General features: G+C 47.7%; 1 protein-coding gene across 4 annotated transcripts; it reads right to left on the bottom strand.

Moving 5' to 3' along the window:
- Positions 1-33,349: 33,349 nt before the first annotated feature.
- On the bottom strand, positions 33,350-117,149 carry CADM3 (cell adhesion molecule 3). 4 transcript variants are annotated; one of them, XM_083591873.1, is made up of 9 exons: positions 116,726-117,149; positions 51,377-51,517; positions 47,158-47,310; positions 46,416-46,553; positions 46,007-46,177; positions 42,157-42,247; positions 40,260-40,429; positions 36,530-36,655; positions 33,350-35,303 (listed from the first exon to the last, which is right to left on the bottom strand). In XM_083591873.1, exons 1-9 carry the CDS (start codon positions 116,805-116,807, stop codon positions 35,155-35,157), a joined length of 1,221 nt encoding a protein of 406 aa, XP_083447999.1. In that variant the 5' UTR covers positions 116,808-117,149; the 3' UTR covers positions 33,350-35,154. The 4 variants fall into 4 exon arrangements, with proteins under 4 accessions (XP_083447999.1, XP_083448000.1, XP_083448001.1 ...); XM_083591874.1 differs by having other exon boundaries at positions 33,350-35,273; XM_083591875.1 differs by lacking the exon at positions 36,530-36,655.
- Positions 117,150-117,513: the final 364 nt, after the last annotated feature.

Here is a 117,513-nt window from a genome sequence, read left to right as displayed (position 1 = left end):
TAAATAGAGCCCTCTGAACCAGACAGTATATATTAGCTCTGTCAAGGGGAGGCTGAATCGCTCTCCTCCAACCCAGTATACTGCCTCTGTCAAGGGATGAACGGCCCTTTAACTCACTATCAAAGGAGGATGGAGGGATGAAATAGCCCTCCTAACCCAGTACAGTTCATCTGCTGAAAATGACTGCAGCTAGTGGCATAGCATGGGTTGCCAGCATCCGGGGCCTAACGGTGTCCGTGTCATCCAGGAGACTGCAGCTGCAGAGATAAGAAAAGAAGAGTCGTTCTGTTGTCTGGAAACGTCACTTCCCGGTTCACATGGAGAAGCCATTTTCAACAAAGCGCAGTGACAGAAGCGTGCAGCTGTATTGAGGTTGAGGCAGTACGGAGCCTGCGGGCACCCAAGCCACCATGTCACTCCCAGGAGTGGCTTGGGCACGCATGGCTTGGGCATGCTGGAGACCCTGTGGTAGGTGCCAGCCCCCACAGTGTGGCACCCAGTGCCAGCCGCGCTTTGTTACGTTTGTTGACTGAACTAAAAAGTTTCGTGAGCCCAATTTTTTTTAAAAAAAATTAACTCATATTTTTGTCATTTTGTCACCACCCCCTCAGCGATGACAGCCGGGACAGCCTGCACACCCCACACCTACCTTCCTCTGCCGCTGCACCAAGCACCTCCTGCTCCTGAACTGTGCTGGCTGGTCATTACAGGAACAATTGTTTAGAAACTGGTGCCTGAGTTTTTGGTTTTCCTCTTCCCACCCTCTCCCTTTCCCCTTGTAAGTTGTGCCTTTTTTAGATTGTAAGCCTGTAGACAGGGACTGCCTTGTTTTAACTGATCATATGCAAGCCGTTCTGGGAGCCTTTATGGCTGGTGAGAGGTGCTACAAATGTTCTAGATAAAGAAATAACATTTGCATAGCTTTCACTGCATGATAGTGTGTTGTTTTTCCTGGTTTATGAGTCCTCTTCTTCTTTATTAAATTTGTATACTGCCCTATACCCGCAGGTGTCAGGTCAGTTCACAGGATAAAATAACCATATAAAAACACAAAATACATAATAAAAACCAGAACAACCCAATAACGCTCCCTGCAAAAAACCCACATTTTTAAAGGGCATTGAATGTCAGTCAACCAAAGGCTTGGTTAAAGAGGAATGTTTTTGCCTGGTGCCTAAAGGTGTATCATGAAGGTCGAAGGTGGCATATACATCTTATGTTGAAAGCACAGTTAAAGTGCATGGCTCCTCCCCCCCCAAAAAAAAGAAACTTGGGAACTGTAGTTTGTTAAGGGTCCTGAGAATTGTAGATTTGTGAGGGGTAAACTGCATTCCCCAGAATTCTTTGCAGGAAGACATGTGCTTCAATGTTCTTTAAACACACAGTGTGTGTGCAGTCATAGGAGACTCTCCCCCTGCTCGCCTGGAAATCTTATCCAACCATCTCACTCTGTACCTAGTGTGAAGTTTGGGCTCCATGGTGGCTGGTGCCCACTGGCAGGGCAGAAGGCGAGGAGGAGACCAAAAGGAGGTAAAACCACCAGATCCAATAACAGGTAGCATTAGCCCCTGATCAATCGATTGATTGGCAGGTAGTTAGGTAAGAAGGTAAGTGAGGCTGCAGTTGGTGGGGCAGTGCCACAATGAATCAACCACCGGTTGCACAACTCAGTGGTGCATAATCTGGTCCAGTGGTGGCTTCTCTCTGTTTGCAACCACATTCAGGAGAATCACAGTTTCGAAGCCCGCCAATCAGCTGCCTGCTACTAGATACAAATCTCCTGGAAAGGCAGAGCAGATCAATGTGTGTGTGCATGGATTAATTGGGCTTCTCAAGCACTTTCACAGTCCCTTTTTCACCCCCCCCTTCCCCGTGTTTTAAAGACTACTCCAGCTTTGCAAATAATTTCCCAAGGCCCGTCTGCCTGCACCCTCAACTTCACTCCATCTGCTTCCACTTTCACGCTCTCTCTTTTCCCCTTCCCTAACTTCCATCTATCCATCTGCTTAAGGGAGGTGGAGGGAGGAAGCTGCAGGAGGGATGTCACGAATGAATGGATATTATATGTAGGGAAGGGTCGCTGCTCAGTTGTAATCTCTTTTGTGTGCAGAAGGTCGCAATTCCCAGCATCTCCCGGTAGGGATCAGAAAGTCCCCTGCCTGAATCTCTGAAGAACTGCTGCCAGTCAGTGTAAACCAGGGATGGAGGACCTCTGGCCCACAGGCTGATTTTGGGGTGCCAGGGGAGTCCAAGCTAGCTTATGAGGCCATTTCCCCCAAACCACACCCACCCACTGACTGACATCACTTGTGATGTCATCGGACAGGCAGATGGGCAGGGTTAAATTCTGATGCCTTGGCTACCCATAGCTATTTCCCAGCAGGGGAACAGGGGCTGGATTTAACCCCCAATCGTCAGCTGATGAGTGGGGGTTAAATCCTGCTTAGTTCAGACAGATTCCGTACAAATCCTTTCCTGATTCAGGAGGCAGTTTGCAAGGGAAACCCTTTTAACATATATTGTCAGGTCAGAAATTATGAAAACGATATCACAATATGGACTTCAAACCAGTTTTGGACGATATATCAATATATTGCCTAACCCTAGGAGGCATTTATCACAAATCATGATGGATGTTTGTGTGCCATGCAGAAATCACAATGTGAGAATAACCTTGAAGTCAGCCGAGCCGATGCTTCTCTCGATTCCTGCAGCCCCTGTCAACTCTGCTGGCGCAGGTCTCTCCTTCCTCACGCAGGGGGGCAGCGAATCACAAGATCAGGTGCCAGCAAAAAACACGATGCAGGAAAAACAGTGAAGTCAGCTAGTGCCTCTATGTAGCTCCATCTTTATTTCAGACATCATGATATATCTGTATATCGCGATGTTTAGCTGGTGGAATATATGATATCATGGTGCTGAAAATCAGATATCGTCCAGCCCTAAACCCCCTCCCCCCATTTTAGCAGAGGATTGTTCTGAGTTTGTGTGCACCAGACTCCTATAATCCCTGGATCCAGCAAGTGTTAGAATTTAAGTTAAGGCTTGGGGGTGCTAAACTGTGCACCAGACACTTCCAATCCCAGGATCCAGCAAGTGTTAAAAGCAAATTAAGCCAGGCTAGTTTCCTGTGTTGAGGTGATTGCCTGGCCATGAAGAGGACGAAGGATCAGGAGGGTTGTGCCAGATGGCAAATGGGTGTGGCCCTCCTCCCTCAAGAGAAAAAGCAAGGGTTTATAGTAGTGAGGTTATGGCTGTGATGTGAACTAGAAGCAAAGGCTGCAGGCTGGAAAGACTCAGAGAGAGAGAGAGAGAGACAGAGAGAGACAGAGAGAGACAGAGAGAGAGAGAGACTCTTGATTTCTGCAGGGATCCAAGGCTGTGGCTATGGGAGAAGCAATACCTTCTTAAGATATTAATGCTGGGAGTCCCTCCATCGCAGGCTCAGGTTGTATATACAGTGGTACCTCGGGTTAAGTACTTCATTCGTTCCGGAGGGCCATTCTTAACCTGAAACTGTTCTTAACCTGAAGCTAATGGGGCCTCCTCCTGCCGCCGCGCCACCGGAGCACAATTTCTGTTCTCATCCTGAAGCAAAGTTCTTAACCCGAGGTACTATTTCTGGGTTAGCGGAGTCTGTAACCTGAAGCGTCTGTAACCTGAAGCGTCTGTAACCTGAGATACCACTGTAGGTGTAAATAAAGCACATATCCTAAAGATAGCAGAGTCTCCGCTGTCCCTCATTCCAAAGGGTAAACGCCTGGAACCCCTGGAATCTCACACCACTCAGAGATTGGGGTGGCGTACAACAGTATATAGTACCCCCAAGATGTAGTGGTATTAAGTATTAGGCTGGGACCTGGGAGACCAGAGTTCGAATCCCTGCCCGGCTGTGAAGCTTACTGGGTCCCTTGGGCCAGCCACTGCCTCTCGGCCTAACCTACCTCACAGGGTTGTTGTGGGAATTAAATGTATGCCACCTCCTTGAGCTCCTTGGAGGAAAAAGGTGGGATAGAAATGCAATAAATAAATAAAAATTTAAAAGCCACCACATTGTCATGGGTAAATGCCCCAGACAGGCAGCATGTTTCTGGTTATTATCACCAGGAATGGCAGAAGGGAAGACGGGAGGGTTGAACTGGGCAGTGTTGGGTCAGATCCACAGCCCCAGATTTCCCACCCTATTCTTTGTGGTTGAAGAAGAAGAAGAAGAAGAAGAAGAAGAAGAAGAAGAAGAAGAGTTTGGATTTGATATCCCGCTTTATCACTACCCGAAGGAGTCTCAAAGTGGCTAACATTCTCCTTTCCCTTCCTCCCCCCCAACAAACACTCTGTGAGGTGAGTGGGGCTGAGAGACTTCAGAGAAGTGTGACTGGCCCAAGGTCACCCAGCAGCTGCATGTGGAGGAGCGGAGACAAGAACCCGGTTCCCCAGATTACGAGTCTACTGCTCTTAACCACTACACCACACTGGCTCTCGAAGAAGCATTATGGGGCATTTCACAAAACATTCTCCCCCCTGAGGGGGAGTGGGGGACGATGACTGAACTCTCCCAGCAGTCCAGGAGAGCCTGACAAGGAAAACCCTCAGATGATTTCTCAGGCAGGGAAGGGAGGCATTTTGACCGAGAGCAGGTGGAAGTCTGTGCCAAACAACTAAAAGGGCAGGTTTGTGTGTGCTTGTGATTTTCTCAGAGCAGGTGGTGGGCAACTTGCAGCCCAAAGGCCATGTGCAGCCCCTCAGCCTCATTATGCAAAGCTCTCGGCCCAATTTCCAAAGCTGTCAGTTCAGACTTCAGGGAAAGGGGAACATTTCCCTCTCCTGGCAGCCCGCTGGGTGGAGAAGGGGAGAGAGCGAGGGCAAGGGGGAAGAGCGAAGAAAGAGAGGCAGCAAGAAAGGGGAGGCAGAGAGAGCATGCAAGCGAGGAAGGAGGTGGAGGAAGGAGTGAGAAGGGAGGAAGGAAGGAGGATGTGGAAGAAACAGAGGGAGAAAGAGACAGGGTGGCAGAAAATGCTAGAGAGAGTGGAGTGGCAGGAAGGGTGAGGAAGGGTGTGGCAGAAAACGAGGGGGGGGAGAGTATAGAATCATAGATGACCCACAAGGATCATCCAGTCCAAACCTCTGCAATGCAGGAATCATTAGGAAATGTCTCAAGAAAGGGATACTGATTTTCATTCCTCTTCCTTGATACAGGAGACATAGAGTTTACCCAAAAACGGTTAGAGTATTTTCATCGCCGAAGAATCGATGCTTTTGAATTACGGTGCTGGAGGAGACTCTTGAGAGTCCCATGGATTGCAAGGAGATCAAACCTATCCATTCTTAAGGAAGTCATCCCTGAGTGCTCACTAGAAGGACAGATCGTGAAGCTGAGGCTCCAATACTTTGGCCGCCTCATGAGAAGAGAAGACTCCCTGGAAAAGACCCTGATGTTGGGAAAGATGGAGGGCACAAGGAGAAGGGGATGACAGAAGACGAGATGGTTGGACAGTGTTCTCGAAGCTACCAGCATGAGTTTGACCAAACTGCGGAAGGCAGTGGGAAGACAGGAGTGCCTGGTGTGCTCTGGTCCATGGGGTCACGAAGAGTCGGGCACGACTAAACGACTAAACAACAACAAATTTCACACTAGCTAGGAGCCCTCATGATAGCTTCACAATAGTAGCCGATTGCTGCAGTCGAATGCCCATGTATTGAACTTTTGCACCCATAAAAAAAGAAAGGAAAAATGGGTACCTTTGACCACTCTTGGGTCTGGGCCTCCGTCTTGCTGCTGAATAGTTGCCCACACCTGCCCTAGAGCAGTGGAGGTGTGGTCCCCCCATGCCCGAGTGATCGTAGTGGTACCTTTGGCTCCTCTGCTCTGCCACCCCCCACCCCCCTCGGGCCTTGGCCTGGGCCTTCCCTGAGCCAGCGTTTTATTATGGGCACTATTGAAATTCATGTTGAGCAGCGGAGCGCAGCCGAGAGTGCAGCCGGAGCACGCCAGACGCTAATGCTGCGCAGCCGAGATTGATAGAGGTCTGGAGTTTAATAGAGCACCCTCGCTTTTCTTTTGTCAGCCGCGAATGGGTTCCTCAAGGTCCAGGCGGGAAATTGCTTTTGCAAAGGGAAGGAGAAGAAGAAGAAGAAGAAGAAGAAGAAAAAAATGCACGCACACACACACACACACACACACACATGGGCGCAGCCAGAAATTCAAAACACCAAAAGCGCAGAGATAAAGAGCTACGCCAAGGCTGGCAGTTTCTCCTCACCCCAAGGAGGGGAAGAGATTAAGGAGGGAGTGGCAGGCAAGTGAGCTGAAAATGGGCGCCCCCGTCCATCTCTGCAGAATACTGTGCAAGGTTGATGCTTGTCGTGCAGAGGCCGGTGCGGAGGCTGTCCTTGGATGCCTCTTTGATCACAAAATCAAACAGGGGAGGGGGTTCAGCTGAGCGGCAAAACACCTGCTTTGTATGCAAAAAGTCCCTGGTTCAATCCAAGGCATCTCCAGGTAGGACAGGGACCATCCCCTTGTCTGACACCCTGGAGAGTCCCTGCCAGTTACCAAACTAGGTAGACCAATAGTCTAACTCACTGTACATTCTTAATATTTGCTGATGAGCTCTTTTTGGGAGCACTGGACCCCTGCTGATAGATATTTGGCCTTCGTTCCTGCCTGGCTCTTGGTTCTGAATATCCCCACTTGCCAGATTAAGCGAAGAGAAGTTTTGCTTATTGCTTCAATATCTTGCCCATCGTAAATGCCTGGATCAATTAGATTTCTTTATAAGGAAACAGGAGCGGTTCTCTAATAGCGCATCAGCATTTTGCAGACATTGTGCGTTCCGATTTTGAATGGGAAGGGGTCTTGCTGTCACCATCCCAATTTGAAATTCTAGAATTCAGATTTGCCTGCGTTCCAGTGTTTCTGTGAACAAATAGGACCGGATCTTATTTGAACGAAATCTCAACTTCTTAGGATGTGGTGTTTATTCTGTACTAGAAAAGTTGTGCTGGAGAGACTTCTGGATCAGACCAAAGACTCATGAGGTCTAGCATCCTGTTCTCACAGTGGCCACCCAAGTACCACAAGCAAACCCTGAGCAGAACAGCAATTTCCCCACTTGTGATTTTCAGCAGCTGACATGAAAGTGGAAATCACAGCCATTGTGCCTGGAGATTGTTCATAGCCTTCCCTTGCTTCCTGAATCTGTCTAATCCTCTTCCAAAGCCCTCCACGTTGTTGGCCACATCTAGTGGGAGTGAGTTCCATAGTTTAACTAAGCCCTGCTTGAATAAATCCTTCCTTTGGTCTCTTCTGAATTTCCCAACTTTCAGCTTCGCTGGATGACCTCAGAATCTAGTATCACGAAAGAAGAAAAACCTAGCTCTATTCACTTTCACTACAGCATGCAAGATTTTAAGGCACCTCTTTCTCGCCTTTTTTCTAAAGAGCCCCAATGTTGTAACTTTTCCTCACCCTTAAAAAATTTTCTTGCCCTTTTCTGAATGTTTTCCAGCTCTACAATACCCAGAGGCGGCCAGAACCGTACACGATATTCCATAGATTGGTATAAAGACTTGATGAAACCAGCAGTTTGGTTTTTTGGTCCCATTTCTAATGATCCCCAACATGGAATGGACCTTGTTCACAGCTGCTGCATTGTGGGCTGACATTTTTAGCAAGCTTGACCCCTTGACCCCAAGGTCTCAGTCCTCATCGGTCACCTCCAGTTCAGACTTGACTAATGGATATATGATGTTACGCCCCATTGTACCTCACTATATGCCCAGGCTGAATTGTATTCACCATTTTACTGCCCATTCTGCTGGAGAGATCCTTTTGGAGCCTTTCACAATCCCATCTTGTTTCAATGTTCCTGAACAAAACTGGTATCGGCAGCAAACTTGGGGGCTCACTCCTAACTCCAGACCATTTGTGAGCAAGTTAAAAAGCACACATCCCAGCAGTGGGGGTGCTGGGTTTTTTTTGCCCCAGGTGCATTTTTTGAGGGGGCGCAACCAGGTGCCCCCATGGCAGGGGAAGCTGGGTCTGGCCTTCAGGGCAGGGGCAGCGATGACAGCAGCTCCTTCTACTAAGGTTCAATCTGTTTGTGATTGATTGGTGGATAGAAAAGTCCCCGTGAGAATTTGCCAGCAATATTTTAGCATGAATGTATTGTGGTAGACCCACTTTTGGAGGCAATGTTATCTAAGATGCACAGTTTTGGAAAGCAATTTCCCCTAATATAATGCATCTTGTCATAGTTTAATGAATGTGTATGCATTTTTATGCCCGCATTACCTGCGCACGTGCATTTTTGCACACATATCTTGACTGGAGAGCTGCATTGCAAAATTCGGAGACGTGCAGATTTCGAAGGATGGCTGCAGTTCAGATCATTTTGCAAAGTGCAAATCGGGCAGGCTTCCCTTTGCATGCAAACTGAATGGGATTTCTTTCCCTTTGCCCCTTTTAGCTTGACCCAAATGTTCGTACGGGGATCCCTGTGGGGTCATGGTCTCTTCCAACTCCACGATTCTATAAACTCCCAGCCAGATGCAGTTGGCTCCCTCCTTCCTTACCAATTTGATTTATTCTTTTGCTCTGGAGAGGGGGAACTATTTCTCAGCCTTAATCCTAACTTAGCCTGAGGCTCTCCTGGCTGCTTGGAATTGGGCCTTCCTTTTTAGTCCTTTTTCCCACCGTTGGCTCCCTTCACTGCACTAAGCCAGATTTGCTTCTCTTAATCTTTCCCCCCAGAACCAAGTCCCTCCAGAGCCCTTATTATTTCGGTAGGTCTCCCCACACTCCCTTCCCCCTGCTGCAGTCTCTCTCTCTCTCCCTCTCTCTCTTTGAACTGCCTCCATCCTGTCAGTCGTTGCCAATAATGAGATGCCCAGAACACACTATGCACAGTGCATGCGATGCTCTCTCTCTCTCTCGCTCACTCACACACATCCCTGCCTCTCTCCCAGGTGTGGTTCAGCTGCAGAGAGATGCGGTCTATCTGCCTCTGTGCTCTGGAACGTGATGGTTCGGCACGTGCCGTTTCCCCGGCTGCTTTGACAGGTCGGCAGCTTCGTCCCCTCCCAACCAGCCTTCCCTCTTTGCAACGCGATGCCTTTTCCTCCCTCCCTTGCACCCTTCCCTCAGCACCCACAACCTTCTTAGCAAGCGAGCTTAGAAGGCTGGATAAATTGGCACAAGGGTGGGGAGCTCCTAGCATCACCCCAAGCCTCTCTACCTGGCCCTCGGGACTCGCCACACCCCTCCCTAGTCCTGTGTACACCCTCTTTGAATGTTTTGGCCTAGCTGAGGGGCCGGCCTGTCCATGAGGCAGAGGGAGGCAGCTGCCTCAGGCGGCAGAATCCAAGGAGAGCTTCCAGACATTTGACAGTGTGAAATCTGCTACTACCAGCGGTGGCATTATTATTACAGTCGTACCTTGGAAGTCTGTTCGGGTTCCAAAATGTTCAGAAACTGAAGCTTGGCTTCTGATTGGCTGCAGGAAGCTCCTGCAGCCAATCGGAAGCTCCATCGGACGTTCGGGTTCCAAAAATAGTTCGCAAACCGGAACAGTCACTTCCAGGTTTGCAGCATTCAGGAGCCAAAACGTTCGAGAACTAAGCTGTTCGAAAACCAAGGTACGACTGTATTATTATTATTATTATTATTATTATTATTGGCCCACCCTTCACCATCAGGTCCCAGGGTGGGTCAAAACAATTTTACTTACTTATATGTTGCATTTATACACCGCCTTTCCCCCCAAGGTTCTCTCCCTCCTCATTTAATCCCCACAACCACCCTGTGAGGTAGTTTAGGCTGAGTGTTAGTGACTGACCTTACAGTGAGTCTCATGGTGAACTGGGGATTCGAACCCTGGTCTCCGAGGTCCTAGCCCAACACTCTAACCCCTGCACCACATTAGTTCAGCAATGAAATAACTGACTCCAGTTCACAGGAACTTGGGGCAGAGCTTTCAATGTGGCTGCTCCTTTCTGTGGAACAGCATCACTGTCGAGACGTGATATGAGTGGCCCTAGTTGTACTTTTTTTGGGGGGGAGGGAATGAAGACATTTATGTTTCAACACACTTTCCCAGGAGAGAGAAAAAGAAAAAGGTCTTTGTGTTCATTGCTTTAAAAGCTATATTCTTTAAACTGTTTATAAAGCTACCAGTATTTTTAGGGTTGTTGTATTTAAGGTAAAAGACCTTGAGAGTCATGGGGAAGGAAACCAATTTGTAAATTAACATGATGATGATGATTTAGCAACATCTGCCTTCGGTTTAACAATCCCTGAACTTATTTTAACTTCTGATTGACTTACACAGTCAAGGGGTGAATCTGAGGTTGCAAAGAGTTATAGGTACGGCTGCGACGCTTAATCGATTTAGATGAATTGATCAGAAACATCTCGATCAGCTAAAAAGCTGCCCCCAATTAGTTTTGCTTGTTTGCTTGCTTTTGAACCTTATTAATGACACAAGTCCTTACAAAAAGGCCAGAGGGCAAACGCCAACGAGCAGCAGAGGCGTCCCTAGGGGTTTGCGAAACCAACCCTTGATAGGGGCACAAAAACCACCTATCAGACTATGGCGTGTGTGACGTTTACGTGTGTGATGGAGCACTGCCACCATCGTGGCAAGATCAAATGTAGGAGAAGCTTCCCATTCTTCCCATACTGTGGCACAAAGGCTTGCAGCAAAGTTTTGGGGGTGGGTGGGGGTGCGGACACAGCTCCTAGCAAGGGACCCTAGCCATGCCATCTCTCGCACAGGTACATTTGCAGAGCCTCCTGCGACAACCGCAAGGCCAACGCACAGCTCACCAGCCTGCTTTATGCTTCAGCATTCTTGTCTGCAATCAGATGCAAACCTAATTGATTATTTAACTTAGTCCATCCTCATCAACTGATGACACAAACTTCAGCATTTCTGCTTAGAAGTCCTGCTTGGGAATGGCTGGCTAGCTGGCTGGCTAGCTGGTCCTCTGCAGGCGGGGGGACACACTGAGATCAGAGGCGGAGCTACTGGCACCCGGAGTGGTGCAGGGGCGGGGCTAGCTGGCCCACAGGGGCGGAGCTAGCCATCCACACGTTGAGCGCCCCCTAGCTGCCTGCTGCCTGCATGGTGAGTGTCGGGGGCACTGCTAGCTGCCCACGGCAGCATCGTCCCTAGTGGCCCGCCGCCTGCACAGCGAGCCGGGTGGGGTGGGGGTGGCGCAGCAATGTCACCCGTCCTCGCGGCTGACACCCGGTGCGCACCGCACCCCCGCACCCGCCTTCCTTCACCAGTGACTGAGATGCCTCCCAACTCTAAAATTCTATGATTTAGGGACTCCTGTTGGACAGTAGAAGAGGCTGCCTCAGGAGGTGTGGGTGGGTGGGTCTCTCCTTTGCCTGACAGACTTTTAGAAGACGTCTGAAGGCACCCCTATACAGGGGTACCTCAGGTTACATACGCTTCAGGTTACATACGCTTCAGGTTAAAGACTCCGCTAACCCAGAAATAGTGCTTCAGGTTAAGAACTTTGCTTCAGGATGAGAACAGAAATCGTGCTCCGGCGGCGCGGCAGCAGCGGGAGGCCCCATTAGCTAAAGTGGTGCTTCAGGTTAAGAACAGTTTCAGGTTAAGTACGGACCTCCGGAACGAATTTAAGTACTTAACCCGAGGTACCACTGTATAGGGAAGTTTTTAAGGTTTGTTGGAAGTCGCCCAGTGTGGCAACCCTGTCAGATGGGCGGCATATAAACGATGATGATGGTGATTGTTGTTGTTATTGGTAGGAGGAAACAATCGCTGTCCTAGAAGCAAGTCCTCTGTCCAGCGGCAGGTGGAAAGAGATTAAACAGCTCTGTCAAGAGGGTCTGTTTGAAAGAATTTCAAAAGTAACAGCTAAGCTATACCGTCCTTGGGCGTAAACAAATGATGTTCCTTTTAAAAGTGCTTCGTCCTTACTTAGACCCTCTGGGTGAGGGGCGAGGAGTCACAGGCTCCCCTTCTCCCGTTTGTAACATCCTGCTAGTAGTAAACAACCACACTACCATGAACAGTTAATACAAAACCTCTGCTGGGATTTAGCCAATCACACACCCTAGCACCCATCCCTACGTGAGGGAGATTGTTACATCAGTGTGACCATTTCCCTTAACAGACCAGCGTCTACCGGTTTGGGCATGTTTTTGGAGCCGAGAGATGCCTTGTAAATTACCTTCCAATCCACACCTTGGTCCGGGAGGAGCAGATCAGGTCAGTTTGCATTGGAATTCACAGGAAGCAAAGCCCTTGAGCATCTCTGGTGTAAAGTACCTTGAATGCCTGGTCTCTGTATCAGATGGTGTGTTCAGCCCCAGCCTCAGGAGGATAGCAATGTCTTTGCTGCACAAATAGGCACTTAGATGATGCAACTGAGAAGTGTTGACCTTGTTTTGCTTTGGCACGGTCAGCAAAGACATCCGTGTTCATGAGTTGGAAAATTCACCCCTTCCCGCTAGCAAACATGGAGCACAATCTGCAGACGCCCCATTGAGCTGAATGGGTGGGGGGAATAGCCGGCCTCTTGCACAGCTGCCATTTAGTGGAGTGCACAGGGGTGCCCAATCCAGTTCAGGGCCTGATATAGAGTGACTCCACTTTGACATACCCACCCTGAACTGGATCTGAGCCATGAACTGAGTTTAATCAGGGTTAATTAGATATGTGGGACGTGGGTGGTGCTATAGGTTAAACCAGAAGGTCAGAAGGTCGGCGGTTCGAATCCCCGTGACGGGGTGAGCTCCTATTGCTCGGTCCCTGCTCCTGCCAACCTAGCAGTTTGAAAGCACAAAAGTTCAAGTAGATAAATAAGTACGGCTCTGGCGGGAAGGTAAATGGTGTTTCCGTGCACTGCTCTGGTTCGCCAGAAATGGCTTAGTCATGCTGGCCACATGACCCGGAAGCTGTATGCCGCCCCCCCCCGGCCAATATAGCGAGATGAGCGCCACAATCCCAGAGTTGTCCGTGACTGGACCTAATGGTCAGGGGTCCCTTTACTTTTACCTAATTAGATATGTGGTTGGGGGAAGTAGTCTGTGTGTCTCTTTCTCTCCCCTTTCCTTGCAGCCTAAATCCGCCCCCTACCCAGTCACTTTGCAGCCCTGGATCACTCTGTGTAGATCTGAGGTGAGCCAGAGTGACCCGGGGCTTACTCATCCTGATGTGGCCAGATCTCAGGTGCCAAGCGTGCCTTCCTCTTAGCACGTTTCTCCCTTGCGTCCTGAGTTCGAGTGTCTTCAAAGCCCATGACACCTTTGGTAAAGGCTGTTCTCCAATTGGAGCACTCGCAGACCAGTGTTTCCCAGTTGTCAGTGTTTATACTACATTTTTTTTAGATTTGCCTTGAGACAGTCTTCAAACCTCTTCTGTTGACCACCAGCATTATGCTTTCCATTTTTAAGTTCGGAATAGAGTAGTTGCTTTGGAAGACGATCATCAGGCATCCGCACAACATGGCCAGCCCAACGAAGTTGATGTTGAAGAGTCACTCAAACTCAAGACGCAAGGGAGAAACGTGCTAAGAGGAAGGCACGCTTGGCAAATCCACACCATGTTCAACTCCCGTCTGGAAACCAATGTCCCCACTGTGGAAGGATGTGTGGATCCAGAATTGGCCTCCACAGTCACTTACGGACTCATTGTTAAAACCGTGTTTATGGAAGACAATCTTACTCGGCTACGAGTGATTGCCAAAGAAGAGGAGAAGACCACGCTGGCCTGATTTGGTTCAGGATATGGGATATGGCCAGATCTGATGCACAGCCCTACTACCATTCTTGAACATGGTGAACTCTTTCATTGGAGGTTTTAAACAGATGTTGGAGAGCCACATGTCAGGGATCCTTTAGTTGTGTTTCCTGCATTGCAGGCGGTTAGACTAGATGACCCTTGGGGGTCCCTTTCAACTTCACAGTTCTATGATTCTGTGATTTCACCTTGGATCTGTACAGGATAACTTTCCAGTGCAATGCAATTTTTTGTGTGGAGGAAGGCCTGGAGCTGGAGCTGACTCACAATTTCCCAGGAGACATTTGTTTTTGCAAAAAATTCAGACCACGTTCAACCATACATTTTGCTAGACGTAATACAGTCATCACTTAACTCAAGTCAACTTAATATTGTTCTTTTTACCCGCTCAGTCACGGATTTTATTCCTCCTCCCTTTTTATTTTTGTAGGGATGTCAGAGAATTCCACTGGAAAAGGAATTGCTGGGGTTTTGCATCTTTGTGGTCAGCTGTGGAAATACAGTCCTGCCGATATGATCAGTATTTGTTCAGGTGGTTTTTAAGTCCATGGATGATACATAATTAACGACTTTCTTTACATTGTTTCAGTGTTTCCTTTGCATTGAAATGAATGCAAGGTATTGTAAATACTTACGTCATAGTGGGCAGGGAGATGAATAACATAGTATCTGACCAAAGCTGAACTGCAGCAGAATGGAAACGGCGCCGATTGTGCCAAATACAGGATGGAATGGAAATTGCAGCCTTCTTGCATATTGTGTGAGAGATAAAGAAATGGCCATTTGCTTATGATCAATTCTTGCGCATTCGTTATAATCAGTAAGAATCTTGAAGCAGGGGGAGAAATCAATGGGCTTGAGTTGTGGCTGTTGAATAGGACTTACTTGGATGTCATCCTCTGCCCCAGTTCCACGGCCAGAGTGACCACCTACCCCTTATTCCTTGGTGAGACCATCTCCACCTCCGAGGCAGAAGAAGAGTAGGGATAAACCTGCTGGATCATGTCAGTGGCCCACTTAGTCCAGCATCCTGTTCTCACAGTGGCCAACCAGACACTTGTGGGAAACCCACAAGCAGGATTCGGGCACAAGAGCCCTCTCCTCTCCTGTGGTCTCTAGCAAGTGGAATTCAGAAGTGTTGCTGTCTCCAGCTGTGGAGACAGAGCTTAGCCATCATGGGTGGCAAGTGCAATAGTCCTCTCCTCCATGAATTTGTCTATTCCTCTTTTAAAGCCATCCAGGTTGGTGGCTCTCACTGGGAGCAAGTTCCATAGTTCAACTACGTGCTGTGTGAAGAAGTAATAATAATAATGATTTATTATTTATACCCCGCCCATCTGGATGAGTTTCCCCAGCCACTCTGGGCGGCTCCCAACAGAATATTAAAAACACGATAAAACACCAAACATTAAAAACTTCCCTAAGCAGGGTTGCCTTCAGATGTCTTCTAAAAGTCAGATAGTTGTTGTTCTCTTTGACATCTGGTGGGAGGGTGTTCCACAGGGCGGGTGCCCCTACTGAGAAGGCCCTCTGCCTGGTTCCCTGTAACCTCACTTCTTGTAGTGAGGGAACCGCCAGAAGGCCCTCGGCGCTGGACCTCAGGGTCTGGGCTGAGTGATGGGGGTGGAGACGCTCCTTCAGGTATACTGGGCCGAGGCCATTTCTGTTACCTGTCCTGACACTTCCAACGTTCAGCTTCATGGGATGGGCACGAGTTCTAGCGTTACGAGAGAGGAAGAAAAACTTGTAAGGAAACCAGTTGTCCTGTCACAACTCGCTCTGCCGTTTGAGGCAGGGAAAGCAGTCAAAGAAGACGGCAGGGTAACATGTATAATCCAGATATATTTATAGGTTTTATCTTCTGAGATTAGCACAGGATATTTAGAAAGGTTATAAAGTAACATTGACATTTGTTGTAATTCATTTGTTCTCCTCCCCACACCCCTGAAAGTTTTATGTACATACAAGATCACAACACAACAATCCAAGACCGCCATCCTCTCTTGTCCCCACTGCCCACCCAGAAGAAGATTTTGTGTGTCGGTGTGTTTTCTTTTTCGTTTTAGCTCAGTACAAATATGGCTTTTGTGTAAATATTGGGAGAGTCTAACTCCAACTAGGAAGCATAGAGAGCCTGTTCCAGTAGGGGGCGCCAGTTGCCACAGGTAGAGGACAAGACGATATTTTAACTAGTCCTGTTTCTCATTTGCACCCTCCACCCTGCCTCTGCTTCTCTGGGAGAAAAGGGAAGACCTAGATGTGAAGCATAAGTAAATTATTAGGCTCTTCCTCTGACCCATCTTGCCTCTCATCAGCCCTAAGAAAAATTATTCTAGGGTGTGCATGTTTTTCTTTTAGCAATTATAGCACTGCGTCCATGCAGCTGTCAGCCCTGCCTTTGGACACAACCTGGTGTGATTAAGAAACAGAAACTGAAAAGAGATTTATGCAAAAGAGCAGGCCTGATTCTCATCGGCAAAGTCCTCGGGCTGGTAGTCTGTCTGCTCCCCACAGCAAACATAACCAAATGGTGTCTTTTTATTCCCCTCTCCCCGGAAAAAAAATTAAAATGGCCTGCTATTTTTTTGGCTGACGCTAGAAAACAAATGAGGTGGAGATTGTGGAACTTCTGGCGTTGACTGACAGATCTCATGGCAAAGCAGGAGGGGTGCAATGCATCTCTGAGCATAGGTGTGGTGCATACATTGCCTCCCCACAACCCCCCCCCCCCGGAGTCCTTGAAACATGCAAAGATCCCTTCCATGTTTGCCGCATAGAGATGGGCATTCCAGGGTTGGTGCTAGTGCTTGACATTATTGGCTATCCGCTGAGGCTCCAGCCAAAGCAAGGGGTGCCCACTGCCACCTCCATCGCAGAACCTCCCAACGCTACCGCCCCCACTTCCTGTCTGCTCTCTAAGAAAGAGGAAGGAGAAAATGTGGTGTTTCCTTTTGCCTTGCTCCTGCCCTTTGGCCAGAGAGGTGGGCTGGCCTCAGAGTTAAGGACTGCCTCCTGGTGGCATCTTGCCCAACATCCCCCCTCCAGAAAACAAGCAAACATTGGAGCATGTTTGCTGGTCAATAATAAGACATAGTGTGTCTTCCCTTTGCTTTGGGATAGCACACCCTGAAAAATCTCTGCACCTCAGGAATGGGGAACTTCATGCTGTTGTTGGACTCCCAACTCCCATCAGCCTGGCCAGTGGTCAGGGATGATCACAGGAGCTGTAGTCCAGCAACATCTGGAGGACCACAGACTCCCCATCTCTGAGATACTTGCTCAATGGGTGAATCAAAGACTGCAAAGCATCCTAAGGTGGCCAAGCAAGCTTAGCTTTGGTGCTAAGTCAGGGTGAGAAAAATACCTAGTGTAAAATGAGGTGCAGACCTTCAGTCTGAAGAACACACACATCCATGGGCATTGCTCCCCAGTTCCAAGAGACAGTCCCTGCTTGTATGTTTCAAAAAGCAGAGTGGACCCCCCAAGTAATGTACCCCTGCTCCCATCACACCTGGCAATGTTCATAATATGTACCTGCCTAAGGGCATGCACAACTGAGGGCAAAATGTTTCTGATCATGAAAAAGCTCCAATATCCAAACTTGCAAATATTGCAGGATTCAAGCGAAGGGGATCTTAGTAGGGAGGCACAACCTTGGAATCAGACCAACTTTTTTGGGTGGTGGGGGCTTATGGAAGCTACATGATTGGAACAGGGTGCGAGGACTGCCTACCAGGACACCATGGATCCGGAACAAACATCACAATGGACGTTCACTACCATCCCCTTTGTGTCCTACTTGCAAATTTCTCTGGTTGATCTCTGTTGAATAAAAATGGATTTGCTCCCCCTCCCTCAACAGGTACCCTCTAACATCCATCAGCCCCGGCTTGCATGGCCGAGGGTCAGGGGTGGTGGGAGTTGCAGCGCAAAACCTTTGAAAGATACCAAGTTGGGAAAAGCTGAACCAGGTGCGCCTTAAGAAGAGTCTTGTTGCTGGATCGAGCCAAAGGGGGCCCATCTAGACCAGTGTCCTCTTCTCAGTGGCCAACCAGGTAATTCTGGAAAACGTGGAAGCAGTACATGAACACACTGCCCAACTTGTGATCCACAGCAGCTGGCATTCAGAAGTATACTGCCTCTGACAGTGGAGGGAGAACATAGCCATCATGGCTAGTGGTCATTGATAGCCTTCTCCTCCATGAATTTGTCTAACCCCTTTTGAAAGCATCCAGGTTGATGGCCATCATCACCTCTTCTGGGAGCGGATCACGTCGCTGAACCATGTACTGTGTTCCTGTCCTGACTCTCCCAACAAGGTATCCCCAAGTTCTGGGATGATGCGAAAGAGAGAGAAAGGCCTCCCCATCCACTTAATGGTCTTCTGCATCCATTGCAATGATCGCCACCCTGTTGCTTAAATAAAACCACCACCACCACCCACTGAGCAGAAGAAAATAGAACGCATACACAGACTTCGGGTAATCTGCACTGTCAGCCCTACTCAGAGTAGACCCATTGAAATTCATGGACCAAAGTTAGTCCTGTCCATTCATTTTGATGGGTCTACTCTAAGAAGAACTGATGATGCATGTAGCTTATCTGGCTCAACATCGCTGGGACTGGCTTTCTATTCAATCAAAGTTGGGTTCTTGCCATTTGCCTTCGAGTCACTGAGCCTATGTAGACTTTCTAAAGCTCTTCTAGTTATCCAGCCAGGCTGGGAGGTTTACAGGGAAAAACAACACCCTCAACAATGGGCTTTGAGCAAACAGTGACAAGAGAACCGATGGAAAAAAACAACAACCATGGTATGGCCGCCAGCCTTCGTTTTCCCCAACCTAAGCATTTCCTTTCTCCTGCTGTCACACGGCGGGTTCTATCTTCCTTGATGATGGGGCCTGTTATCCGTGAAACAGAAGCCTCGCTCCATTGGAGTGTCACTGGCTCCAATTCCCCCTCAGCTGCCCGCCTCGCCTAGTTTTATAACCAAAGTCTGGAATCTCCACTCCTAGCTTGCAAATCTCCCCAGCTGAGAAACTGCAGTGGATATTTTTTTTCTGTGTGTGTATGTGTTGCAGAAATACATACAAACAACAGGCATGCTTGATATAAAATCAATGCACCACAGGCTGGGCCAAAGCAGACTTGACACAAACGAGTTCATAGCCTCTGGCAGGTTGTGGATGAAGAAAGAAATACGGTTGTGTCCCTGAAACAGCCTGATTCTCATATCAAAGCCCATGGCTGCAGGCCTTTGCGCATGCCCATGCGCACACACATTAACAGCTTGCCCTGCCTGGCTGGTGCCCTTTGAGACTGGTAGGGCAGAAGGCAGGGAGTACAACAGTAGGGGGCGCCAGAGTGAAGGACAGGCAGAGCCAATTTATTCCAAGTCTTGCCCCCAGCTCCTCTCTGCTGAGTTTTGCAAGGGCAACATTGAGACTGAGGAGGAGAAAGGAGACAAGCAGCTCCCCCCCCCCCACTAGCTGTACTGGTTATAAGGAAGAAGGCAGGCAGCTCAGGTCTGGCCAAGGGCAGACTGAGGTTGGTGAGGCAATGCTCCATTAGCTGCAGTGGACCAGTTTCCACTGTGGGTTTCTGGAGTGCTAGTAAAGTGGTTGGAATAGCCTCTCCAGTTTGCAAATGTTTACTGGAAGCTTGAAATCCTACGACACATCTTATTAGAACTGCAAACACATTCACATGCACATCCACCACCTGAATATGGGGAGAGGGCATGAGGCGTCTTGTGTTCATGGATGTGCAATGATGTGTATCTTGCACTAGCGTTGAGGCGGATCACAGAGATTTCAACATGGAAGGAAGATCCATCATGACACATATCCAAATGAACATGATTTTTTGTTGGGTGGGTTTTGATCTGTACGAGGGCTTCCCAAACTTAGGTCGTCCACTGTTTTGGGACTACAACTCCCATCATCCCTAGCTAGCAGGACCAGTGGTCAGGGATGATGGGAACTGTAGTCCAAAAACAGCGGAAGACCCAAGTTTGGGAAGCAATGATCTGCACGAAGCAACCCTTATTTCTCCTCCTACTTCCCCAAAAGAGACACCATTAGAAAAGAGAGGTCAACTGTGTACCAAGAGTTCCCCCAAAAGATGAGAAGAGAGTAGGAAATGCATTGCCCCTCCCCAAAAAACGGACAAAAGAGGACACCAATTTGCATATGTTAATTTATGTGTACTTATGCAAATTTAGAAAGAATCACTATAATTCAAACAGAAAGAAAATACATTTTAACTTAGTGGGGAACAAGAATTGGACCAGGTAGCCTCTGTGACAGCTCAGTTTGCAGTCTAGGCGTTCAGTGTTGAGGCACAACTACAAGACCTCCCCCTTCTTAAATTGCTTTGGGTTGTCGCCAATGTTAGCCCTACTCAGAGTAGACCCACTGGCATCAATAGAGACAGCTAACTTAGATTTCTTAATTCTGATGGCTCTACTCTGAGCAGAACTTCGTTGGGCACCACCTTTTATCTACAAGTTGGACTTAAGACCAGACAGCTGCTCTGCCAGATGACTCCTTCAAAGAGACGACCACCCTCTGTAAAGTAGGACACACAACCACCTTGTAGTAAAGAGGTCAATGCGAAGAGCCCTGCTCAAGTGACACCCCCAAGGAATTCGAGTCATAAGCCAAGGGTGGGCTTCTAGCCCAAGGGCTGCCTATCCTTCCAGGCAGTGAGGACCAAAAGCCAGTGGTGGGCGTGGCCAGAGGCAAAAGTGGCCAGAGCAACAACATGCACCGTGCATTTTACAGTAGGCAAGATTCTGCACACGCACAACTCACACACACCCTCCTCTCTATCCTCCTTCCAGGCAAGCAAGAAGCATCATCAGAGTCCAAAGACACATCCCAGCCAGGCAAAAACACTCAGGTGCAAAGCTGGGCCAAAGAGGGGTGTGGCCCAGAGAAAGGGGACGTGGCCTGGGATAAGTTCTGGGGGGCTGCATTTGGCCCCTGGCCTGAGGTCCCCCACCCCTCTGTTAGACGTACGGCATGGACATTGACCATTAAGGAACAAGGGCAGACAGATCTCCCCGTTGTGATCCAGAGAGTTGTGTGTCTAGGTCTGCTCCTGTTCACCCATCACTGTGGCTTTGACCATCTGCTCCTAAGCTACTGTCAAAAGTGAAGGCTACTGGGGGGCTCCAGTTGGGGCACAAAACAGCCAAGTGAGTTTGGGTGAAGCTAATTGAATTTTGGGGGACCCCTGGGCAAAAGGTCTTCCGTGGGTTCCCTTCTGGAGTGGCCCAACTCTTCCTCCTTGCAGTCACCACCTCCAGGTCACCTGCCTTTTTCTTCTAAGGCCACATTCTCACCATGTATTTAAAGAACTATGGTACCACTTTAAAGAGTCAGGACTTCAGCCCCCACAGAATTCTGGGAGCTGTAGTTTGTTAACGGTGCTCAGAATTGTTTGGAAACCCCCTAGAGCTACAATTATCCGAGTGAATTAACAGTCAAACCCTCTTCCCAGGGAACTCTGCAAATTGTAGCTCCGTGAGGGGAATAGGGGTCTCCAAACAACTCTTAGCACTTTCAACAAACTACAGCTCCCAGAATTCTTTGTGGGTGGAAGCCATGGCTGTTGAAAGAGGTAGTGTAGGGCTTGAAATGTTTGGTGTGAATGTGGCCTGAGTCCAATCAATTCAGCTCTGTAGACCAGGGATAGGGAACCTGTGGTCCTCCAGCTACTGATGTACTCCAACTCCCATCAGCCCCAGCTGGGATGACCAGTAGTAAGAGGTTAATTCTGGTTCAGCAACACCTGGAGGGCTGCAGGTTCCTCACACCTGCCCTAGATGGAGAGGTGAATGGAGGTCCTTCTCCTCACTCCAGATACTGCTTGCTACTTGACAGTGTGGTGTAGCACTTAGGATGTTGGACCAGGACCTGGAAGACCAGAGTTCCAATCTCCACTTGGCCATGTAACTTGCTGAGTGCCAATGAGCCATTCACAGCCTCTCAGCCTGACCCACTTCACAGGGTTGTGTGAGGATGAACTTGGTAGGGAGAGAACCTTGAGCCGTTTGGAGGAGATGTGGAATAGGGATGCCATAATGAGAATGAAGTAGAATAAAGAAAGCGGGTGACTAGGTAACAACAGCAGATTTTAAGAACAGTAGCGATGTGGGGAGATGTCTGGTTGTTAGTGGGCCCTGCGCTGCGACGGGGGCCTTGGCAGGTGCCCAACTGTGCCAGTCTGTGATGCCAGCCCTGGGGCCATTGGAATAACTTGGGTGGGTAGCTCTACACATTCCTAGACTTCTAAAAAGTGCCAAAAGCAGATCGGCTCCAGAAAGTGTGATATACGATGATTATGAGAGCCAATGGTGCTGTTGGACTAGGACCTGGGAAATCAGGGTCCAAATCCTCACCCAGCCATGAACCTCGCTGTGTGATCTTAAGGGGCCAGTCAGAATCTCTCAGCTTAAGCTACCTCAAAGGGTTGTTGTAAGGATAAAATGGGGAAGAGGGAGAACCTTGTTTGCCACCTTGAGCTTCTTGGAAGATAGGTAAACTATAAATATAATACTGCTGCTACTACTACTGCTGCTGCTAATTATGCATACTTTTTTAAAAAATAACATATATATTCAGGAAGGGGAAATGTTATTCCGATGACTAGAAAAATAGTACTGTTTTCATAGAACCATAGACTTGTAGGGTTGGAAGTCATCTGGTCTAACCCCCTGAAATGCAGGAACCACCGTTTTGTGGACTTTGCAGATCCATCACATAGAAATGGCAGGATCCTTCCCCATATGTTGTCTTTTTGCCATGTGAATGTTATCGATCAGTGATTTTCTTCCTCTGAACATTAAAAACAATGGGCTGTGTTCAACTAACGGTTACTCAGAGTAGACGCATTGCAGTTAATAAGTCTAAGTTAGCCATGGCCATTAATTTCAACAGGTCTACTCTGAGTAGGCCTGGCAACCCAATATTTAAAAGAGATGAGGTAGGAGAAAACTCCGTTCTGCCTTTAGGCTATTCGTTTATTGTGGGATGCAATCCAGAGAGCCGTGTTCTCGTATTCTTGAAGGCTTGTGCATGACTAGTGAATCATTGTGCTCATTCCCATGAGTGACAGATTCCCAGGCTGTAGGACTACCTGATGTTGAGGTTCAAAATTGTGGCCTGGCTTGTAGCACAGGGATTTGACAACCACCAGGTAAAAGAGCCACCTGGTGGCTAAGGATGGAGTTTGTCCCATGGTCCTACAGATGGAGACTGTAGGAAGTAAGTCATTGCACTTTGTTCTTCACTAGCCATCCTTGTTTGGAGGTATCTTTCCAGCTGTTTGAAGGGTTGCAGTTCAGTGTTAGAGCATCTGCTTCCTATGTGAAGGTCCCAGGTTCAATCCCTGACTGGGGAAGATTTCTTGTCTGAAATCACAGAAAGCTGCTATCTGTCAGTGTGGACAATACTGAGCTAGACAGACCAGTTGCTTCTCTGGGCACCTCCAAATGTTGCACCACTCTTTAAGGAGGACATATAGAAAAAGTGGTTGACAGGAGGGCCACAAAGAGGGCTCAGCAGGATGGAGAAAATAAGCTGTATGAGGAAAGAGAGAAGAAGCTGGGCATGCTTTTCACACAGAGAAGAGAAGATTGAGGGGAGACAGCACTCTTCAAAAACCAGAAGGGCTGTTATGCAGAAGAAGGCAAAGATTTGTTCTCTACTGCTCCAAAGGGCAGAACATGGGCTAATGGGTTTAAGATGCAAGGAGGTAGGTTTCAGAGGAACATTTAAGAGAGATTTCTTGATGGTAAGAGCAGTTCCACCATGGAACCAATGACCAACGAGCCTCTTGAGAAGTTCTACCATCAGAGTTCCTGCTTAGAACAGGAAGTTGGGCTACTAGATAGCCTGCCAGGACCTTTTCATCTCTATGGCGGTATTCTACAGTCAAGGCAGAAGGCCACTCTGTCACTGTTGCTTTATGGTTAATCTATGCTCCACAAGTGTAGGAAGGGGCAAAATCTTCAGTGGTCCATCAGCGGGGAGTCCTTTGGTCTGTTTGCTGACTCTGTCTAGCAACGAAGCCCAGCCCCATTCAAAATCCAGCAACATCCCCCACTTCTGTCGCACAAGCGTGGAATCTGCCATTTTCAAGATTTGACACCGGGATTTTAATTTTCGACGGGGATGTGCTTAACCTCAAAATAGTTCAAGAGGGAGTTTAGTGGCTTCCTGGAATCTCCCGGGTGTTTCGGTTTGATATAAAATCTCATAAGCCGTCAGCTGCCAAGGTCTAAATGCCAACGTGTGTCAGCTATCAAATACTGCCAAACGTCAAATACTAGCAAAATGCTCTGTCATGGATGATGGGTGGAGAATATGAGAATGTTGCAGAGATCCCAGAAGAGAGTTGCACAAACGTATTTCGACATATAATGAATTGCCTCCCATTAGAAACTGAATCACCCACAGCCAGGGTTTGCCCTCCCTGAAGTCTTGGGTCTGCTACTATCAACATCAGGAGTCAGGGAACTTTTTCAGTCTAAGGGTCGGGTCCACAACTGGCCCAGTTTTGTAGTGCCACTGACCTGTCAATCATCTTATGTCCTCTGACGCCAGGCTATTCAAATTTCAAGTCAAGTGCAGGCATAGATTTATCTCCGATCTCACCACCCATCTAGAAATAAACCAGGCAGAGGGCCTTCTCAGTAGTGGCGCCTGCCCTGTGGAACACACTCCCATCAGATGTCAAGGAAATAAACAACTATTTGACTTTTAGAAGACATCTGAAGGCGGCCATTCAGAAAAAGAAATACTGTTAAAGAGCAGGTAGATCCTAGTGCTCTGTTGCTTAGTGCTAAGATCAGAGATAACAGATCTTTGTGCCTGGCATCATAAGATGACAGATATCTGACAGGTAGGGATGGGTGAATCTGTCAATTCTGGTTTTTCTCAGACCTCATCCACACTTCTGCTTGTCCCGTATCTAGAAAGCATGGAGTCTGAGCAGTTTCCTCCTTGCTCTGCTCCTCTCCCAGGGAAAACCCACTCTTCATCTCTAAATCGGAGCAGACATCAATTAGGAGAAAACCCAAATTGCCATTTGCTCTGATTGAGTGCTAAAGAGTGGTATTCCCCAGGGAAAGCAAAGCACAAGAGGAAGTGTGGGTAAGCCCTCCGTTTCTCATTTTCCTGATCTTAAGTTCAGTTTTCCACATTTCCACATTGCTTTAATAATAATAATAATAATAATAATTTTTATTTATACCCCGCCCTCCCCAGCCAAGGCCGGGCTCAGGGTGGCTAACAAGCAATAATAAAAACAAGTTGAATGAATACAACTTAAAAACAAGATTAAAATACAACATTAAAATATTGAAACATTAAAATATTAAAATGCAGCCTCATCACAGGAGGAGAAAGGAAAAAGAAAGAGGGGGGGGGGGAATCAAACTGATTCTGAGCCAAAGGCCAGATGGAACAACTCTGTCTTACAGGCCCTGTGGAAAGAAATCAGATCCCGCAGGGCCCTGGTCTCATGAGGCAGAGCGTTCCACCAGGCTGGAGCCAGTGTTGAGAAGGCCCTGGCTCTGGTTGAGGCTAATCTAACTTCCTTAGGGCCCGGGACCTCTAGGGTGTTGCTATATATGGACCTTAAGGTCCTCTGTGGGGCATACCAGGAGAGGCGGTCCCGTAGGTACGAGGGTCCTAGGCCGTGAAAGGCTTTAAAGGTCAAAACCAGCACCTTAAATCTGACCCTGTACTCCACCGGGAGCCAGTGCAGCTGGAAAAGCACTGGGTGAATATGCTCCCATGGCAGAGACCCCGTGAGGAGCCTCGCTGCAGCATTCTGCACCCACTGGAGTTTCTGGGACAGCTTCAAGGGCAGAGTGAATTACAGTAATCAAGCCTGGAGGTGACCATCGCATGGATCACTGTGGCCAGGTCGGGGTGGGAAAGGTAAGGAACCAACTGCTTGATGCGGCGAAGGTGGGAAAATGTCGCCATTTTTTTTTAAATTGAAAAGGTCCTCCTGAAAATTTAACAACATTTTAATGCAAGTTTCCCCTAATATACATGTTTGTATGAAATTTTAAACAATAGACACATTTTTGTAAAGCAAAATTCCGTAATACTATGCATTTTGGTATATTATTTTCACTAATATATGTGCACACTTTACTTGAGAAAATGCATTTTTGTACACACTACTTGGCCAGAAAACTGCACTGCAAAAATTCAGAGAAGTGTGAATTTCAAAGGATGGCTATTTTTCAGTTTTTGCATTATGTGAATGTATTATGTGAATTAGCTAGGTTTCCCTTAAATGCTAATTGAACCAAATTTATCCTATCCCTACTGACAGCTGGCAGGAGCGAACTTTGGTCTGGCAAAGTTCAGCCGTTACCTGTGCGATACCAAAACCCAGCACTTCCACCTCTCACCTTCCATTCTGTTCAATTCAATTCACTATGTCATCCTTGTGATGCCCTGTGACATCCCCCAAGCTCAGTGCCCAGTGTGGCAGAACTGGTCACACTGCCCTAAATCAGCCGCTGCAGCTGGGTTTGGATTTCCCCCAATGGGATTGCTAATCGGGCCAATGGGACTGAATTTCCCCATTTCCTGATCTACATAATAGCTCCACTTTTTAATCTGTACGGCTCCACGCAGGCTCCATTTCTTGGCCACACCCAACATATAACAAAGGGAAAGGATTGAGGAACTGGATTATAAAGAAAATGATTTTATATACTCTGGAACTAGTGGAGCTGAAGAAAAAGTTCAGGGGCTAAGCATAAGTGAGCTCTGATGGCACTTTTCTTTTTTTTTTTTGGAAATGAGAAAGCAGATAGAGAAGCATGATGAAAGGAAAAAGGGGACACAAAAAGAAACTTCCGCCATGTGTAAAATGCCTGCCCAGTTTCTCCAAAGCAAGCCAGATACAGATGTACAGTTAGCCTGTGGATGGAAACCACTGAATGTCACACCCCTGATCTGAATAGGCCCACCTCTCAGATGGCTTGGTCCCGCCCTCAAATCTGCATAGCTCCACCCACATTCTGTTTCTACGTGTGATCCCAGCATGTGGTGGAATCTTGGGCTTTAAGGGTGTGTCAGAGTGCATGCTGGGAACTGGAGAAGATTAGGTTAGGTAGTTCAGGAATGAGGAACCTTTGGTCCTCCAGATGCTGTTGAGCTCTAGCTCTCATCAGCTCCATGCAGCATGGTCAATGGTCAGGGATGATGAGAGGTGTAGACCAGCAACATCTGGAAGGCCACAGGTCCCCTGGCCTTGGGAGAGAGCAGGAGAGACCCCTCAAATCTTGTCAGGTGTCAAGGCCGGTATTTGGTGAATATTCAGAGAATATCCAGTAAATATTTGACACAAGATTATTTGAAGGTGGGCAAATCCATTTCAGCTCCTGGAGAATGAATCGTGTAACTCCAAAAATGACACCAACATAATTTTTTTAAAGTTATTGGACAACAGGCTGGGAAACACCATTGAGCTGAATCTTTCCACGCTCAGCTAATAAAATGGTCAATAAATCTTTGTAGGTTTGCAATTTAACGGCTTGTCTCTAAGGAACGATCTCGTCCCTGTGTTTGAATGATATGTCAAAACAGAGACAATATTGGCATGTCTTTCTCTCTCTCTGTGTGTATATATATATATATATATATATATATATATATATATTCTCCTGTGAATGACATAGTAAGGCCTATCACACCTCACAGAGTTCTTGTGAGGAAATAAATTTGGGGGAATAAAAATGTGATAAATCACAATAATAAAAAAAAAGTAAGGTTAGTCATAGCCAGGGACACTTTTAAGTTGTTGCTGCACCCTTGGCGAGATCAACCAGACTTAATTTCTATGCCCTCCTTTTCACCAATAAATATTTCTGTACAGTGATTTGAGGAAGGGCCTGGTTCAATCTCTGGCATCTCAAGGTAAGGCTAGGAATGCATCTAGGCTAACCGAGAAAGGTGGACCAATGGTCTGACTCTGCATAAGGCAGCTTCCTAAGTGTTTAAAATGTCTGAAGAACAAGCATTACCCCACTGCCCACATCAAGAGAAATAATAGGACGACTTTGTTGTTCTGCGTTGGCCAGACCCCTTCCAGAGTATTATGTCCAGTTCTTCTCAGCACAGTTTAAGAAGGATATTGACAAACTGGGATGTGTGCAGAGGAGGGAGACCAAGATAATCAAGACTTTGGAAACCAAGCCTTATGAGGAACGGTTGAGGGAGTTGGGCAATGTTTAGCCTGGAGAAGACTGAAAGGTGATACGATATCTGAAGGGCTGTCCAATGGAAGATGGAGAAAGCTTGTTTTCTGCTCTTCCAGAGGGTATTAGGACCAAAACCAATGGATTCAAATGGCAAGAAAGGAAATCCCAACGAAACATCAGGAAGAACTTTCTGAAGGTAAGAGCTGTTTGGCAGTGGAAGAGACTTCCTTGGAAGGTGGCAGACTATCTTTCATGGGAGGTTTATAAACAGAGGTTGGCTGTCAGGGGTTCTTTAGCTGCGATTCCTTCATTGCACGGGGTTGGTCCCTTCCAACTCTACAATTACCGTATTTTTCGCCCTATAGGACACACTTTTCCCCCTCCAAAAATGAAGGGGAAATGTGTGTGCGTCCTATGGGGCAAATCCAGGCTTCAGGAAGCTATCCGCAAGCCTTGGGAGCCTGCGGGAGTTCCCGCCGGGCTCCCAAGGCTTGCGGACAGCAGCCTGCAGCCCGAAACCTGGGGAGCACAGCAGAGCGCACCCCGGGCTTCGGGTAGCTCTCCGCAAGCCTTGGGAGCCCGGCGGAAGTTCCCACCGGGCTCCCTAGGCTTGCGGATAGCAGCCTGCATCCCGAAGCCTGGGGCGCCCTGAGCAGCGCACCCCGGGCTTTGGGCAGATATCCGCAGGCTTGCGGATAGCAGCCTGTTCTGGGGGCTGGGGTCGGGGGAAGCTCAGGCTTCCCCCGCCCCAGCCCCGTGCCTGGGGGGGAATAAAATGTTTTTCTTTATTCCCCCCCCCAAAAACTAGGTGCGCCCTATGGGCCGGTGTGCCCTATAGGGCGAAAAATACGGTATATGACTCTGTGCTATGATCACAGTTCAGTTTTACATTTCAGTCCACTCCTGTAGCTGCTGCATGAATTAGAACCTTTGAATCTGTTTCTTGGAGGGCAGGACACATGAATTGCACAGTATCACAGTTCCCCAGAAGCTATATCTTTACAAATCTGAAATAACCTTGGTACTAGTTCATATGAGTGCAGTTATAGAAAAGTTTATACAACAGGAGTTACCTGCCTGGTTTCTTTTCATTGGCTCATTCCAATGTTTTCTATGTGAAAGAAACACAAGGCACCTGTGTGTTTTAAAAGTTTAGACGGCACACTTTTGATTTGAACGCTCCTAACAAAAAGATTTCAGTTCATTTTCCATCTGTTACAAAGACCTGCCTGAGACAACCTCCCTTGGGCAGGTCTGTCTTATCAAAACAAGGTTTGCCAAGCTGGTGCCCTCCAGATATTTTTGATTATAACTCCCATCAGTCCCAGTTCAAAACATCTGCAGGGCACCAGCTTGACAAATGCTGTTGCATTAAAGCAGCAGCAACAGCAGGGTGCCTCCAATCCTACTCAGAGTAGACCCATGGAAACTAATAGACATGGTTCACTTAGGCTTGTTCGTTTTAATGGGCCTACTCTGAGCAGGACTTTGTTGGACACAACCCTGTGTCCATGCAACCCATTTTAAATGGTGCACGAGGGGCAGTCAAGTCGCCGAGGCTTTGTTGAAATAATATTCCAGTTTGCCTGGCAGGAGGACAGAAATCGAGGCGGCTTAGTCACCCAGGGGAATTGGGAGGGGAGAGAAAAGAACATTGGAGGGTTAAACGTGAAGGCATGACTCCGTTGTCAGTTCAAAGGAGGTGACTGCTTGCCAAGTGCCAGGTTAAAAGGGGGAAAAATGCTAAAGGTTTTGTCAACATGCATGTTGGCAGGCAAAGCTTCAAACGACAAGTAATTGTTTCGTGCTGGAAGAGACAACAAGGGCTTTAAAACTGTTGTTAACCCTGCTGAGCTGAAGATATCACCTTTAATTAGTGCAACGTAAGAGCCCCATCTCTCTCTCTCTCTTACACACACAGAGATAAAATTCCTTCTCTCTCGCTTTCTCTCCATCATGGCTCATTGCTACAGCACATGCTGCCTTGCCCCAGGCTCAAACACCCACAGCATCTCCCGGTGGGGCTCAGAATATCCCCTCTGAAACCCTGCCAGTCCGTGTTGGCAATACTGAGCTTGATGAAGACAGTATAAGGCAGCTTCTCTTGTTCCTATTTAATACAGTCCTTTCTCTGGAAACATGAGGACTAGAATCTTATTTAGAAAATGGCCACAGCTCAGGGGCAGAGAATTTGCTTTGCATTCAGAATGTCCCCAGTTCAATCCCCAGCATCTCCAGGTAGGGCTGGCAGAGACACACCTGCCTTAAATGCCAGAGAGTTACCTGCTGCTGGTCAGTGTAGACAGCACTGAGTTAGATGCATCAATGGGCTGACTTGGTCAGGTTACTCTGCTTTCCTTCTCACTTGCACAAGGCAAATTTCCCCCAGCCAGACAAATCTTCTCACATGGATCAGCCACATGGTAATCCAACCTAATCCATGATCTATGGGGTGGTATCCAACTAAATATTGTCTAGAATAGACCCGTTGACATTAATGGACTTAAGTTAGCCATGTCCATTAATTTCCATGGGTCTCCTCTGAGTAGGACAAACATCGGCTGCAACCCCAAATAAATAAATAGATCCCACCCCGTGCTGAAAACTCAAGATGCCCAGCAGTTATAGAAAGGCAGACCTTGTGTTAGAACCTCCATGTCCAGGGGCAGTCTAGCTCTAAAGAGCACATATGGGGAGGATAGGGAAGAACAGAGGGGAGTTTACGGTCTTGTAGGCTCCCTGAAGGCCACTGACATTGATACAGCCTTGATTCCATCTGCAGAAGTGCTGATAATCTGTTCAGTCACCAGGCGAAAGAAGGGAGCAGGGGAGATCCCACAGCGCACTATGGCTCTGTGGATGTTGTTGGACTCCTGCTCCCATCATCCCCTGCTGGCTGGGGCTGATGGGAACTGGGGGTCCAACAACATCTACAGGGATCCGTCCATGGCTGGGGTCCATCGGAGCGGAGGTTTTGGTGGTGGTGGTGGGGAGGTATCAGTCATTGGCTTGATCAAATCGAAGAGCCAACACTTCCATCAAATTTCCAATCAGTTCAGAGACTGGCCGAGGCAGGAGCAAGATTCCCACCGTTTCAAAGTAATGCACTTGCAGGAGGTTGGACTAGGTGACCCTTCCAACTCTACAAGCTTGTGATTTTATGATTCACTGCAGGAACCCTGGGAAGTTCCCACCTGATGTCAGCTTTTGAGCAGGTAAGGTGGACGTGGTCCATAAAAGGCGGGGGAAGGTTGTGCTGTGGACTGTGCTTTGAAGTCCCAACAATCAGCTGATTGTTGGTGCTTCAAAGCACCCATCAGTGCTTGCGGAGCAATGTGTGGTTTTCTTTAAGCCCCCAACAATCAGCTGATAAAGTTTGCCTAGCCTTGCATCCTCCTGCCTTCCTTCTCCCTGAGCCCCACTTTCCATAGGCACTTAAGAAGGTCCTCTTACACCAGGAGGGGGAAACTGGATCCAGCTCTTTACCTATCTTCCCTGCCACAGGCCAAGTTTGCCACACCTGACATCACAGGTGAGACCCATTTCTGCCTGCAGGGTTTTGAAATCAAACCATACAGGTGCAAATGCAACCAGCTGATCGTTGGTGACTTCAGAGGATTGCACGCAGCTCTCGCTGCAAGCACTGACGACCAGGGTGCTTTGAAGCCCCGGCGATCAGCTGGTTGCCAGGGTTTTCAAAACACAGCTCACAGCACAAATTCCCTGCCTCCTTCTTGGACTAGGCCCATCTTTACCTGTCCAAAACCTGACATCGGGTGTAGGATAGGTGGGCTTAGTCTGCTCAGAACAGCCTTGCAGGCCAAATGAGAAATGCTTGCAAACTCAAATAGGCCCATGGGGCCAAAGGATCCCATCGCTGCCCAAGACCAAACTGCCTGAGACGCTAGTTCTGACCTTCAAGGGACCCTCAGCCAGAGCAGGATCTGGGCCAACCTGCTGACCTCTTAACACCTGACAACACCGATGTAACAAACTTGAGAACTCTCCTCGAACTGACCACCAGTCCATCAGCTCCAGCATCCTCTAGTTTCTGTTTCCTGTTTGCCGCAGTGGCCAATCAGGTGCCTCAGTCTGAAAAGTCCACCATCAACCACCAGGGCTTAAAGGCAGTAACCCTCATTTGCCACAGATCCCCAGCAACTGGATATTTAGAGGTAGCCTGCATCTGAAGATGAAGGATCCATTCCTAACCTCTGTGGCCAGTAAGAACAAAAGAGGAGTCCTCTTGAGTCAGGCCAGATGTGCATCTAGTCCAGAAATCTGTTCCTACAGTCGCCAACCAGGTGTTTTAGGAAGGCCACAAGTAGGTCATGAGGTCAACAGCTCTCTCTTGCTGCTGCTCCCAACCAACCCTGACTCCAATCCTAGGAGTAGCATATAGTCATCAGGACTGGTACCCGTTGGTTGTTTTATCCTCCATGAATTTTGTCTAATCCCCTCTTTCACAGCCATCATCGCTACACCATGCCAGAAGTTCTGTTGCATTTGCTTTGTCCTGAGTATGTTGCCAATCAATATTGCCAAGCTATCAAGAGGAGAATACATACACTCACTCCACTGGAAGAGCTGCAGTTCCCAGGAATGTCTGCAACGACTTTGACAACAGAAAGTTCTCTGCACATGCTCAGAAGCCCTATTCTCCAGCCTGCCCAGTTGCCAAGGACAATCACCAGCTACTTAGCCTATCTTAGGTGAAACCTGGACCAACAGTATCTTCAAGACTCGACATCGCAAGCTGGAAAGTGGCGTTTGGCTCTGTGTTTGAGATGAAATGTGTGAACATCACAGAACTACAAAACGAGCAGCAAAAGAAGCCATCGCTGGGACATGCTCTCTGCATGCATGTTCATTGCACTAAATACTTTGAAAAATAGACAGATGTGAATTCACAGAGCTAAGGCAAAATATTTCACCTATCCATGCCAATTGCTGTGTTAAGTGTTCAGCCGCTACACTATTTCCAAAGAAAAGAAAAGAAAAGAAAAGAAAAGAAAAGAAAAGAAAAGAAAAGAAAAGAAAAGAAAAGAAAAGAAAAGAAAAGAAAAGCAGGCACCTTAAAACTCGAAAGGCCTACCATTTTCATGGCGAGAACAACTGCCCTCCCCTCAAAGTCTGCTTTTGTTTCATTTTACAATCCATCAAGTTTCTGGCCCTCCCTGAGGTTTTTGAGGAAATCTCGAAAAACCATGGCAGTAGTTGTGTGCGACAATTGTGTCTGTGTGTGAGTTGGGAGGGAGGAGAGGCTATTGTGACAGAAGGCAAAGTGGAAGGAAGAACCAGAGGCGGTTGTTCTTTTAGAGATCACAAAGCAAGATTTCATGATTTGGGGAGTGGGGGGACAGTGGTGGACCCCCCCAAGTTTTTATTGACAGTGGAAAGGCATTAGTTTATCCCTCAGTGGCGGTGGTGAACAGGGCATCTGAATCATTTGCAATGAGAGCAACCTTCAGATGTATGCCTGTGAGGAAGAAACACTGTTTCTGATTGCAGTGTTGGATCCAGGCTTGAATTAATTTGGCAGGGTGTGTATTTGTGTGCATGTTGAAATAACCGCAGCTGACGACCCCCCCCCCCCCGGTCTAATCAGTATCAAACACTGGAGATTGGGAAACTGTAATTGCATCACTCAATAAATCTTGCTCATTCAATTCTCCCCACCAATGGGCTGATGGCATTCGAAGCTGCCCTTGAGCTATGGGGCACCCCCCTGGAATGCCTTGCTTCCTCTCTAACCCAAGGAAGACACAGGAGGGTAGCGGGTACCCTTTTGCACTGAGAAACCGGGGCTCCGAACCAAGAGAAAACCCCAGTGATGGGAGTCCTCTCTCTTTGAGTGGCCCCCTTAGAAGCACCTAGCTCTCGAACCCCCCCCCCTCATGACTGGGAAGCATAAAGGACACCAGGGGAGCCTCAAAGCAAACTCCCCCTTTCTTCTTCTTTTTTTGCCATGGGTTTGGGTCGGGACTGCAACTGGCTAGCTGGCATCCCTTGGTACACGGACCACACAACGACATTCTCCTCTCCAAACAAAGAGACGCAACCGGAGGAACGAAATCTCGTCGAAGGATAAAATCGGCAGAGGTTTTCATAGCGAACCTGCCCCCCAAATTTGAGCCTGTCCTTCATCAGCCTGGCTCCCAAAACCTTCCCGAATGAAGACCATCACAGAGGAAGGCCTGAGGAAGTTGGAGGCAGCATGGAGGAAAGTTCCCTTTGCTGCGTCCCCCTCCTCTTCCAATAGGAAGGGGGGGGGCTTTCCAGGCCTTAGAGCCGGGCCCCCGATTTTGATAAGCCCAGCACTCCCTTGCTCAGAGTTCAGCCCGCCTTGCTTGACCCCTAAGATGCAAGATTAAGGGATCTCCTCCCGATGTCCATTCTCCCCACCCCAACCCAAGCGGATTTGATCCTCCGACATCAAAACAGAAAAAGCAGAACAACTCTAAAGGAAAGCAAGAGATACACCATCCGAACCCCCCAACAAACCCCTACAGTGCCCCCACTTCAAGACATTCCAAACATAAGGGAACGAGAACAGAGGTTTTTCTCTTTTTTTGCAAAAAAAGAAAGAAAAAAAGAGTCAAAAACAAGAGTACGCCATCGAAAAAGAAGATAAAACAGCCTCAAAAGGAGCCGGAAGGAAGGAAGGAAGGAAGGAAGAAGGGAGGGAAAGAAGGAAGGAAGGAAGAAGGGAGGGAAGGAAGGAAGAAAGAAAGGTATCATCACTCACTCTCCAGGTCTGTGTTTAGTGCGATTTTGGCAGCCGCAGATATGTAGGTACAAGCAAGCAGGAACAAGGGGTTTTGAGGGGTTCTCAATGTTCGGGTGCGTGTCCCCCCCGTTTAGTAACAATGTTTTATACAAGTTCAAAGAAGCATTGTGAGCCAAGCTGATCTTCTTTCTCTCTCTCGTTCCTCCTCTGTCCCATCGCCGATCTCGGTCCCCCACCATCATCCCTCTGTCTGTCCGTCCATTCCTTCCTGGGCGCGAGAGAAATTCCTTTGACATATTGGTTGGGTGGGTTCTGTTGTCATTCAGTCGAGGTTGGGTTCCGATCCGCCACTTCCTCCTCCTCCTCCTCCTCCCCCCTGCTGCCCGGCCGCCAGGCCCCACCCTCCCCACTCAGATGAAATACTCCTTCTTGTCATCCCCACCAGTTTGACCGCCCTCGGCGTTGATAATGGCTGTGTCTGCGTCTGGGGCGTCGTCCGAGCCTTTGGCCTCATGGGTCAGGTAGGTACCTGCATAGGGACACAGAAAAAGAGAGGAAGCTACCGGATGGGGTCATTTGGCTTGGAGCAAAAGTGGAGCTTATTTAGGATGGCTAAGGAAAGTGGGAAGGGTCTGTACCACCACAAGGGAACATGGGTCTTGCATGGTTCACCCAACCACACCTCCAAAAGACATGGCTTGCATGCAGAAGATCAGAGGTTCAGCACCATGGGCATAGTCAGGCGCAGCAACTGCCCCCCTAAATCAAGTAAGTAAATAAAAAATACTTAACCAAAAGTATTTGGTTAAGTACTTGGGATGCAGGTGGCGCTGTGGGTTAAACCACAGAGCCTAGGACTTGCCTATCAGAAGGTCGCCGGTTTAATCCCTGTGATGGGGTAAGCTCCCGTTGCTCGGTCCCTGCTCCTGCCAACCTAGCAGTTCGAAAGCATATCAAAGTGCAAGTAGATAAATAGGTACCGCTCCGGCGGGAAGGTACACTGCTCTGGTTCGCCAGAAGCAGCTTAGTCATGCTGGCCACATGACCTGGAAGCTGTACGCCGGCTCCCTCGGCCAATAAAACAAGATGAGTGCCACAACCCCAGAGTCGGCCATGACTGGACCTAATGGTCAGGGGTCCCTTTACCTTTACCTAACCAAAGTTAGAAATGATCACAATATTTGAAATGGAAATGTTCGCCAAGGTCATTGTGATGATGTTGTGGCACATTCTAGTGACCCGACAGAGCGATAGGCGTGGCTTCCACGAACTGACCAATCGCGTCACAGGTAGCTCGGTTCTGGAACAGGACAGGTGGGTGTCTTGCTGCCCCAACACAAATCCTGGCTACGCCCATATTCAACACCCCCTTTCCCAATAACTCCAGCTAGATTTGGAGCCCAAGGGCCACGCTTCCTTCTGGAGAACTCTTTGAGGGCAATATGCAACTGGTGGGCAGGGCCAGAGGCCAAAGCAGGCAGAGCAACGAATGCAATTTTTAAAATCTTTGTACTGTAGGTTAGTTTCCGCACAAACAAACACACCTCTCTATCGCCTATCCAGGCCAACATTTCAGACATTTCCAAAAGCCCTCAGGGAAGGTGTGAAGCAGGGCTGGCGAGAGGAGCAGCCTGAGCAGAGTGTGGATGCAGCTGGAGAAGGGTATGTGGAGTCCCAACGGCCAGATAAGAGATGCCTGGAGGGCCGCAGTCAACCCTTGCGGTCTACCCAGCCCCGGTTTGCAAGACGCAGAAAACATTTGTGCAGGTTTGAGTTGAAGCCTACCTTTGTGCCGGATCAGGTAGTGACCCAGAACAATGAGGAGGATAAGGAGCAGGAAGACAATGACAGCCACTATTCCCCCAATGATGGCGTGGTACGTGCTCCCACTGTGGGTCATGGGGCTGGCATCTATCCAGAGGGAAAGGAGAAAAGCGAAAGGAGAAAAAGTTGGCTGAGAAAAAAGTTAGCTGAGAAGCAGCCAAGAAAATCCACACATCTCACTGACTGGCTTTTCCCTCCAAGCACCCAAACCAGAGCAGTCGAGGCAGAAGCGGGTGAGGGATGATGCCCGGAGGAAGAAAGGAAGCAGAATATACAGAGGGGAAGATGAAATACTCCCCATGCTGGCCACAGTGAAACTCCCTGTCCTCCATACCTTCATTACAGTGGTACCTCGGGTTAAGAACTTAATTCGTTCTGGAGGTCTGCTCTTAACCTGAAACTGTTCTTAATCTGAAGCACCACTTTAGCTAATGGGTCCTCCTGCTGCCGCCACGCTGCCGGAGCACGATTTCTGTTCTCATCCTGAAGCAAAGTTCTTAACCTGAGGTACTATTTCTGGGTTAGCGGAGTCTGTAACCTGAAGCGTATGTAACCCGAGGTACCACTGTACATAGTTTCTGTCTGATGCTGAAGACATACTTCTTTACTCTAACACAGGGGTCAGCAACCTTTTTCAGCTGTCGGCCGGTCCACCATCCCTCAGACCATGTGGAAGGGCCGGACAATATTTTTTTTTTTTGGGGGGGGGGAAATGAACGAATTCCTATGCCCCACAAATAACCCAGAGATGCATTTTAAATAAAAGGACACATTCTACTCATGTAAAAACATGCTGATTCCCAGACCGTCCGTGGGCCAGATTGAGAAGGCGATTGGGCCGCATCTGGCCCACGGGCCTTAGGTTGCCTACCCCTGCTCTAACACCAGAGATACAGGATTGCATCCGGTAACTTTTGTGGGGGTTAAAAAATAAGACACCAATGCAATGTAATCAGTATCAGTGTGGTGTAGTGGTTTAGAGCATAAGACTAGGACTTCGGAGAGAATGGTTCGATTCTCCCTCAGCCATGAACGTCACGTATAACCTTGAAGCTTTTGAATTGTTTTGTTCTGACGTTCCTAATGTTTTCTCTCTTACTTATCATTACCATGTTGAAGGGCAACTGAAAGCTGTAGCTGAATAATAGGCCCCACACAGCAATAGGTCTCTGTTTTCTCCCAAGTACATGAAAACAGGAGGCTCTGCCATAATGCCTTGTTTGTGGTGGACTTGTACTTAAAGAATGTGAGGTCTGGAGGGTGGCAACGCGAGAAGGGGCCTTTTCTGTAGTGGCTCCCCATTTGTGGAACTCTCTCCCCTGGGAGGCTCACCGGGCACCTCCATTATATATTTTTAGGCACCAGGTGAAAATATTCCTCTTCAACCAGGCCTTTGGCTGATTAATATCCCACAGCCTTTTAAATGTGTCTATGGGAGCAGGGGAGCATTGTTTTGTTGTTTTTGCTTTAATTCTTTATCTTGTATTTTATTCTGTGAAGTGCCCTGAGATCTTGTGACGAAGGGTCGTATACAAATTTAATAATACACACACACACACACACACACACACACACAAATATATAACCAACAATAGTTTGTGATATTTCTATAGCAAGCAGCATATAAATCCCCTAAAATAATTGTGATAAAAAACAATGATGTGTGATATTTCTGTAGTAGCCAGTAGTATATAAATTGCCTAAATAAAATAGTAGTAGTAACAATGATAAATAAGTAAATAACTATGACTATTTCTGCAGCAACCAAGCATCCTGCAGGAGAGAGCAATAAAGTGACCCAAGGGTTAGCAAAGCCATTCTTATTCCTGAATCTGGAAAACCAGCCATGCAAGATATGAATGCAAGATAGGCCAGGCCATGGACCCAAATATAAGACAGCTAAATCCTTGGCTGAGATGCCTCAGCAGGTGGCTCCCTGGTGGCTCCCCCCCCCCCGCTCCTGCCAATCAAGTGCCCATCCAGAACCCATGGGGGGATTATTTGGGAATGCAGATGCTCACTCAACACAGCAGCCTGAGTGAAGGGGTTAAGTGGTTGCTATGGCGACATAATCGGTGGACCTTTAAAGGTGGAGGACTAGCTGTGGGGTGAGAAGACGAGGTGCCGGCAAGGCAAAGAAAGTACATTTGGCTCCAGCATGTGGGGGCCAGCACGGTATGGTGCTTCCATGTGTTCAAAGCACTTCGCACGTGCCATCCCAGAATCATAGAATTGCGGAGAGTTGGAAGGGACCTCGAATGTCATCTAGCTCAACTCCCTGCAACGTGGAAACCATGCCATCTTCCTTACAACAAGGTGGGTCGGCATTATGATCCCCGCCCATAACGCACATGGGGAGACTGAGTCCAAAGGGCTACAGCTTGCCTTAAGCTACCACGGCAGGATTTGAACCAGGGACTTCCTGATTCTTAGCGCAGCCATTTAGCCACCATGCTACACCAGGGCTGGGGCTGCTAAGAAGTCTACAATCAGTTCAGAGTCTGATAGTGCAGGAATCGTTTAGGGAGAAAAATCACACACACACACACACACACACACACACACACACACACACTTCAGAGAGCACTTGATTGATGCATCCTCGGGAGCACAACTGCCTTTGGCCTCTTTCCTGATGCCGCACTCTCAAGCGGTTATTGTTGCATCCAGCGAAATTGGTCGAGGCACTAAACACACATGCCAGATGTGCAAATCCCTTTGCTCCAAAAAAGAAGAAGTCTTGTCTCATATTCCCCCCATCAATACTGCATTTCAAGAGACTTTTTATGTATCCCACCTTCCTCCAAGGAATCAGGCTTTCCTGCCTTTTAAGCAAGCTGACAAACAGAGTCAACTGTTGCGGTTTTGTTATTTTATTAGGTACTTTTGCATTGTTCCAGATTAATTTTTAATGGCCGTTGCATTGTTTCCGATGAATTTTTAATGAAGCTTATTTCGAGATTATATAATGTCAAATCATATGTGTATGTGTGTACACACACACACACACACACACACACAAGATGCAACACACCCATGCTTTATTTTTATCTTATCATGGTATGCTCTATTCATATGGTGTGCACAAGATAAGACAGCAAGGAAATTGAGATTAACATTTTTGTTTGATTCCCTTTGAATTCAACATGTTGGCAATTACTGTGGTATTTTCTTTTCAAAATATGTAGAAGTAGTTGTTAGACCTCAAGAATATTTGTGCTCCATGCTTGCATTAATATTGCATAATACTTCTCCCCACCCCCAGTATCCCCCTCTCTCTAATTTTGCCTTCTGTAAATGTTTCATTTTCTTATAGTTTTAAAAGTTCAGTAACAAATATATGGACCCCCTGACACATAGGCAGTGTTATAAACTCAGATATATAAGCTAGGCTCACTTGGTAGAGCATGAGGCTCTTAATCTCAAGGTCGTGGGTTCAAGCCCCATGTTGGGCGAAAGGTTCCTGCATTGCAGGGGGGTTGGACTAGATGACCCTCATGGTCCCAACCCTACAATTCTATGATTTAACGCTGTTTCCCATTCTAGGCTGAGAAGAAAAGAGTATTATTACAAAAATATAAGAAGAGCCTCCTGAGACCATGAGACCTGTTCCCACCCTGGCCAGCAATCCTGGGAAACACAAAGAATGTAGTCCTCCGACCAGCAGAGGGTGCCGTGAAACAATGCTCACCATGAACATTCAGGTTGTATATTGCCGTGGAGATGCCCATAATGCTTGAGGCATAGCAGATGTAGGTCCCGCTGTCGCTTTTGTTCAAACTGTCGAAGACGAGGATGTTGTCTTGGGCCTCGGCTAGGGGCGCCTGAGCTCCCTGCTTCTCCCACTTGTATTCCTGAGGGCTGTGAGGGAGGGAAGAGAGTTGGTGAGAGTCAGCAGAGCTTGAGATCAGAGGGATTGCACATCGCCCTTCAATGATCTGGAGGCCCCGGTCTATTGGGGGATACAAAGCTGTTCTAGGCACACGGTGAAACAGCAAGGCCTCGTCTTCTTGCCTTGGTCTGGCTGGGACCAACTGGTGCCCAGCAGTGGAGGCGGGTCCATTCAGGCAGAGGGGACACTGCCCCACCAACCACAGTTTGCTCTCCACCTGTCTGCTTTCCTGCTTCCAACAAATCAGGAGATGGCGCAGCCTGCCAGGTTCCTCCCCCTCAGTTTCCAGGTTGCTCTTGAAAAACTCAGCAGGGAGGAAGAGGATGGAGACAAAACAGTCTAGTTGGTGCTGCCTGCCATTGGCTCTGGCTCTACCAATCCCAATGGGCTCCAGAAAAGGAGCTTTTTTGGAAACAGCTCCCCCAGTGTGGGATGCCCCTTTGAAACAGCCTCACTAGGTAGCCTCATTTTGTTCTTCTCAGTGCCACCTTAGGCGTCTTGAGATAATTTAAACATTGCTGGTGTTTTCAGCTCTCCCTGGTGGCTTCCGTTCAGTTATCTACTTTTGTGCTGGAGTCGTTTTTCATGATTTTATTTTAGAGCTTCTCGTTTGCTTTTTAGTAATTTTTTGAATCATTAAAAAGATCAAAAGGACATTGTTAATGGGGTGGTATACACAGGATAAGACAATTTAGAGAGCAAGTGTGGTGCAAAAGCTGGAGTGACCCTGTGAGACCAGGGTTCGAATCCCCTACTCAGCCATGGAGCTCACTGGGTGAGCCTGGGCCAGTTACTGCCTCTTGGCCTAACCTACCTCACAAGGTTGTTGTGGGGATTAAAAGAGGAGAGAGAGAGAACCATTGACGCCACTTTGAGCTGCTCAGACAAAAAGGTGGGATATAAAATTCCATAAATAAATAAATTTAACTGATTGTTTAATGACCAGTAAGCAGAGCACATTTGACCCTGATGTAAACCACCTAGGAGGTGGGCCGGAATAACGTGATCAAGTGAAGAGCAGTGGCTAGTATTCATTGGGACTGGTATGACCAAGAGGTCAACAGTAGGCGGAGCCAGAGCCAAGGAGAGGCGGAGCCAACTCACCTTGGTTTTGCCCCTATAATCCTTTTCCCTTGCTGAGTCATATCCTCCAACATTTCTCTGATGAAAATAGGGATGTCCTATTCAACAATAATTATAATTATACCCCACCCACCTGACTGGGTTGCCCCAGCCACTCTGGGCGGCTTCCAACATATAGGAAAACATAATAAGACATTAAACAAACCTCCCTATACAGGGTTGCCTTCAAATATCTTCTGAAGGTTGTATAGTTATCTCCTTGGCTTGGGGGTTGCATACCTGCCAACTTTTCTCTGATGAAAATAGGGACATCCTAAGGAGAAGTGGGACATTCCGGGATCAAATCAGACGCTTCTGTAAATCCGGGACTGTCCCTGGAAAATAGGGACACTTGGAGGTTCTGCAGAGTTCTATCAAAGCAGACTAAGGAGGAGGAATCTGGCTGGCAAAGCCACCCCCTGGACTGGATGTGAGTAAACAGGCAGGCAGGTGGGGGCTGGCTCAGAGCAGACTGAGGTTGGTGGGGCATTGGCACACAGGCCCTGATGGACCAACCTTCACTGCACACAAGGTTCTTTGCCGTTTACGCATCAGAGGAGAGAAGGAGACTAACATTGGGTTGCCTCGTCCATCGCAGCGCAGCCTCAGATTTTGTCCTTCTCGTGGGCTGTCGGGATACGATTTGATTTCAGCTGTTGGCTTGTCTGGGGAGAGAGACAGAGGAAGAAAGAAAGGAAACCGCTGTCATTGTCACAACCAGATCCACCTTTGACCTTTGATTCGGTGGTGGAGCATCTGCTTTGCATGCAGAAGGTCCCAGGTTCAATCCCTAGGTAGGGCTCTTGTCTGAAATCCTGGAGAACTGCTACCAGTCATTGTAGATCAGGGATGGGGAACCTGTGGCCCTCCAGATGTTATGGGATCCCCCCAGCAACCATCATAGAATCACCGAGTTGTAGAGTTAGAAGGGACCACGAGGGCCATCGAGGCCAACCCCCTGCAATGCAGGAATCTTTTGCATCTCATGCTTTAGCGGCTGAGCTATCCCAGGTCCTTCATGGCCAGGGATGCTGGGAGTTGCAGTTCAACATCTGGAGGGCCACAGGTTCCCCCTCTGTGTTGCAGACAATATCGAGCTATATGGACCAGCCGCCTATCTTATTATATGGCAGCTTCCCTTGTTCCTAGGGGATGACTGCCATTACCACTTCCAAATCCTTAGCTCAGCCTTTACCAACAGGGCGCCCTCTAATTTTTACCATATTGGTCTGAATATAGGCTGCATTTCCTCCCCCAAATCTGGCTTGTATTAAACCTGAGTGCAACCAACTGGTTGTGCTTTCCTAGATAGAGAAGACATATAGTGCGGACGATATTTGAGGGTGTCTTATATCCAGACCAAAATGGTATTTATTTATCTGTTTAGGTGAGCAATATGCTGCCCATTGTGCAAAACACGGGGAGTTTTCACAATAAAACCTAGATTAAAAACACACATATAAAGTACTGTGGTGCACAACCCAGTCTCTGAGTGATGAGATACTTTGTGGATTCCTCAGCTTACCTAGGGTTCAGTTCCTTGGAATGAGAGTCAACAGAGATGGTGTTGCTTTTTTGCTACAAGGTTCTATTAACACATATATACAACCTGAGCATAGAATGGAGGGACTCACAGCATTAACACTCCAACAGAACTTTCTTCCCCATTAGCGTTCCAGGGAAGCCCCAAGTCCCAGCTCTTGGGTCTAGTACAGAGCATGGCGGTATCTCTGTGTCTCCAGCTTCCAGCATCAGCCCAGCTCTCACATACAACTTTCTCATAAACAGCTCCCCCTTGGCCTGTGCTCTCCATCCTAGGATGATGCAGCATCCAGCCAGGTGAGCTGAGAAAAGAACCACCCATTTGTCTCTATGGCAACAGAGCAACCACTTTGGATATGGTAAATGGTAGTACTTCTGGCCAGCCAAAGCCATTACTTTAACAAAGGAACTGGTTTGGCTGGTTCATCAGACACTTCTGCTGGTTTCTAAACATCACTGGATACAGGATCACAGCATCATCCAGACTGACCACAAATACATTTTTTAAAAAACCCTACTGTTCTTAATATGCGCAACAGAACAGCTCCCAATTCACCAAAGACTAATTGAGGAAATGCCAACTGAGGAAATACATGGACGACCATGAAGGAAGGGTTTTTAGAGAGAGAGAAAAGTGTTTTGATTAATACTCTAAATAGAAGAGGCCCGTTGCCTCAATGGCATGACAGTCTTTCCGGCATATGGAGCAGCAAGATATTAAGGACAGAACAGATAACTAGAGCATGAGAGATGAGATTTCAGAAGAAGATGAATATCTAAGGAGCAAAAGGCCCAAGGAGAAGAAGGCGTTTAAAGCAGAAGCAGAGATGAGGAGCTAGCAAGGGCCTAAATCCACGAAGAAACTCAAAAACACAAATAAAAGCTTAGTCAGATCCACTAATAGAGAGGACCATAGTGACCCATGAATCAACATATTTCTGAGGGAAACAATAAACGTATTCATTTACATATATATTATATAGCTCTGTAACCTTAATTGTATTTTATTGCTATTGTTTTCCTCTGCTTTTTGATATATTTTTTTGTATGTAGTCTTTTTCTTTCCCCCTTTCTTTTCCTTTTCCTATTTACCGGTAACTCACTGTAATACTTTCAATAAAATATGAAAATAATAATAATAGTAACAACAACAACAACAGAGAGGAGGGCCCTCTTGACGCTCCGCAGGCCACACTCCCTCCCCAGCCGCACCCCTCTCTCCAGGCACAACCCTGGCTGGAACGCTTCCTTGCACTCTTGTTTGTCTAGAACAGTGTTTCCCAGCCTTGGGTCTCCAGCTGTTTTTGGACTACAACTCCCATCATCCCTAGCTAGTAAGACCAGTGGTCAGGGATGATGGGAACTGTAGTCCAAAAACAGCTGGAGACCGAAGGTTGGGAAACATTGGTCTAGAAGAAAGACAGAGAGGTGTGTTTGTGTAGAAACTAGCCTAGTGTGCAAAGGTGAAACTTACATTCATTGCGCTGCCTAGTTTTCCCTCTGGCCCCGCCCACCACTGGCATGTGACCCCTTGAAGGTTGCCTAGAGGGGAATGTAGCCCTCCCTGCCCCTGCACGAACAGGAGCTACAAAAGTCAATTAAGGATCTCTCTCTCTCTCTCTCTCTCTCTCTGGTACAAGGAGTGCTGATAACCTTTCTGGTTGGCCTGCAAAAGGGACCCCTTTCACAGAAGTGCATTTGTCCCTCATTATCCTCTTCAACCCTCTCTAGCAGTACCGTTTTTCCAGAAAAAGAGGTGCCGGAACTCACCATGAACACCGCCCTCCTTCTCTTAGAGTAGCAATGGCGTGCGAGAATCGAGTTCCGTCAAGTTCCATCTGAAAAAAGGCCTTGCTCTCTAGGTCCACCAAGGCTGGCAGCCCAGATCTCGGGTGAGGAAAAAGGCCTTTTCCAGCTCTGCTACTTGACATCTTTGCAAGTTGGGGGTGAGGAACCCAAAACACCTTCAGATGTTGTCGGGCTCCCAAATCCCATCAGTCCCAGCTGGCATGACCAATGCTCAAGAGAAACAAATGAGCATTGTGGAGTCTAAAAACATCTGGAGGGCGAAATATTTCCCATCTGTGGCTGTGCTTTTTTTCTGGGGGTACTCAAGGGTATGGGCACCTTTTCCCACCAGCGTGGCGCTTAACTGTAGCTACTTCCTGGTGAGTAACCACACCTTTTTTTCTAAAAGAAAAAGCACTGAATTCTCTGGTATAGAAGGCAGAAGAGGACTCCACTTCCCTTCTGCCTCACCAGCATGGCCAGTGGTCCAGCAATGTATAAAGGGCTCCAGGCTTCCTACAGTTGCAGCAGGAGAAGCCAGGGCTGGGGGACCTTTGGGCTCTCCAGATATTGCTGGACTCCAGCTCCCCTCAGTCCCAGCCAGCAAGGTGAGGATTGATGGTGAAGAATGATGGAAGCTGGAGTCTGACAACTTCTGAAGGACACCAGGTTCCCCATCCCAGATTGTTGTTCTTTAGTTATCTATTAATACCTTTACACCCCAACTTTTCTCCAAGCGGTGCACACATTCCTCCACCTCTCCCTCAACAATCCTGTGAAGTAGGTTAGGCTGAAAGGCAGTGACTGGCCCCCCAAGATCACCCAGAGAGCTTCACCAGCAAGTGGGGATTCGAACCCTGGTCCCCCAGGTCTTAGCTCAGCACTCTAACCACTCTAATATTATCCCAACACTCTAACCGCTGCCTAACACTGTTGAGGTACCAGGGATTGAACCCAGGACATGCTGCTCGCAAAGCAGATCCTCTCCTGCTGAGCTATGTCCCCCACTCCTGGGTTCTAGCATCAACCAGGTTGGGCCACCTTCATTTCCTTTGACCCCCACCCGCCCACTCCATTGCCCACAGCTCACGTACAGAAGACTGCTAGCTTCTGGGAGGTGGACTTGTCGGAGTTCTGCAGGGACTCATGGTCAACTGTGCAGGTGACCTCCACGCCATTGTCTTCTTTCCCGACGGTGAATTCTACGCGGCTGGTGACCGTGAACGTCTTCCCGTTAGCATCTTCTTCCACTTCTGAAGGTTCAGCTGTTTGGGGGAAGATGGAGTAAGAAGGGCTGAGTGGCCACAGGGAACTGTGGCAAAGAGAACAGTGTGGATTCTCGACCAAATGAAAGAATCGTTCCTTGGTTCATCAGGGCTAGGTCGCCTGGAAGCAGTTTTTGACTCACCATGGGTGATTAACCGCCTGCCTTTTAAGTGATTGATTCAGGGGGCAGGGGACCCCGAATTGTCAGAGGGGCAGAGCTGTCCCGTGGCCTCATACCTGAGAGCAGCTTGTCCCCCTTATGCCACCGGAGCTCAGCAGCCGGCTTGCTGCCGGAAGAGAAGCACGTCAGCTGGGCCACGTCTCCTTCTTTAAGAGGATCGGAGTAGCCAGAGATCTGGGGTTTTTGTGGGATTCCTGCGAGAAGGGAAAGAAACCTGGGACACTGAGGACTAGCGACTTGGTTGGAGAATCCTCAGCTACGTAGCAACCTTCCAAGACACTGGAGATGGAAGGCAGTAACACACAGGCTTAGTGTCTAGTTAAAAAAAACACCATCGGCCGAAATTCTCTGCAGGAGTGGAGCGGGACCACTCTATCCTTTCGCATTTCTATGGTGCAACCCCTCTGTAGTTCCCAGAGTCAGACTGTGCTTTTGGCTTCTACCTCCCAGCAGCCCTCTCAGCCAAGGATCCTTGAGGTTGCACATCAGGTCTAGCCAACCTCCTCTCTCTGCTCTCTTTTCACTGTCCCTTAGTAGCTCCATGATTATTATTATTTTTTGGGGGGTGTCCCTAGACTTAGCACCCACTCCAGGAGGCATCCTAACCTGGAAGATACAGGACATGCAAACTCAGAATTCCCTTATGCTGCCACTGAAATTCCTGGATGCTCTGGGAGAAGTGGAAGCAGGAGTGCGGCTAGGGCAGGAGGCCCTCTGCTAGGCTTGGGGATGCTGGCCCCTGCCTGCCTTCACTACCCTCTGGCACTGACTGGCCCCTCCCTGCTCCCCTGGCCTCACCCAGCACAGTGACGATGGCCTTGGCGGTCCTCACAGGCATGGTGAAAATGGAACAGGTGTACTCGCCCTCATCTGCCAGGGTCGCATTGTCGATACTGATGGTCAGCTCGTTGGGCGTGGACCTCTCCAGCTGGATGCGGAGATCTCTCAGCGCTAGGAGAGCAGAAAAAAAGGAGCATTGCAAAATGGGTGAGCGAGGTTGCTTTAAGAAAAGCTAAAATAGCACATGGTAATGGTTTCTAATACTGAAATTGAGGATGCCCTGTTGGAGAAACTCACCTTTCTGTTTTCTGCTTTTTGTGGGATGTGAAACACAAGAGCAGTCAAGTACAACATTCCTAGAGTGAACATGTTTACACATGGAGAGGAATGTTTGTTCATCCAGCAGGTAAACTTCCTGTTTCCTTCTGGGCTGGAACAGACTTCCTCTGCATGTGACTAGAGGTGGGCGTGGCCTCACCTGTGCAGGTAACAACAAAAGCACAGGGCAGGGCAGCCACCTTTCTCTTTTTTTGACTACGTGGATCGAAGAAGCAACATCTGCTTAGCCAAAGATGCTCTCTTGGCTTCCAGCCAAGAGAGGACAGGGACTGTCTCCTTATGAGATAGTTTCCAGGTGTATGTTACTTTTCTAAGCTAAGTCTGCCTTCTGGGATCCGATTGTGAACAGAACGTGAGTAAATTCTTTTTGTACTTTTATAGAAGACTGTGTTGTGTCTTATCTTTTATAAGGGAATAAGGGGAAAATACCAGGACAGTTATTATAAAGGCTTTAGCGAGCCTGAGCAAACGCATCCGCTGCAAGTTTAAAAGGGGAATGTTACTCTGCTAAATTGTGAAACTTGTTAACACAAGTTGGAAAGACTATAATCAAATAATATATCCTCTCCCGCATCCCTGAACATTCCTACACTTTTAAAGCCTGATATATTATTATTATTAGCTATTTAATGCCCCAAATAGGCTTCTATGAAATCCAGAAAAAAAAGCTATAAAGGTGGTTTCTCAGTAACTTCCTCTCTTGGAAATGTTGTAGTCATAACTGCCTATGGTAGTCTCTAAGTTACTCACCACAGAATTCATAGCTACCACGATAACATGAGATAACTGAGAATGGCGAACATTAGAGGCAATGGGCTGCATTAATTTCAGTAGGTCTACTCCAACTTAGTTGGAGGAGGGAAGAAAGTGCCTCTTTGGAATATGCAGAAAATATTTTTATTTTTTAAAGAAAGGAACCACAGAAAGAGGGGGAAGGAAGTCAAGTTTTGAAATGTTAAAATGACTGCAAAATTATTGAAATGCATAAAACTGAAAATAATAAATATTTTTTTCCTACAGCTTTTTGGAGACAGTGCGTTCTGATGGTGCGTGCAGTGATAAAGTGAAATGGTAAGAGATGAAAGAGTTCTAACCATTACACAATACTGCTGTTCAATGACAATAATGTGATAGGGAACCTGTGGCCATCAAATATGGTTGGACTCCAACTTCCATCAACCAGTGATCACAGGGATGATGGGAGTTGTAGTCCAACGGCATGTGAAGGTTCACTGGTTCCCAATCAGGGAGGCACAGAATCCTTACTCTTTGCCCTTTTAAAAAAGCAAGTCAAAAGGTTTCTTTCTTCCAGACAGCCTGTTGATCTCCACATTTTACTCCCTTCTGTTTTTATGGTCCTGACCAGTGGCTTTAAAATTCCATTTTAACATTGTGAGTTATCAACAGTGTTTTAAAATTACTACTAAAACACTATTAACAGCGTGTTCATGCATGTGTGCTTGCCTGCCCTGCAATTTACAGAATTAAAATCAATATACTTCCCCCTCAGATATGTAGGACTGGGCTTTTAATCAATAAATCATATTTCAGATGACAGCATCTCTAAAATTCACCAGATTAGCTCCATTGTCCTCAGCTCTGGGGCATCCACAGCAAATCCGACTACTTGATCTGTTGCAAATTTATCTTACTTAGACATTAAATATATAATTTTAGCTTGCTCATCACGAGAATCAGATATATGGACCTAGTGAGTTTCCTCCTGGCACTCACATTATCATCTTTTAGGTGTTAAGCAAATGCATTTTCATTTTCTCGGTCTTTAAAAAATGGCTTTTTAAAAAAAAAACTTTTATTGCAAATGCTGTAGTCTCATGGGGAACAAGTTGGGCCTTTTGTGTTTATTTAACATTCCGAATACTGTATTTTTGCTTTATCTGAATTGGTTAGCACAAAATGACTGCTGAAGTTGCAGGGTATAAATTATGGAAAACAATAAGCAGCAAACAAGCAAACAAATTGCGTTGCGCTTGTGACACATTGACAGCTCGGAAAGGGGGGGGGGGGGAAAGGCTGATATGTTAAATCTCCTCTTGCTCTTCTTGACTGTTTGTGCTGCTCTTTCGGCTGAGAAATATCCACATTTTTAACGGATAAATTTATATTCAGTAGTGGCAGGGAGAACCAACTCCCTTCCAGCTGAAAAAAAATCACGTGTCTGTGTTGGTCATTTGGAGGCAATTCTGAATCGCCGCAGGTGAGCAGGAGACTGAAAATACACATGCCTGTTTTATGGATTCTCCCCAGACTTTGAGGGCTTTAGAGGAACACTGTTCTCTGTGCTGTATCATTTACCTGGGTTCACTGAGGTTCCAAGGACATAAGCTAAAATCTTCTCTGCTTATCAAGGACAGTCCTTATTTTCTGCCTCCTGTTTCTGGTAATTCACCAGCTCTGTTTTCGCCTTCAGGGGATGCCTTGCTAAGAGGTTATGAATACAATTTCTGCCTTGCCTGACTACCGAGGCCTCATGCTTGCAAATCTCAGCCTTAAGTGGAAATGACATTTCCAAGCTTGCCTGCTGCTGTGGGAGGGGGAAAGCTTTGCAAGGAAGGCATTAGGACCTTGCCAGGTTCCTTATGGCGGCAGCAGAGTCCAAGCTCAGAACTGGGCTGATGATGCGGAGAGTAAGGTAAAGGTAAAGGTAAAGGGACCCCTGACCATCAGGTCCAGTCGTGCCCGACTCTGGGGTTGCGGTGCTCATCTCGCTTTATTGGCCGAGGGAGCCGGCATACAGCTTCTGGGTCATGTGGCCAGCATGACTAAGCCACTTCTGGCAAACCAGAACAGCGCACGGAAACGCCGTTTACCTTCCCGCCGGAGCGGTACCTATTTATCTACTTGCACTTTGACGTGCTTTCGAACTGCTAGGTTGGCAGGAGCTGGGACCGAGCAATGGGAGCTCATCCCATTGCGGGGATTCGAACCGCTGACCTTCTGATCGGCAAGTCCTAGGCTCTGTGGTTTAACCCACAGCGCCACCCGCGTCCCTTCTGATGCGGAGAGTATATGCCCATATATATATATATATATATATATATATATATATATATATATACACACACACACACACACACACACACACAAACATTTGATTTGCATAGTCTAATTTCAAACCGAGCCAGTGGGGCATTTGCTCATTAGTAATTGTGGTTTCTCAGATTTATTTATTTGAAAGATTTATTACTCGCCCTCCACCACAAGCTCCCAGGGTAGGTTCCAGCACGTAGGAAATACAATTTCAAGGCAGATAAAATAAGTGTAATTGTAAAACCCATAAAACTGCTCCAAAATAGAACAGAGTGACGTGAATTCAGCAAAGCAGGTGGGTCACAAAACCCAAAATGTGCATGTTAAAAACTGTACATCTCTGTGGGGAAGTGCAAGAAAAGACTTGTTCTAGGATCAGGCCAATGGTCCTACTAGGGCATCATCCTGTTCTCCTAGTAGTCAACCAGATGCTCATGGAGAGAGCATAAGAACCCGAACACAACAACACTCCACCCAGCCATTGGTATTCAAAATGGCCACCCATGTTGGTGGGCATCACTGCTTATTGTGGGAGTGCATTTCCAGATCCCCATTTCCTGCGCTTCTGAGGGTGATGGAACAGCCAAGAGAGCCCTTCACAGAACCTAATGCCCAAGAAGATCAGCAGGGATGGGGAATATTTGGGACCTAAATTGTTATCCGTTAGGTAGCCTGTTTTAATACTGTGCAACGCTTTGGTGAGGGGGGGGTTGAGGACTTCTGATGGGAAGGGGACTGAGAAAGAGCACAAATCAAGAACAATGAATAAATTCAGCACCCATCGCCAAAGACAGCTCCAGGCCCCTTCTGCCCAGCTCAAGACCCTGATGGAATGGAGATTCTCTACCTCGTTTCTCCCCAAAGTAGAGTGTCTGTTGAGCAGGATTGGACCACTGTAGGGAGGAGTCATCAGGGTCTTCCACTTCACACTGGAGGAGCACCTTGGAGCCTGCGACCACGATTTCATCCGACGTCGTCGGCTGGCTCCCTGCAGGAAATCAAGAGGGATGTTGAATATAAGAAGGGGGGTGGGGGAGAGAGACGCTGAACAACCTACCAACATAAACATATGCAAGAGCCTAGTTCTCATTGAGGTGTGTCTGGGGCTCTAACACTTTGGGCTACAACAGAAAGTTCACATCACAGAATGTCTCCCCCATACAAATTAAGTCCCCTGCACAAGGGAAAACTGTCATGTTAGTGAAAAGCTAAGCTTAAAAAACCCATCTCCGTTCACATGCCAGTTCCATCCATACCCCGCAAATGTGGAGGTAATTTTATATATACATACACGGAAATGATGTTGAAATAAATGCACTGAAAAGTGTGGGGTGCACAAATTATTAATGGGAAGCCGTATGGACACCCTGCAAGCAAAACTGGGAGAAATGCGGGAGGAATGTTCATTGCCCTTATAACTGCTCTGCAAAGAAATCAGAACAAATGCTCACTAACACAGCAACCTTCCTCCCAGCCCCTCACCACACCTGCAAGCTTTGTTTTGGCAAGTCAGGATGAATGCTCAGTAAACAGGTCATTTGGAAGATCCCAAAGGTGCCAAACAGTCAAGAAACACGAAGCAGAGGGAGAACAACAGCCTGTTTTAGAGGCTTTAGGCCTCTGGGCTAGTTGCCAGAATAGTGTGCAACAAAGCCAGATTATTCCTCCTCCGCCTTTTCTTCTTCTTCTTCTTCTCCTCCTCCTCCTCACACAATCATAGGATTGTAGAGTTGGATGGGACTCCAAGGGTCATCTAGTCGAACCCCCTGAAGTGCAGGGAACCACAGCTCAAAAATCCCAGACAGATGGCAAAAATTGTGCTTGAGCTTGCTTTCCCACCATTCCTTCTTCCTTGTGTGCTGTGTCTCTTTTAGATTTGCGAGCCTGATGGCTGGGAACTCCTTTAGTGCCAATTTTTGTAAGCTGCTCTGGGGGCATTTCTGTAAGTTGCTCTGGGCCAATGGTGTGTAAGTGCTGCAAATAAATAAATACTGGCCCCTTTCCAATGGAAAGAAACCCCGCTTGGTTCCCAAGATTTCACCAGGTACCGGCCACCCACTTGAAAGCCTTGCCTGACCATCTTAAGGACTAGAAGCCTGAAGAGATGTCTGCCTCCAGGTCCACGTTCTGGCAGTTGCACCATGGCACAACCTGTCTCGAACTGCGCATTCCCCAGTGAAGAACAGCTAAGCAGCATACTGTTGGGATCGCTCAGTCAGTGGAGCATGAGACTTTTAATCTCAGGGTCGTGGGTTTCAGCCCCACACAGGGCAAAAGATTCCTGCATTGCAAGGGGTTGGACTAGATGACTCTTGTGTTCCCTTCCAATTCTACAATTCTATGATTCTTTGAGGACCCATCACTGCTGAGTCCTCCCTGGGGGGAAAAAAGGACATTGAGCAATTTACTGGAAGTTTCCTTGCTAAGCCCTCAGCAGCACCAGTAAAATAAACATATTTTAAGAATGTGCTTCCGTTGCCAGCTCCCCTTCTCAAGTCGTTGACTCTGTTGCCTCTGGGGTCTGTGGGCGTCTCCGCTAAGCACATTCCATCCCGCCTCGTTGGCTGGGGTTACGGCCCCAAGTTCCTCCCCTCCTCTGCTCTGCCCAAAGAACCCAGGCAAGAAACGGCTGGAGAATAAAATCGCCCCTAGCGCATAGCCTCAGCTGCCTGGCAAAACAGCAGCCCCTTGTCCTGTGTCCACTTCCCCCACACAGCCAAAGTATGCACAGCAGTAGCATTTCAGTGCATGGCTGTGGCACAATCGACCGCAGCATCAAAATCACTTCGGTCAGGGCTGGATTAAGACCTTTCGGGGCCCATAGCACTTTAAAGATTTTGGAGCCCCCATATATATATCTAATTCAAAACATAAACAACAATAAACTGTAAAGTAAAATTCTATTTTTCAAAATGAAATGGAACTTACAGTCAGGTGGAAAACAATGTTTGTTTTTGTATACTTCCACTTTATTTATATTTGATTCCCCCCCCCAATTGCATAGTCTTTGATCAGATCCTCAAAACTAATCTTATGCAATGCATCTGCTTCTATACTTAGTTGTGATAAGGCAGCCAGCCCACCTTGTTGCCTAGTTGCTCCGCTGGGATTTTAAAAATATACTTCAATTGAGAAAATGAACGCTCAGCTGAGCCACTGGTGACCATTAATGCTAAAAATCTGGCAATGGAAAATTTCTGTGGTGCCCCCCACTTCCCTCTGATGCCCTGAGCACCTGCTTATTTTGCATAATGGTTAATCCAGCCCTGGGAACAATTCAGGAATGTACCTGAGCAGGTATCCTGATTTGTAAGGATGCATCAAGAGCTCTGCTGAACTATGCCAAAAAGCCCATGGAGCCCACAGAAAGCTGCCTTACCCCAAGCCGGGCTATTGGTTTGTCCAGCTCAGTGTTGTTGACACTGGCTGGCAGCAGCTCTCCAGGGTTTCAGGCAGGGAACATTCCCAGCCTTACTTGGAGATTTTGGCGATTGAAACCGGCACCCTTCTGCATGCAAAGCAGATGGCCTACTGAGTTACAGACCCTTCCCAACACGGGAAGGTGCCTTATATTTAGTCAGGCCTTTGATCCATTTAGCTTAGTCCTGGCAGCACTGACTGGCAGCAGCTCTCCAGGATTTTAGACGGGGGTCTTTCCCCAGCCCTGGCAAGTGATGCCAGGGATTGTGTCCGGGACCTTCTGCATGCAAAACAGGTTCTTCTGACCACTAAAGCATTTCCCCATCAAACTGCTTCCCTCAGAAGTTGGCATGGCACACTCCAACAGCCAGCCAGATGCCTCTTTGGAGGCTGGCAAGCAGGACATGAATTCTGCAGCCCTCTCCACACAGTCGTCTCCTTCTGCACACATTCCAGCTTGTCAGTAGCCTCTTTAAACTGTGGTGCCCAGACCTGGATACAGCATGTCTGGGGTTTCTGAAAACCTGGAGGCCAGCCTGCCAGTGTGGACTTCACTGGCTCATGGTCAAGCAACCAGCCAGCATGGCAATGGCCCCAGCAGCAGAACCTCGTCAGAGACAAGGTGGTGTTCCTGTCAATTCCATATAACACTAGCCGTAAAGGGTCTACACTGACTCCTGGTATGTTTCCAAGCACAATTCAAAGTGTTGGTGCTGACCTTTAAAGCCCCTAAACGGGTTCGGCCCTGTATACATTCCACCCCTTTCATTCAGCTCAAACACTAAGGTCCAGCTCCGAGGGCCTTAGTGAGAAGTGAGGTTACAGGGAGGCCTTCTCAGTAGTGGCGCCTGCCCTGTGGAACACCCTCCCATCAGATGTCAAGGAAATAAACAACTATCTGGCTTTTAGAAGACATCTGATGGCAGATCTGTATCGGGACGTTTTTTAATGTTTGACGTTTGATGTTTTTATGTGTTGGAAGCCGCCCAGAGTGGCTGGTGCACCCAGTCAGATGGGCAGGGTATAAATAATAAAATAATTGTTGTTGTTGTTTTCTGCTCAAATCAGGAGGGTTGAGGAGTATGTGGAAGGAGGCTGGAAGTGTGTGTGTGTGTGTGTGTGTGTGTGTGTGTGTGTGTGTGTGTAGAAACCTCTGGCTTTTGCACGGCTGGAATGTCACTTTCTGTACAAAGGTAAGAATCAGATCGATGCCTGTGCCCATCTATGCCTCCGGCCCCACCCACCATGGGCAGGTGGCCCCTGGAAGGCTGTCCACTAGGGAAGGTGGCCCTCAGCCCAACAAAAGTTCTCTACCCTGCTGCAACATGTGAGCATACTCTTGGCAGCCTGGTTCATAAACCATGTGTAAATTATGGGCGAAGGGCAGGAGGAACTGCAGCGAGACAGAGCACCTAAATCCTTGAAAACAGCCTGTACTAGAAACCATAAACTCGTCTCCCAGTAGGGGAAGGAGAGACAATCAATTCTGTTCACATTTAAAGGCAACGCTACCTAATCCCCACTTCCCAAAACAGTACACAAACTGAAACGCATCCCCTCTTTGAAATTCACGCTTCTCCGAATTTTGCAATTCACTTCTCCAGCTCAGCACTGTGTACCTGGGCCCATCACAATGCACACAGGGTGATGATTTATGTTTACTCTTCCTCCAAGGGGCTCTGTGTGGTTTTTGCACAGTTCTCTCCATTTTATCCTCACAACAACCATGGGAGGTAGAGGAGGCTGAGAGCAAGTGACTAGCCGAAGACCACCCAGTGAGCTTCATGGCTAGGGTTGCCAATTTGAAATAGGGCAACCCTATTCATGGCTGAGTGGGGATTCGAACTCTGGTCACCCAGGTCCTAGACTGACAAACTAACCACTACGCCATGCTCGCTCTCTAGTAAGATGAATGTACCCAAATGCATTGTACCAGTGGAACTTCCTTTGCAAAAATGTGTAGACAGGCAAAGTTGGGTAGAGTGATGGAGAAATTTGCATGAAAACTCTGATGGATTTCCACGACGACTTTTTTAAAAATCACAAGCTGACGCAGAGAGCTAAACTTAGGACTGTAGAAATGAGGAACGGAGAGAAACTGAAATGGACAGATTTCCCTTCCTCCCTGTTGAGTGAATCTTTGCTGCCCAATGTTTAATCCTCCTTGCCCAAACACAACCAGGCTCCAGTCTATTTTCTGCTGTCAAATCTCATCCCCTTTTCTCTGCTCTTCGGTTGCCATGGAAAAGAATTGATCTTTATATCATCTTCCGAAGAAAAACAGTGCCTCTCCACCCCCTTTGGAAGACGCCACCAATGCCCCATGGCTGTCAATCTTCTTGACTTGCATCTAAAAGGGACAAGGGGGACCCGGGGAGCGTGTTCCGTATGAAACTGGGTCAAGGGGGAGCAAATGAACCAAACCCCAGGTGCATTGTGTGTGTGTGGGGGGGAAACCTGCACCATTTGTTTTCAGAGAGAGACAGAGCAAAGGAGCAGAGCTCATTCAGGTGCTCTGCCCCAGGACCTGTTTTTATTATTTACGACCAAAAAAAGTGCCTGTGCTTTGGATGGAGAATATCTATATATTGCGGGGAGCCCATTATACCTCCTCCAGTGAGCAGCCTGCCTGAGGGGACCTAGGCTGCTCAGCAGTGGGGGCTCAGCAATGGGGGCAGCGAGCAGATGGTCTGTTCCAGCATGTTGAATAATGCTGGGCTTTATTTCCCCCAATAGGACAGAATGGATGGCCCCCTTGGTGGTTTTGGCTGTTCGCCGCTGCATCTTAGATGGCAAAGGGAAAAGCTCAGTGACAGAGCATTTGCTTTCCATGCAAGAAGGCCCAGATTCCATCTCCAGGGAGCACATAAACTATGGAACTCTCTCTCTCACAGAAGGAAGTGATGGCCACCAAGCAACCGAGATGGCTTTAAAAGAAGATTAGACAAACTCACAGAGAGGGCTACCAAAGGCTACTAAGCCATGATGACTATGCTCTGCTCCACAGTTGCTTCTGAATACCAGAAAACACAAGAGGGGAGAGGTCTCTTGTGCTCAGATCCTGCTTGTGAGTTCCCCACAAGCATCTGGTTGGCCACTGTGAGAAGAGGATGCTGGACTAGATGGGCCATTGGCCTGATCCAGTAGGCTCTCCTCATGTTCTTAGCTGCTGCCAGTCATTGGGTAGACAACTCTGAGCTAGACTGACCAAGGATCTGACTCCATATACAGTCATACCTCTTGTTACATTTGCTTCATGGTACGTTTTTTCAGGTTGCGTCCTGTGGCAACCCGGAAGTGCTGGAAAGGGTTACTTCCGGGTTTCACCATTCGCACATGCGCAGATGCGCAAAATGACATCACGCGCATGTGCAGAAGCAGTGAATCGCGACCCATGCGTGCGCAGATGCGGGTTGCGTTCCTTTCAGGTTGCAAACGGGGTTCCGGAATGGATCCCATTCGCAACCAGAGGTACCACTGTAAAGCAGATTCTGAGGTTACCCATTGACTCTAGTTCCATCGAATTCATTGGGAGTCACTTCAGTTGGATATCTCAGTGGGTTGGAGCGTAGTGCTGATAATGCCAAGGTTGCATGTTCACTGCCCGGATGAGACAGGTGCATATCCCTGCATTGTTGAGCATTGGGCAAGATTTATCCTCATGGTCCTTCCAACTCTATGATTCTAATACAGTCGTACCTTGGTTCTCGAACAGAATCCATTCCGGAAGTCAGTTCAATTCCCGAAAATGTTCAAAAACCAAAGCGCGGCTTCCGATTGGCTACAGGAGCTTTCTGCACTCAATTGGAAGCACCGTCGGACATTTGGTTTCCCAAAAAACGTTCGCAAACCGGAACACTCGCTTCCGGGTTTGCGGCGTTCAGGGGCCAAAATGTTCGAGTCACAAGGTGTTCCAGAACCAAGGAACAACTGTAATTGTTTTTAATGATTTCCCCCTTATCTTTTTAGCTGTTGTTATTTTTATCTGTAAGCTGCCTTGAGTCCCTGTAGGGAGAAAAGGCAGGTTAACAACAACAACAACATAAATTATTTCCAACAATAAGGAACATGTGGCTCTATACAGGGAAGGAGTACTCAATGCAACTCCCCCAAAGCAGGATAGCTTGGAGGGGGAGCCAAAATATATATTATATTGGTGCAGATATATATTAATTACACCCACCTTCAGTCCTTGGGACTGGAGAGGATAAGGCTGCTATCAATGGGTACCAGCCAATATGGCTGTTGAAGGCAGTATGTGCCTCTGAAGACCAGCTGCTGGGAATCACTGTTGACATTTCCATTCCACCTTAAGGAACAGGCGTGTGGAACTGTTGCATGTCACATGTCTGTTTACATTCCAGCACAGTATGCTGGGAACTTCCATTGTGTGTATAGCTTTTGCTTTTAGCTGTTCTCTCTGAGACGACATGAGAGAGAGGCAACATGTTTCTTTGTCCTGATTTATGATTAATAAATTTGTAGTTGTAGTATGCTTCCACAAGCCTCATGCCTATTCTGTGTGCGCAGTTCGATCTGCTGATAGTGTGCCCTGGCTTTGAAGCCTGGGTCCCTGATTTACATAGGAGCAGAAGTAATGGTCTTCACAGTGGGATGGCTGGAAGGAGATGGCCCAGCCAGGGCTAGCCAGCTGGCCTCCCGGGCCTCTGCATGCCAACAATCACAAGTGGAGAGTGTTGCTCTTCTGCTCAGGATCTGCTTGGGGGCTTCCCATATAGGCCCCTGGCTGGCCCCTGTGAGAACAGGAAACTGGATGAGATGGGGCCCCTTTGCCCCGATCCAGCAGGGCTTGACTTACATTCTTAAGCTCAGGATGTGAAATAAATAGATGGTGGACTATGGAATGGCTGGGTAGAGTGGGGGAGAAAGAAGGAGCTTATTTAAAGAAACCATTTAAAAACAACAATAACCAACAACTTTAAATGGTTTCTTTAAATAAGCTGATTCTTTCTTCCAAAACACACTCCAAGTTTCACCCTCTATTTATTTCACATCCTGAGCTTAAGAACATAAGAACCTAGTGGGTTTTAAATGAGGGTCAGGCATGGAAACAGCCTTTTCCCCTTGGAATAAACTTGACCAACTGGAGGTTGGATCAAAAATGTGTCTCATGCACAACGGGGAGAGAGATTTTTTAATGATGCCGGGAAGCAGCAGAAGACCAGCATGGATCCGGAAGGGCAGAATGTGAAAGAGAAGGAGAGGAGGAGGGGTGGAGGAGTCATAATCGATGTGGAGGAGGGAGGGGCCAAATCAATACAACCGGGGGCTGGTGGGGCGGGTGGGTTGGGAAAATACCTCCAGAGGAAGAAAAAGAGGCAGCAAATGAGAGGAACAATGCAGCAAATAGCAAAGGAGGAGGAACAATAGCAACTGTGATTTAATTTATTTTTTTTCCCAGGCAGCCAAGAAAATCCCAGGGGTTGATGGTCTGAAACCACGACAAAACACTATTTGTATCGCTGTTATTCTTTGCTATAGCGACATAAAGCAACCAAGCGTGGACAGATAAAACAAAACAAAAGGCAGGATGCCCCAAAGGGAGGTGAAACTGTCACAGGCAAACAAAGACACATGCGGCAGCCGAGGGCGTAGCCAAGTGGCCTGGGCTCAAGGATATGCGTGTGTGTCCTGCTCACAGACTCCTCATTGTGGCATCTGGTCGGCCACTGGGAGAACAGGATCTGCATTATGATGGTGCCCCTTTGGCCTGATCCAGCACTCAGGCCCTATTGACCTTCTTCTTCAGAAAGTCTCCCATGTTAGCTGGTTTCATCTTCTTGCCCTTTCTGCAACCAAAATGGCCCTGTCTGCAGGCTTCTTGTGGCCATCTGGTTGTCTATCCTGGCCACTGTTAAGATACCATGGATACGGGATGTGGTCGAAACCACTGAGCCTCTTGGGTTTGCCAGTTGGAAGGTCGGCGGTTTGAATCCCTGAGACAGACTGAGCTCCCGTTGCTCTGTCCCAGCTCCTGCCAACCTAGCAGTTTGAAAGCACCCCAGTGCAAGTAGATAAATAGGTACCACTGCGGTGGGAAGGTAAATGGTGTTTCTGTGCGCTCTGGTTTCCGTCACGGTGTCCTGTTGCACCAGAAGTGGTTTAGTCATGCTGACCACATGACCCAGAAAGTGGTCTGAGGACAAACGCCGGCTTCCTTAGCCTGAAAGCGAGATGAGCGCCGCAACCCCATAGTTGCCTTTGACTGGACTTAACCATCCAGGGATCCTTTAGCAACCTTTTTACCATGGATAGCTCAGTCGGTAGAGCATGAGACTCTTAATCTCAGGGTTGTGGGTTTGAGCACAGGATGCAACCCATGGTCTCCGAGCCTAAAATACCTCACAGGGTGGTTGTGAGGATAAAATGAAGACGTGAGCAGGAGCATCATTTATGCCACCTTGAACTCCTTGGAGGCAGGATATGAATGTGATAAATAGTAGATGGAAGGATAAGAGCATGAGACTCATAATCTCAGGGTTGTGGGTTTGCTTATATTAATTTATAGGTTTTAGTCAGGAATAGAATATTTTTACTGAACAAATGTTTTCACTGTTAGTGTCATCTGATAATGTTTCTCTCCCTCCCCACCCAATATTATATCTTCAGAAAATAAAATAAAACAAACCCTGCCAGATTACATTTCTCCCAGTCATGAGATTCCGACTGGGAACCTGTGGAAACTGCATGCTTGCCTGGCACTGGAGGCATTGCGGGGGGGGGGGGGGAGAGCATACAAAAAAATGCCAAGGGAATGGAGCAATGGATCACAAAGCATTTGGCTTAAGATGCCGGCAAGGCCCAGAACGGAGTCCTGCCCGAGGCGACGGCTGCCAGGACCTGCTTGCATGTGATAACAGCTGCCCCTGACAAGGAATGCAAGCAGAGCGCTTTGGAGCCAGTCCAACTGCTGTTCCCTGGGGATTGCAAGGCAACTGTGGACACCCTGCAGGCAGCGAGATGCTATGGATTCGCTCCGCTCCAAGGGCAGTGGAGCAGACGCCTGCATCGTGAGACAAAGGAGCAGGAGGGAAGGAGGGGGAGGCTGGAAAATAGGCCGCGTGTCCTACTTAAGAACATAGGTAGCTGCATTATACATACCTTCCAACATTTCTGCAATGAAAATTAGGGATGCCCTATTATTATTATTATTTTATTTATACCATGCCCATCTGACAGGGTTGCCCCAGACACTCTGGTAGCTTTCAACATATATACATGTTGTGTGTGTGTGTGTGTGTGTGTGTGTGTAGCATGGGTTGCTAGTGTCTAGAGCCACACGAACGGCAGGGTGGGTGGTTAGGGAAACAGATGGAGTATGCATGCACATTCAACTGCCTAATGGCATCTATGTCACCTGGAAGATCACAACCACAGAGACAACATAAGAAGAGTTGTTCTGTTGTTCGGAGAGGTCACTTCCTGGTTCGCATGGAGAAGCTGTTCTCAGTGGAGCCCAGCGCCGGAAGCATGCAGCTGTATTGAGGTAGCACTGGATGTTGAAATTTTGTGCTCCTAACCATTTTGTTACGCGGGTGGCGCTGTGGGTTAAAACACAGAGCCTAGGACTTGCTGATCAGAAGTTCGGCGGTTCGAATCCCCACGATGGGGTGAGCTCCTGTTACTTGGTCCCAGCTCCTGCCCACCCAGCAGTTCGAAAGCACGTCAAAGTGCAAGTAGATAAATAGGTACCGCTCCGGTGGGAAGGTAAACGGCATTTCTGTGCGCTGCTCTGGTTTTGCCAGAAGCGGCTTAGTCATGCTGGCCACATGACCCGGAAAAACTGGCTGTGTACAAACGCCAGCTCCCTTGGCCAGTAGATGAGCACTATAACCCCAGAGTCGTTCGCGACACTGGACTTAACTGTCAGGGGTCCTTTACCTTTTTAACCATTTTGTGCCCCAGGCAACCACCCCTGTGGTCCTCCTATGCTACGCCACTGTTGTGCACCATGGTGTGTCCTCAGATTCCCAACTATTGACACCCACCAAAAGGAATGGTGTGGAATTCCTCCAATCACAAATTGGCTAAAGGAAGAACACGAGCAGGAGAAGGGAAATATGCCAGTCTAAAATCCTGGAATTTGCTTCCAGCGAGTTTAGTACATTAGGAGGGCCACATAACCTTCTGAGGGCCACATTCCAGCGGTGGGCACGGCCAGAGGGGAAGGTGGGAGGAGCAACACAGGTGTTTACTTCTGTACCAGTATGTTAGAGTTTCTTTCTCTAGCCTCCATTCAGGCAGGCAAGAAGAATTACAGTGGTACCTCAGGTTACATACGCTTCAGTTTACAGACAGCGCTAACCCAGAAATAGTACTTCAGGTTAAGAACTTTGCTTCAGGATGAGAACAGAAATCGTGCTCCAGCGGCGCAGTGGCAGCAGGAGGCCCCATTAGCTAAAGTGGTGCTTCAGGTTAAGAACAGTTTCAGGTTAAGTACGGACCTCCGGAATGAATTAAGTACTTAATCTGAGGTACCACTGTATCAGAGTTCAAGGACACAATCCAGCCAGACAATACTCTCAGGGTACAGCCAGCAGAAAGTGCTGAGGACCAGCCAGAGAGACCTGGAGGGTTGCATTCGGATCCTGGGCCTGAGGGTCCACAACCCTGGTGCTGATAGCACTGAGTTAGAAGGACTAATGGTCTGATAAGGCAGCTTTTTGTATTCCTATTAAAATCAGCCCCTCATTCAAAACAACGAGGACTGGGACCTTCATTTAATTTTAGTAGAAATTTTAATTGTAGTACAGCACATGCTTTGCATGTAAAATGTCATGGGTTAAATCCTGGGCATCTCCAGTTTCCTGTCTGAAAACTTGTAGAGCTGCTGCCAGTCTGTGTAGACAATATGGGGCTAGATGGACCAATATCTTCCTTTGCTCCTGCTTTGTATGGGCTGAAACAAGCATGATAAAGGAGGAATGAGCAGAGGAGGGAGCTGACAGGATCAGCCGAGAGGCTTCCCTGGGTGAGTGACACAGTTCAGGCCGAAGAAGAGCGTTTTGTCGATTTTCTTCATCAATGTTTCCCTCCACGTACAGAAGAATTTCCCTTTCTGGAACAAAGTTTCCCTCCAGACTCATGTTAGAGTTGTTAGGTGACATTTTATGCCATAATGACACAAAATAAGTTGGGAGGGGGAATACATTTTTTTAAAAAAATCATTGCAACTCATAACACAGGTTAAGAACATTAGGGACTAGATCTATTTTCGCTTAGAGGTTATTGCTTAGCTATATCAGGTCAAGCTTTTTGTCTACTGAGGACAGTATTGCCAATTCTGACTGGCAGCTGCTGTAACTGGAGATGCTGGGGGTTGAACCTGGAGCCTTCTGCATAAAGAGCAGGTGCTCTACCATTGAGCTATGGTGCTTCCCCCAAACGGTACTTAATTTGCATGGGCTGGAAGTGGGCGGAGCAACCAATGCAAATATTTCCTTTGTACAGTAGATTAATTTGTGTACACATTCACTGCTCTCTACCCTCCATTCAGGAAAGCCAGAGGCATTATCTGTTTGTTTGTTTGTTTGTTTGTTCTCCATCGTTCTGCCCAGACACTGAGGTCCAGCTCTGAGGGCCTTCTGGTGATTCCCTCGCTACGAGAAGCCAAGTTACAGGGAACCAGGCAGAGGGCCTTCTCGGTAGTGGCGCCCTCCCTGTGGAACGCCCTCCCACCAGATGTCAAAGAGAAAAATAACTACCAAACTTTTAGAAATCATCTGAAGGCAGCCCTGTTTAGGGAAGCTTTTAATGTTTAATAGGTTGTTGTACTTTAGTGTTTTGTTGGAAACCGCCCAGAGTGGCTGGGGAAACCCAGCCAGACGGGCGGGGTATAAATAAGAAATTATTATTATTATTATTATTATTATTATTATTATTATTATTATTTGTTTGTTTTCTATACTGGCCTTCACCAGATGACCACACGGCCGTTTACAACATAAAAACACAAAAATACATACTTTGACCACAAACAAAAACAATAACGCCCCTTACACACAGTTTAAAAGGCCACAGACTATTTAATTAACCAAAGGCCTGGGAGAAGATAAATGTATTTGCCCGGAGCCTAAAGATATGTAATGAAGGTGCCAGGCGAACCCCCCTGGGGAGAATTAAAGGAACCAAAGAGGGTGAAAAGCAGGGCTGGTGAAGGGTGTGGCCCAAGGAGAGTCTCAAGGGCCAGAGAGAGAAGCCTGGAGGGCCACATCTGGACATCTGTCCTAAGATTCCCCACCTATGTTTTATGGCAGGGATGAGGAATCTGTGACAACTCCCATCACTCCTGGCTATTAGCCACACTGGCAGGGCCTGCTGGGAGTTGGAGTCCAGTAATATCTGGAGAACCAAAAGTTCTCCAACTCCCTGGTTTATTAAGCACATGTTGGGAAAAAACTCCAAGAACTTCCCACAAAAAAATGTGTGGCAATTGGTGGTGCAAACACGCACCAGTGCTCTAAATATCTGGGTAGGTAAAGGTAAAGGGACCCCTGACCGTTAGGTCCAGTCATGGCCGACTCTGGGGTTGTGGTACTCATCTCGCTATATTGGCCAAGGGAGCCGGCGTACAGCTTCCAGGTCACGTGGCCAGCATGACTAAGCCGCTTCTGGCAAACCAGAGCAGCGCACGGAAACGCCGTTTACCTTCCTGCTGGAGTGGTACCTATTTATCTACTTGCACTTTGAGGTGCTTTCAAACTACTAGGTTGGCAGGAGCAGGGACAGAGCAACGGGAGCTCACCCTGTTGCGGGGATTCAAACCGCTGACCTTCTGATCATCAAGTCCTAGGCTCTGTGGTTTAACCCACAGCGCCACCTGCGTCCCAAATATCTGGGTAGGTTTGTCTAAGTCAGCCTTTCTCAAACTTGGGTCCCCATATATGGTTGGACTACAACTCCCATCATCCCTAGCTAGCAGGACCAGTGGCCAGGGATCATGGGGGTTGTAGTCCAACAACATCTGGGTAGTCCAAGTTTGAGAAAGGCTGGTCTAAATGAAAATGTTTTTAGCTGGCTATGAAGTAAGTACAGTGAAGGCACCTGCCTGATATCAATAGGCAGGGAGTTCCAAAGTGGAACACTAAAAGATTGTTTTCTTACAAATGTGGAGTGGGCATTACGCGGCACTTGCAATGGTGCCAGTTCCTCACATTAAAGTGACTGGGTCAGCTAAGGAGATCGCACAGGTACAGTGGTACCTTGGGTTAAGTACTTAATTTGTTCTGGAGGTCCGTATTTAACCTGAAACTGTTCTTAACCTGAAGCACCATTTTAGCTAATGGGGCCTTCCACTGCCGCTGCGCCGCCGGAGCACGATTTCTGCTCTGATCCTGAAGCAAAGTTCTTAACCTGAAGTACTATTTCTGGGTTAGTGGAGTCTGTAACCTAAAGCGTATGTAACCTGAAGCGTATGTAACCCGAGGTACCACTGTATACTGGTCCCAAGTTGTTAAAAGGCTTTATACATAACACCTTGAACTTGGCCCTGTAGCAAATCGGCAACCAGCGCAGACCTCCAAGCAAAGGTGTCAGCAATCGTGCCGCAGCATTCTGCACTACCTGCAGCTTCCAGATCAGGAGCAAGGGGAGCCCCTCTCAGAGTGCACCACTGCAGTAATCCAAATATTATCACTTTGCCTCCTAGTCCTTCAAAGAAGCTTACAAGTGTTCCATAAAAGCCACATCAAAAAATAAAAGGGGAAGGCACATCAATTAACAGCCTTAAAAACACTGTTCCAAAGTCAAAAGCTCCCAAGGCTGCAAAAAACTTGATTATGGATTTTATTTTATTTTTTAAAAATACATTACAGTATAAAGGTCTTCAAATGACTTGATTTCCATTAACTGCCTAGACGGCTGCTCTAGCATAACTCAGACATGCCCATTTGTCCATCTTACCCTGACTGCAGCTTTCAAAACAAGCCCATTCAACAAATCACAAGTCATCACAGTGGTACGGAATTCATCCAAAACTCTTGTGCCTTGTCGGAAATGCTGCACGAGAGCCTTCATTCTGACTGTCAATCAGCAGCAGGATCCCCTCTTCCCCCACATCCATTATCCGTCTCTGTTTTAGCAAATTAATTAATTAACTAATTACTATAAATATTACAGTCTCTCGCTATAGGTGATGGTATCTAAGATGACAGTTTTCCTTGACTAATTAATACAGACAAATCATTTAGTCTTTGGAGAGAGGGGAGTCTTAAATCAAGATGCTGCTATCGGCTCCATGCAGCCTCTCAGAGGGGTCAGCTCCCAATCACTTCCAAGGAATAATCCATGTTTTTAAAAACTGTGATTAAATCAGCAGCTCGGTTGTTCCCACTTAACAGCTTCCGATGAACGCCTTAATTACAATCCAGCTGAATCCTCGGTGTTTCAGCAATAACATTTTGCACATATATAGTGCTTGAGCAGGCTTGGTGGGCTCTGTGGTCCTCTGAATGCTCCTAGACTCCAACTCCCATCTGCCCCAGCCAGCATAGGGTGTCGGATTAGGACCTGGGAAAGACCAGGGTTTGAAACCCCATTTGACCATGTAGCTCACTGGGTGACCATGGCTCCTGAGAGTGGTGCAGCACTAAAAACTGCTAGCGCATTTGCAAAGCTAAGCAGGGTCCAGTATGGTTAACAAATCGGATGGGAGACCCCTTGTTGAGATGCCTGCATTGTGGAGGGTTGGATTCTCAGCCTAACCTTCCATGCAGGGGTTTCTGTGGATTAAATGAGGAGGGGGATAACCATCTACGCCTCCAGCTCCTTGGAGGGAAAAGCGCGATATAAATTCAGTAAATAATTACAAGCGGCCCGGGACAATGAATGCTGTGCTCCAGAAACATCTGGAGGGCCACAGGCTCCCCTCCCACCTCTGCTTTGGGATGTTCAAAGCACTTCCCATACATCTGCACAACAACCCTACGAAGTAGGTCATAAGGCTGAATGAAATCACTCCCCCCAGGCAATTTGTTAGAACGCTGAACAAATCAGAATGAGGGCAGAATTAGGAGGCAATGCTAATACAGCCCAGCACTCTCTAATCATAGTGGATGACCAGATGTTTACAGGCAAGGCTGGCACAAGCCCTACTCTGTGGCTCATAAGAAGGTGTATATTAGTCAAAGCTGCTTACAGAAAAAATGGGCTTATTAGCAGAAATAGGCATTAAAATGCTGGCAAGTTTTCACAACGATTTTTTAAAATGTGAGGAACGGAATTTAAGACAAGGAAAAAAAGAGAAATGGGGGAAAGCTGAAATGGACCGATTGCTCCATCTATTGCGGAAGCTGATATAAGTAGCTTACTTAGGCCACCTAGGGTGTTCATGGTAAAGAAGAAAGATTTGAACCCAGGACTTTCTGGTCATAGCTCAGGTTGCAAACCTAGGTGCGCTTGCTGGGAAGTCAGGCTATACCACCTATGCATTCTCACACGGGAGTCAGCCCTATTGGACTCAGTGTGAATTATACCTGTGTGTAAACATGAACAGAATTACACATTACACTACAATGCTATCCCAGCTCTTAAGCAGCCACAAAAATATTGGATTCTAACATACCTTGATGAATATTCAAATGTTCTGCACACACACCCCAAAGCAAGCAAATATGCAAATCACATCCACTCACAAACGATTGCTTCTGACCATAGAAATTAATATCTTTTAATTCTAATAAATCAAATCCAGCACCTCTGGATATTTGGAACAGATGATTCTGGGAATGGATGAGAGTGCAAATGTAAGTCAAGGTAATTAAGCCATTTCTTTAGCTTATTTTTCTTCCCAGCCCTAGATATAAATTATGACCACAACTGGACACAGTATTCCAAATGCAGATGCACCATAGATTTGTACAAAGACATTAGGATATCATCAGAATTTATTTACAATTCCTTTCCTAATGATTCCTTGCATGGAATTCTCCCTTTTCACCACTGAAGCCCACTGGGCCAACATATTCCCCAACCTAACTACTACGACCCCAAGATCTTGTTCTTGGTCAGTCTCTGCCAGTTCAGACCCCATGCTTGTATATATGAAATTAAGATTTTATTTTTCCTTGACGTGCATGGTGCTACACTTACACTGAAATGCATTTGCCATTTTACCGCCCATTCATTTAGCTTGGAGAAGTCACTTTGGAGCTCTTCACATTCCTCTTTCCGTTCCAAGGACCCTGGACAACTTAGTACCATCAGCAAACCTGGCCACCTCATTGCTCACTCCAAATTCTAGATCAGGCATCCCCAAACTCAGCCTTCCAGCTGTTTTGGGACTACAACTCCCATCATCCCTAGCTAACAGGACCAGTGGTCAGGGATGATGGGAACTGTAGTCCCAAAACAGCTTGAGGGCAGAGTTTTGGGGATGCCTGCTCTAGATTGTTTATGAACAAGTTAAAAAGCATGGGTCCCAATACTGATTCTTGGAGGACTCCACGTTCTCAATCTTTCCATTCAGAGAACTGTCCATTTATTCCTACTCTCTGCTTCCTGTTACTTAAGCAACTCCTGGTCCAAGGTGTCTCCCCTGCCACCGCACTAGGACCATGGACTATTCTTTTCAGTATAGAGCAATTCAGACTCTTGTCAAGCTGATAGGGTTGTCAGAGAATTCCATCAAAATGGGAAGCTGTCCCGGAAATTGCATCAGCTTGCGTGTCTGTCTGTAAACAGGAACGGAAATCAGGTAGGGAGATGTGATCGGTATCTGCTCTTGTCATTTCCTCCCCCCCCCAAATCCGCTATCCACTGTTGTTATTTATTTCGGTACATCATTGATGCCTTTCTCCCCTTCACATAAAAAGAGTGGTGTGGAATCACATAGCAATCACATAATTCATTATGTTATTAAATTTGGCCACAGTGAACAGTGAGCCGAATAGCATTGCTTTTGCAGAATCCAAATAGAAGCAGAACGGAAATGCTGCTGCGTGCGGAACATATGGGGTGCAATGGAAAGCAATGCCTTTTTACATCCCTGCTAGCCTGTGGCTGAAAAAATCAAGACACCAGCTTGTTCAGTGGCTTAGTGAAGGTAACCATCCCGCCAGACTGGTCTAACTTTCCCCTTACCTGCAGCCTAACACAGTAAAGCACATTTATTCAGTGGACCAATGGAGAATGAGAATGTAAGAAGAGAAGGCGAGCCCTGCCCCACTGGATCATCTGCCTGGGGCATCTGGTCGGCTACTGTGAGAACAGGATGCTGGACTAGATGGGCCATGGGCATGATCCAGCAAGCTCTTCTTATGTCTTTACATTCCTCCCAGAGCTAATTCTAAAAGTGGAAAGGAGGACATGCCATTCTGAGCCCTCCTCAGTCAGCGAAATGACAGCACTGCCTTTTGGATCCCAGCATTATTCAGAATAGCAACTGTGTGAATAAGCCGAGTGGGAAAAATGCAAATTGCATTCCTCGAATCTGAAATAATAATGAAAAGAAGAAGAAAAAACACACTGGAAAATGCTGTTTGTTTCAGCACTGCTCAGAAAGCCGTTATTGAAATGGTAAATAATATGATTGTCTGGGTGTTTCTCCAGACACTTAATCTACCCTGCTGCCATTCCCCGAACTCACCCCAATTTGTCAATTAGCTGCTGCTGCTGCTTTTTTAGATGCCATGACGGGCGCAAAGCATGGTGCAGCCTTAGATAAGGGCAATCTGCCGATTTACATAATGGCATTGTAATATTTCCTCCACTGTTCTCCGTCACCCACCCTCCCTCCCTTATGCATCTTAATGTTCCCTTCGCTTTCCTTTGGAAACCATAACCTTATTCTCAGTTAAATTCTCCATTTTGGCTTGGGGTTCTTGAGGCAGAAGAAAGACCTTCCAGGGAGGAAGAGAATTGGGGGGGGGTAATGCAGCCCCCAGAAAATTTCTTATTTGATGCCTTGCTGAGCCTCCAATTCAAAGGTCTCCAAGCAGGACCATCTTCTAGGGTTGGCATTGCCAGGCAATCACCAAGGCCTGTTGGGCCTCTGCCAAATTCCTGGCACCCCCTAGCCCCGTTTCATGGAATCACAGAATTTTAAAGCTGGAAGGGACCACAAGGCTCATCTAGTCCAACCCACCCCCCTTGCAATGTAGGAATCTTTTGCCCAACATGGGGCTCAAACCCACGACTCTGAGATTAAGAGTCTCCTGCTCTTACTGACTGAGCTATCCTTCCATCTACTATTATTTATCACATTTATATCCCACCGTTCCTCCAAGGAGCTCAAGTTGGCACATATGGTTCTCCTGCTCACCTCTCCATTTTATCATCACAATCCTGTGGGTTGAAATTAATGGACCTAAGTCATCTTTATTAATTTCTGGGGGGTCTGCTCTGAGATAGGACAGGCACCCCACCCATTATGTGCACTTTCCAGAAACAACGGAAAACCTTTTTGTTCTCACAAGCTTTTCCAGAGGGATAGAAAGGTCCCTGCCATTGGTGCCTATTTTGCATTGGTTTTAAATTTATCTGCATTTATTTTCTGTGTTGCTTTGAATTGTTTTTAAGATGCTTTTATTGAATTTTGTACATTGCCTTGAGACATGTGTGTGGAAGATGATGATGATGATAATGATAATAATAATAATAATAATATGCTCCAGATGGACCCACCATCTGATTTAGCAGAAGGCTGTTTCTTATGACTCAGAGGACTGTCCCACCGAAGTGAAGGTGGGGGTTTGCTTGTAAAGGATTGCCCAGATTAAGTGAAAGAAAACACAGAGCCAAACACACACACACACACACACACACAGCACGAAGCCCTGACCTTAATCTGTCCTCTTAATTCCCCAGGCTCCATCCATTTGCACATTTAGGTCAATCTGTTCTCAGCATCTCTCTGGGAATCCCCATCCGCAGCCCAGATGTTGCTCCAAGAACACAAACGGCACAGTCTCTCTTTGCGGGGAGGTTCTGTTGAAACCTTGTGGGGTGGAGGAGAGTGCTGGGGCTCAGGGTTTGAAAGCTGCTGGGGAAGATGTGGGGTGTGAGGGACCGAAAACAGAGATTCATCCTGCCACACCAGGGTGCCAGAGCAATCTGGAAAGCACCGTATTGGCTACCCTTGCTCTAGATCAGTGTTTCCCAGGCTTGGGTCTCCAGCTGCTTTTTGGACCACAACTCCCATCATCCCTAGCTAGCAAGACCAGTGGTCAGGGATGATGAGAGTTGTAGTCCAAAAACAGCTGGAGACCCAAGTTTTGGAAACACTGATCTAGATCAATGACTCCCCCAAGATACCTCTGACATCCCTAAAAACCTTCTGATGTTCATGCTGTCCATTATATCCTGGACACTCCTGGAATCTGACAGAGGGGCATTGAAGCTGGACCCTGCATACTTTATAGGTGGCCAAGAGTCTGGCCTTTACAATACGGGAAGGATCAAACAGCTCCCCCTATTGGTTGGAGGACCATTCTTCCTTAGCAGCAAATGAAAGAGTCACTTCTCCTTGGAGGGAAAAGAGAGACTAAATACACAGAAATCTATGACTCCTGGTTAGAGCTGTTCGCATGATATTTTCACTGTGGGGCTTTTCTGGAGCCTCCCCCCTCTCAATATATTCTCTCCTCTCCCCCAAACGCATTTTTCTTTGTTTATTTTTATTTTTGGCTTAGATTACAGGTGTCTTCTTTTCCTTACAGTATTATGAACTGACATGCTTTGCTGCTGTGGTCTTCTTTTTCCTACATTGTTCATGGTTGCTCTTTGCAACATAAACAAACATCATCATCATCATTTTTAAAAAGCACCTCCATTGGCTTGTTGGCTTTTATGTCAATAGGGAGGACAGGCTTCTGCAGCTGGTAAATGAAGAATGACATAGCAATGTGAGAATAAGAGTCTTCAGCGATGTGGAATAATTGAGAGGGGGGGCCATGACTCTTGGCATCAGCACTGGGGTTGGTGGGTTATCAGCCCATCCCCATTTCCATGAGTGAAAGGTTCACAGGCTCCTCCTACTGGTGGCCCTGACATCCTCCACCAACCATCTGGCCCAGGTACTATTTCGGTGATCAGCGCAATGAGGGTTTTCTCGCCCATCCATCCTGCCTCCCACCTCCAGTTCTGCGGTCCTGGTTTGTCAGTGAGAAATGCGCCATCAAAAGAGCTCTGGTGCCGACTCCCACAGTCTTGACTATAGACATCTTCCATTCCTGCCAACCCACCCACCCACCCACACGGAGGCTGGCGTTCTCTCCCCATCCCCTCTTTCTTTTGTTTGTTGTTGATAGCCCTGCAGCTAGTCTAGTGCCGATATGACAGCTCCCACATCCCAGCCAATTTGAATTAATTATAAGCACTGGGCATCTGACAGGTGCCATAGCGAATGCAGCGCACAGAATCCCAGCGAGCCCCACATCTATCTCGGTTCCTTTCATCTTCCTTTGGGCTTGTCAACAAAGAGGCAGCATTGTTATCATCCCAAGGAAGAGTTCTGGGGAAGAAGAAAAAAACCCACATACCCTTTCATGCTTATTGGCTTCTTAAGAGTCCTGAGATGCAATTTGGCTGGGAAGGGTTGCTCGGGGACTTTGGAGAGGCGGGGTTAGCTCCAAGCCCAGATTATGGGTTGCATCCAGTGCTAGTCATCCAATCATCGAATTGTAGACGGGTTCCCAAGCGTCGTCTAGTCCAACCCCATACAATGCAGGAATCGCAACTAAAAAATCTCTGGCAGATGGCCTTCCAACCTCTGCTTAGAAACCATCAATGAAAGAAAGGCTACCATCTTCCAAGTTCATCTGTTCTACTGCCGAACAGCTCTTACTATCCGTTAAGTTCTTTTTGATGTTAGAATTTTCTTTTTTTGCGATTTAAATCCATTGGTTGGGGATCCTCCCCTCTGGAGCAGCAGAAAACAAGTTTTCTCCTTCTTCCGTGTAAGAGAACTTCAGATATTTAAAGATGGCTATCATATCACCTCTCAGTCTCCTCTTGCCCAGGTTAAACATACTCAGGTCATTTTTTTCAGCCAGAACTCAGTTATGGCATCTCTTTCTCTAGCAAAATAGTACTGAACATACCCAGCTCCCTAGTCCTGGTCAGAGAAGACCCACTGAAGTTAATAAATAGGCCGAACTTAGGTTCATCCATTTCAGTGAGTCTTCTCTGAGCAAAACTTTGTTGGATACTTTATACCTTAAAAGAACTGTAGAGTTGGAAGGCCCCCAAGAGTCATCCAGTCCCACTCCTTGCAACGCCAGAGTATCACAGCTACAGTATCCCTGACACAGGGACACCCAGTGAAGGAAGGTCCACCACCTTCAAGGAAGTCATCGAATCTCACTGGGAGCTCAGGGAGAAAAGAAGAAACAAGCAGCCATCCCTTGACATCTTGGGAGTGGGTAGAGACGGGGGTATAGACCTGTATACAAAGCAGGCATGGGGAGCCCTCTTCAATCTGAGGGACATGTTCCTTTCTGGGGTCACACGCCAGTGCCGAGCAGAGCTAGTGGCAAAAGTGGGAGATGCAGTCAAACGTCAGCTTTAACTTCACACAGAAGTCTCTCCCCAGAGAGGCTCACCTGGCACCCTCTCTGCCTGGTTTTGGGTTCAGGGCCATTTTTGTCCTTTTGGCCTTAAGTTTGAAGAGTTTCTAAGTATCTGTGGCTTCTTTTGGTGGGGCAAGATCAGCTGGGCCAGTCTTGTATTTGCTTTAAAGGTTGTTAGTGATTGTGCTTAGTGCAAGTTGGTTTTAATACAGCTACTTTCTACACAAACACACTCATTCTGACAAACAAGCATCCTGTGTGAGCTTCACAATCTGAGCAGGGGTTCGAAAAGCTGCTGTTGGACTTTGTGAGACCCCATTTAGCCCAGCATCCTGCCCTCGTAGAGGCCACGAAGATGCCCATGGGAGGGCCCGAAACTCTCCCCACCTGTGACTCCCAACAACTGCCTTTCAGAAACATATACAGTCTCCAGCAGCAGATGGAGAATTTAACCATCCTGGCTAGTAGCCACTGATCACCTCACCCTCCATGCATTTGTCTAACCCTCGTTTCTGAGCACAATTCAAAGTGTTGGTGTTGACCTTTAAAGCCCCAAACGGCTTTGGCCCAGTATACCTGAAGGAGGGTCTCCGCCCCCATCATTCTGCCCGGACACTGAGGTCCAGCGCCGAGGGCCTTCTGGCGGTTCCCTCACTGTGAGAAGCAAAGCTACAAGGAACCAGGCAGAGGGCCTTCTCGGTAGTGGCACCCGCCCCGTGGAACACCCTCCCAGCAGATGTCAAAGAGATAAACAACTACCTGACATTTAGAAGACATCTGAAGGCAGCCCTGTTCAGGGAAGTTTTTAATGTGTGACATTTTAATGTATTTTTAATCTTAGTTGGAAGCTGCCCAGAGTGGGTTGGGGTACAAATAATAAATTACCTCTTGCAGTAATTCCATAGCTGCCTGAAGAAGTACTTCCTTTCCATAGAATTGTATAGTTGGAAGGGACCCAGAGGGTCGTCTCTAGCCCAACACCCTACAAGCCGAGAATCGCATCTCAAGAATCCCTGACAGGTGGCCACCTCACCTCTGCTTAAAAACCTCCCAGGAAGGAGAGTTCATTGCCTTTTGTCAGTCCTGATGCAGCCTCCCTGCTCTCCAGAGACTCTAATGCAACCCTAGCTATATGTGTGTGTATATATATATATATATATATATATATATATATATATATATATAAAATAGTCCAGTAGCACCTTAGAGACCAACTAAGTTTGTTCTAGGTATAAGCTTTCATGTGCATGCACACTTCTTCAGATACAATGAAACAGAAGCCATCAGACCCTTATATATAGTGGGAGGGTGGGGTGGGGTTTTTCTCAGAAGGGTAGTGGGAGATGGGTGATTGGCTCAATGGGTACGGTAAACCTGTTGACGGCTGTTAACGACTGCAGTTAGTCCTACAGGAAAAAGAAAGGGATAGTATTGCAGGTGACCAAAAATAGCTTTAGCGTGTGCAGCTTTGTGTGTTTTGCATTCACTAGCTCTCTGCTAGAATGGCTTCCTGACCGCCTTGCAGGGCCTTTTTTTGTTTTGGCAGGTTCGGGAACTTGGCAAACCTCCCCCGCCCCCCCAGCCCTTCCCGAGAGGACTCGGCCTCCCTGAATAAAGGACTCTGAGCTAATTGCCATGAGATCACCGCTTTCTGACCTGAGGTCTCCTCCGCCCCTTCGGTTATGATCCTACCCACCGCCTCCCACTCCGCTGAGTCACACACACTCCTTTCGCAGTCCTCCCAGCCACTCCGAAGCGGTTCACACGTCGAGATCAAACGAGCCCAGTGGAGACAATCCATTCAGGCACCAGCGGGAGGGTGGCGGAAGTGCCGCCGCCGCCGCCGCCGCCGCGCCATCCACAATGCCAAAGCTTTTCACAGCGCCCAGGCAGTGTTAGAGGACCAGAGATGCCTCCAGTTCGAGCACACGGCTTAATCGTCACAGCTGCCAGAGGTGCTGAAGTTAACACTACGAGGTGCAAAGCGACGAGGTGGGAGGTGTTTGCTGGAGAGCTGCTTAACTCTCACAGAATCATAGAACTGCCGAGCTGGAAGGGACACTAAGGGTCATCTAGTCTAGCACAACGCCCTGCAATGCAGGAATCGCAGCTACCTGACAGGTGGCCATCCCACCTCTGCCTTAAAAAAAAACTCCCAGGGAAGGAGAGTCCATCACCTTCCAAGGGAGTCTCTTCCACTGTCAAAACAGCTCTCACTGCCAGAAAGTGCTTCCTAATGTGTCATCGGAATCTCCTTTCTCGCAACTTGAATCCATTGGCTTGAGTCCTACCCTCCCGGAGCAGCAGAAAACAAGCTTGCTCTATCTTCCATGTGAGATATTTGAAGATGGCTATCATATCACCTCTCAGTCTCCTCTTCTCCAGGCTAAACATATGCAACTCCCTCAACCGTTCCTCATCAGGCTTGCTTTACAGACCCTTCCTCATGCCTTGGTAGCTCAGTCAGTAAAGCACAAGGCTCTTAATTTCAGAGCGGTGGGTCTGAGCCCCATGATGGGTGAAAGTTGCCTGCCTTGCAGGGGGTTGAATTAGATGGCGCTTGTGGTCCCTCCCAAGCCTATGATTCTATCTGGGTCACTTTCCTCTGAACACGTTCCAGCTTGTCAGTATCCTTCTTAACCTGAGGTGCCCAGCACTGTGATGCAGTGCTCTAGGTTGGTTCTAACTACAGTGTGGTGCAGTGGTTAAGAGCGGTAGTCTCGTAATCTGGTGAACCAGGTTCGCGTCTCCGCTCCTCCACATGCAGCTGCTGGGTGACCTTGGGCCAGTCACACTTCTCCGAAGTCTCTCAGCCCCACTCACCTCACAGAGTGTTTGTTGGGGGGGAGGAAGGGAAAGGAGAATGTTAGCCGCTTTGAGATTCCTTCGGGTAGTGATAAAGCGGGATATCAAATCCAAACTCCTCTTCTTCTTCTAAACAAAAAATCTGCCCTTTTCCCCTTATGGGGTGTCCAAGAGCCCATATAGAGTCCTTACGTAGGTTCCCTAGAGGTAGGAGAAAATAACAGAGGCCAACCAGAGAATATTGAGAAGCAAAGCAGCTAGTAAGCCTGATCTTTATTGATCTGTTGCAATAGGGTGCTCTCCTCACAGGCAGAAAAGAAGGAGGAACCCGGAACAAAGGTGTGCCTGCCCTTATATAGAAATTTTAAATTCCCTGCCCTGGAGCTCCACATAACCAAGGCCGAATAGGGAGATACAATTACTTCCCTTGAGGTGGAAGCTATACTCTGCCCCAGTCCGCTTTCTGGTTTTCCCCTTGGCAATCCCTTCCCTATAGCTGCATCATACCAAGGCCAGGCATGATGGAGGTGTGTAAAACGAGGTATGGTTTGGAGGAAGTGGGTAAAGAAAAGTATTCTCTCTCTCTCTCACTCAGCACTAGAACGCAAGGGCTTCCAATGAAGCTGAATGGTGGAAGATTCAGGACAGACATGCAGCTCATATGAAATTCGCCAACACAAAAGATGGAACGACAGACACAAATTTGGATGGCCTTGCAGGAGGTTTAGACACACTGATGGAGGAGAAAGCTGTGTTCCCTCTCCACTGTCAGAGGCAGGAATGCTTCTGAATATCAGTTGCTGGAAACCACAGAATCAAGGAGGGCTTTTGTGCTCAGATCCTGCTTGCAGGCTTTCCATAGGCATCTAGTTGGCCATGGAGCAAACAGGATGCTGGTCTAGAGGGGCCACTGGCCTGGTCCAGCAGGTGCTTCTTTTATCTTTTTATGGGTCCCCCTGTCCCAGCATCGTCTATTCCAAGGCTAGCTCACCCGTGGCCCTCCAAATGTTCTTGGAACTCCAACTCCTACCAGCTCCAGCTGGGTGACCTTGGGCCAGTCACAGCCTCTCAGCCTAACTTACTCCCAGGATGGTTGTGAGGAGAAAATGGGGAGCGTGGGGAAACAATGCCTTGAGCCCCTTGGAGGAAAAGGTGGTGTTTCAAAAAGGCGATAAACAAAAGCTCTGCATGAGTAGAAAAGAATTCTGGCCCTGTTCAGAAATGCTGGTGGGTGCCTCTTCTTCCCTAAGTACAAGCCCACCCTTTAATAGGGTATTCCCGTTTGAAGGAGAAGGCATTGGGGACTTACAATGTCACTGTAATAAATGAGTGAGTTGTTTACCAATGTATTGTTTGAGCAGCCATTAAAACGGGTGCAGAGGCAAGCACACATCACGGCGCTGACATATTGATTTATTTTGAATATTTCTACCCTCTTCATCTTGGCAATTCCCGAGGCAGCTAACAAAATATAGCATCACAATGAAAGCTTAACAATAACAAATCAAGTGATCAATACGTGCAGTTCAGAAACAGCAGCTCCAGCATATTCCCATGTTTTCTTATGTATTTTGTGTTTTCCTTTTGTATTTTTATGTTTCTGAACTGCCCTGTGGTCTATGGATGAGGGTGGTATACAAATTTAATAAATAATGTAATAATAATAAATATATTTTCCGGAGGGAATCCCTGGGCTGGGGGAAGAAGTCCTTACTTCTGCAATTTTCATGTCTTTTTGAAACTATTTGCATCCAGCATCTCTCATTTGCCACACGCCCTTGCCTGTCATTTCCCTCTCCTCTATTTCATCCCTTGTCAAATGATCCCAGTCAACCAGGGACAACAGACTGGATATGATGGAGTTCCAACAGTTACAGACATGTAGTCAGACATATTTGCTGTGTGCTGATGTTAAAGACATGTCCCCAGCCTCCCCCTACCCAAGAAAAGAGGAATTGGGGCCTGCTTTGGGAGAGGAAGGGATTCCACCCCCACCCCCCGCTTTTTAATGAGCTGGCTTAGCGGACTAAGTGGCTGAGGACCCCATTTTTTGTAGTGTAAAAAAAAAAAGCTGCATACTGTAGTGTTGTTCCCATGGCACTCTGGGCCCAGGAAACATCGCTTGGAGGCTGCCTCACAAATCCTACAACCAACACCTGGATGATTTCAAAGCACAAAACAAAATACACCCTCTTGGCCATTTGGGCCTGCTTTAAAACCAAGGTGAAGCAAAACACAAAGACCCCCCACAAAACTTCAGGGAAATTCAATTTCTCTCCACCACGGAGTGCATTGATGAAATAAGCTGGGAAAATTAAGCCCAGCAGAGGAAAGACAGCGCTTCCTGCTTGGCGATCGTAGCCACAGAGAATCGAGCAATTCCTCAAACAGTTTGCAATGCTATTTCCTCCCCCCCCCCAACCCCCAAAAATATCATCGGAAGGGGCACAAGCCCTTTGTATTCTGATGAAACTGTTGCAAACCTGGCTCCTCTCCACATCAGTGTTGGCACAGAACGGATAAAACCGGAGTGCGTTGGATGCGGCGAGAAGAAACCACTGCAGGGCATTTTGGAGCAGCAAATACATTTCAGCTGGAGTGCAGGGATCCCGCCCCCTTGCCCCCTATTTTGTGCAGGGAGATTCTGAGGTTTCCACACACTGATGGTGGGTGGGGTGGGGTGGGGAGAGGCTGCCTCTGCTCACAACCTCCCTCCACACTCTCCTCGTCTTCACTGAGCGCGCCCAACTGCCTGCCACCCTCAGGCGTGACCCAAATCTGCTGTTCGGCCTCGAGCAGCTCGCAAGGCTGACAGCTTTAACTAACAGATGGGAGCGCTGAAGCTCCCTTCCCCACTTGCCAGCTAGATTTAATTAAAAGAGCTCCCTGGCTGTAACCCACTGGCCCTTGACAGAATGGGGTCATGGCAGCGACAGGGATGTAAGCTCGTCTCCTAATGCAACTGCAGGCTTCAGCCATGCTGGGATTCCAGCGCCAAAGGAGCAGAAGGGGCAGAGAAGGTGGGGAAACGCAGACCCAAGACCCTCAGCAACAAAGTGAGACCTGCTGCTGGAGCCAAAGTTCCCCCTTTATATATTTGTAGAAATATTCCTATGCTGCCGTGTCAAATAAATATTGGGGTGATGTACAAAGTTAAAATAGGGACACGGGTGGCACTGTGGGTTAAACCACAGAGCTTAGGGCCTGCCGATCAGAAGGTCGACGGTTCGAATCCCTGCGACGGGGTGAGCTCCCGTTGCTCGGTCCCTGCTCCTGCCAACCTAGCAGTTTGAAAGCACATCAAAGTGCAAGTAGATAAATAGGTACCACTCCGGCAGAAAGGTAAACGGCATTGCTGTGCGCTGCTCTGGTTCGCCAGAAGCGGCTTAGTCATGCTGGCCACATGACCCGGAAGCTGTATGCCGGCTCCCTCGGCCAATAAAGCGAGATGAGCGCTGCAACCCCAGAGTCATCCGCGACTGGACCTAATGGTCAGGGGTCCCTCTACCCTTTACCTTTACAAAGTTAAAACATAAAATACAATTAAAGAAAGGTGACTTGCTAATGAAAAATAAAAAATGAACAGCTGCCAAAGTCTGATGGCATTTTCTAAAAAAGTCCCCAAGCGATGCCTTCTCTTTCAGAGGCATTGTGATGCTGAGTACCAGTTCCTGGGAATCACAGAATGCTCTTGAGCTCATGTCCTGCTTGCAGGCTTCCCACAGGTCTGTGTTTGGCCCCTGTAAGAATATTATGCTAGACTAGATGAGCCATTGGCTTGATTCAACAGAGCTCTTCTCAGGGTACCTGCCAAATCTCTGCAGAGGCCAAGGGCAAGATGACACCCTTTCCACTCCAAATGTCTGCAAACACGAAGGTTGGCAACATCATCCCTGGAAATATCAACTCTGCCATGTGGGAATCCCTTGCAGACGACCAAAGTGCCTGGAGACAGGCAGTCAAGTTGTGTATCCATAGTGTGATCAGAGGAGGAATGGCTGCTGGGAGGAGTGCAGAGAGAAGAAATGCCAGGGTGCATCTGCAGCAGCAAAACCGTTTGCCTTCATCTGCCCCAGCTGCAACAAAACATGTCTCTCCTGGATCGGTCTCTACAGCCACAGCAGGTGCTGCAACCATCCAAAAGCTTGACCTCACCCCCAAAGGTGCACTCCTCCATTGTCTCCTGAGACAGACAGTTGCCAACAACATCAAAAGCCATCCAGACTGGCCACTGAATCACACTTCAATTCTAGCAATTGGATGACATCTCTGTCCCATCAGAGGGCAGGGCAGGCTGCATGACACCCACAGTTCCATCTGTTCCGCAGCCCATAGCACCTGCCCCACGAGGCAGCCCCCTTCACTGCCTACAATGGTAGGGCCAGTCCTTCTTAACCCACCTACGATTTGTAGCAACTCAAACCCTGTTGAAAGCAGTGGGATTTCAGCCAGTAATGACTAATTCAAGTCTAGCAAATGCTTTTTGGAAATCAACAGCACGTCTGTGAATCTTGATCCTCATCACAAACACACAAACAGGTCACACCTGGAACCAGAACTCAGGAGGTGTGGGTCAGTGTTCAGAACTACGCTAACCAATAATAAAAGAGCAGAATGGGGGCAACTGACATAGCCCTTCCCCCAGTTCCCATGAGGCACAGGGTGTGGGTGGGTGGAAATCAGATTGTGATGTAACCTCTGGAAGCTCTGGAGATGCGCTGAAAAAAAAAGTCAGGGAAACAACCATCACTGTTTTGCCAGCAACTGTTGCCAGGGATGAGCTGCTGGCACCTGCTTGCCATCTCCTGGGGATGGGGAAACACCTGCCAGACTGGGTTGTGTACCAACCAAACCATGGATTGTTCAGCTGGAGGGCAGCAGCCTCCTTGCCAAGCAGCCAACGTGCCAGTGGTGGGCAAGACCAGAGGCTAAAGTGGATGGAGCAAGTAATGTAACTGTTACTTGTTGCACAGTCCACACACACACACACACACACACACACACACACACACCCCTCCCCCATCCCAGCAAGGAAGAAGCTCAAGGGCACATCCCAGCCAAACAAAAACACCCAGGGCGTGAAGCAAGTCCAGTAGGGTGTGGCCCAGAGAGAGGGCCAGACGGAAAGGATGGAGGGGCCACATCCAACCTCCAGGTCTGAGGTTCCCTATCCCAGCCTATATTAAGGGTCAGAAGAGCAGCCTAAGACTGGGCCAAAATCTCACCCATAAGAACCTGCTAGATCAGGGGTGGTGGCCAATTCTGGTGGCTGGTTGGCCAGTTCTTATGGTGGCCAACCACATGCCTATTGGAAGCCCACAAGCAGGACTTGAGCCCAAAGGCCCTCTCCCCACTCCTGTGGTTTCCAGGAACTGAGGTTTCCGCCAACCCTCCCAGTTCCCCCCAAATATTCTCCCCTCTGCAAAAAAGGAGTATTTTTTTCAGGAGGGGAAATGCAGTAGGCGGGGAGCTGTGGGGAGAGTTTTACATCACTTTACACACTTCCCTGTTTTTTCTAAACCAACCTAGCCCTCCTCCCCTCGAAGTTGTAACCTTTCTTCATAGGGAAATTGCTCCAGCCCCTTAAAACATCTCAGTTGCCCTTTAAATCTGTGATCTGAAAACCTGAAATTTTATCCCGCTGGTTGGGCGGAAATTGTAATAATGCAATTGTGTGTGTGTGTCTGCATCGTATTTATTAACTAATAGCAAAACAACTTAATTAAAACTCACACTACTAATCAAGTCATTTCTTTAACTCTGAGTGGCATTCCTAGATGCAGAACATTTACATGTTTTTAGAGGCTCTTAATATTTTTAGCTGCTTTGAATTGTTTTAAAGGTCTTAAATATGTTTTTGTTTTATTTTTAATGGCATTGTTTAACCACTTTGGCATTGGTCTCCCTGGGCTCCATTGGGAGGAAGGTGGTTAGAAATTTAATACAAATGCTAACAACAACAACTTTAAAAAAATTAAAATAAATTGCTGGTACTCATATATTGATAAAAGTGCCATGGGTGCCACAAATAATGGCTGCCATAGGTGGCAAAAAACATGGATGGTACACTGTACTGGTGAGCACCATCACCAAAGCACTGATATTATATTGTTATTATATAATAATAATAGCTCCTATCATCGCCTTAGTACTCTCTGGTTTAAATCCATCCAGTTGCCTGAATGATGCTTCTCCTATGTCCTGGTTCTCAACCCATAACACTGTTCTGCTGGTGAATTTCACTAGGGTACCCAGCACACCTTTGCTGAAGGATGGAACACACTGCTAAGATGGACCATGGCTTTGACCCAACATGGCAGCTCTTATGTTCTTCACCATCAGGTGTCCAACAGAGGGAGAAGGTCATGGACCGACAGAGGTTACAAATCAGAGCTGTCAATGGAGATGACAAAGAAGTGGAGGAAGAAGAACCTGAAAAATGGCTTCATTAGTTCTCCAATGAGCGGCCTCTAACAGCATTGCAGAGAAATGGGACACGCCGGGTTGCGAGCATCAGCCGAGTGATGAAAAGATTGGAACAAAAAAAGAAAAGGAAAGATGGAGCACTGGAAGATGGAGGGAGAGAAGCAGCAAGGTTGGCAGACAGCTGCTTGAGGTGGCTGAGACTGTCAGAACCATGGACAGCTCCTTTCATCTGGGAGCTCCCAAATGCAAAGACCTAACACAGAGATGGCGGAACTTGTGGCCACTCAGATGCTGTTGGGAATCCAAACCCCCAGCCAGCATGCCCAATGATCAGGGATAATTGAAGCTGAAATCCAACAACATCTGGTAGGCCTCTGGTTTCCATAAGTGGTATGCACCCTAAAAGGTGGGCTAGAAGTGGTGGCGGTGAAAAAGACGACCCACCACTCCCTTTGATATATTCCACATATAATTGCATAAATAATAATTCTAACAGTTTGTTGTTGTTGTTGTTTTGTTGTTGTTGTTTGCATTTATATACCGTCCTATACCTGGAGGTCTCAGGGCGGTTCACAGTTATTTTTGTAACTCAAAATAACTCACTGTTACCAGTCCTAACAGACCAGACATTTATTCAGCAAATGCACGTGTGGCATTGGCTGCATATATAGAGCTCCACCCTCCCACCATGACCTCTTCAGTGTTGCTGGTGGTGTTGCCACCACTGCAAGTCTAGGCCAGAGGGTAGGGAGCAGTAGAACAGGAACATGGTCTCACCAGTGTGTGTGTGTGTGTGTGTGTGTGTGTGTGTAAGCAGAAGCATTCAGATCCCACCAGGCTCTTGACAATGTTGTTGCGAGCACAGCAGAATCCAAATATTTGGAACGGGGCTTGCGAGAGGAAGGGGGTGAAATGAGCTGTTGTCTCATTTTGTTTTCAAAACAGGCTCAAATTTGCCAAGTCCAATTCGAAAGTGAGCCAAAGAGAGCTCACACAAGCCTAATCTTTGTTTTAAAAAGCTGTGTCTCTGTACTAGGATTAGTCATCCTAGCCAATAAGGGAGCATGTTGCGAAGAGGATAGCATCACACTGCCATGTAACCAATCAAATCTGGCTATGTGATGACATCGCAGAAGGCATTCAATTGAGACTGAGGGTAATGATTCCTAGATCAGGAGCCAAATACTTTTGAACCCTTTAGGAGGATGCCTGAGGTGTGGGGCACTGCAGAAAACACACATGTATACACACCTGTTTTGGTTCAACTTTAATTTTTGACATGTTCTGGCTCTGTTTTGAGTCATGGTGGGGCAGAGGTTTCAGGTTTGGGCAAGCAGGGCAAGAGGCAAGGCTTTGCATGCACCTTGGATAGCTCCATGCAGGGCTCCAGCTTGAGACTCCATGAGAGCTGAGCTAAAATGTTGTTTCAGCACTAGCAATCCCCAGAGTGAGCCTTAAAACAGGAGATGAGGCTCTACTGAGCAGCTAACGCTGTTTTCCACGATCAACGCCTCTTCATTTAAAAGGGGCTCGGCCTGCTTTAGCAGTCAGTCTCTGATGCAGCAGAGGAAATCTCAGTTCCACTAGGGCTTCTGAGCTGGGAGTGAGACATGACCTCCCTGGACCAGACAGGTACTGGCACAATGGGCTACTGTGCTGCAAGTGCTTCTGTCTTAGAATGGGCATCCGGGAGGACTTCCGGTTGAGAGCGACCCCAGCGCAAGCGGGGATTTTCCTTTGCGGAGAATCCCGGGTTTTTCGGAGGAATTAGGGGTGTCACAGGGCGCCGTGACCCCCAGAAGCAGTGTCTGGAGGGTGTCCAGACACTCAGGTTCCCGCGGAGAGCCGAAACGCAGACCACCCGGCCGCCAGGTAACTCCCAAAAGGAGCGAAGAGAGCGGCGGGGAGGGGAAGCGGGCTGAAGGGAAGCCATAGCTAGCTCCGGAAAACGAAGCCCCGAGCTTGCAGGGGGAGCGCTTAACTCTCGAGAACAAGGAATTCGGACCTAAATTATTTGCAAAAGATACATCTGAACCACAAGGAAAGGTACCGGATGAGAAATAATTAAGTACGAGATCGGCTACTATCTGCAATCAGTTGGTACGCATTTGGAAAGCAGAGCTGTCAAAAGCGAAAGTGAGTTTACCGCTCGCGGCTATTGTTTCTTCTCCCCTTTCAGACTTGTTACAAACTAACAGTGCGAAGTTACAAGATATTTAAAGAAGAATTTAAGCTAAAAGGGGAGACAGAGGGCTAAAATCTGTTAACAAAGGTCCTCTTTGAAATTGTGAAGGGGAACGTTAAGAGAGGGACTGTAAATTTGCTTCTTTAAAAAAAAAACTGCGTAATAGAAGAAGCTTCGACTCCATTATTTTCTGACGTCGGTTCCTTTGTTTGCCTTTGGTCTTTTGGAAAGCGATTTTTTTCTCAGTTTTTTACTGTGGGATGATCGTGGATAGACTAATTGGATTTTACATAATATTCAACAGTCTACATTGAATTTGGTGAACAGTCTATTATTTGGAAATATATTTTTATTTGTTCTGTTTTGTTCTCCTAACTTTCGGAGGCTTTGGGCCCCTGGTGGTCAGAAGGATAACTACAACTTGTTTTTTCTGTCTTAGAATGGGCATCCGGCGCTGGACCCAAGGGCAGTTCTATAGATTCACAGAACTGGAAGGAACCCAAAGGGCCATCTAGTCCAACCCCCTACAATGCATCTCCCACTCCAAATCCACAGCTCATTCCCCAAAGAGGGGAGTTCAGTGCCAGGATCATGACAGTTACAACAGATTTCTTCCCCCTCTCAACATTAACTTGGAAGTCAGTCCATATGCACCATACTAGTAAGAGATACAGAATCTGCATGACAGGTTATTCCATATCATTAAATTTCATGTAAGTATTGTTTGGGCATTTGAGAAATAAGGTTCAAAACTTCTGCTGGAATCTTAGGGTGATATTCAACTTAGTTTTACCCCAGAGTACACCCACTGATATTGAATGAACACCACTAAGTTAGGTTTGTTAACTTCAGTAGGAATTGTCTACTGCTGCTAGCAACAACATGGTGATCTGCTCAATTTCCCACCAAAAGAAAAGAGTTTAACAAGGTGTGGAATGCTGCAAAGATGGAGAAATTTCTACAGTTAGTGGAATTAAGAGATGCAAGACAGAAATAAAAAAGCAATTTGAAGATACACGGTTCCCCTTTGTCAGTTACTGGAAGCAAATGTTTAAACTGGAATTATTTGACACCGAGATAATATAATTTTACATCAATAATTTGTTATTTGATATAGATCTTATCAAAGGCTTTAACAATTTATTCATCCATTTAAAGTCACTTTCTTACAGATTTAATAGAAATGTATATAGATGGGACAAAAGGAACATAATTATATAGATAAAAATAAAGTATAAATAAAAATTACATTATTTTTATGGAGATTTTATCAAAGGCTTTATATATTTATCCATTTAAAGTGATTTATTACAGATTTAATATCAATTTATGTTCTTACAACTGAAAGAACATTTTCTTTCTCTGTGTGTGGTTGTTCCAATTAATAGCTACCCAAAGCAGACCCATTGAAATGAACAATTTTGGGGTCTTTCGGGCTGGTTTTTAATTGAAATATGGCAACCCTATCCCAGAGAGCTGTGTAGACTATCCTCAGATAGATGGAGCCCGATTATTTGACCTGTATAAGGCAGCTTCCTATGTTCCAGTGACCTCCAGAGCTGGCATCATTCCAGAGCATCGTGATGGTGGTTGTCATGGAGGAAATGGTGGCCACGAGGAGGGGGAACGGTGGGGAATATCTGGAGGAAATTCTGCAAAGTGATCTTCTGCTACTCGGTATGTGTGTGAGAGAAAATGATACACCTGGAAGGGTTTCTTAGAAAAATGCCCCCGAGAAAATTCAGCTGTGCTGTGGAAAATACCCGGAGGGAAGTGTGTGAGAGAAGGCGGGCGGAGATAAGGAAGTTCAAAACAAATCTCTTTATGGTGGCCCCATTCTGGAAGGCTTCATCTCGTCGCCATCCCCACTGCCCCAATGCTCCTGGTCTCCGCAGTCATGCTCAAGAGACAATGCATCAGTGTCTCAGTCTGAAGCGAGGTGAGCATCACCACACTGCCTGCTTCCCTCATGAATATTCAGAGGGTGGGCGAATGATGCAAAGGAGCGCCAGGGGTTTAATTAAGAAAACATTGATTCTTTTTTTCTTCTTTTAATTTTTGCAAAGCACAAAGGAGGGTGAGGGAGAGGCTGCTTTAATTGGACTGTGCTGGGTGACCTCTGAAACGGACACACTGCTTCCCTGTAGTGTGAGGCCCAGAAATCCAATGTAGGAAGAAGGCTGGATAGATACTCAGGCTAGAAGCAAAGCCTTGGGCAGGCAGTGAGAGGACTCTGTCTTGCCACCCAGCGGTGGGGGAAGCTGCTTGGGCACCTGGGGCAGGGTGCCCAGGGGCAGAACGAGCTGCCCATAGGGGCAGGGTGCACCTTGGGCCTCTTTCTCTGCTTCTGACACATCCTGTGCCCCTTCCCCTCTCTCTGACTGCTTGGGCTCCTCCCCTTCCTTCTGCCTTGTGGGTGGCACAAAACACCATAAATCGCTGGCCCCCTCACCTCTTCCACACACTCGCCAGAGCCCTGACAGAGCTATATGCTCAAACCGCCTTGCCCTAGTGATGGGACAGCCTCCTATGTGCCAACGTTATCAGCCAAAAACATCCCATCCTATTCCAGGGTCCTTCAACCTTGCACTTCCAGATTATTACTGGACTCCAACTCCCATCATCTCCAGCCAGCCTAGTCAATGGTCAGGGGTGATGGGAGCTCTCAATCCATCAACGTCTGGAAACCAAGGTTGGAAGAGACACTGTTCCACCCCTTTATTTTGGCCCAGCCATGTCTACAAGCGACTTCCAGGCTCTCGGAGCACTCTAAAGCACTGTGGCATCTCTGTCTCATTTTTACAAAGTGCAATCCCCTCTGGGTAGGATGCCAATGGCGATGTGGAAAAGAAACATGTATCACCTTCTGGAAAAAACAGACACACATGTTGTCCAGTGGGAGAAACCTTCCCCTGTAACATCAGCGAGCCCTTGCTTGGAGCCACTTTGGCATGACACAACAGCTCAGCAGGCTCACGGCGCCAGGACAGAAGCGGGCTACGTAATGCCAGGGAGCTGGGAGATCTGAAAAGCACGGTCACGTGTGCATATTTCACCACAGGATTAGTCTTTGGCCTTCCCCTTCCTCCCGGATCCTCCAGCGTGACTCACCAGCTGCTTCTCCAGCAAGAGCTGACAGGGTGTCCTTCCAGCCACATCAGCGCCTGATGATTCAAAGTGGCTTGGCAGCGGCAGACTGGGCAGTGGCTCATGTGGCAGCTGGAGCAGAGCATTGCCCAAATGGAACAGATCTCCAGGCACCTTCATGCCCAAACTGGCCCAGATGTTGATATTTGGTCATTTTCAGTGCTTAAGAAGCTTTATGTATGTCAGGCGTGGTGACACTTGCTTTTTTTCCTGCTCTAGGGCCACTTCTCCTCAGGGTGTGATCTGCCTGGGGCCATACAACTCTATTGCCAGAGGCAGTCTTCTTCTGAGTACCAGCTGCTAGAAACCACAGGAGGGGAGACTTGCTGTTGTGCCCAGGCCCTGCTTACAGGTTGCCCATTAGGGATGCTGAACTAGAGGGGCTACTGGCCTGGTCCAGCAGGCTGTTTAAATTCTTAACAGTGGTGGGTCAAGCTAGAGCCCAAGGGAGGAGGAGGAGAAGAAGAAGAGTTTGGATTTGATATCCCGCTTTATCACTACCCGAAGGAGTCTCAAAGCGGCTAACATTCTCCTTTCCCTTCCTCCCCCACAACAAACACTCTGTGAGGTGAGTGGGGCTGAGAGACTTCAGAGAAGTGTGACTAGCCCAAGGTCACCCAGCAGCTGCATGTGGAGGAGCGGAGACGCGAACCCGGTTCACCAGATTACGAGTCTACCGCTCTTAACCACTACACCACACTGGCTCTCACCTTTCTGTCTCTTTTGGACACCCCTCCCCCCCAATTAATTTATTTGTGGGATTTCTAATCCTTGTCCTTTATATCCTGCCTTTCCCCCGAGGAGCTCAAGACAGCATACATGGTTCACGTCTCTCCATTTTAACCTCACAACAACCTCGTGAGGTAGGTTAGGCTAAGAGACAGAGACTGGCTTAAGGTCACTCCGTGATCTTCATGGCTGAGGGGGGATTTGAACCCATTTCCTACAGTGACACCGCCAGATGCATCTGGAAAACCCACAGAGCTTGAAAGGTGGGAGGGAAATCTGTGACCCTTAGTGGCCATAATTCAGAGGCAGTCTGCCCCTGAACCTAGAACTTCTATAAAGGCATTGAGGCTACAGCCTGATAGACCTCTTCTCCTCCGTCAATTTATCTAAAGCCCTGCTTAAAATATTCTAAAGTAGGAGCCACTTCGTCACTTGAGCACCAAGCACTGGAGTTCTATAGACCTAGCAAGCCTACAGAAGTGGAGGTAGAGAGAGATGGAGCAGGAGTTCGGGAGATTACCTAAGTAACAGTTGGAAAACGTCAGGTCCTACAGGCCCTTGGGGCTATCCACAGACCACACCCTCTTATTGGACCTGCCTTACACCCTCCTTTCACCTGGCTGGAACATGAATTCTGAGAATGGCTCTTGCTTGCCTGGACGGGGAACAGAAAGGAGTGTAGTGTCTGTAGAACCTATAATACTGTACAAAGGTCCAATCCTCATTAATTGCTCCACCCACTTGTGCCTCTGGCCCTGCCCACTATGGGCAGGTGGCCCTCGGAAGCCTGCCCAGAAGGGAACTTCACCCTTGGGCTGGAAAAGCTATGATCAAACATTCCCAGTTCGCCCAAGAGAAAGCCCAGCAGCTATGGCTATGGTGAAGAGGCAGAGCAAAGTGCATCATGCTGGTGTCCCTGGCAACAGGGACAAGAGCAAGGAGAGACATGGGAATTCAGGGCAGAGAAAGGAGGTGTGTGTGACTTTGAGAGCTGCATAAAAGGACAAGGGGAAATGAAATGAGGAGGGATCCCCTGAGGTCCCGCTATGAATGGAAAGGAGGACCCAGACGTAAAAGAGAGGCAGGCTTGCTTTGGAGCCTTCTCCCCAACAGCTGAGGCCTACATGGTTGGTCAGGGAGGTCAACAGGGCCCTTGTCAAAAAGCCCCTGGACCTATTTGTCTGCAATTTGACAGGCTTAATTCACTCCGGAGGGATTCCTCTGCCTGCAAATTTAATTTGCTTCTGCCAGAATGGGGAGAAAGTTATAGCTGTTTTTAAGAGTCCCCATAAGTGTGCTTCTTTTTACATAGAGCAGCTAAGAATCTGAATTACAGATCGGATTGGATCGGATAAAAGGGGGGGAGAGATATAAGGCAATTCTTGGGGCTTGTGCATACACCCCTACTACCTGATGCACCCTGGGCTCCTTTAGAATGAAAAGTGGGATATTAATTTAATGAATAAATCATATGCAAAGTGAACTCCAGCTCTCCTTTGAAATTCACGTTTCTCCTAATCTTGCGACCCAGTGCTTAAAACCCCCAAATGCATATATTAGTGTGTGCAAAAAAATGTATTAGTGGAAACAACATGCAAAAGTGTGTGCACTGGGACAAATTGCATACAAAAATACATTTGGAAAAATGGACATGCAATTGCATGCAAAATTTCATGTGGGCTTAAAAATGAATAAACCACAAACTGATGCAAAAATGAGAAACGGAAAGAAATCAAAACTGAAAGGTTTGTCCACATGTACTCCAGCCTCCCGCTGTTGCCTATAAAGCCCCCAATAGAAAACCTTCAAGAAAGGAGAGTTTTCACCTTCCAAATTAGCCTGTATCTGTTTTCTAAGGCAAGGGGTAAGGAACCACAGGCCTGTGGGCCACATGTGGCCCCTCTAGGCCTATCAGAACTCTCTCCAAGCCATATCCCTCAAAAGAAGAGAGCATGGGCCTTGGGGTAAAAAAATGTTCCCTTACTGCTGGTCAAACATCTTGCCACAGCTTCCTGTCTCTTCCCCAAAAATGCCACCTGAGGCAGCTGCCTCACTCCACCCAATGACCAAGCCGGCACTGAGTCTCAGTGTTGTAGGCCTCACCTCTTCCCTCCATACGTCTCTTGACATTTCAGTTTCTCTGTAAATGCTACTCCCATTTTAAATGATTATTTAGAAAGAGCCTTTTGTACGCCCATCCCCTATTTGTAGCTCCGTATGCACAGCAAAGAGATGAACAAATTACTGGGCAAGCTTGGCATGAGGCCCTCAAAAAACTTGCCTGGAAGGAAATGTAGCCTTCGAGCTCAAAAAGGTTCTTGTAAGCTGCCCCTCCTGGTTCAGTTTCATTTGCAGATTTGAGGCCCATCGCCTCTACTCCACCATCCAGGTCGTTAATAGAGAGCTCCTAATTGCAGCGCCTTAAAATTACAGCTTTGGCCACCTCCTGCAAGTTCGTGAAAAGGTTCACTGCCAAGGCTTGTGCGTGATGACCAAGGCAGAGGAGAGGAGCCAAGCTGCTCTCTCCGGAACACTGCAGTATCAGCTGATTTTGTGGTTCAGCGATATTCAAATTGCTCGCTGCCATCCGCTCTCTGGTTTTTTTTTGCTGGCGGGCCCTTCATCAGATGATCTCCAGAGACAGCATCAGATGCTGCAGGGAGAGAAGAGCAACTGGGAGCTTGTGCGAGGGGAGAGCTGGGGGATTTGTAAGGTTTACTGCAAAAAAGGGGCAAGTCTCCTCCAGACCTAATTGAATGGGTTCCAATTACGAGAAAGGTGGATTTCTTGACTGCACATACGAAAGAACTTCTTGACACAACAAGCTAGGGCTATTCAAGCCCTCTACCCTCCAATACATTTTGGGGGCTAATTGGGCACCTCAGATGGGGCACATCAGTTCTTTGAAAAGAGCAACGCTTATCTCCTTTACACCTACAGAATGTTGTATTCTCAAACTCCAGTTAAACATGTAGTCAGCAGTTCCCTCTCCTCCTGAATGCATAGAATCACAAAATTGTATTGGAAGTGACCATGAGGATCATCTAGTCCAGTGATGGCCAAACTTGGCCCTCCAGCTGTTTTGGGACTACAACTCCCATCATTCCTAGCTAAAAGGACCAGTGGTCAGGGATGATGGGAACTGTAGTTCCAAAACAGCTGGAGGGCCAAGTTTGGGCATCACTGATCTAGTCCAAGCACCTTGCAGCGCAGGAATATTTCACCCAACATGGGACTCGAACCCACAACCCGGAGATTAAGAGTTTCATGCTCTACCAACTAAGATATACCTGAACCCTTTCAAACAGGGTTTAAAACCTTGGTTCAACGTGTGGTTGATGGCTGGGATGGGTGGGCAGAGGACTGGCAAGTCTCTTCCTCTTCTCCCCCCCTCCTCACCACGGACCACATGTTTAATTTCAGCTGCTCTCTCCTCCAAGTGTGCACTTTAGATAAAAAAATAAAACCATCTGTAGTCATAAGGACTAGAAACATACTCTTTTCAAAGAACTGAAATCGGGTGAGCCTTTTTTGTGGGGGCATGTTTAAATATAAAAGCACTGAGCCAATTCATGGATGAATCACTTCAGCCAAGGATCACCTGCTGTGACTTCAGAATGAAAGACTGGAGTAAGTGGGGCCTTTAAAAAAAATTTTTTTTTTAGAAAGCACAGCAAGGGGGGTGTTCAAAGGCAGTCTCTCCCAAAAAAATAAAAAGCAGTTTCCCTCAGAGACATGCTTATTTGATTGTCCCTGCACATAGAGAGAGAAAACGCGCCCCCCTCCTCATCCACAATATAAAAGACAGGCAAGAGCTGTAAGATTCAAGACGGGGGCTAAATCTTTGCACATCCCGTGAGTTAACAGCAGAGCGCCCAGGCGGACCGCCGGGCGGGAGGGGACATGTTCCAGGAGAGCAGTCAAGCTGGCAGATCCGTGCCACGCCTAACAAGAACTAAACGATTGGAAAATGGCTAGTAATTAGCAATCGATAGGCAATTAACAGGAGCGGAGAGATAGCAGGTGTTGGAAGGAGAAAGCGGAGGGGAGTGGGAAGAGGCCCCAGCTCCACTCCGCAGTCCTTCCCTTGTTGATTCAGCCCCAAAGCTCTGCTTCGTTTAGGAAACGGGAAAGAGAAAAACCCTCCTCGTGCAACTTGGCTGTTAATTCATGGAATTGACTGCAGCAGTACAAGGGAATTGACGGCCACCGGCTTACAAGGCTATTAAAGAGGATTTGCCAAATACGCAACTACGCTACCAGCAGCCGGGCTTGCTTTTAGTATTTAGAGCCTTTAAACAACTTGGGACTAGTTTATCTAGAGCAGGCACGTCCAACAGGTAGATTGTGATCGACCGGTAGATCACTGGACGTCTGTGGTAGATCACTGGTAGATCACTGGCTCCCCCCCCAAAGAAGCCCTGCACCTTCAAACGGGGCTTTCTTCATCCCTAAGAAAGCTCCAAAACTCTGACCTGAACCCCTAAAAAACGGGGCTTCCCCCCTAAAAAAGACCTGAACCCCCCAAAACGGTCTATTTCCTGAAAAAAAGCTCAACAACTTTGATCTGAACCCCCCAAAAGGGGTAGATCACTGCCAGTTTTCAACTCTGAGGAGATCACAGTCTCTTGGGAATTGGCCACCCCTGATCAAAGGACCACCTCATCCCATATATCCCTGCCCACCAACTGAGCTCCTGAGATGGGTCATGGCTGAGAGCACCATGTGATCCTGAGGTGTACTTCAGTTTGTACTAAAAAGGGGGCTTTTAGTGTTACAGCTCCAGCCCTCTGGAATCAGTTGAAATTAAACAGGTGCCCAGGATCTTGATGTTTAAGCAACTACTGAAGTGTCTGCTGTTGTTTTAAGGATTCCCCTGAAGTGTGATCCAGTCATTTTCAGAAATAAAGAACTACCCAGTTGTAGAAATTGGTTTTAAAAAGACCCCGTCTCTTAGGTATTTTACCCCATTTTATTTTATTGCAACCCCCCTTTGATAGCTACTGGCTCTGAAGTGGTTTCTAAATCTATAAAATAAATAGACGCCTGGAGGTGGTGAGGTCCATTGATGGGTATTAACTATAATAGCTACAAGGAACCTTCAGTTTTATAGGTGGTCTACCATTGAATATCACTTGAAGGTGGGGGCATTAAAAGGCGAGAGAGATGTTCCCTTTGCGCAACACTTATGGGTTTTGAAGGAACAGGGGCTGGCCACTGTTGGAAATCAGAGGTGAGGCTATTATTTCCATTTGTTCCAGAATGGCTCTTCTTGTGTTTAATTTATTCCTTTTTAGAAGGAAGGAAGGACAGAAAGAAAAGTTATTTTTCACAAGTTACTTTCATCTTTACTCTCATCCAAAGAAGAAAGAGAGCTATCCAGGGTACTGAAGTCTCCAGTCCATCACAGGAAATGTTCTGCCACCTCTGATTTGCACAGTAATATGGGCGAGAAACTTGAGGGTCTGATATGTGAATGTGTGTGGGAGAGAGAGGGAGACCTGTAGAGCAGGGGTGGGCAATCTTTTTCCATCCTGAGGGCTGCATTCCTCTTTGGGCATAACTGTAAAATTCTGTGTTATAGCTATAAGCATTGAATGCTGAACTCTTAGAATCCAGAAAGCCAGTTAAAGATTTCCAGTACTTGAGAGTGGGGCCTTGGTGCAAAATCATCAGAAGCAGTTAAACAGTAATATATATATATATATATATATATATATATATATATATATATATGAATAAGTTAAACACACATATTGCTCAAATTGCTGAAGCATGGGTTGTTGGGGTGCCAAATTTTAATTTTTTAGAAAACAAATTGCTACGAAGCATATTCTTAAGGATGCCATGCTAAATAGGGGAAGGGTCCAGAGCTCAGTGGGAAAGAACTGAAGTTTTTGTTTCTTTCTTAAAAAGAAAAGAATCAGATAAAACAGGGGTACCCAACACTCCCAATGTTGTTGGGCTCTAATTCCCAACAGCCCCAACCAGTGCAGCCATTGGGCAGGGATGGGAGTTGCTCTCCAGTAAATCTGGAAGGCCATGGGTGCTGCACTCTTCTCGTAGATGCATGTCCCAGACAATCAGGTTTCACATATTACATGTAAAGCAGGGAAGGCAAAGCCTATGGCTGCCCTGTGTTGCTGGACTTCAACTCCCATCAGCCCCAGCATGCATGACCAATAGAGAGGGATGATGGGAGTTGTGGTCCAACATCATCTGGAGGAGACTGCATGGGCTACCCCTGAGACAGAAGGTGGCAGAAAAGGCTGGTTTTTTTGCCCAAGACCCTGGAGAACCACTGTAGTAACAGTGCTGGAATAGATGGGCATCTGGCCTCACTTAGTGGAAGACAAACTCCTGGGTTCCAAATGAGAGACAGTAGCTCAGTGGTAGAGCATCTGCTTTGCATGCAGAAGGTCCCAGGTTCAAGCCCCACCAGCGTCTCCATAAAAAAGGGCTCATAAGTAGCAGGTAACGCAGGGTTTCCCAAACTTGGGTCTCCAAGCTGTTTTTGGACTACAGTTCCCATCATCCCCAACCACTGGTCCTGCTAGCTAGGGATAACAGGAGCTGTGGTCCAAAAACAGCTGGCATGAACAAGCTCTCTCTTCCTGAGAACACAGAGAGTTTCTGCCAGTCAGAGTAGACAATGCCGAGCTAGATGGACAAATGATCTGTCTCATCTCCACAACAACTCCCTAGAAGATCTCCAGCTTGCCTCTTTCTGGATTTTGAGAGAGCGTGTTAAAAGCAGAAGGAGAAACCTGATCTGCTTCCCTCGTCACCAGCAACACTTCCCTGCCAGTGGCTTGGCAGATAGACATCCTGGCGGAGAGTCCCTATTGTGTTTACACTTCTTTTTACACCAATTAGCTGAACAAAACACAGCGGCGTTGCAAGCTGATCCAAGGGAAGGAGCCAGCCATGGCAGCAGTGGTGCTGGTGTGTGTGTGGGGGGAGAGTTGGCATGGCATCCACCTGGAAGCCAGCACCACCTGCGGCAAACACACTCAGGCCAAGGTCCTCAGGCTTGGACTGGCAAGTGGGAAGCTCTGCCTGCAACCCGGCACCACCCACTTTGTCTCAGTGTTGTCCTCGTGTATCTCATTGGGGTGGTGGATGGGGACCAAAGTAGCATGTGTAGTCACTGCCTGTCATTGACTCTGACTCAATTTATTGCTGGGGCTCTCAGCCTGATGCCCCACCAGTCCCAATGGGCACCAGCCACCACTGGATGATGGGAGATAGAGTCCAGAAATATCTGGAGGCCCATAAGTTCCCCATTCCCTGCTGCATTCCCTCGTTAGCTTCAGAAAGTAGCAAGCCAATCCTCTGACCCTGCTCAGCATGGACGTGTGGCCCCCAGAAGCTTCCCCTGCATGGAATGCGGCCCTCAGGCTGAAAAAGGTTCTCTACCTCTGTTTTTCCTCCCCACCTAGCAGTTCGAAAGCACGTCAAGTGCAAGTAGATAAATAGGTACCGCTCCGGCAGGAAGGTAAATGGTGTTTCCGTGCGCTGCTCTGGTTTCGCTAGAAGTGGCTTAGTCATGCTGGCCACATGACCCAGAAGCTGTCTGTGGACAAATGCTGGCTCCCTCGGCCTATAGAGCGAGATGAGCGCCGCAAACCCAGAGTCATCGGTGACTGGACCTAACAGTCAGGGGAACCGGTACCTTTACCTCTGTTTTATTGAATTTGTAGGCAATGCCTATACTTTGGACAGCTGAATCTCTCTCTCTCTCTCTCTCTCTCTCTCTCTCTCTCTCTCTCTCTCTCTGTGTGTGTGTGTGTGTGTGTGTGTTTGCTGGTATATTTGGATAGTGGTGAGGGATACCTCCAAGCACAATTCTCAAGCAGCACTGAGGGTTAACAAAATCAGAGCGACTGTGCAGAAGAACTTCCTTCCATGCATCATTATAATCTGATTTTGCTGACACTCCCCCAGATAAGTGCTGGATTGTGAGTCTCATTACCGCAAACCAGACGCAGCACCGCCATCCATCTCGGATGGCTGAAATTGACTGGAGATTGGGAAACCTGTTTCAGCTCATGCACCTTTCTGCTGGCAAACCAAGACGAGATGGGTGCCTATCTGAATCCAAATGGAACCATTCACCCCCACCCCCCCGAGTGAGTTAGAAAGTGGGGAGGGAGAGAAAGAAGGATAATTTCCTCTCTTTTGTTGTTTGAAAGCTTAGCGTACAAGCTTAGGAATGTCTATTCAGAAGCTATTCCCACCGAGTTCATAGGAACACAGAAGGTTACCTAATACAGAGTCAAACCATTAGCCCATCTAAATCAGCATTGTCCACACTGAAGTCGCCTGATATTGCTTTCAGCAGCCGTGGATTCCCCCAAAGAATTCTGGGAACTGCAGTTTGTTAAGAGTGCTCAAGAGTTGCGCACCTCAGAGGTGCCGGAGCTGAGCTCTGGTGACCTCCGGCTGAAAAAACAAGAAGTCCCGGTTCAAAGTGATATGATACCGCTATTGATGTACAGTGCAGACGGGGCCTGAATGGAAGTGGCTCCCTTGGGTATCAGAAGCTGGAAGATGTTCTCAGATACTGGGGATTGAACCCAGAACCTCCTGCCCACAGAGCAGCTACTCCATCACTGAGCCACAGCCCTTAAAGGTGCTTCCTACCAGATAAATGTGCATAGGAAGGGTTGGGAATCTCTGACCTGTGGGCCAAATGTGACCCTCTTAGCTGGCCTATGGGAACCCACCCCTGCCCCTAGCTCCGTAGGCCAGAGATTTCCCACACATAATGAGGAGTTGCTCAACACCCAAGATTGGGATGCTGGTGAGGTCATTGTATGATATACCCCTTCACACAAAAAATGCAGGGAGGGGTTTTTGTAGTGTTATGAGAGGAATAGGGAGAGAGAAATAATAATTAACTTATTATTTATTGCATTTTTATCCCATCTGTTTCTTCAAGGTGGTATACATTGGTTCTCCCCCCTCCTCATTTAATCCTCACAACAAAGCTTTACATTTAGAGCGCCATTTCTAACACAGCGAAATAAAAGATGGCAGCTGCAAGTTATTTTCAACACCTTATTAAGGCATAAGATTTTTTTTTTTTTTACAATACATATTTATAAGCTTAGGTAGGTCAGGCTGGCAAGGGACGCGGGTGGTGCTGTGGGTTAAACCACAGGGCCTAGGACTTGCCAATCAGAAGGTCAGTGGTTCGAATCCCCGCGACGGGGTGAGCTCCCGTTGCTCGGTCCCTGCTCCTGCCAACCTAGCAGTTCGAAAGCATGTCAAAGTGCAAGTAGATAAATAGGTACTGCTCTGGCGGGAAGGTAAACGGTGTTTCCATGCGCTGCTCTTGTTCGCCAGAAGCGTCTTAGTCATGCTGGCCACATGACCCGGAAGCTGATTGCCAGCTCCCTCGGCCAATAAAGCAAGATGAGCACTGCAACCCCAGAGTCGGCCACGACTGGAACTAATGGTCAGTCCCTTTACCTTTACCTTTACCCAGGGGTCCCTTTACCTTTACCCAGGTCAAGCTGAGAGGCAGCAAGTGGCCTATGGTCACCCAATGAGCTTCATGGCTAAATAGAGATTTGAACCGTAGTCTCCCAGGTCCTAGTCCAGTACTCTAACCACTACACCATACTGGCTCTTGCTATGCAGCAGCCATCATTGCCTACACCACAATATTCAGGCTTCTTTCCCACTAAACTGCAGTGCCCCACATTATTTTTTAAAAAATTATGTGGCATATTTATACCATGCCTGCCAACTGAATTTCTCGGGGCAGCTGGGTTGCATCCCATGCTGTCCTACTCAGAGGAGACCCACTCCCCACCCATCACTCCCAATGGATTGACTAAGAGCAAGCCTTGGCTGGAGTCAACCCAACACATTTTACACACCATAAAATAGACAAGAGGGATTAAGGCAGGGCAAAGGTACATGTTTCCTCCCCACACTTTCCAATGTCGCAAAAGCTGAATCTGCAGCTGAATCTCCTGGCTTGGAACTGGCCATTGAAGTAGCTCAAACATTAGGTCCTCAGAGGTCAGAGCTTACTCACTGGGTTGCTACCACTTCTGTCTCTCACAGCTCAGAAGCTCTGGTAAGTAGCACATGCAAGAGGCACTAGAGCAGCAAATGTATTAGTCAGAAGGCCCTGCCCCACCCCGTCCTCAGATTTTACACACACACTCCGACACCCTCAATTTGGGCCATAACCTCACCATACATTTATAGCACTGTGATACCACATTTAAAGCACTATGATTCCAATTTAAACAGTCATGGCTTCCCCCAAATAATTCTGGGAACTGTCATTTATTAAGGGTACTGGGAGATATTAAGGAGACCTTTATTCACCTCACAGAGCTACAGTTCCCAGAGTTCCCTGTGAATAGGGATTCACTCTGGAAATTGTAGCTCTGGCAGAGGAACAGGGGTCTCCTCACAATGCTCCGCACCCTTAACGGCTCCCAGGATCCTTTGGGGGGAAACCACAACTGTTTAAAGTGGCACAATTGTGCTTTAAATGTACAGTGCGAAGGCGGCTTAGATCCCGCTTTTCCTGGCTCTACAATATTCTGGAGGCGACGTCTGAAATCTTTGAGTAGAGACCAAGCGTGTGGCAATAAATCCATTGTTAGTGGCAGTCTGTGGACTCTTTGTTTTGTTTTCTCCTGCTACCCTCACTGGTCAAATAACTGTTTTTGTAAAGTTTTGTTTTTTTTAAAAAAAGAAACCTTCACATATATATATTTTGACCACAGGCGATAAATATGTGTGTGTACTCCAGAGACGACAACAGCTCTATCATAGCACCTGCCATGCCTCTGGAAAAAAGCAATCCAGCACCCAGCCTCTCTGCCTGTGGTGGCGCTTGATCCCTGAAGTTCAGGGGAGTGGATTGTAGATCAGTGGGAGAGCATTTGGTTTGCAGTCAGAAGATCCCAAGCTTAAGCCCTTGCATCTCCTGGTAGGACCCCCAACCCAGCCTCCAGGTTTGGAGAGCTGCTCTCAGTCAGCATAGGCCATACTGAACCATATGGACCAATTATTTGACTCAGTAGGAGGCAGTTCCCTACATTCTGTCAGGCACTAGCTGGACAATGAGAATCCCCTACAGAAGCCTCAGCAGAGGAAGGCTCTGAGCCAGGGAGAGGGTGGTGGGACATGGGAGACAGGTCAGAGAATGAAGGGGAAGCAGAATAGTTGGATGCTGAAGAAGCAACAGGCTTGGATGAGAGAGAGGAAGAAGGGGCAGAAAGCACTGCAGACACAGAACAGGCTGCTGAGGAGGAGGTGGCGACCGAGGCTGCGACAGATTCACAGGAGTCTGCTGGTCCTAAGGCATTCAGCTCCCCCCCCCCCACCTTGTCTCCAAAGCCTCAGACTTTTGCATGTAGCAGAACAATAAGCCCAGAGGTCTCAGGGGGCCCCACCTGGTGGAGTTTACTACTACAGGGAAAACAGCTGGGTGGGGAGGAGGCCTAGAGGGAAGTGGGAGGCCTAGACCATAAGTTCTGACAACTTCTTCATCGGAGCCAGTCTTGCCTTGAGTTTCTCTGTTTGTATTCCATTTCCCTGAATAAAGAATAAACTTTGCTGCTCGTTTCTGAGTCTCCGTGCTGACTTGCAACTGAACCAGCCCTGACACATTCCTATTCGATACAGTCCTTTATTCAGAACCATGAGGGCCAGAAACTTATCTGGGAAATAGTCTTAGCTGGGTGGAAGAGCCTCTGCCTTCCATGTAGAAGGTCCCAGGATCAAATTCAACCCCTGGCATCTCCAGGTAGAGCTGGGAATGGCCTCTCCCGCAAACAGTGGAGAGCTGCTGCCAGTCAGTGTAGACCATACTGCGCCAAATGGACCAATGGTCCAACTCTGTATAAGGCAGCTTCCTATGTTACTACACACCATGCATTTGCAAATGGAGTCCAAAAGTTAAGTCACAACGGTTGTGTGATTTGTCTCAGAAAAAGACTGGAAAATATATTTCGGTGCAATCACTCAATCATGGAGGGATTTCAGTTTTTTGTGGGGGGAGACAGGCTGGAAATAAAAGCATCTGCTTCATCCACCCGCCTATCCATCCAGGGAATGTGAACGTCAGCAGAGCTATGAATGGCAGAGCGTGTAGGTTCTGCCGCTACAAAACTCAATCTCTTCAGCAAACAAGTTCTGCTGGGAAACTGATGACTCCAGGGAAAGGGCGGGGGGAGATCTCAGCGGACTGTCATTACTCCAAGCTAGGATAGGGAAGCAATGCCTGGAGCCAGCAAAATTGCACTTCCACTTGGAATGAGCCATGTCTGAGCCAAGCAGGCTCTGCCCCCAGGTTTAGAGCCCAGGTGTGTTTAGACACATGCCAAACATCCAAAAGCATGTATGTTTCCACTCACACACACAAACAAAAATCCCTACAAATTTGCCTTGGATTTTGCTTTTAGCTGCGTTGGTTCATCTCAGGCTGGGCTGAGAAGGAGAGCCTGTGACTAGCCGAAGGTCACCCAGTGCGACAAATGAACAAGTGGAAATCGAAACCCTGGCCTCCAAGATCCTAATCAAAGAATTCTAACCACTTTGCCACACATTGGGTCTTCCCCCCACTGCCAGGTCAGTTGTTGGGTTTTTGCATAGTGGAAACAGCAACTGTGTTGGCTGAGGATGGCTGCCATTTTGCATCCCCCACAATGCTCTGGGCCAGCATCATTAGGGATGCACTGTATCCCTAAAGGCACTGTAGGGATGGGGGAACCAGTCCCTACAAAGAATGATGGAGAACATTTGGAGAAAATTTGGCAAAGAAAATTGCAGAAATTGTTTCAATAATTTTTTGGCTCTAGTAGGAATCCTCTATTGTCTTCCATTGCCTCGTTTATTTAACTTCTCGATTTTGTGCAGAGAGTTTTCAGGTGCAGCCTGCTACAGCATTTGGTTCTGGCATGTCTTGCTGCACACACACACAAACACACATGTGCTGATTTCAAAAGAAAACCAGCCTTGGTGTGATGGTCCGCATGACTGCATCCAGATTCTTTGTGTGTGTGTGTGTGTGTGTGTGTGTGTGGTGTGTGCAGGAAGTGAATGAACTGGGAGCCAAGGCCAACTGCACATGCTCAATTTCTGGAATTACATGGCTGAAACTCGCCTTGTTAAAATGGGCCTTCCACAAAGGAGTGGCACACATGGCACAGCGTACCGGAGAAACATTAAAATAAACGGGGTGGAAGTAATCCGCTTGTCCCTAGTGCGCCGTAAACCACAGGCAAAACAACCCAGTCACCTGAGACACAATGATATCAATACGCTTGTGTGCTGCTCAGCATCAAGCAAATCCACAAATGCTTGTACGCTAGCTCTCTCAACCCCACCCTGTCTCTCCTCCAGGACGCACCACACTATGAGCCGGAGAACCTTGCCTTTCATTACCACCCAAAATATCTCAGCGCTTCCCAAAGACCCCAAATCCAGAGTGATGCCTAGACTCTGGCACAAGAAGGCAGACATACCCTGTGAACATGGTTGGGGAGAGATTGTTTTCCTTTCCGGAAATTGGTGATTTCCTGTTGATGCTAATGAGACTTACCAAGATAGCTGACTGGTCACTTTCAGCTAGCTTCGGCCTGCTATTTAGCAATAAATAAATAAAAATGCTTCTTTGTGGCCTCCCACACATCATTCTCAAGCACTGCATCTAGGAATGCCATTATAAGCTTGCTGTGGAGCCCAGAGGTCCTGAGAACTGTTCTCCAAGGCCTCAGCCAGTTCTGCAGTGTTCCCACAAGGAACGAAGGACCCCTTTCCTGTGTATTTTATGCCCTACTCAACTACAGAATGTTGGACAGAGCGGTGGGCAACAAGGAAGGCAGTGTTTGCTGTGCAAATGCCCCTGTCAAAGACTCTGGATGGTGACTCAATGATGATGTCACAGGGATGGTGACAAGGCCATTGCAAGGTCTACAGACCCAACCCAGAGTTTGGATCAATTTTCTAAACAGGCAAAGGAAACTGATCCAGTTTACTCCAGCTTAAAACTGCAGTGGATTTGGCTGAGTTCACCCTCCACTACAAATAAGATGATTAAGAAGAGCCTGGCTGCTGGATCAGGCCAAAGGCTCATCTAGTCCAGCATCCTGTTTTCAGAGTGGCCAAGAAGATGCATCTTGGAAGTCCGCAATAGGAAGACCTGAGCACAGCAGAAAATCTCCCCACTTTGATTCCCAGTGCCCACTATTCAGAGGCATAATGTCTCCGACAGTGGAGGTAGTACATAGGCATTGTGGCTAGTAGCCACTGATAGTCCGACCCTCCAAGGTTTTGTCTAATCCTTTTTTGAAGCCATAAAAGTTTACAGCCATCGCTGCCTTTTGTGGGACCAGATTCCACCCTTTAACTCTGCCCAGGCTGAAACAGCAAAGTAACACGCTCTGCAGTTTAATTGCAGCAAGAATACCAACAGCTTGTGAGTAGCTTTATACAATAATCTTTTCACTGACAGATCGGCAGGTTTAGCAGGTACGGGGGAAGGCACAGAAACCAGCCCACAGGCAGCACAAAATTCACCATCACCATTCGCCTAACCACTAAATGAGTCTACCATTTTCCTTTTTTTGAGCAAGAGAACGTAATGTATGAATTTGTGGGCTGCGGGTGTGGGAGCTTCTATCACAGCAGGCCCACCCAAGCACAAGGAGAGAGCAAAACATACACCACATAGGCCTCTCATTCCAGAAAACCATTTCTTAGAAATGTCTACAGGGATGCTCTCCATCCCTGCTCCAGAGATCTACCGAGCTGCTGTGTTGTTGATGGAATAACAGCTCTTTTGCAAAAGCCTCAATATGAGCAGCTAACTGCATGTCAGGCTCCCCACAGTGGCTGCCAGCCAGCCACATAGAGATTTGCTGCTACTGAAAAAGAGGGTGGGGGGGGGGAGGAGAGAATAGACAGAAGATTGGCCATAATCTGCTGAGCCAAAATTGGAGAAGCTCAGGTTTTTTGCCCCTGTGTAAAGGTGAAAAGAAAAAAGTTGATGTCCTTCCCAGAAGCCATGAAGAATATGCTGTTTGGTGCAGAATGCTTGGTGCAGAATTATTTTCCTTAGCCTTATTTTTTAAGCTGCTAGATCTCATGATTCTGGGGAGGCTTGCATAGTATCAAGAACGCTGCAGGACACTATCCTGCAAGCATTTTCTCCCCCCTGCAAGCATGTGGGTGCGAGTGGAGGAGGAAGTGATGCAACAGAACAGCTGGTAAGGACCCAGGAAGCTGCCTTATGCAGAGTCAGAGCATTGCTCCATCTAGCTCAGTACTGTCTACACAGACTGGCAGCAGCTCTCCAGGCATGAGTCCTTTCCAGCTCTACCTGGAGATGGCAGGGATTGAACCCGGAACCTTCCGCATAAGCAGTTGCTCTGCCCCTGAGCTACGGTGCGATGCAGCGGCCAAAGCGTTTAGTTTGCCTGCGAGAAACTCAAGTTTAAATGTTCCCCCTAGCCATAAAGCTGATGGGAGATAGCATTAAACAGCTGCTTTGTGAGGCTTGCCAGATAACTGCTGCATAAGTACCTTAAAATAAAATAGATATATAGTGTAGAATGCTGCAGTGTGATTGCTGACAGAAGGGAGACCGTGGCAGCATATTCCACTTGCGCTCAGAGATCTGCGCTGGCTGCCAATTTGTTCCCTGGCCATATTCAAAGTGTCACTATTAAATATACAAAACCCACAACAGCTTAGGGCCAGTTTACTTGAACAATCATCTTTCCCTACGTGCACACACTTGGACCGCTTCACTCTGTGGAACTGGCACTTTCACAAGCGCCATATAATGTTCATTTTGCATTAACAATAAATCAATATTTTAGCATGGCAAGCAGCAGCTATGGAACTCCTCGCCTATTGACTTAGGCAGGCGCCTTCACTTGGCTGTTTCCAAGGTCTGCTGAAAACTTCTTGTTTAGGTAAGCCTACTCAGACATGTCGTTTTGTGACATTTATCTGTTTTTAAAATCCATTGATTTTATCTACATGTTGATCATGTTAGTCTGCTCACTGCTTTTTAAAGGTTTCCTTCGATTTGCTACTTCTAATGAAAAACATACACCATTTTACATAAACCGTTTATAGATTTTAGTTTTTGATTTAGCACTCTATGGATCTTCCTAAATAAAAATAATTAATCACAAGTGAACAGAAGGTCTCTGACCCTGATCCAACTCCATTCAGAGACGCAACAAGCTGCCCAACTGAAACACTGGTCTCCATTTAACCTACCTCAAGGTTGTTGTGAGGCTTAAGACCCACTCTGTTCTTCTTAGAGGAAGGGAACATTATAAATGTAACTCATTTCATACAAAGATAAAAATCAACATTTGGGCAATGAACATCCCATACCCTCCAACATTTCTCCAATGAAAATAGGGACATCCTATTCAATTATTATTATTATTATTATTATTATTATCTATACCCTGTCCATCTGACTGGGTTTCCTCAGCCACTCTGGGCGGCTTCCAACATATATAAAAACCTAATAAAACATTAAACATTATGGCCTGGGGGTCGGATAACTCCACACCTTCCAACATTTCTCCAATGAAAATAGGCATGTCCTAAGGAAAAGTGGGACATTCTGGGATCAGATCAGAAACCACAATGGCTGCTGTAAATCCAGGACTGTCCCTGGATAATAGGGGCACTTGGAGGGTCTGAAATCCTTCCCACAAAATGGAAGAAGATCTGGAAGGTAGAAGAACCTAACAGCACTGCCCATCTAATCCAGCCCACTGCTCTTGCAGAAGTCAGCCAGATGTCCATGGGAAGCCCATAAGGGTAGCCTGAATTTGTTGTGAGACATCAGTGTTACATACAGTGTTAGGTTAGGAAGAAAATGGGGAGGGGGAATGGTGAGTGGGATTGGGTGGCAATGCTTCTATTCTTCTACTTAGTGTATCTGTGGGGTTTTGATGTCAGCGTCATTTGTGTGGGTTCTCTTACTATTCACTTGTTGTATTTCTTGGATGGTGAGAGAGGCTGGAGGTAGCCTAGGGTGTGGTTGGTTGTCTTTGATTGGCTGTAGTGAAAATTGTTTTTGAGAGCTCACAACCCACCTACTCTCAGCAGCCAGAAGCATCATAGCCAGACACTGGAGAGACCTGTCAGGAGTAAGCATGGACCAATGGTATCAAATAGTATGGGAAACAGCCTTATTAGAAAAAACTAACCAATAAACTGAAACTGACCTGGGGACAAATAGAAGACGACGCCTTCACCCCGGTATGGTTCCCCTTTATCACACACACAGCCCAACAAGACAACAAGAATCTGCTGACAACATACGAATCAATCTGGCTAACCAGATACTGGTACAGTGGTACCTCGGGTTACATACGCTTCAGGTTACAGACTCTGCTAATCTAGAAATAGTACCTCGGGTTAAGAACTTTGCTTCAGGATGAGAATAGAAATTGCGTGGCGGCAGCGTGGCGGCAGCGGGAGGTCCCATTAGCTAAAGTGTTACTTCAGGTTAAGAACAGTTTCAGGTTAAGAGCAGACTTCCAGAACGAATTAAGTTCTTAACCCGAGGGCACCACTGTATTTAGATGCATGCTTCAACAGCTCAAATAAAATGTAGCCATCCTGTGGTTAGTAGCCATTGACGGCCCAGAACTTCAACAAATTGGCACAGCCCCCTTTTAAAGCCATCAATACACCTCGTGGGAACAAACTGTACAGCTTCCTTTTTGCAACGTGTGAAGAAAATTCTCCTCCCTCAGTCCTGAATCTTCAAACGTTCAGCTTCGTTGGATGGCCCCGAGTTCCAGCATGACGAAAGAAAGCAGGAGAAACTCCCCGCTGTTTGTTTTCCTCCATTCCATTTTACACAGCTCGACCAGGTCTCCTCTGACCTGCCTTCTCTCTAAACTGAAAAACACGCAGAGATCCAGCCATACCGCTCACAGTCCGCTCTCTCTCTCCTTCGCTTGCCTGGTGCCCCTGGAGGAACGTGGGTTTAGGGGCCCGCGAGGGAGCTGCCCGCCCCCCTCACCTCATCTCCTTTGCCCATTCCGGTTTGCAAAACTGACAGCTTAAATCTCATCAAGAGCAGAAAATACATTAGCCAGCAGGGGGTCATGATGGGGAGAGGAGGGGTGTACCTGGGAATTCAAAGTCTTGATTTAATCCACTGCCCTCTCTCCGCCTTATGGTAATGAAGTCTAAGTCACAGGTCTGCATTTAAAGGGGAATTGGGCAGTGTTCTCCTCTCTCAGAGGACTGTGCCCCTTATGTTAAGAGATCGGTGTTTAGAGAACTGCTGGGCAGTGGAACAGACTCCCTCAAAAGGTGCTGGACTCTCCTTCAATGGAGGTTTATAAGCAGAGATTGGGTGGCCATCTATCAGGGTCTGTAAGAATGTAAGGAGGACCTGGCTGATGGATCAGTCTGAAGGCCCATCTGGTCCAGCATCCTGCTCTCGCAGTGGCCAAGTAGAGGCCCCAATGGGAAGCCCACAAGCAGGGCCTAAGCCCAACAGTAACTCTCCCCTTAATTCCCAGCAACAGATATTCAGAGCCATGCTGCCTCTGACAGTGAAGGCCTCATAGCCTCATTTTCCATGAATTGGTCCAATCCTCCAAATTAGTAGCCATCAGCACACCTTGTGGGACCACATTCCATCGTTCAACTGTGTGAAGAAGGACTTTCTTTAGTTTGTCCTAACGCTTCTGCACACGTCACAATGGCTATGCTCGGCCTCCATGGTTGAAGGCAGCAGGCCTCTGGACAGATCCTCCAAGTGCCCCTATTTTCCAGGGACAGTCCCAGATTTACAGCAGCCCTCCCAATTTGATCCTGGAATATCTGGCTTTTACTTAGCACGTCCCTATTTTAATCAGAGAAATAAAAGTTGGAGAGTTTGGGGTTATGCGACTCCTGAGCCAAGGAGATGAGTAACTTCTAAACAACCTTTAGAAGACATCTGAAGGCAGCCCTGTATAGGGAAGGGGTTTTTAAAAAATAATAATAATGTTTAATTATGTTTTTATATATGTTGGAAGCCACCCAGAGTGGCTGGGGCAACCCAGTCAGGTGGACGGGGCATAAATAATAAAATTACTACTACTACTATTGTTATTATGGAATAGGACGTTCCTGTTTTCATTGGAGAAATGTTGGAGGGTATGCTCTGGTACGCACTTGCTGGAAACTACAGGAGGGGAGAGTTGCTGTTGCACCCTGGTCCCGCTTGTGGGCTTCTCAAATAGGCATCCTGTGAGAACAGGATGCTGGACTAGATGGGCCCCTTTGGCCTGATCCAGCCGGGATTCTCTTCCTATTTTCTCACTTGGAATTTGGAGGTAATTTTTAAAAAGAGAGCAAGACTGTCTGAATAATAATAATAATTTATACCCTGCCCATCTGGCTGGGCTTCCCCAGCCACTCTGGGCAGCTTCCAACAAAATATTAAAATACAGTAATGCATCAAACATTAAAAGCTTCCCTTCAAATGTCTTCTAAAAGTCTGGTAGTTGTTGTTCTCTTTGACATCTGGTGGGAGGGCGTTCCACAGGGCAGGTGCCACTGCCGAGAAAACCTCTGCCTGGTTCCCTGTAACTTAGAAGGCCCTTGGTGCTGGACCTCAGTGTCCGGGTAGACATTAAGAAATGTCATCACTCCCAGACGTTCAGAACCGGCAGGCTCTGAGCCAGACTGTCACTGCCAAACAGCAACTTTGCTCTGCAATGGTTTGTGGAAAGGCAGGGGATGAGGGAGTGGAAAGCCTGGTAGAAGAGAGGGCTGTCGTTGCAGATTCCTTGATCCCAGTGATATTTGCTCTGCATCATTTCATTAAAGGTTGGCTTGTTGTGTGGTGTGCGGCTTGACATTGTCATACAATTGCTGAAAAACACTCTTCTGTCTGGAGGGTTAAGTGGGTAACAGAGAAGCCGACCGTTTTCAGACCCACCTGCTAAACCACGCTGAATACTGAAGTGCCGGAAGGGTGGAGTTCATAAGCAATTTGGCCACTGCAAGATGCACAAATTCCAGCTACATTTGCAGCAGGAAGAAAGGGGCATGTTTGCTCAGGCCCATCAGCAGGGATAGGGCATTGCAAGGAGTGGGGGATACCAATTTTTGGACAATCAAAAGAGCAAATGTATTGACTTTTGGGAGTGGGAGATTTAAAGACAGTTCTTTTTACCTGGTAGCTGATAGATACTGGCTGCAGCTCCCTTGAAATTTGGAACTGCAAGGGTTAGGATTGGTTTTACATGTTTTGGGATGTGCTGCAATTCCTGCATTGCAGAGGGTTGGACTAGATGACTCTTGAGGTCCTCTTCCAGCTCCTATGATTCTGTGTTCTAAATCAGGTACGGGGAATCTTCAGCCCGCCAGGCATTGCTGAACTACAACTCCCAGCAAGTATGGCCGACTTCTCAAAGTTGACCCCTGAAAGGGGAAGGAGGAGGGGTCTGCTTTCTTAAGCACTTAAAGGTCTAGAAACTGGAAGGAAGGAAGCTAAATACTGGGAAGGGGCCGGGAGCAGCCCGGGATTGGAGTCCTAGCGGCACAGGCATTGGCAAAAGGAAAACTTGGCTGCTCCTTCCTCTGGGCTCCCTTTACAGCCTTCTGCTGCTCCTCTTGCAACTTGGGTAGCTTGTCTTAATTGAGGCACTCTCTGTACTGACTTAATGGGAAAGGCAGATGGATCAAGAGAAGGAGCAAAGAGAGAGAGACAAATGGAGCGATATGGGTTGGGAGGCAAATAAGGAGTCATCGGAAGCCCGATAAGCAAGCCTGACAGAGAGTAAAAGAGATGTCCTGAAAGCACCTCTTCGCTGCTAAGTCCACAGCCTTTATCCATACCTAACGGTGGAGATGAGACAAGAGCTGGGCTATATATGCCATGAAAAGTAACCCGTGTTCAGCAGTTTTTCAAGGGGTGCTGTGGAAAGGGGTAAGCGCTGGCCCATTCAGAGTAAGGGCAGTGTTAACCCAGGAAGAACCACTCCCCCCTCTCTCTCAACTGGCTATGTGATGTCATCATATAGCCAAAGTCAACTGGTAGTCCCGCATCATTTTATTTTATTTTGAATATTTGCAAATAGCTTGATCCACTTGGTCTCGAAGCGGCGTGTGAAATATACTGAATGTTAGTCCTGCTCCAAGTGCACTCATTGTCTTTCACAAAGTTGGCCAACTTCAACCCACCATTTTCAATCAATCTACTCTGAGCTTAATTAGATACAACCTACCGTGGCTGGAAACAAACCCCCACAAACCAATTAAAAATAAATCTGCATAAAAACCACCATCATTAAGTACAGCAGCAGCATCGATAAAAACTTTGAAACAAATCAAGGCAGCTAAATTGTGTGTCCTCTGGACAGACTTGTTGAAAATGCTGTCCCCTGAAAACTTTTCTAAAACAATTTGGTGGGGGGGACTGCCTGGTGTCAGTAAGCAGGGCATTGAAGCACAGGTGCTGCCCATGTGGCCCCTGATTGGCTGAGATCACACTGCCTGGAAGATGCACACGCCCCTCGAAATAAAATGGTGAGGAAGCAGCAGTTGGTGTGGCCCCTGATTGGCTGAAATCACACTGTGATCCTCGATTGGCTGGAATCACAACCCCGGAAAATGTACACACCCCTCCAAGTAAAATGGTACGGAAGCAGCAGTCTGCATGGCCCCCAATTGGCTGGAATCACACTGTGATCCCTGATTGGCTGGAATCACACTGCCTGGAAGATGACCACACCCCTCCAAATTAAAAATGGTGCAGAAGCAGCAACCAAACAGGAAAGGGGTTGGGACATCCCGCCCCCCCATAAATTAGCATTCACTGCAGACTGATTTCGAAAGCATGGCCCCAGCACATAGATATAGAGGTGGAAGAGACAGCCCTCTTTTGGAGGACAGAGCTATCCTAGGCCTGTCTCATCCACAATTGCCCTCAACCTCAGGACCTAGCCAAGAAACAAGCCCATGTCGCCGCTATTCTCTCCCTCGTTTCAGATCCTTCTCCTAGAATCAATACAGACTGAATGTGACCTTGTTCTTTCTCCCACAAGAAAGGACAAGAGCCCTTCAGAATCCCATTGGCTCCAGTGCTTTGTTTTCTGCCTCTGTGGTTTAGATGCTTTGTTCTAGGTTTTTTGGGTTTTTTCCCCCTGAAGGCTTTTGGAGACGTGCCAAGAGGAACTTGCTGGAACATTCCACAGTATAGAACGGCTACAGAGGGTGGGGAGAGACAAAGCTTGACAGAAGTCTAGACCCTTCCATCTAGCCTGGAAAAGCTATGTGGAACAGGAGAGGCAATCTGATGGCCTCAGGGTGCGGTTGGACTCCAGTTACCATAATGCCTGGCCACTGGCCATGCTGACCAGGGGTGATGGGATTTGCAGTCCAACCACTCCTGGAGAGCACTAGGCTCTTCCACCCCAAACAGCAACGAGGGGAAATTCAATTCCATTGGCAGTTGAAATCAATCCTGCCTCATTTTTCACTTCCCAAAAAGATAATCAGGACCAAAACCCAGACACCCTCTGAAATTTGTGCTTCTGCAAATATTGCAGTGTTGTTCTATGGCTAAGTGCAAAAGCAACTTGTGCATTACAGTGCATATATTAATGAAGACAATGGCAAGGAAATGTTTTATATTAGGGGAAAACATGCTTTGCAAAAACTGTATATATTAGGCAAAATTGCATACCAATAAATAAATAAGTGTGTATCTTAGGAGAAATTCACACTAAAATGCTAAATTTTCACAACTAACTTTTTTAAAGAAAAGGGGGGGGGGTCGCAACCCGATGTGGAAATGACTGAACTGCAGCGAAATGAAAAACCAAAATTGATGGATTTGCCCAGCTCTATCTGCTGTGTTACATAAAGGGAGGCAGGTTGCTACTGTGTCTTCCCTGGGGGGTTGCCAGAGGCAGCTGGTTGGCCACGGGGGGATAAACAGGAGACTCGGCTAGAAAGATCTTTGGCCCAACCCATCAGTCCACCTTCATCTGTGCTTAAGAACAGAGCTAAGCCCAGTGGCCGTGATGCAAGATGGATTCAAGAGCTCTAAGACATTTAAGTTCACCTTTCCACCAAGGTGCTCCGGTTGGTTCACGTGGTCCTCCCCAACAACCCTGTGAAGTAGGTTAGACTGAAAAGGCAGAAACAACTTTCCTATGTGTAGAAATTAAACAAGTGATGTTGCCAAGTTGTCTTCCAGTCTCAAGCTGCCTCAGCTCAGATGACGGGAAACAATAACTGCACAACAGGCAGAAAATCAACAGGTGACATTCTGTTACAGTCCCCCACCACAGAAAGCCAGGTCTGTTTAACTTCTGCTTGTTCTAAGGGCAACATGCTGGGAAGGAATGACAAAGGGGGATCTGTTCTGAATAACCAGTAACATTTGTGCGGTTGGACTAGATCCCTTCCAACTCTACAGTTCTATGATTTTATATAAATGCATTTCATGCACTGGTAGCGTTTAACCAAACCAGTCCAGCAAGGAATGTCCCTGAGTCCACTTCCTAGTATTTCTACTAATGAGGAAAAAGAAACTGGGGTGACTGACATATACTTGGGCAAATATTTCATTCTCCTTTAGTCAACTGCTTTAAATATGTTAAAACTATAAAACGATACCCACTTGGTTTAGGAGTTAAGTCCCACTGGGCCCAGGATGGCTTACTTGTGAGTAGGCATGTATAGATCTTATTGAAGGTAGTCTTAAAATTATTGGGTCAACCTACATTTTGTGCGTTGCACTTTCATGCCCCTTGCCCTGCAGTGGATTAAGTGGTACTCCTACTCAGAGTAGACCTATTGAAAATAATGGAAATGATTAACGTGGCTCCACTCATTTCAGTGGGTCTGCTCTGTTCAAATGCAGATACAGCCCTCAGACTTCCACATACATATGCAACACAAAATTCCCAATGGCCACGTTATACATTCTGCATGTTTCCAAAAACAGTGAGGATTAAAGGACTGATACCATCACTTTATATTTTTGAATGCAATAGCGACATGTGCCCAGATAACTACCTGTGATCATAATATTATTATTATTATTTTCTACCCATCCTTTCCTCTGTATCAGGGGCAGGGAACATGTCGCCCTTCACGTGTGGACTCCAGCTCCCATCAGCCTCAGCCAGTATGGGTGATGGGAGTTGGAGTCTAACCACATCGGGAGGGCAACCCTTGCCATAAAGCACCATGAGTCAATCATGTCAGGTGACAGATTCTAACACTGGCGTTAGATCCCCCACCTCCACTTGCAACCTCTGTGTGTGACGTGAGAGAGCAAGTCTTGAGGGCTCCAGCTCAGTAGGAGGGCATGTGCCTTGCACACAGAAGGTCCTGAGTTCAGTCCATGCCATTCTACAGGAGAGTCCCCTAGTCTGAAATCCTGGAGAGCAGCAGCCTGTCGGTGTGGACCAAACTCGGGTCTCCAGGTGTTTTTGGACTATAGTTCCCATCATCCCTGACCACTGGTCCTGCTAGCTAAGGATGGTGGGAGTTGTGGTCCAAAAGCAGCTGGAGATCCATTTTTGAGAAACCCTAGTGTAGACAATACGTAGCTACCAAGTCAGTGACTTGACTCTGTAAGGCAGCTTCCTATACTCCCATGTCCTATGCATAAAAAGGATCCCACCCATGGCAAATGGAGTCCACCAGCAACACACTGATTCTTTCCAGATGTTCCTCTCCCTTACACCCCCTTTCCTTGTCCCAGACTAGCTTCCCAGAACAGTTTTATTCAGCTGCTGGCGGGCCACCCCTGTGTTCTGTGTTGGGTCGGTTCCCTGTTGCGCAAACCTAATTCAGCAAAGTGGACTCAGCTGCACTCACAGCAGTCTGTCCTGACAATCTTAAACAAGATCGGCCAGTGGTCTGATTCATTAGCTTCCTGGATAGCTCAGTCAGTAGAGCACGAGACTCTTATACTTAGGGTTGTGGGTTTGAGCCCCATGTTGGGCAAAAGATACCGGCATTGCAGGGGGTTGGACTAGATGGCTCTCAGGGTTCCTTCCAACTCTGCAATTCTATGATTCTATAAAGCAGCTTCCTATGCTGGCAGGCCAAGAATGCTTAAAGACGGACCGGTTTGGGCTAGCAGGCAGGCACCTAGTTATTATCAACTATGGAGCTTTCTGCAAGAAGATGTGGCAACGGCCACAACAGGCCTGAGTGGCTTTAAAAGATTATTAGATGCATGCATGCATGGAGGGTAAGGCTCCCAGTGGCTACTAGCCATGGTGGGGCAGTGTCCTGTCTCCAGGACCAGAGGCAGCGTTGCCTCTGAAGATCAGTCCCTGGAGAAGAACAGCAGGAGAAGGTTGGCGGTAGGCATCTCAGAGGGATCTGATAGGCTACTGTGGCTCAATAGTTTGCAGGACTAGATAGGCCTTGGGTCCAATCCAGCAGGGCTCTTATTAGGTACTGGGAGGAGGGTGAGGGAAGCAAAAACAAGGAACAGCTCTAAGAGCCCCGCACAGCCAGGAAATCTTGGACTGCATCCCAAAGAGGACATTGTAGGCTTGCTAGCTGCCCCATCAAACACGACACCCCTCCCTTTAAAAAATGGATTTTTGAAGGCCATCAGCATTTCTAGCATACTGCTGGGCAGATGATGGATGACAATCCATCCCAACCAGCTGGAGAGAGAAGGGGACGGTTGGCATCGAACGGGCACTCTGCATCACCTAAATCAGTCAACGGCAGAAGCAGGCTGTTCTCTTCTGCAGTCCCAGAGTGCAGGCTGGCCAGATGCTCCCGCTTTTAGCAACCTAACGCCCCCCCACCCCCCACAGTCCAATCCAGTAGGGAGCTATTAAGGATGTACTCAGAGGTGGGGGGGAGGCCCTCCCTCTCTGACCTACATAACCGCAACACCCTCCGCTCAGCACAGCAGCACCACAAATGAAGCGCCTTCTCCTCTCCCATTTATGGGGTGTGGGTGTGCAGCTGGCGGCCCCTCCTAAAGACCACCCCCTCGAACACTTCATCCCCCGCCACCCGACCCACACAGCCAGCAAAGAACCTGCAGAAATAGCTCTTCACCTTTTCCAAGTTGGTCAAGCTCAGAATCCAACAGGGGAAGCTCAATTCTCTCCTCCTCTCCAGCTGCCTAGTTGTTGCAATGTGGAATATTATTTTTTCCTCCAACCTTCCGTACTGTTCTGCCTCGGCCTTCACTGCCAGTCTATTTGTGTGTGTGTTGTTGTTGTTTTTAAAAAATGTTTGTATTGTTACAAAACAACAAACCGCCCAACTGAAGCCATATGCACCTTTGCAAGGAGACTCCTACGTCCCACTGTTATGGTCATTAATGTCTACTCCTACTTTTGCAACATGCCATCGCTGCCTTTGCCCAGAACGGCAACAAGACAATAGATAGACGCCCTTGTTAGCGCCCCGCGCTCCCGCCCCCGCCCAGTCAAGACCGACTGCCTTCCCGGGAGCTTCCAAAGGCAACGGCTCTACTTTGCCAGATGCACGGATGATGCGAAGCAGCGGCTGGCGCGATCGATGCCTGGGTGGGATGGAAGCCATGTGCTCTTATTTACAGTATTATTGCCTGGCCCCTCCCAGGCCGCCCCCCCCCCCGCCCTAGTGTCCCCTGTCACTGCAATATCCGAGCTTCCAACTCCTTGGACGCCACTGCGGCCAGACTTCAAGGAGGGGGCAGAGTAGCTGTTGTGATTTAAAAAAAAAATAATGATGGAGAAATTGGCTCAGCCACCTCCTTGCACAAGAATCTGCTGCTCGCCCACCCAAACAAAGCCAGCGACGCGACCTGCAGGCGGCCCTGCCGGGTGCCAAGCCCACGCCGCCTTGGCAAGAGGAGGCTAGCAGAGCCGGTGCCATCGCCCTCTGCCCCTCGCCTTGCCAGCCTTGCGTCTGTTGCTGCGGCAGCGTCCCTAGCCAGCCAGGCAGCCAGCCCCACTCGGCTTGTTGATGTTGCTGGCAAGGCGAAGTACCCACCCACCCAGCATCGCCTCCTTTCTTCCGCCACCCACCTGCCCCTCCCCGCTCTTAAGCGCCCGCTCACTCCCAATGTGGGTGTGTTTGCATACATTAGATCTGGCAGCGTTCCTGCAGCTTTGCCACCCCACCCCAGACACATCAACACAGCAGTCTGGGCGGCTGCCATCCCCTCTTATTCCCCACCCAGCGCCCAGCCACCCTTCTCGCTCTCTCTCCCCCACCCTCGAAAAACAGAGTAGGGACCCCTTTGGCTTCCAGGGCGTCCCGGCCAACCGCCTTGCCCCGTTATTGGGCAAGGATGGGGACATCCCTTCCAACGCCCTTTTAAAACAGGTGGGCCGCCTATTAAACGGGCCATCCGTTCATCCCAGGAGATTGGCTTTTATGGTGCGAGAATATCCCTTTTACAGAGGGAGGGAGGGAGGAAATCAGGCAGGTTGCATTCGATGGGGGGGCACCCCTTCTCTCGAAAGAGCCAGGCGATTGGCACATTTTGGCACACTGGAGTCGGGAGACTGGCACATTTTATCGCACGCTCCCAGAAAAGGATGAGGGACCGTCTTTTGTGGGATAGCGAAAACCAGCAGCCTCGATTGTCTTAAACGCGGAAACCCACCGTGACAAACAAAAAAAAATAAACATCCCGCAGCCCCACAAGCCACAACGGACGGTGCGGCGCTTTCGCGATAAATAAATAAAAATATTCCGCACATATGATGCGCATCTATAGGTTCCCACCGCAGCCCCGAGCCACGGAACGCGATCCCCAAAGACCCTCTTGGCTGTTTAACCCTTGCCATCCCGGACCTTCCTTTGTTTCTCTCCCCGCGCCTTTAATATATATATATCCAACACAATAATACACATCGATGCCTTATCGCCCACCACCACATCCTCAATCCGCTCTCCCCCCTTTTTTTAAAATAAAAAGGATGCCTCTTGCTAGGCAGAAACTCACGATCGTGAGACAGGTTCCCTTGGCTGGCGGCGATCAGGAAAGACCCCAGGAGGATTAAGACGTTGCAAGCCGGAGAGAGCATCTTGGGGAGGGTGGGGGGTCCCGGTGGCTGCCTTCGGGGGGAGGGAGGGGGAGGAAGAGGGAAGAGGAAGGCAGGAAGGCGAAGGGGGAGAGGAGGGGAATTCGTCCTCTTCCTGGGTTTCTAGCAAACTTAAAGTCCTTCCCCCTCCCCACTGGGGGAAAAAGGGGAGAAATCAACGCTGGCGCGCTGCCTCTTTAATTCTCCCCGGTGGATCCCTCTGTCTCGCTCTCTCTCTGGATCCAAACCGCAGTGGCACAAACCCCAGGCGCGGAGAGAGGCGAGCGAGCGAGGGGCCAGGCAAAATAGATGCTGCTGTATTGACTAAAGAGGGAGAGAAGGGATGCGGCAGTAGCTGGGATTAAATAGAGCACCAGGGCGAGACCATTCGGCCTCGGAGGAGGGGGGAGGACGAGGAAAGACGGGAGGGAGGGAGAGGAGCGGTAGGAAAGAGGAGAGGGGAGGGGAGACGCCAGCCTCCCCTCCCTTACCCCACCCCCTATACCAGTACAAATTTAGGAGGGGGGGGGCTTGGAATGGAACTGGAGAGAGGGGTCAGGAGCTTGCAATGTTTTGCACCGGTTCCACCCCTCCCAGTTTCAGAGCTTCCTCCCTGCAGGCAGGTCTAGCTGGGTACCCACATTCTCTCTTGTTGTCCTCCCCGCTCCCCTCCCCCCTTTTAGAGCAGAGTTGGTGCAGTCCAGATGGC

Source organism: Podarcis filfolensis (genome assembly GCF_964270895.1).
Source record: "Podarcis filfolensis genome assembly, chromosome: 16".
In the NCBI taxonomy this organism is placed as follows: domain Eukaryota; kingdom Metazoa; phylum Chordata; class Lepidosauria; order Squamata; family Lacertidae; genus Podarcis; species Podarcis filfolensis.
Note: the sequence above shows the minus strand (reverse complement) of the source record. Positions and strands in the feature narration are given on the sequence as shown.

Excerpts from the sequence above, each read along its gene's own strand:
- CADM3 (XM_083591873.1), bottom strand. The coding sequence starts at position 116,807 with ATGCTCTCTCCGGCTTGCAACGTCTTAATCCTCCTGGGGTCTTTCCTG. Across the intron at positions 46,554-47,157 it reads GGCCATCGTCACTGTGCTGG|GAATCCCACAAAAACCCCAG; the intron begins GTGAGGCCAGGG and ends CCCTTCTCGCAG. Across the intron at positions 42,248-46,006 it reads CCAGAAGCTAGCAGTCTTCT|ACAAGCCAACAGCTGAAATC; the intron begins GTACGTGAGCTG and ends CTCTCTCCCCAG.